The 144,179-nt window shown below is 43.1% G+C and overlaps 1 protein-coding gene and 1 long non-coding RNA gene across 3 annotated transcripts; both read right to left on the minus strand.

Annotated features, from left to right (window-relative positions):
* Window positions 1-5,847: 5,847 nt before the first annotated feature.
* Window positions 5,848-92,487, minus strand: LOC126481547 (39S ribosomal protein L41, mitochondrial). Of its 2 annotated transcripts, none has more exons than XM_050105381.1 (3): window positions 92,262-92,487; window positions 25,115-25,247; window positions 5,848-6,230 (listed from the first exon to the last, which is right to left on the minus strand). In XM_050105381.1, the coding sequence occupies exons 1-3, from the start codon at window positions 92,422-92,424 to the stop codon at window positions 5,975-5,977; spliced, it is 552 nt and encodes a 183-aa protein (XP_049961338.1). In that variant the 5' UTR covers window positions 92,425-92,487; the 3' UTR covers window positions 5,848-5,974. The 2 variants fall into 2 exon arrangements, with proteins under 2 accessions (XP_049961338.1, XP_049961339.1); XM_050105382.1 differs by having other exon boundaries at window positions 5,848-6,220; window positions 25,147-25,247; window positions 92,262-92,474.
* Window positions 92,488-123,443: 30,956 nt separating this feature from the next.
* Window positions 123,444-124,071, minus strand: LOC126480985 (uncharacterized). The gene is made up of 3 exons (XR_007587494.1): window positions 123,965-124,071; window positions 123,700-123,806; window positions 123,444-123,523 (listed from the first exon to the last, which is right to left on the minus strand). It is a non-coding gene; the product is annotated as an uncharacterized LOC126480985 (long non-coding RNA).
* Window positions 124,072-144,179: the final 20,108 nt, after the last annotated feature.

A 144,179-nucleotide genomic window follows, 5' to 3' on the forward strand; every position in this document is an offset into this window, starting at 1 on the left:
AGCTAGAGCCACTTCCTCATCCCCTCAAACCCAGAACCTCCCACAGAAGAACCCCAAAAGTGCCCCACTTGTGACAGGATACTTTCCGGGACTGGATCAGACTCTGAATGTGGCTCTCCAGCAGGGATACGACTTCCTCAAATCCTGCTCTGAAATGAAATCCTCCCCACTCCACCAAGTGTGTCTGTCTGCCGTCCACCTAACCTTCGTAACCTCTTAGTTCATTCCTATGAAATCCCCAAACCACCTTCCCTACCCTCTGGCTCCTACCCTTGTAACTGCCCCCGTTGTAAGACCTGTCCCATGTACCCTCCCACCACCAACTACTCAAGTCCTGTAACCTGGAAGTTGTACACGATCAAAGGCAGAGCCACGTGTGAAAGCACCCACGTGATTTAGCAACTGACATGCCTACACTGTGAAGCCTTCTACATGGGAATGACCAGCAACCAACTGTCCATTCGCATGAACGGACGCAGGCTGGCAGTGTTTGTTGGTAATGAGGATCACCCTGTGGGTAAACATGCCTTGGTGCACGGCCAGCACATCTTGGCGCAGTGTTACACCGTTCGGGTTATCTGGATACTTCCCACTGCCACCAACCTATCCGAATTCCGGAGATGGGAACATACCAATGCTTTCGTTTGATAAGTTACAGCATCTTTGTTTTTAGATATATTTTTGGTTGGTTGGTTGTTTGGGGAAGGAGACCAGACAGCGTGGTGATCAGTCTCATCGGATTAGGGAAGGATGGGGAAGTCGGCTGTGCCCTTTCACAGGAACCATCGCGGCATTTGCCTGTAGTGATTTAGGGAAATCACGGAAAACCTAAATCAGGATGGCCGGACGCGGGATTGAACCATCGTCCTCCCGAATGCGAGTCCAGTGTCTAACCACTGCGCCACCTCGCTCGGTCCGAGATATATTTTTCCCACATGGAATGTTTCCATACATATATAAAATAGAGGGAAACATTCCACGTGGGAATATATATATGGTATGTTGATAGAGGCAATAAAAAATGTTTGGCCACAGGGTGATCCTCATTACCAACAAACACTGTCTGCCTGTATCCGTTCATGTGAATGGACAGTTTGTCGCTGGTCATTCCCACATAGAGGGCTTCACAGTGTAGGCATGTCAGTTGCTAAATCACGTGGGTGCTTTCACATGTGGCTCTGCCTTTGATCGTGTACACCTTCCGGGTTACAGGACTGGAGTAGGTAGTGGTGGGAGGGTACATGGGACAGGTCTTACAACGGGGGCGGTTACAAGGGTAGGAGCCAGAGGGTAGGGAAGGTGGTTTGGGGATTTCATTGGGATGAAACAAGAGGTTACAAAGGTTAGGTGGACGGCGGAAAGACACACTTGGTGGAGTGGGGAGGATTTCATGAAGGATGGATCTCATTTCAGGGCAGGATTTGAGGAAGTCGTATCCCTGCTGGAGAGCCACATTCAGAGTCTGATCCAGTCCCGGAAAGTATCCTGTCACAAGTGGGGCACTTTTGGGGTTCTTCTGTGGTAGGTTCTGGGTTTGAGGGGATGAGGAAGTGGCTCTAGCTATTTGCTTCTGTACCAGGTCGGGAGGATAGTTGCGGGATGCGAAAGCTGTTTTCAGGTTATTGGTGTAATGGTTCAGGGAGTGTGCAAGTGTATACCTGTCCTTTTTTCCCCCTAAGGTAAGTCTTTCCGCTCCCAGGACTGGAATGACTCCTTACCTTCTCCCTTAAAACCCACATCCTTTCGTCTTTCCCTCTTTCCTGATGAAGCAGCCTTGGGTTGCGAAAGCTTGTAATTTGTGTGTGTATATTTTATTTTTATTTCCTCTATTGACATACCAACGCATTTGTTTGGTACACAAGAAATAAAAGAAATTAAAAGACTGGGTGTGGCGGTGAAATGATGGCTGTGTAATGCTGGAATGGGAACAGGGTCACCCTTCCATCATGCACTGGTGCTGTTGTTGGCAGTGTGGTCCCAGCTCTTGTGTGAATCTTTTTATTGTGCCTATCGCGACTCAGCATCTCCGCTATATGGTGAGTAGCAACTTTCCTTCTCTGGTATCGTTACCTTCCATCCTGGATTTTCCACTGACTTGTCATTGACCCTCATTTCGAGATCCATGTTTTTCATTACAGGGGATATTTTTTTTATTTATAAATTTCATAAGTTTGTCATACACAACTTTTTCTAATACTTTTGACATGCAGGAGGAAATTGTGATGTGTCTATAGTTATTTACATTGTATTTCTCACCTTTTTTATACAAAATAAATACTTTAGATGTTTCAATACGGTAGAGAAAGTGTCTGCCTGATGTGAGCAGTCGCATATGTGTCTAAGTATTTCAGTTAGGTTCGATGCATTCTTCTTTAAGGTTGTTGCAGGGACACCATCAATGCCTTCTGAGTTGGAAATTTTTAGTTCTTTTATTGCATTAGTTACATCATGTTGTGAGACAGAACCGATGTACATTGACCCTCTACAAGCACTTATTTTATATTAATTGTCTTGGGTGCTCTTACGTAAGTTTGACTATCATATTATCAGAAACACCTTTGAAAAAATTGCTAAATGTGTTGGCAACTTTTAAGGGGTTGTTTCTTTTTGACAGTGTTATATTTTTTCAGGATGGTCTGTGTTCATCAGATTCTTTTTTTATAATGCTCCACATGAACTTCACTGTGTTAGATGAGTTACAAATGTATTCATCATTATGCAATATTTTTGCTGCTTTGATTACTTTTATTAGTATTTTGGAGTATTTTTTATAGTGTACATGTATTTCAAGTGAGGAATTTTTTGATTTATATATTTCATGAAGCAATCTTTTCTTCTGGGATGAAAACCTTACCCCTTTTGATCCAGCTATTTGTTCTAGAATTCCCCCTTATGGTTACAGTTTTCAGTGGGAATGCAGTTTGAAAGAAATAAGTTAATGTATCACTTATGGCGCTGAATTTGTCATTTATATTGTTAATTTTGTAAACCTGTGATCATTTTTCATTCAATGATAAGCTGTTTAAGTAGTTTACATTATCCTAATTATACTTTCTACATGAGGTTCTTAAGGACATGATGTTAATAATACCACCTTTCATTTTTACATTTAGTATTTCAGCAAGATGGTCATTAAAAGCTGCATTGAAAATTTTTAGTGAAGTGTTATCTACACTTTTCTCAACTAGAAAGTGATCTAAAGTTGTCTCACAAGTTTCTGTTACTCAGCTAGTAGCTTTTACTTCGGCCATTAAATTGTAGGATGTTGCAAGGTTCAGAAGGTCCTCTCTGTTTCTACTGTCCGTGAGGAAATCAATATTGAAGTCGCCACAGATTATCAACTCACAATCCATTTTATTTACGTTATTTAGCAATGACTCCATTTTGTTTAAAAAAAGTTCAAAATTTCCAAGTGGCGATCGGTAAGCAGTCTAACTACATACAACAGAATTATGCAACATGCTCAACAGTCGTGACATCCTTGTTTAAGTTCCACATGGCCACTACAATTATCAGGAGGTTCTGTGACTGTGTGTGTGTGTGTGTGTGTGTGTGTGTGTGTGTGAGAGAGAGAGAGAGAGAGAGAGAGAGAGAGAGAGAGAGAGAGAAAGGGGGGGGGCATTAGTTTTAGTTTTGAGACACATCAAAGTATCTCAAGACTATGCATCACAAAAGAAAAGGAATTTCTGTCATGTGCTACTGCAGTGACATAGTCGACAAGCCAAAATAAATGCTGAGAGGCTCATTTACTTCCCTCAGTGTCCCTTCCTACTTAAAACGTAATTGTTCTCAATCACTGAACCTCACAGTACAAATTACCTGAAATTACCAGCCAGTCACGCAAAATTTCATTACTACATATTTGCAATAATAGCAATAGCACCAATATTTACTTAAAATAACAGGAATAAGAGGATTTGGGTTAGGGATGGGTTATGTACCGATTCCACAATTCCAAGAATCGTGGGGTTCTCTAGGCATTCTTAGTATCAGAATAAAACTATTCCAATGTCTCAGGCATCAGTTCTTTGTGTGTGTGTTTTTACAGCAAGTTAGAATGTTAGTACAAGAGAAACAGGCTTCTCTCGTTTCCTATCATTCTTAGAAAAAGAGCAAGTGTAAAAATTTATGAACTTTTAATACCAGGAGTACATTCTAGAAGCAAAAACTTGAAAGAGTACTTTTTTATAAATGCCCAGATTTTGGGCATTTAAAACTACTTTGGGCAAATTCCCAACAATTGCCTATTTATAAATGTCATGCTTGACTCACATCGTTAGCGAAGACTGAGGCTAGGAGGATCACACCCTCCAATTGTGCTGCCTTTTTCTGTCCTCTTCCCCACACCCACCTCCACCCCAATCTACACTCATTCTGCATTCATTCTTTGTTGTGATGTAACAAGACTGTTATGCCACACTGAAGTAGCCGAAAGAAAGGCACGCGTACACACACGCCGACTGGCGTCAAGTCTGGAACAAGATACGTTATGACTGCTATCAAGAAAATATGTAGCTTTGGAATATACTTAACTTTATTTATTCCTGGTGATACATCTCTCTTGGCTATACAAATGAGACTCGTAAGATACATGCACTGTTACAATTGGCGCCTTGCTAGGTCGTAGCCATGGACTTAGCAGAAGGCTATTCTAACTGACTCTCGGCAAATGAGAGGAAGGCTTCGTCCATATTGTTGCTAGCAATGTCGTCCGTACAACTGGGGCGAGTGCTCTATCGTATCTCGAGACCTGCCTTGTGGTGGCGCTCGGTCTGCGATCACACAGTGGCGACACGCGGGTCCGACATGTACTAAATGGACCGCGGCCGATTTAAGCTACCACCTAGCAAGTGTGGTGTCTGGCGGTGACACCACATTCTTCCTTCTACTCAATCTCCCTCTCCCAATCCACTCTTCTATGCCACTGTGTACTGCACACATCTGACGCTGCCTTTGACCAGAACAAGCTCACTGCTTCTAGGCACTTACCCCATGTGCCTGCTAGTGCCCCCCCCCCCTCCCCCCAGCTGTTATCGATCTTTCCCTAACCCTCCCTTACTCTTACTCTCCTCACCACCTTTCCCCCTCACCTATTCCACCAGATACAATCCCACATCTTATCCAAGCTGCAGAGCTGTTACAATGTAATGAGTTGGGACAATGTATGCGAGTGTCATGTGTTCTATAGCTCTGAAGGATGATTCGTTGAAAAGCTAGCAACATTCTCAGTGTTGTTAATGTGGTTACCGGTGACTCTGCAGCTGAACTGTTCAGCGAGTTGTTACCTTTACTTCCTAAATTATGAAGTTAAGTACTGTCAGACAAACAGGTAAAAATCCAATCTGCAAGGGTAAACAGTCTCACCGACTTCATTTTCACAGTATGTTCAGTGTAACAAACAAGTTCTGTAAGATCAGAGATTAAGTGTTCTTTTGACATAAAAAGTAAGCCATATGACAATGTAATAAAAGTAAGAAATAAAAGAATAATAATTAATGTCATCTTCAACTTTTGTAGTCCTGTATTCCTCAGTTGCGTGTAATATCACGGTATATTGATAATTTTTACTTATGGACCATCTGACAGCACTAACATAGTGTTTTATTCAGTTGCTGTCAGACGGTCCATAAGTAAAAATTATCAATATACCGTGATAATTAATGCCTCTTAAGCTACTACAGAGCTGCAATCAGATGTGTCCGTCGACGACAAAAAGTTTAGTTTACTCTTCATGAAAAACTTAAGCAGCTAAAAAATACTGCCGCATTTTCAACAACTGTAAAACAAATCACAAATATTTCAACTGTGTGCAATCAATGAGGCTTGACAATGTATCATAAAATAAAATTTTCCTTTTTAGCAAATTATTAACTTTATTTTGGTGCCTGTGTACAATGTGTATTAACAGTGACATTCTTACTATACAAATACTGATTACCTAGTGTGTTACAAGTCACATAATGTAACAAGTCTCCTACTCTCGGGCACTTCTCGGTAGTTCACCACAAATATCATTTCCAACAGATCTTGCTTTATTCTTCGCTTCATCAGCAGTCAACGCCTCTTCAGGACTTGGCTCTAGAGGGTTTCCGGAGGAGTCCAATTTTCCATTTTTGAAGTCCTCTACTATTTTCCTGCGGTACACTGCATCAAACAGGTCACGTGCTGTGAACTCTGACTGTATGACATCCGGAGCCGCATAAGACACGTAAGGTTTTAACTGTAAAAAACTGAATCGAGTTATCTTTCAACTTTCTTTGTAATGTTTTTCAAATTATACTAGTTTTTGGAGTTTAGTAGCTACTGTAACATAGCTTTAAAAAGATGACTCATTGTTTTCACAAATCAATAAATCATCAGCTCTGACAGTTAATAATGTAAAACAGGTCTTACTTAGCTAAATGGTGAGAGTTGTAAAAAATTAAATAATGAATAAACAAAATTTATGCTAAAACTCCATCACTAACATTTAACATACTTTACGGACTATAAGATGCACTTTTTTCTTTGAAAAATTGCCTCCAAAATTGAGATGTGTGTTATGCTCTGAATGAATGTAAAAATTTCCAGTGTTTGGTTTAAAATTCCCACCAGTCTTAAAAATGGCCATATGTTTGATGTTGCGGAAAACTCATCTCTATCTGGCAACAGTGTATCCAACTGGCAGCAGCATTGCACTGATGTGATGAACACGAGTTTTGAGGATTCACAAGCTTGCTAACAGTGCCTCCCTCCCACCTCGCCATCACAAACCGTGAACACTGTCTAGCCGATGACGTGTCACTGCAGCAAATGGAGCTAGTGAACTTTAATTGAAAGTCAAGATTTTAAACATGGCTGCAACAGCAACTGTTGAAATTCTTCACGATAAAGGATGACAGCCAAATCAGTTGCAGGATAAAAATTTATTAAAATTCTTGACCAAGGTTTCGGTATATATAAATATACCTTCATCAGAAGTAAAAAATCCTGAACAGGAAGACACTTTCATTAGAAAAACCTTAGCATTGGAAGTGAGAAACACAAAATCTTAAGTAACAGTGAAATTACCAGAGTAATACAGGCACAAAATCTTTTAGTTACTTACTAAAATTACATCATGCAATGGAGATTAATAGAACACCTATGCTTAGAAGTCAGTTTAAGGTACACAAAAGTCAACACCCAATTCGTCCCATCGTTAACGGAATAAAGAGTCCACATCATAAATTAGCGAGATTCTTACACACTAAAATTAAGGAAGCCTTTGTTTTTGGAAACAATTATTCTGTTAAAAATAGTGTTGAGGTAATAAACAAGCTAAAATCGATAGAGATCACTTCTTCCTCTCGTTTGGTTTCTTTTGACGTCGTAAGTTTATACACTAATGTTCCAGTGGATATCACTCTTAAGATTATCGAAGATAACATTCGACAACATAGAACTTTAAGTGAGTTGCAATTGTCGGAACTTATGTCACTACTGCAGGTTGTACTAGATTACAATTACTTTCAGTTTAATGGCAAAATGTACGAGCAACCATTCGGCTTAGCCATGGGTTGCTCGTTAGCTGGTATCTTAGCTGACATCTTTGTGAATGCGTTAGAAGAAAATTTCTTCAAAAATAATCCTGCGTTGTGTAATACGATTCCTTTCTATGCTCGGTATGTTGATGATACACTCATAATATTTCAAGGGAGTGACCAAGATCTACAACAACTGTTTCATGTTTTTAACAGTTTTCACGAGAAAATGAAATTCACAAAAGAGATACAAAATAATGAGATGGTGGTGGTGGTGGTGGTGGTGGTGGTGGTGGTGGTGGTGGTTAGTGTTTAACGTCCCGTCGACAACGAGGTCATTAGAGACGGAGCGCAAGCTCGGGTTAGGGAAGGATTGGGAAGGAAATCGGCCGTGCCCTTTCAAAGGAACCATCCCGGCATTTGCCTGATACGATTTAGGGAAATCACGGAAAACCTAAATCAGGATGGCCGGAGACGGGATTGAACCGTCGTCCTCCCGAACGCGAGTCCAGTGCGCCACCTTGCTCAGTGGAAATAATGAGAGAGAACTCCATTTCCCTGACTTGAAAGTTAAGTTATCTGGTAACACTGTGAGCTTCGACATTATCCGTAAAGAAACTTTTTGTGATACTATTATCCCAGTAGATTCTTGTCATCCTCAAACTCACAAAATCGCCTTTTTTCATTCTGCAGTTCATCATGCTGTGAGCACACCTTTAGAACGGAATTCTTTAGAAAAAGAAATATCTTTATTAAAATTAATGGCTACTAACAATGGATACGATCCTAAATTAATTGACCAAATTGTTAAGAAAAAAACAGCTGTAAAATGTTCAACTTTAGGAGGTAACAGGGCGAAAAAGAATGAGTGTAGTAACTTTATTTCTATTCCATTTTTTGGGAACGTTTCATATAAGACAAGAAGACTTTTACAGAAACAATACGGTTACAGAGTTGCCTTTTCTGTAAATAATAGCCTGATACAAAGAGTAATTCATACTATTGGAGCACGGGAAGAACTTGGCACTAAATCCAGTGTATACAAAATTACTTGTAACGACTGCCCAAACTATTACATTGGACAGACAGACTCATTAAAGTAAGGTATAAAGAGCACATGCTAGGTAAAAATGGGGAAAACGTACATAATTCCACATTTGCCGAACATCTATGGCTCTTACAGCATACGCCACACCAACTGTTGCTTCATGAAGTGAATAAGGGTTGCAAACTGGACTTGCTCGAAGAATTAGAGATTTTCAAGCATCTGTCTCTAAAAGATGGTTTCGTTCTTAATGAACAGGTGCAGCTTAGAAACAATTTTTTTTTAGACAGTTCCAAACCACTCCTTGCCTTAATGTAATGTAGTCTGGCTGACTAGAAGTTAGTTTTATTGCTTGTTGATGCCGGTGAAATGCGCTTTTCCTGTCTTGTTGGGATTTTACGTATTTTTAATGTTTGCTGTTTGTGATTTTCGATGTGTATGTGTGGTTAATTGACTAGTATGTTTTTATTCACAACGACAGATTGTTTCGTTTTATTGTAACATTTTGGTTCTTTTCGCTAGTATGTATTTCATCACCTATGTTACGCGAGATTCTCGTGCATTACACTAGTGCCCTCTCTCATTAGATGTGCTCCATTGCGCAAGCTTCATCTGTTTGACACTAGGACACAGGTAAATTGGTTCCATATTTTCTATTTTACATAAATGTTTTTAAATGGTCTGATATTTTTTTTTTTTTTATTAAGACAGAAAGTTTGAATTAGCACAACTTTTAATAATTTTTGATGTGCTTATGTAGGTATGCATGGATTTTAATATGCGCGAGTGTCTGGCACATACCACAAGTGCCCTCTCTCGGCGAAACCATCTGCCCTAGTGCTTTCACACTCTTGCCTCAATAGTTCATAGGCTAAACTGTTCTCTCATTGACCCTGTGCACATAGTCATGTTGTACAATTGGAGAAGATATCTTAATTATTGACAACGCCTTTGGCACAATTGTTTTATTAATCTCCATTGCATGATGTAATTTTAGTAAGTAACTAAAAGATTTTGTGTCTGTATTACTCCGGTAATTTCACTGTTACTTAAGATTTTGTGTTTCTCACTTCCGATGCTAAGGTTTTTCTAATGAAAATGTCTTCCTGTTAAGGATTTTTTACTTCTGATGAAGGTATATTTATATATACTGAAACCTTGGTCAAGAATTTTAATAAATTTTTATCCTGCAACTGATTCAGCTGTCATCCTTTATCGTGATTAATTGAAAGTGATTTGTGTTATCAGTAACAATATCTTTGTTAGTAGCTAGTTTTTGTAATGGAAAAAAATAAAAGGTATTCATACCCTGTGGGCTATTAATTGAAAGTAAGAGCACATGCAGAAGAACAGGGAAACAGAGCATCTCAGTAGCATTTCAGGCCTCTACCAACAGGGGAGAAAAAAATTGTAATTGGTGAGTTGGTAAAGATTTGAGAAAAATGAGGAAGACTATACGTGCACATAGAGGAGTGAATGCAAAATGATCATAACAAGGAGATGACGTACTGAAATGGATTCAAGGATTCAAGGACACCGTCAAAACGGCACTGGAATTAATACAAAAATGATTCAAATGCATGCTTATAGGCCAGCGCTACAGTGGAACATCACAGATTTTATGGGTGGAGTTGGTTCATGCTACAGTTTTACAAAGCATCATGGACTTACCATGCGAACCAAAATATCTCACAAAATACCACAAGAGTATGAAGAGAAAATATTGTCTTCACATCGCCATATTATTCCACATTGGGGAGGGGTGGGGGTGAACAGTGTGGAACTAAGCCAAAGCGAAAATGGGTGAAACTCCTCTGACATCCAATGTGCCACGTAACACAACTATTGCTATGAAAGGTGCTAACTAGAACTACAAAAACAAGTGGTCATGAAAAAATGCACTACACCGTTGGCCTTTCATGTTGTGCCAATGGTACGAAACTTAATGCAATGATTTTTTCAAGTGCAAAACAATACTAAAACCATCTGAAATACTGCCAGATGGTGGTGTTCACAAACATAACAAGAGTTGGATGGACGAGGCTAGTATGAAATTACAGATTAACAGAGGATGGGAGAGAAGGAATGGCGCTTTACTAAAGAAGAGTTCTCTCCTTGTTCTAGATCACTTAAGTAGTCACTTGAAAAATTCTGTGAAAGAGAAACTGAGACAGGGAAATACAAAGATTGCTGTTATTCTGGGATAACTGACTTTACAACTGCACCTCTTGATGTCTTGATAAATAAACCACTTGAAGTGTATATGAGAGAGGAATGGAACAAATGGATGATAAATGAAAGCAAACATGAATTATTCCAAAAGGATCATTAAAAAGACCTACAATCAAGTTTTTAGTGGACAAAACAGTCATTGTTTAGAGTGAGAGAAGACATTACTGTTAAATCCTTCAAAAAGAGCAGCATGACGGCAGTGAAGGTGATCTTGCATGAAAAGGACAAGGATGGCAATGAAGAAGAAAGTCATATTATTTTCAGGGATTTTAAAAGTCAGTTCAGTTTTATGAACTGAGAATTTTTTTAGTCTGGCTTTTCAATCTAATAATAAAAATAGAAAAAAAAAAATGTTATTTTCTACGAAAGGAGTCCCTAATTTATAATAGTCTGTAAAATATGGAATTTCAGAAACTGTCTTTCACATTATGCACATTAACACAGTTCCAGGTCTCAGCGGGGGCAGGGGGGGGAATCAACCATGACAGCAAATGCAAAGCAAGGGGCTAAAAATATATATTAGTACATAATGATGGGCACCTACCCTACCTGAAGAATGTCTTGATATTTAATGTAACAGTGTAACAATATAGAACATGTAAAATGTGCACTTTCATGGCCGGAAATGTCACAATTAATAAAATGCTCCAGGCTAATATAGAACATGTAAAATGTGCACTTTCATGGCCGGAAATGTCACAATTAATAAAATGCTCCAGGCTAATATAGAACATGTAAAATGTGCACTTTCATGGCCGGAAATGTCACAATTAATAAAATGCTCCAGGCTATTATACTGTGGTCAAGTAGATTTCACCTTAAAATGCAATGTTTCGTCCTCACTTGAACATGACATTTTCAATGGGTATCGAAGGTCCAATTCACAGCATGGCCTCGCTACTGACTACAGCAAAATTCCATTTCCGCATGCTTCCGCGCAGTTGCGTAATGTAATGTTTAGAACATGCGAGTGCTCCTGGCCATTGTTCACAGCCATCATCATCCTCTGCAGCTATCACCCCATAGTGGAAGACGTACACATCTTCCTCAGCACAAGGATCCAGATGTCATTCAATTTCACGCCCTCTTTCCTATTGAAATTCCTGGGGGTCTGGAAACTGAACAGGAAACCAAATATTTAATTCCGGTATGCGGATGATTGTTTTGTGGTGGCATGGCAGGGAGGAACTGGAGCATTTTCACAAACATCTAACGGGGATCAATTCAAAGATCAAGTTTACCATGGAGGAGGAGGCAGGCAGAAAATTGAATTTTCCTGATGTGCTGACTTCAAAGAAAGAAGATGGTAGCTTGGGCCACACGGTTTGCCAAAAACCAACGCACACAGAACATTACCTACACCGGGATTTGAACCACCACTCACAATAAAATTGAGGCATCATAAAAACATTGGCGGATAGAGCAAGGAAAATCTGCGAACCAGAGTCACTTGATGCTGAATTAAAACATCTCACCAATGTATTGCTCAAGAACGGTTGTTCTTTCACTGAGGTGAAAAGAGCATTAAGACCAGCACATAGAAATCATAGCAATGCTAAAGTTCCAGTGAAGAAAGTTACTGACCACACAGGAAAAATCTTGAAAAAGCAGAACACCATAATCTACAAACCCACCAGGAAGATACAAGAACAACTAAAATCAGCCAAGGATGCTTGCCAACCACTGGGAAAAGCAGGAATTTACAGGATTCCATGAAGCTGTGAGGAGGCATACATGGGGATTACAAAAAGAACAGTCAAAAAACAACTAGAACAGCACATGGGCAATTGCAGAAGAGGGGAGACTGACAGATCAGCTGTTGTGGAACATGTTCTGCAGCCAGGAGACAACCACATTCAAAATGCGATGTCACGCCACTGTGCGGAAGTGGAATTTAGCTGTAATTAGTAGTGAACCAGGGTGTGAATCGGACATCCAAAGAAGCTACTATCTCCCTTAAAAATGCCCTCCGGGGACAAAATGGATTTTAAGGTGCAATCCATTCGAACGTGGAATAACAGCCTGGAACATATTAGTAACACAGAACATAAAATCAACAGAGACAGTACATATTGATACCCCTGTCTGAGTCTCGATCCAGCACACAGTTTTAATCTGCAAGAAAGTTTCATACCAGTGCACATGCTGCAGCTTAAAACAAGTTACACAGAATAAATTATCTTATTATCACACACAGCATTTAATTACTTAATGTTCAGAACTGATTTAAGCACATTCACAAATAACTGTCACCATAGGGCACGGAGAGAGAATAAGAAATGTGTTTTCTGTCTCTCATGTTTATCATTTGCAACAGATTTAAATTTTTTTTATTTTATCGATAATGTACATAAGTCATTGATACATTTATGAAACAGCTGACTCCCTACTGATAGTCTGTTTCTGATAGTACAGCAGAGGAAATAGGATCCCGACATTAAGGAGTTACTTGCCAAAGTTGCTCAAATAATTCCACTGCAAGATTTGTAAGAACCAGCCTATGAAGAAAATGAGACAAGAAGAGAAGAGATCTGCCACTGTATTTCAGCACTTTTACATTTACTATGAAACTGGACTGCATCATTTGATTTGTTCAAGCCCAGAAATCATATATTTTGTTTCCACATAGACGGGGGATCATAAACGATACATAGTAACTACAAATATTTTGATACATATAGGTAATTTAAACATACAACACAAACTTAGATAGTGCAACAATAATGGAAATTCCTTAATGGAATAATATGTAGAAAAGCAACCACTCAACAGAATACAGCACTACACTAGCTTTCAAGTTCTTTAGCATATGCACCCTCTATCTCTACCTCCACACCTCTACCCCCCCCCCCCCCCTCTCTCTCTCTCTCTCTCTCTCACACACACACACACACACACACACACACAAAAACTGCCACCACCACCAGCTGTTGAGTGTTTCCATGCACCACACATCACTCAACTGTAGATGAGTGGTTGCCTTTATTTTATGTATTAAACTTAGACAGCACATAATAAATAAAAAAATATGTAGCACTGTAACATATTTCCATGTATTCCCTCACAGAGTAAATACAACTATAGGGATTGTTCAAATGACTGTGTCCTGAATAGCTAAACCTATATGGAATAGACCATTCTGATTCACGCTGATATTTGAATGAAAGTCGAGTTTGGTTTTATAGTCATGGACCTCACTGATCGTCTTAAATGCTGTGAAGGCAAGTTTATGTGACTCCCTTATTTCACTTCCAATTATTATTCTAATTGTCTTCTATCGGATTTTGAACGTACTTAATGCTGCTGGAGTAACGACTTCACAGCTCTTACAACATAACAACCTTGACTTAACTTCTCGTTAACATAATCTGTGTATCTAACATGATTGACCCACAGACATGTCATGTCAAAATTATGTGCAATTTAAGAAGGAAGATGAAGGTTTAATGTCCCGGTGAAGCTGACTTCATAAGTGTCAGAACACATGCTCTGAGAAACAAAAACAGAACCACACCCAGCATTTGAATTAAGCCAATTAGGAAAATCACTGGAAACCCAAATCCGTATAGGTCAACAAATCTGAATGCTGCTTCTTTTGAAACAGGAATCCAGAAACCTAAAGATTCTGCCACAAGGGTAAGTCTAGCCTGTCAAAAAGAATTTACAAGTCATGGAGGATAATTGGACAGTATGAAGAATTGATAAGCTACGAACAAAAACTGCAGACAGAGAGGGACAGGACCCCGCAAACCGAAGGTGAAAAATTGGAATGTAAAGCTTGTACAGCAGAATACTTTATATCTGCAGAAGGACTGATAAACATGTCTGTTATAGAACCAGCGGGAGTCAATCTATTCATGTATCCAAGTGAAATCAGCAAAGCTATACAAAATAGGATGTAAAAACAAAATCAAAAGTAAGAACGACAAATGGAAGACTTAAAATCTGACAGGAAAGCTCTGGAAAAGTTGAGTTTCAGTGTAAAAGACACAATATGCAAAATGCTAGTGTGACTGAATCTAGAGTTTGGATTCCTTATCAAGTAGGATGGTCTGCACATATGTAACAAATTCAGAGGTACACAAGTGGAATCCTAGCATGTCAGTACAGCCCATACAAAGTAATACAGGTGCTCAAAGAACTTAAATGAAATCTTAGAAAAATTTTAGGGAACTCATGTTAGCTGAAGTGAGAGCAACAATTCCACTGCTTGCTTAGAGATAAGAAGAATAATTAATTAACTGATTGATTGATTGATTAACTGAGAGAGTATGGAACCAAATGGTAAGGTCATCAGTCCCGCAATTACAAAGTGGGTTACAGAAGAATGAGGGTCTGCTAAAAGTGGACGGATTCAGTCAGAGTAGTCAAACTATAAAAGAATGAACATTAAACACACACAGTAAAAGCATAAAAGGTGAGACCAAATCTAAAAACTGGAAAAAAGGATGGTAGTCATGGACTCACAGACCGTGAAGACTGCAAAAGGCACTAGAAACAGAAGGGAGTAAAACATGAAAGCAGATTACAGTGGCTGGCCACTCACGAGAATAAAAAGGGAAAGCCAGCCACTCTGCAACACATTAAAACCTCCACCCTAAAAGCACTACAGTGGAGGATACAGAGGGACAAAGAACATGCGCTAAAACGTACATAGAAATATAAAACCCACTTTCATGGACAAAACGTAAAACTAAAGCTGCTGTGGAGGCATTGTAGCCCAACACCGAAAGCAGGGTGCTGGGAATAGTTAAAAGTCTGCCGCAGAGCGGCTAAAAGTGGGCAGTCCAGCAAGAGGTGGACGACTGTCATTTGGGAGCCACAGCGACACTGAGGTGGGTCCTCGCGACAGTACAGGTAACCATGTGTTAGCCACGTATGGCCAATGCGGAGCCAGCAGAGGACAACTGAATCCCTGCAAGAGGCCTGCATGGAAGACTTCTACACATTCAAAGTCTCCTTAATGACACGCAGTTTGTTGTGTGTGCTGTTATGCCATTCCATCTCCCAAAACCAGAAAACCCTGCGGTGTAAGAAAGAATGCAGGTCAGCTTCAGAGATGCCTATCTCCAGAAGCAGTTTACGTGTCGCCTGTTTGGCCAGCCTGTCGGCAAGTTCGTTGCCGGGCATTCAGATATGGCCTGGGGTCCACACAAACACCACGGAATGGCTGGACTGTTCCAGGGCACAGATGGACTCCTGAATGGACGCTACCAGAGGGTGGCGAGGGTAGCACTGGTCGATAGCTTGTAGGCTGCTCAATGAGTCAGTACAGAGGAGAAATGACTTGCCAGGGCATGAGCAGACGTACTCAAGAGCACGAGATATAGCCGCCAGCTCTGCAGTGAAACCACTGTAGCCAACTAGCAAGGAGTGCTGCTCAACATGTCCTCCATGAACATATGTGAAGCCTACGTGACCATCAGCCATTGAGCCGTCGCTGTAAACCACTTCAGAGACCCAGAACACATCAAGAATTGAAAGGAAGTAACAGCGGAGAGTGGCGGGGTTAACGGAGTCCTTAGGGTCATGCAAAAGGTCCAGATGAAGCTGCAGCCGAGGCGTACACTATGGAGGTGCATGTAAACAGACCGCAAGTATAGGTGATAAAGGGAAGGACTCCAGATCGGAGAGAAGGGTCCACCCACGAACCGCAATCATTAGCCCTGATCTGGGCCGCAGATGGGGAAGATGTGTAGTCGGGAAAAGGAGATGGTAATTCGGATGCTCAGGGGAACTATGAATGTGTGCTGTGTAACTGGCGAGCAGTTGCGCACATCTGATCTGCAGTGGAGGGACACCAGCCTCCACCAGTATGCTAGTCACCGGACTCATCCTAAAAGCTCCTATCTCTAATCGAACCCCACAGTGGTGCACAGGGTCAAGTAAATGCAACGCTGAAGGCACTGCCGAACCATAAACCACACGCCCAGAGTCAACTTGGGATTGGACAAGCCCCTGGCAGAATCCACCCTGACATGGAGCCAGCAAGCAACGTGACTCCAGGATCCAACCCAACCGTCGACATACCATACATTCCAGCAGCTTACAAAGAGCGTTGGTGAGGCTGATTGACCAATAGCTATCCACATCAAGCGGGTTTTTTTACCAGGTTTGAGCACCGGAATGATGGTGCTCTCCTGCCATTGCAATGAAAAGACGCCATCGCACCAGATCCGGTTGAAGATGACGAGAAGATGTCGCCTGTAGTCAGATTAGAGATGTTTAAACACCTGGCTGTGGATGCGATAGGGCCCAGGAGCTGTGTCGGGGCAATGTGCAAGGGCACTGAGGAGCTCCCACTCGGTAAATGGGGCGTTATAGGATTCATGGCAGCATGTAGTGAATGAGAGGATATTCCCTTCCAGCCGCTGTTTGAGTGTGCAAAAGGCTGGGGGTAATTCTCTGACGCAGAGGCTCAAGCAAAGTGCTCGGGGCACAAAGTGCTCGGGGCACAAAGTGCTCGGGGCACAAAGTGCTCGGGGCACAAAGTGCTCGGGGCACAAAGTGCTCGGGGCACAAAGTGCTCGGGGCACAAAGTGCTCGGGGCACAAAGTGCTCGGGGCACAAAGTGCTCGGCAATCGCGTTTGCGTCGGTACATATCTCGCCATTTATGCTAACACCGGGGACAGCTGTTGGAACCTGGTACCCGAAAAGACATTTGATCTTTGTCCAGACTTGGGAAGGTGGTGTGAGGAACCCAATGGTGGAGACATATCTCTCCCAACACTCCTTCTTCCATTGGTTGATAAGGTAGCGAACAAGGACACGGAGCCATTTCAAGCTATGAGGTGTTCCAGGGAAGGGTGCCGCTTATGCCGTTGTAGAGCTCGCCGACGCTCCTCAATTGCTTCAACGACTCCCAGTGGCCACCAAGAATCTGCCTTACGCCTTGCGCACTCTACAGAGCGAGGGATCGTGTTTTCTGCCGCAGAAACAATTGTGCTAGTCACCTGCTCAATCACCACATCGATGTTATCGTGTGGGGACATTCGGCGGTGACAGCAGAGGTGAAAGTTCCTCAGTCCGCCTTGTTCAAAGCCCATCTAGGCAGGAGTCCGTGTGCCTGACGCTGGGGCAGTGACAGGAAGATGGGGCAGTGGTCACTAGCACACAGGTCGTCATGTGCTATCCAGTGGATAGATGGGAGAAGTCCTGGGCTGCAAATTGATAAATCAATGGCCGAGTAACTACCATGTGCCACACTGAAATGTCTGGTGGCCCCAATATTTAAGAGGCACAGGTCGAATTGCATCAGTAAAGTTTCGACATCTCTGCCTCGGCCAGTAAGCATGGTACCACCCCACAAGGGGTTATCGGCATTAAAATCTCCCAGAAGTAGGAAAGGTTTATGGAGTCGATCAATAATTGCAGCTAATACATTCAGGGGTACTGCACCATCTGGAGGAAGATATACATTGCAGACGATGTCATACGCATAGGATGCAGGCAATCAAATTCTCTCTTAGCCTGGGTGTAGGTCAGTCTGTCCAGGGTATTGTACCCCATGATTTTCCTTTCTTTCTGGAGAGTCCTGCAGTCAGGCGAGCAAGGCGAATGGTGCTGACACAGATGGGAGGTGGGGCACATGGAGTATTTGGATGTGATGGGCATCCGCAATCTCGGCATGTGACACTGGAAGTAAAGCGGGAAGATGTGGCCGGACTTCCAGCACTTAAGGCACTGCATCGGGGGAGGGATGTAGGGCTTTACATCACACTGGTAGACCATCACCTTGACCTTCTCGGGTCATGTATCACCCTCAAAGACCAAGATGAAGGCACCAGTGGCAACCTGACTATCCTTCGGACCCCGGTGGACACACCGGACGAAACGTACAACTCGCCATTCTAAATTGGTGCGCAGCTCATCGTCAGACTGCAAAAGAAGGTCTCTGTGAAATATGATACCCTGGACCATATTTAAGTGACGGTTACAGAAATATCCCCCAGTTTGAGCTGTCTTGATCAAGACTGACCCAGATCTCATTTTGTACAAGCCCTCCAACTCCCCGAACTTATCCTCTAAATGCTCAACAAAAAACTGAGGCTTCATCGTCATGAAACATTCCCCATCAGCTCTCAAACATACGAGGTACCGGGACGAATATGATCTGCTGCAATCCTTAGCCTGATGTTCCTCCTCCCATGGTGTGGGCAGGGAGGGGAATGATTTGGGGTTGTACTTCTGTGCGTTGAATTGATCTCGTTCTCGCTTAGAGTGTGCTGGTGTTTCACCACCAGCAAGAGATGATGGACTACACTTCATTGCGTGTCATCTGCCCTGATGCCACCCACTCTGACCAGGGGCCCTCCCCATGGGTGCCACCCAGCCGCAGCAAGGGCCACCTGGCAGGATGGCCATTGCTGGGAGTCCTGATGCCCCAGGGGGATGGGCATCTACCCCTTGGCAAACATGGGGAGTTAACAGCACAGGCATCAACAGAGCGATCCCTGTGTGGTCAGGGGGCTACAACCAACAGGGTACATGGCAGCCCCACCACAACAGACTGGCTACCATGCTGGATATCAGGTGCAAAGAAGTCCATGGTCATCGTCGACACAGAAATCAGCACTGCATAGTGCATGGTGGAAAAAGCACCCACGAAGGTGTCCTCACCCAAGAGATGGAGAATGGGCAGGACTGCAATGTGACGACGAGAAAGTGGGCTAAAGATCTCAATGCACGATGAACACAATGCACCTTGAAAGGCGCCCTTCCCCAATTGGCTTGCTGTTAGGTAAAATTTCGAAGAATGGAGGTCAGACCCTACAGGTGACCATCACATTCAGGCCGAAACGTGTGAAACTCCTTTTAGTCACCTCATACAACAGACAGGAATACATCAGGCCTATTCTAACCCCCGGACCCAAAGGGGGGGGGGGGGGGGGGAGGGGGGGGGGGCACTGGGCACAGCCCTGGGACTGCAGATGGAGATCCCAGCAGAGGGTAGTGAGATGCATGCCAACCGGCAATCCCACCCGTGGGCGGGTGTTAGGAGACAGACATCCCTCAATGGCAAAGAGCACAGGGTACAGTGGATGCTCAGGGAATTGGTGAATGGCGACTGCGTAAGTAACAAGGAGTTGGCTCTGTCGGATGTGCAGAGGGGTAATCCCTGCTTCTGTGAGGAGACTGTCAACAGGACTAGTGCAAAAGGCACCAATAGCCAGACACACCCGACAATGGTGAACAGGGTCAAACAGTTTCAAAGTGGAAGGAGCTGCTGAGCCATAAACCTGACTATCATAATCGAGTCTGGACAAGACCAGAGCACGGTAAAAATGGAGAAGAGTGGAACGGTCTGCACCCCAAGATGTGTGGGCCAGGAGGCGAGGGGCAATAAGCTTCTGCAAGCATGTGGTCTTTAGGTGGCGAATGTGGGGCAGCCATGTCAGTTGTTATCTAAAAATAAGGCCCAAGAAATGGGATCGTGCTACAACATCGAGCAGCTGGTTGCCTAAATAAAGTTCTGGATCAGGGTGTACTGTGGGTCAACAACAAAAATACATACCCCATATTTTGGAGGGGGAAAACTGGAAGCCATGGGCAGTGGCCCATGCAGAGGGCTGTCGGATGGTGCCTTGGAGCTGGCACTCGGCAGACGCCACAGAGTAGGAGCTGCATCAGACGCAAAAATCGAAAAATCGTCAACATACAATGCCGGGGTAACCAGAGGCCCAACAGAGGTCACAAGCCCATTTGTGGCAATGAGGAAGAGTGTGACACTTAGCAAAGAACCCTGTGGGATACCATTCTCCTGAATCTGAGGGGTGCTGAGTGAAGTGCCAACTCAAACCCGGAAGAGCTGGTTAGATAATAACTTGCGGATAAAAATCAGAAGGGGACCACAGAAGTCCCAGTCATGGTAGGTAACTAAAGTATGATGGTGCCAAGCCATGTCATACACCTTATGTAGGTCAAAGAAAACTGCAACAGGGTGCCGGAAGTAAGTAAAAGCCTTTCGGATGGCTGATTCCAATTGGAGTAAATGGTCAGTTGGAGATCGCCCTGCCTGGAAGCCACACTGATACGATGACAAAAGGCCCCGAGATTCGAGTACCCAAAATAATCTGAAATTGACCATCCATTTGAGCAGTTTACAAAGTACATTTGTCAGACTAATGGGGCGGTAACTGTCTAGAGACATTGGGTCTTCCCGGCCTTAAGGACGGGGATAACTATACTGTCTTGCCATTGTGACAGAAAAGCACCCGTGAGCCAGATGAAATTGAAGACTCTGAGGAGCTGCTGCCTCTGGGGAACATCGAAGTGTTGAATCATCTGATTGTTAAATGGAGTCTGGCCTTGTGGCTGTGTCTCGTGAAGAGCTAAGATCCTGCACCAATTCCCATTCAGTGAAAGGGCTTAACGTGGTGCGGGATGAAATGGAGGGGGGGGGGGGGGGGCTTGTTCAACTCTGTGTTTCTGCTGGAGAAAGGTAGGAGGGTAGGAAGCAGATAATGATGCCATCACAAAGAGTGTCGCAAGGTGTTCCACGAGGACCAATGGATCAGTACACAGAGGTCCTTGGAGGTTCAGACCCTGGACAGTTGTCTGTTACTGGCGGCCCAGAACGCTACAGAGCTTTGACCAAACCTGCAATAAAGAGGCATACGTCCCCAGGGAGGAAACATAGCGCTCCTAGCATTAGTTTTTACTCCGCTTAAAAAGGGAACGAGCCTTAGCACGAAGACGCTTAAAAGTGAGAAGGTTGATCTGGGAGGGGTGTCGCTTAAATCGTTCAAGCGCCCGTCGGCGGTCCTGGACAGTGACTGCGGGCCCTTGGTCCACCACGGCACTGGCCCATGATGAGGGGGCCTTGTGGATGGGGGACAGCAGAGCCAGCAGCATGAAGAAGAGCGGCAGTGATGCCTTGCATGACTATATCAATGGAATTCGAGAGGGATGTGTAAAAGCGGACTGCAGATATGTATAAAGGCCAATTTGCCCTGCAGAATGCCCAACATGGGGCTTGTCTGCCTGGCGGCAGCAGGGGAACTATACTGTCATTGGAACGTGGTCACTGTCACAAAGGTCATCATGGGATGCAATGTAGGGAAGCCACGAGGGCAGGGGATGAGATTGTGAGATCGATAGCAGAGAAGGTGCCACGAGCGGCACTGTAGTGGGTAGGGGAACCATCGTTGAGGAGACACAAATCGAAGTCCGTGATAAATTGGTCGGTTAGGATACCCCGACCTGTTGATGTGACACTCACCCACAGTGGATGGTGGGCATTGAAATCCCGAAGGAGGAGAAACGGCGGCAGGAGTTGCTGGATTAAGGGATATAGTGCAACATAAGCAAGTCGCCTACCTGGAAGGAGGTAGACATTGCAAATGGTGATTGCCTGAGTCATTTGCACTCTAACCGTTATCACTTCCAAGGTGGTATGTAGGGGGATCCAGTCACTAAGGACATCGGAGCAAACCAAAGTGCAGACCCCACCAGATGTTATCCCAGGGCCAGCAGAGTTCCGACAGAATGCCCAATAACCACATAAAGTTGGAGAGTGGTCATCACGGAAATGCATTTCTTGGAAAAAGAGACAGAATGCAGAATAAGAGGAGAGAAGATGTTGCATTTCAGGCAGGTGACGATAGTATCTGTTGCAGTTCCACTGGATGATAGTGAGGCATGAGTCCAAGGTAGGCATGAAGGAGCCGAGGAGGTCAGGTCACTTTGTCACTAGTTGTCACCGACAATGATGGGATGACATCCATACTTAAGATGTCAGACTCAGATTGTGAGGGGGAGAGTTGGATTTATGCTTCTTCTTCTTCTTCTTCTCTGTTTCTGATGTGGAGGACGGCAGGACACACGGAGTACAGGCACCCCCAAGATAAGGAACCGAAAGAGAGCGGGCGACCTTGGAGGCACACAGATGGTACACCTTGAGACCGAGTGGTGGCGAGAATCTTCTGGCCTGAGAAACACCGTGTAGAGGTTTCCTGGGAGGGAGCTCGATCACCGGCAGATGCCGAATAAGGGGGGCAGTTATTTGGCCAGGGAGAGGGAGCGAGGTCATGGGAACTGCAGGGGAGGTGGAGGGGGGAGAGGAGCGGGGCTGGGGTGAGGACGAGGGGGGAGGAGGAGGAGGAGGAGGAGGAAAGGAAGTAACAGAGGCAAAAGTTGAAGATGGAGTCTCTCATACTTTTGGCGAGCCTCAGCATAAGACAAGCTATCCAGGGACTTGCATTCTTGTATCTTCTTTTCTCTCTTGTAAGCCAGGCAATCGCAGCGATCAAGGGGAGAGGCGGTCAGCACAAGTGACACACACAGGCGGCGGAACACAAGGGCTTCCACCATGGACGGGATGGCCACAGTCAGCACACACAGAGTCTGCCATAGAGCAGGAAGACATGCCCAAAAAGCAAGCACTTCATAGGTGGAGGTTCAAAAGGTTCAAATGGCTCTGAGCACTATGGGACTTAACATCTGAGGTCATCAGTCCCCTAGAACTTAGAACTACTGAAACCTAACTAACCTAAGGACATCACACACATCCATACCCAAGGCAGGATTCGAACCTGTGACCGTGGCGGTTGCACAGTTCCAGACTGAAGCACCTAGAACCTCTCGGCCACACCGGCCGGCATACGTGGAGGGATGTACGGCTTTACATCACATCTGTAGCACATAACCTTGGCCTTCTCTGGGAGTATATCCTTCTCAAAAGCCAGAATGAAGGCACCAGTATTGGTGCGCTTGTCTCTGCGACCCTTCTGCACATGCTGAACAAAATGAACACCACGCCGCTCCAGATTAGCCAAGAGTTCCTCATCAGTTTGCAGGATGAGGTCCCTCTGAAAAATGACTGCCTGGACTACATTCAGAGATTGGTGAGGAGTGATACACTGGGGCATTTCCAAGACAATCACAGGCACGAAGAGCTGAGGATTGGGTGGCAGAAGAAGCTTTGATCAACAGGGAGCCCGACCGCATCTTACTAATAGACTCCATTCAGCAAACTTGTCCTCGATATTTTCCGCGAAAAACAGTGGCTTTGTGGTGGTGAATGCGTCCCCATCTGTCCTAGAACAGACGAGGTAACAGTGAAAGGGTTTCAGCCCAAGACAGCAAGCCTGACCGTCCTCCCATGGTGTAGCCAGGGAAGAGAAGCCTGCCAGGTCATACGAGGCAGCATTTAAGTATCCTTCACCATTTGACGAGACGTCTGTGTGAGAACGACCAGATTCTTGCAGCTTGATATTCTTCATGTGCCAAGCATCTGCCCTGATACCACCCACTCTGACCAGGGGCTCTCCCCATCGGCACCACCCAGTCACAGCATGGGCTGTCTGGCATAGCAGCCGTTGCCGGGAGTTCCAATGCTCCAAGAAGGCAAGCAACTACACACTAGCATACACGGGGAGAGAACAGCTGAGGTATCAGTAGTGTGATCCCTGTGTTGTCAGGTGGCTCAGCCATATGGGTACATAACAGCCCCACCACACGGACTGGCTACACATGCTGGTGACCTAGCAGGGTGGAAGGGGGCTACAGTGGGGAAGGGAGAGGGGAGAGGAACCCACACCGTAAATGCTAGGGAGGGAGTTCTTCACCATATGGCTCACACTATAAACAGGAAATTTTGAAGTGGAGATCAAACCTTAAGTGGGGACCAAAACGCCAAAAGGGTGAAAGAACAGAGAAAAGGAACAAAATTGCAACCAATACAGTAAACCAGGGGAATAGCCAGGTTGACATAAATCAGAAAAAGAGAGGGGAAGGAGCAGGGATAGGGAGGGAGGGAGGGAGGGAGGGAGGGAGGGAGGGGGGGAGCAGGGAGAAGGAAATGCAGCTAGGGAAAGAAGAATGAGCTGTAATAGCTCGGGGCCCCGTGTGCGCCACACACAAACTCACGAAAGAACCATTAGCCCCTGGGGGAATCTGAAGAATATACTACAATTAGGAAGATCATGACACAAGCCAAAGAACACAGTCATTATTCCTCATTCCAAATGCCTCCAACTCCATATCACAACATATGCACTAAACTTTTCATAAACTGCTTTCTTGGTTGTTTGAAAACTTATTCTTTTATTAATTTTTTAGATCACTCATCTAGCAACAGTCTTGTAGTATCATTTTAAAAATGTTAACTGGCCTGTTCTACAACCTGTACACAGTGCAGTTTTTTGTACCTACTTAAGCATTTCAATGTTTTACATGGGACTCTTTTAGAGACTGATTTTTAGCTGCACAGATTTATTTAACACAAAGAGAAAGACCGTGTGAGATCCAGGATTACAGTTTTCAGCAACTGACACAAACATTTTATGCGCATATAAAAAATGGATGATCATTGTAAAATTACGCTATAATTACTTTGTTGCTCCCCTCATTTTGAACAACGTTACCTTGAAGTTGGTTAAATCTGGTACTACAAGTTCTGGAATCATTTCGGGCACCATAATAAATCTGTTGTCTTTCTTATATCCAATGGGGCGTACACCATAATCTGGAGGGGACAAAAAGAAAGATGGAATCATCACTTCGTAACAGCAAGTGAAATTAAGTAAAAGGTACACAGGAAAACAGTTTTCCACTCTGTTGGACAATGAAAACTTTATGAGATATTGTCAGGATAACCCAGAAAATTCTGGGGATCATCTTTTATTTGTATTTTAAAAGAGGACACAAAACCACTAGACTAAAAAGGTATGAAAGTCTTCATTCATGATTATAAACAGCAACCAACAAAAATTTTACATTAATGCAGAAAATGTTTTGTTTACTATGAACTCTGTAAATCTCAACACACACACACACACACACACACACACACACACACACCTAAAAAAGTATGTTCTACAAAACAGTATTGTCCACTATCCCTAAATTAATAAAGATAAAGAAAAGATTTTACTTTCAATTTCTTTCAGTCTATTACAAGCAATATTTTGAAGAGATTTAGTTGTGAGGTCAGCAAGTTGTTCCCGAGTTTGAGAGTATTGTGTGCTGAACCATCTATAATTTAATTCATCCCAACCCTACCAATCAAACTCACTCAACCAAAGATCAATGTTGAACTCTGCCTAACTCAGTTCACTCCTCCATCCAACTGTGATACACCCCCACAGCCCCCAAATCACCCCGTTTCTGGACCTCGAATCTTGCCTCACCATCATTCCCAAAATCTGCCAACATGCAAATTAACTCTACATCAGCTGAAAGAACTGCATTCCACCACCTAAAAACTGATCCTAACCTTATAATCCTACCAGCTGACGAAGGTTCCACCTGTCGGATACATCCCCCAACAAACCCTGCCACTCCATTCCAGAAATCCAGCAGGATCTCCTGAAATGCTTAGGCACATAGCAGAACCTCTCCCTGGAGCCTCTCTCTCCAATCACCTCTACCCCCCCCCCCCCCCACACCCACACCCACACACACACACACACACACACACACTCCTACCTTCTACAGGCTTCCTGAAGTCCTTACCGTGCCTCCATAGACAAAATCTCTGCTCTCATAGGCCAACACCTTCAGTCTGTTACCCGCAACCTACTCTACTATATAAAAGATACCAACCATTTTCTCCACCCACACACTACAGTTCCTGTTCCTTTACCACATGATGCACTACTTGTCACTATTGATGCCACTTCCCTTTACACTAACATCCCAAATGCCCATTGCGTTACCACTATTGGACATTACATCTACATCTTCATGGGTACTCTGCAAATCACATTTAAGTGCCTGGCAGAGGGTTCATCGAACCACCTTCACAATTCTCTATTATTCCAATCTCGTGTAGCGCATGGGAAGAATGAACACCTATATCTTTCCGTATGAGCTCTGATTTCCCTTATTTTATCTTGGTGATCATTCCTTCCTATGTAAGTCGGTGTCAACAAAATATTTTCGCATTCAGAGGAGAAAGTTGGTGATTGAAATTTCGTGAGAATATTCCGTCGCAACAAAAAATGCCTTTCTTCTAATGACGTCCATCCCAAATGCTGTATCATTTCTGACACACTCTCTCCCATATTTCGCGATAATACAAAACGTGCTGCCTTTCTTTGAACATTTTCGATGTACTCAGTCAGTCCTATCTGGTAAGGATTCCACACCACACAACAGTATTCTAAAAGTGAATGGACAAGCGTACCGTAGGCAGTCTCCTTAGTAGGTCTGTTACATGTTCTAAGTGTCCTGCCAATAAAACGCAGTCTTTGGTTAGCCTTCCCCACAACATTTTCTGTATGTTCCTTCCAATTCAAATTGTTCGTAATTGTAATACCTAGGTATTTAGTTGAATTTACGGATATTAGATTAAACTGATTTATCGTGTAACCGAAGTTTAATGCGCTCCTTTTAGCACTCATGTGGATGACCTCACACTTTTCGTTATTTAAGGTCAACTGCCACTTTTCACATCATTCCGATATTTCTTCTAAATCATTTATACAGATAAGGAACAGCAAAGGGCCTATAACACTACCTTGGGGAACGCCAGAAATCATTTCTGTTTTACACGATGACTTTCTGTCAATTACAACGAACTGTGACCTCTCTGACAGGAAATCACCTTTCCCAACGCCTGATTGATTCCAGGCCTACAACCTCCTCCTTAGTCACCATGACCAATTATATCCTCACCCACAATTACTTCTTTTTAGAAGGCATTATCTACACAAAAATGCAGGATATGGCTATGGGCACCTGCATAGCACCATCCTATGCCAACTTATTCACGGGTCCTCTGCAGGATCCTTCCTAAACACCCAGAATCGTGCTTCAGGTTGATGATGTCTTCGTGATCTAGATCGAGGATGAGGACACCCTATCCACTCTCCTCCAGAACCTCAGCATCTTCCCATTAGTTTCACCTGGTCCTATTCAACTCAAGAAACCACCTTCCTTGTTGACCTCCACCTCAAAAATGGCTACATCAGTACCTCCATCCATATCGAAGCTACCAACCACCAGTTGCCACCCGCTGCCACCCATCCCAGACCATGAAGTCCCTTCCCATCCCAGACCATGAAGTCCCTTCCATACAGCCTCGCCACCTGAGGCCTTCGCATTTGTAGTGACGAGCAGTCCCTCTTGAAATATACCAAGGGTCTCACTGAGGCCTTCACAGACTATGATTACCGTCCTAATCTAGTACAAAAACAAATCTCATGTGCCTTATATATCCAATCACCCACCACCTCCTCCTCCTAAATGCCCACCATTTGGCCACAGAGGACCATTTCCCTCACGAATCAGTACCACCCAGGACTCAAGCAACTGAATCACATTCTCCATCAGGGTTTCAACTATCTCTCATCGTGCCCTCCCACAGTCCTATTCCACTGCCCAATATGCTTGTCCATCTGTACACCACCCCTTGCCTCATATCCCTGTAATAGACCTAGATGCAAGATCTATCCCACACAGCCTCCCACCACAATCTACTTAAATCCCGTCACAAGTGTCACCTATCCCATCAAAGCAGGGCTACCTGTGAAACCAGTCACATTATATTCGAGCTAAGCTGCAACCACTCTGGGGCACAACAACCGACAAGCTGACTGTCCACACAAATGGCCACTGACAAATTGTGAGCAAGGAACAGCTGGACCACCCAGCTGCTGAGCACACTGGCCAACACGATATTCTTCATTTAAATCACTTCTTCACCGCTTGTGCCATATGGATCCTTTCCACAAACACCAGCTTTTTTGAATTGCGTAGGCAGGAAATCTCCTTGCAATATCTACTACGTTCCCGTAACCCCTCTTCGTCAGTCGTTGTCCTTTTCCATCTAGCCCCTTCCCTCTTCCCATTCCAGCTCTACACAGCCCTCTATTCCATCAATGCACACACAGTCTTTTTACTTCTCTCCCTTTCCACTAACTCCCGCCCCCACCCCACCCTTGCCCTCCGCCTAACCTCCTGACAGCAACTAGCTGCGCTACCCTCCCTCAACCTCGTCCCTGTATGTGCCCACAAACAGACAATCTACTGCCCCTCACCCCTACCCTCCTATCCTTTCCCCTCCACACCACAGTCCCCTCCTTAACCTCACCACCCAGTGGTCCTTTTGATTTCAAGTTCAAGATACATTGTTGGTTCTTTGTCAACTGTAATATCAAACTTTTTCTTCAGTTTTTGCAGGAAATTTTTCATTTGATAGATGTCTTCTCCAAATAGAATCGCAGCCTCAATATGTACAATAAGATATATTTTCTTCTCAGTTTCGGATTTCAGTTGGCTGAATTGTTCATTCTTAAGAAACTCATTCAGTTTATTGTTCCATTGCAAAGTAGCTCATTTCACACCATACAGTGCTTTTTTGAGCATGCAAATTTTCCCATGTGCCTTATATTCCTATGCAACTTCCACAAAAGATTTTTTTCTTTTGGATCACCATTAAGATACGCTGTTTTGACATTAAATGTCATAATTATCAAATCATCTTGTGCAGGAAGTGCAAACAGGAATCTCCAGGAATTACTTTGTACAAAAGAACTACACATATCTTTAAAATACAGTTTTGATTTACTCTGTTGACATCCTCTTGCAATTAGCCTAGATTTGTAGTTCATTTTCCCGTAATTATTTATTTCCCATGAGCAATTTCTTTATCCTTCAGAGTCCATGTCTCATTTGTCTTTGATGAGTCTCTCTCTTCATTTACAATCTTTATCCAGTTTTCCTTGTCTTCAACTTCAATGCAGTTCTTGTAAGTGAGCATCATGATCATCACATCTCTTTGGCAAATGTATTTAACATTTTTTTCTTGATATATTTTTTATCTTCTTCTGGAGTTTCTCTGTTTCTTCTCCTGGACCTTCTTCTTTGACTTCCTCTTTTTTGGTTTTCATACCGATGAGTAAACTCAACATCTTTTATTTTAGAAAATTTCCCAGTCTTAGGATGCCATATGACATAACCAATGTCTGTATATCTTACAAGAACATCTCTTTCACCTCTTACACTCAAGGTGTTTTTTAACTCAAGTTCTTTGAGAACAGCACAGCTCCAAAAATACCCAATCTCGACAAATTTGGTCTTCTACTACAACACATTTACCCTGGAGTCACATCCTCTGCTGTAGTTTCCAATTTTTTAATCAAATAACATGGTTCTTACTTTGTTCATGGAAGTAAGATTTATTCTTTCTGTTTTACCATTAAGTTAAGGTAGCTCTTTAATACTGCAATCAATCACTACACCTTTCTTTTTTGGGCCATTCTTTGAAGTTAGTACTTCTGTACCCTTCTCCAGCATTTTTTTGTCTTAAGACAAATAAGCTTCACTTTCACTTACATATTCCTTGATATGGTCTTCTGTTTCTTCTTTTGTGTGCAGAAGATAACCTTGACGAAATGTGTATAATCATCAAGACACATTAAAGAAAGTGAAACACACAAAACAGGAGGAGGAAGCTAGAAAAACTTTAAATGTTGGATGCAAGCACTGGGAAGGGTGTCATAAAGCCTCTCTGGAGGTGAGCTGGCCAACAACTGGTGTAACTGGCACTGCATATTGGCACTAGCACAGAGTTGATGTCTGATCTGGCCCCACAAGTTATATGAGGGGCAGGTCGGGGGGATCTCGTTCGACACACATGTGCTGGGCGTGGATGAGCTCTACAATACTGGCGAATTAGAGGTAGCACATGAGGATGCCAAATATGCACGATTATCATTGTGCTATCAGACTTCACTTAATGATTACCAGCCATGACCTGAAGTTATAGCCAATGGCTCCCCACGCCTTGGCATTAAGAGTAACATTACTGTGCCTCCCCAGGTTGCCACCATATTCACCAATGGTCTTCTGAGGTAATGTAAAACTGCAATTCATCACTAACATAACACACTGTCATTCATCAGCGGTCAATGCTTCCCAGACATAGCACCACTCCAAACGCAGCTGTTTTTGTTGTAGTGGTAAAGAGTCCATAGAGTATAACATAAGCTACAACTTTTTTCCCTTTTTTCTTTTTTTGAAGCATCAATGAAGCAATCAATGTAAATTTTTTTGCACATCATTTATTGATTCTTGGACAACATTTTTCACTTTTTTAAAAAAGAAATTCAATCATTAAGCCCCACCATTTGAGAAGTTTGAAGTTGCTATGTCCAAAATGAGGTGTATCCATGACGGAAATCCAGCAGTCTGCAAATGTTATCTGAAATAAAAAAGCAATCCACTTTCTTAACCTATAGAATATGGCCCATGGAGCAAAAACACAGTTTTTTGAAATCTGAAAAAATAATGTAATGGCTGACATTTGAAACAAGGATTCTGTTCTGTCATGTCCTATGGTCACTTTTTTCCGTAATAAAAATTGCCCATTACTCCTTGTGGACATGCCCCATGAGTAATTCAGCCAAACTGAAGAAACATATCTTTATTAGTGTGCATGAAGTCCATAGCATAAGCTTGAAATATTCTGTATCTCAAGTGGACAGAATAAATTGTGGACACACTAATGCACACTTCTTTCTGAAATTCAGCTGCATTACTCCTCATGCAGGTCCACAAGAAGTAATGGGATAACTTTTCATTTTAATTTATTTATTAGTTAGTGTAAAAAGAGAGACCAAAAACACATGACAAAACTATATCTTTGTTTCAAAGTCAGCCACTGTATTATTTTTCAGAATTCAAAAAACTGTTTAATTATTCTGTGTGCAATACCCTATAGATTAAGAAAATAGTTTGTTTTTCGATTTCAGATAAGATTTGCAGACTGCAGGATTTCCATCATGGACACACCTCATTTTGGACAAAGAAATTTTAACTCATCAGACTGGTGGGAGGGGGGCTTAAAGTTGAAAGAGTGTCCACCTGCTTAGCTGGGTGGTAACGTGCTCGCCTCCCGTGCAAGTGGGCCAGGGTTCAATTCCAGGACGGGTTGGAGATTTTCTGCGCTCGGGTGGTAACGTGCTCGCCTCCTGTGCAAGTAGGCCAAGGTTCAATTCCAGGACGGGTTGGAGATTTTCTCCGCTTGTGGACTGGGTGTCATGTTGTCCTATCATCATTTCATCCTCGTCACCAGCGCGCAAGTTGCCCAATGTGGAGTTGACTGAAATAAGACTTGGACTCGGCGGCTGAACTTCTCCAGATGGGGCCTGACGGCCAATGATGCCATATGCTCATTTTCATTGTTTTTTTTTCTTAAAAACATTGACCAAGAACCTATAAATAATACATAGCAGGTGCAAGTGTGAAGGGGCTAAAATGTGCTTGATGCAATATAAGACAATCGTCCCTTGTGGTGGTCAGAACCTTGACAATGAGTATGCCTGCCACCGTGATCCCATCTTTGGATCACTATTACATCAGAATACCCTATACTCTGGATATTGCATAATTCTATCAACCAACCAAATAGAAAACAATGAGGTCCATTTTAGACTGTCAGATGCTAACAACACTGTCTTGTTTGAGTATGTGGCATTTCTATGACATTCACAGAGATACTCAATGTCTGATGCTGTCCACACCTCTTGAACACCCCACCAGATCTGGTAAAAACAAACATAACCAACATTAATGCACTCTTATTGCCACTCTACTTGTCACAGAGAATTGCAACTTTAAATCATTTATATGCCCGCTGATGGCGTGTATGTGTACAAAATTATACCAATATTGAAACGTGTCTTCTGGGTGTTTCAATATTTTGATCAGGCAGTGTATCATGCAAATGTGGATCACATCCTTACCAACATCAGTGAGTGTGACCAGTTTTGATTTCGCTGCTGTATAATTGCTTGTACTATTCAGTGATGAAACTAATTTCACAGCATCTGTAAGTCATATCATAAGTTCAACCAGGATCATGTACTGTTGAGGATACATACTGTCAACATCATACCTCTGTAAATATGTGGTATGATGTAATCAATACTTGATTCATCAAGCATGTTGTCTTACATAAGCAATGTGAGACTTCCTGCAAAATGAGAGTTGGGGTCTCCAAGTGCTGGGAGATGCCAGTGGCAGATCATATGAACCTTTGTGTGTGTGTGTGTGTGTGTGTGTGTGTGTGTGTAGAAGGACTTTGTCAGAGAGAGCTTAATCTACTTTTAAATGTGTGTGTGCCATTCAGCACACCCCGTCTGCGATGAATAACAATGTATCATAATTCATACTGTCATTATTCCTTCTTGGGTTAACAGACTTAACTAAGCACAAGATTTTAATGATCACTTCTGGCCTTTGCTTAGTTATATTAGTAGCCAGAGTCCATATAATTACATTTAAAAAAATCTAAATGTGATGTAACGCTGATGCAACGCTAAGATTGATGGGTTGGTTGGTTTGGGGTAGATAGGGACCAAACTACAGGGTCATCAGTCCCTTTCTCCTGATGCACGCAAGGCTCAAGGTAAAAACACCCAAAGCATATTTGAGAAAGTAAAATGGGGAAAAAGAAATGGAGAACCACACCTAAAAAGAAAACAAATAGATTGAACAAAAAACAGGGAAAACATACACCACAAGGAAAAGCACAGGAAGGTATTAAAATCATAGAGCAGATGGGTTGGGCTGGCTGATCATATGAATAAAAGAGGATGAGCCAGCCACTCTGCAATCCATTAAAATGTCTACCCCAAAAAGACAAGGCAAGATGAACACATGTAGGGAAGAGACTAACATCAAGACAAACAAATGCAAAGAAAGGGTGATGGAGAGTTAAAATGGGGGGGGGGGGGGGTGTAGGCCTTGGAGAGAAGGCCAAATGCCCACCCTTAGATTGTACGATAAAAAAAAAAACCTCACTAATTAAACGTTAAACTAGATCTGCTGTTGATGCACTGTCTCCCAACACTAAAGGTAGTGTGCTGGGAAGGTTAAAAGTTCACCACAGAGCGACTACAATTGGGCAGTCCAGCAATATGTGAACTATAGTCATATGGGAGCCACAGTGACAGAGGAGCTAACCATGTGTTAGTCGTTAGCCACATATGGACAATGCGGAGCCAGCAGAGAACCACAGAGTCCCTGTGCAAGGCCCGCATGGGTTCTTCCACACATTCATATTCTCCTTAATGACACGTAGTTTGTTGTGCGTACTATTATGCCATTCCTTCCCCCAAAGCTGAAAAACCCTTGCAGCGTAAATAATGAATGAAGGTCAGTTCAGGAATGCCGATCTCCGTAAGTGGTTTCTGTGAACCCTGTTTTGGCCAGCCTGTCAGCAAGGTCCACACATACACCACTGAATGACTGGACCGTACCAGGGCATAGATAGACTCCTGGATGGCCGCTACCAAAGAATGGTGAGGGTAGAATTGGACAATAGCGTGTAGGCTGCTCAAGGAGTCAGTACAGAAAAGACACAATGCGTGTAGGCTGCTCAAGGAGTCAGTACAGAAAAGACACAATAGCGTGTAGGCTGCTCAAGGAGTCAGTACAGAGAAGACACAACTTGCCAGGGCATGAGCGGATGTGCTCGAGAGCACGAGATATGGCCACCAGCTCTGCAGTGGAAACACTGCAGCCATCAGGCAAAGAGTGCTGTTCAATATGTCCTCCGTGAACAAATGCAAAGCCAACTACATGACCATCGGCCATCGAGCCGTTGGCGTAAACAATTTCAGAGCCCCGGAACATGGCAAGAATCGAGAGGAGGTGACAGCAGAGAGCCACAGGAGTGAATTCTTAGGACCATACGAAAGGTCAGGACAAAGCTGCAGCCTAGGTATACACCATGGAGGAATATGCAGATAAACACGGAGGGGAGGTGGTAAAGGAGAGGATTCCAGTTCAGACGGAAAGGACTGGACACGAACTGCAATTGTAAGCCCTAATGTGGGTCGCCGATGTGGGAGGTGAACTGCCATGGTTGGGAAAAGGAGACAATAATTCAGATGCTCAGGAGAACTATGAATGTGTGAAACGTAGCTGGCAAGCAGTCGTGCACATCTAACCTTCAATAGAGGGACTCCGGCCTCCACGAGGATGCTTGTCACCGGTCTCATCCTAAAATCTCCTGTCACTAGTCTAACACCACAGTGGTGTACCAGGTTGAGTAAATGCAATGCTGAGGGCACCACCGAACCATAAACCAGACTGCCATAGTCAAGACGGGATTGAGCAAGGGCTCTGTAGAGTTGCAGCAGCCTAGAGCGATCTGCACCCCACTGGTGTTGCTCAGGCAGCGGGGGGTATTGAGGTGCTGCCAGCACTTCTCCTTAAGCTGACAAAGGTGAGGAAGCCAAGTCAAACCAGTCAAAAACCAGTCCTAAGAATCAATATGTCTCCACTACAGTGAGTGGATCGCCATTAAGGTAAAGTTCTGGTTCCAGATGAATGATACAACACCGACAGAAGTGCAGGACTGAAAACTGGAAGCCGTGTCTACAGCCCATGACTGCGCCTTGTGGATGGCTCCCTGTAGGCGCAGCCCAGCAACATCAACACTGGAGGAGCAGTACGAAATGCAGAAGTCGTCTGCATACAGAGAAGGTGAGAGACAGTCCTACAGCTGCTGATAGACCGTTAATGCCACTAAAAATAGAGATACGCTCAATACAGAGCCCTGTAGGACCCCATTCTCTTGGATATTTGGATATGGGGGGGGGGGGGAGATTTTGGATATGGGGTGGAGGGGGGGGGGGACTATGGGAAGCACCAACTTCAACAGGGAAAGTGGGGAGCAACAGAAAATTTTGGATAACAATCTGGAGCAGGCCCCAGAGACCCCACTCATATAACGTGGCAAGGATACGATGTCACCAGGTCATGTCGCAAGTTTTCCGTAAATCAAAAAAGACAGCAACCAGGTGTTGGCCTCTGGAAAAGGCTGTTCAGATGGCATATTAGAGGAACACAAGATTTCAACATCTCTACCTAGGTTAGTAAGCATGGTGCCACCCCACAAAGGGTTATGGAGGTTAAACTCTCCCTAAAGTAGGAAAGGTTTAGGGAGTAGTTGAATCAGTTCAGCCAAACCATTCAAGGGTACTGCACTTTCTGGAGGAAGATATACGTTACAGTTGGTTATTTCCTGTGTCGTCCTTATCCTGACAGCTACGGCTTCAAGAACAGTTTGAAGGGGCACAGGTTCACTGCATACTGAGTTCACAACATAGAAGCAAATTCCACTTGACACTATTATATTCTCTATGGTTCTTGCAATATCCCTATAGCCACGGAGGGCAAAGGCCTGCATTTCTGGGAACCAGGTTTCCTGTAGGACAATGCAGAAAGCACGTGCAAAGCTTAACAGTTGTCACAGCTCATCCAAGTGGTGGAAAAAACCTCAGCAATTCCACTGAAGGATGTGACATTATCATGAGGCTGGGAGGGCATAAAGCACGCAAGGAGGCAGATTACGCTCAGGGTCACTTGCTGCCACAGATTGAGTATGTATATCCATTCCTATTGCGGATGAGGCACCAGTGAGTTCCAGGTTCTCAGGGGACACTAAGATCTTCACCTTATCCTCAGACGCAGCGCTGGTACGGAGTGGCGGTGCTGGGGCCGCTGGAGGGTCCTGTTTATGTTTAGCTGCTTTTTTGTTTTGGTTTTAGGGCGCAAAACTGCTATGGTCGTTAGCACCCGGTCCGTGACTTAGGAAACAGTAAAAAACCGAAAATGTAAAACAGCAGCAATGGGAACGAAACTCAAAAAATTGGAGAAACTAAAAGCAGAAGGAAGGCTTAAAAATCCACTACAGAAAGGGGTTGGTTGTCCCCAAAAAAAGCTTCAAATGACTGACGTCATTTCACTGGCACTAATAAACTCGAGAACACGATCGGCCGAGCGCGTGTCATCTGCTAAAATTGACGATATATCAGGCAACAGCTGTAGATGGGCACATAACGGAGTAAAATAGGGGCACTCAATTAAAAGGTGTCTTACCGTCCACAGCTGAGAGCAGTGGCGACAGAGTGGGGGAGGATCGCCGCTTAAAAGATGTCGATGGCTAAAAAGACAGTGCCCTATCCGGAGTCGAGTTAAAATTACCTCCTCCCGGCGACGCGTTCGGGAGGAAGAGGTCCAAGCACAAGGAAGAGCTTTCACGTCCCGCAATTTATTATGGGTAAGTGTCGACCAACGTGCGTGCCATAAAAGAACAACATGACGACATAAAACGCTCCGTAGATCGGCGAAGGGAATCGATTGAATAGCTGGCCGAAGAAGAGAGACTGCAGCCTTGGCCGCTATATCGGCCGCCTCATTTCCACAGATACCAACGTGTCCCGGGAGCCAGAGGAACGCCACAGAGACGGCCCCCAAATGGAGCAAGCGCAGACAGTCCCGAATCCGGTGGACCATAGGGTGGACAGGGTAGAGAGCTTGGAGACTGAGGAGAGAGCTGAGAGAATCTGAGCAGATAACGTACTGTATCGCTGATGGCGGCGGATGTAGTGGACAGCCTGGAGAACAGCATAAAGCTCCGCAGTATGAACCGAACACTGGTCGGGAAGCCGAAATTGATTTGGGGTGTCGCCAACAATATAGGCACTCCCTACACCAAACGATGTTTTTGAACCATCAGTGTAAATAAATGTGGCTTCCGTCATATGTGCACATAGAGCAGAAAATGCCCGACGATAAACAAGTGAAGGGGTACCATCCTTGGGAAACTGACAAAGGTCACGGAGCAGGCAGATCCGGGGACGGAGCCAAGGCGGTGCTGTACCCCAAGTTGTCAAGAAGGTTTTAGGAAAGCGGAAGGAAAGAGAATGGACCAGTTGACGGAAGCGGACTCCCGGTGGTAGTAGGGAGGAGGGGCGGCCTGCATACCCTACATCAAAGGAGGCGTCGAAAAAAATGTCATGGGCTGGATTAGCAGGCATGGAAGACAGATGGCTAGCATAACGACTCAGAAGGACTGCTTGCCGATTGGACAGCGGAGGTTCAGCAGTCTCAGCATAAAGGCTTTCCACAGGCTGGTGTAAAAAGCTCCAGACACTAAACGTAATCCACGATGGTGGATAGAGTCGAGACGACGAAGAATAGACGGCCGAGCAGAGGAGTAAACTATGCTTCCATAGTCCAATTTCGAGCGCACTAAGGCGCGATAGAGGCGGAGAAGGACCACTCGGTCCGCTCCCCAGGAGGTACCATTCAGGACACGGAGGGTGTTGACGGATCGCAGACAGCGAACCGAAAGATAGGAAATGTGGGAGGACCAGCACAGTTTTCTGTCAAACATAAGACCCAAGAATTTAGCGACGTCCGAAAACGGAAGGTTGACAGGTCCTAGATGTAAGGAGGGTGGAAGAAACTCCTTACGTTGCCAAAAATTAACACAAACGGTCTTACTGGAGAAAAACGGAAGCCGGTTTCGATGCTCCAAGAGTGGAGGCAATCGGGGAGACATCCTTGAAGACGTCGTTCAAGAAGGCTGGTCCGTTGAGAGCTGTAGTAGATCGCAAAATCGTCCACAAAGAGGGAGCCCGAGACATCAGGAAGGAGACAAACCATAATTGGATTTATGGCAATGGCAAACAGTACAACACTCAGCACGGAGCCCTGGGGTACCCCGTTTTCTTGGGAGAAAGTACGGGAGAGAGTAGTGTTCACCCCCACTCTAAATGTGCGCTCTGCCATAAATTCGCGAAGAAAAAGGGGCAGCCGACCTCGAAAGCCCCAAGAGAACAGTGTGCGGAGGATGCCTGTCCTCCAACAGGTATCGTATGCTCTCTCCAGATCAAAAAATATTGCTACTGTTTGGCGTTTCCAGAGAAAATTGTTCATGATATAAGTGGAGAGAGCAACAAGATGGTCAACTGCAGAACGATGCTTTCGGATTCCGCATTGGGCAGGTGTTAAAAGACTGCGAGATTCCAGCCACCACGCTAAACGGTAATTCACCATACGCTCCAAAACCTTACAGACACTACTCGTGAGAGAAATGGGGCGATAGCTAGAGGGGAGATGTTTGTCCTTTCCAGGTTTCGGAACAGGAACGACAATAGCTTCCCGCCATCGTCTGGGAAAAGTACTGTCGGTCCAAATTCGATTATAAAGGCGAAGGAGGTAACGCAGACTATGGGTTGGTAAATGCAGCAACATTTGGACGTGGATACCATCCGGTCCTGGGGCGGAGGAGCGAGAAGAAGAGAGTGCATGTTGGAGTTCCCGCAAGGAGAAAACAGTATTGTAGCTTTCGCGATTTTGAGAGGAGAAAGCAAGAGGTCACACTTCCGCTGCACGTTTCTTCGGGAGAAACGCTGGCGGGTAATTTGAAGAGCTCGAAATCTCAGCAAAGTGTTGACCCAATGAGTTAGAAATTGCGACGGGGTCCACTAATGTATCATGCGCGACAGTGAGCCCAGAGACCGTGGAGAAACTAGGAGCGCCTGATAACCGTTGAAGCCGACTCCAAACTTCCGAGGAGGGAGTGAAGGTGTTAAATGAGCTAATAAAGCATTTCCAGCTTGCCTTCTTGCTATCGCGGATGACGCGACGGCATCGCGCACGGAACTGCTTATAGCGGATACAGTTGGCCAAAGTAGGATGGTGGCGGAAAACGCGAAGAGCACGTCGTCGCTCACGTATTGCGTCACGGCACGCCTCGTTCCACCAAGGAACTGGGGGGCACCGGGGCAATTCGGAGGTGCGTGGTATTGAACGTTCCGCAGCTGTAAGAATAACGTCGGTAATATGTGTGACCTCATCGTTGACGCTGGGAAAGTGACGGTCATCAAATGTCGCTAGAGACGAAAAAAGTGTCCAATCAGCTTGGGCAAACTTCCAGTGTCGCGGGCGCAGATATGGCAGTTGAGGCCGCAGTCTAAGGACACTTGGAATGTGGTCACTCGAGTGTGTATCGTCAAGGGCAAACCATTCGAAGTGCCGAGCTAGCGAAACAGTACCGACCAAAAGGTCCAAGTGAGAGAAATTTGTCGTGGAGGCAGACAAAAATGTAGGGACCCCAGTGTTGAGGCAAACTAGATCCGCTTGGTGGAAGACGTCTAGCAATAGTGAGCCACGTGGACAAGGATGTGGAGATCCCCAAAGCGGGTGGTGGGCATTGAAGTCCCAAACCAGCAGATAGGGGGGTGGAAGCTGACCAAGAAGATGAAGGAGATCAGCTCGTGCCATTGGTGTGGACGATGGAATGTATACAGTACAAAGAGAAAAGGTATATCCAGAAAGGGAAAGACTGGCAGCGACAGCTTGGAAGGAAGTGTTTAAGTGGATTGGGTGATAATGGAGAGTATCATGGAGAAGAATCATGAGTCCTCCATGGGCTGGAGTGCCTTCAACAGAAGGGAGATCAAATCGGACGGACTGAAAATGGGGGAGAACAAAGCGGTCATGGGGACGCAGCTTTGTTTCCTGAAGACAGAAGATGACCGGCGAGTAGGATCGTAAGAGGATCGACAATTCATCCCGATTGGCTCGAATGCCGCAGATATTGCAGTGGATAATGGACGTAGGGTGAACAGAAAATGGAGGAATGTGACCAAGGTTGCTGTGAACTCATCGACTGCTCAGAGCTTGCGACCGACAGCATGGAATGGCATTCAGCCGAAGGCAGAAGATCCTGATCCATAGGTTGTTCAGGAGCAGCTCCTGCCACCAGCGATCGGCCGGTTGATCGGCCGCCAGCAGTGCGCCTCGGCGACACAGAAGACGGCCGAGGGCGATTTCCGCCAGGTGGTGCTGTAGAAGGGACACGCCTTGGTGGAGAAGGAGATGAACTGGGTTTCTTAGTAGCCTTCTTGGAAATATGATGTTTAGATGGAGGAGGAACCGATGGTTGCGAAGTTGGGGTACGTAAAAAATCTTCACGAGTGTGCTCTTTTTTGGAAGTCCGGGTGTCTGACTTTTGGGCTTGAGATTTAGCAGAACCCGATGAAGGGTGAGCCATAGAGTGGGCAGGCGAAAGTGGTGAGGTTGAACGGGCGATCTTTGCACTGGCCGATCTGATGACCGTGGCACTAAAGGTGAGGTCGCAAGTCTGCGTGGCCACCTCCTTTGTTGGCCGAGGAGAAGCAAGGACAGTGCTGTATTTTCCTGTCTGAGGCACGGTGGGCTGTCGACTGGCGAACAAAACATACTCCCAGAGGGGGAGAAAGGGAAGGAAAGAGCCAGTGGTGAGGGGAGGGGGGGACGAAGATGGGGGATAGGGAAGGATGCGGAAAAGTAAGGTATGCAGCCCGGAAAGGAAGGAGGGCCACATTAGCTCGAGGTCCCGTGCTCGCTACGCGCGTATCCACAAGAGTTGTGGATCCCATGGGGGAGTTTAGCTGCTTGGTAAGTCAACCGGTCCACCACAATTTTCTGCTCCTTTTGGAGTACTGTGCAGTCTGGTGAGCAGGGAGAATGGTACTCTCCACAGTTGACGCAAGTGGGAGGAGGCGCAAATGGAGTATCTGGATGCAGTGGACGTCCACAATCTCGACGTGTGGCACTGGAAGTGCAGCAGGAAGACATGTGCCCAAAGTTCCAGCACTTAAGCACTGCATAGAGGGAGTGATGTATAGTTTAATGTCACAGTGGTAAACCATCACCTTGGCCTAGTCAGGCAATGAATCATCCTAAAAGGCCAAGATGAAGGCACCAGTAGCAACCGTGTTGTCTTTGGGTCCCCTGTAAACGTTGTAAGATGTATGGGCTGCCAGTGATATGTAAGGTATAAGAGAATCTCAGACCAGAGAGCAGTGTTGTATGCAGTAGGAACTGTGTGGTTGTAGCAGTAATTTGTTGCTAGCGAGCAGTCTGGTGTATCGTGTTGGCTGGGCCGGTCGCGGTGCAGCGATGCCGGAGCCTGAGTATTATTATAAGGTAAAAGCAGCCTCGCGCATATCTAGTAATGTTATGTGAACTCCCATGTAAATCTTTTTAATAATCTTTGTCATATAAAGTAATTTCTAACAAGCATTCATTTCAATTTAAAGAATTTACTAATTTCTTCAATACATGATCATTCCTATTGTTGCAAAAGAAAAATCAGTTGCTTCCTTTCATAAATGACAAATCTATAGGCCAGCACTGCACTGAGCTGTGCCGGAAAAAGCTATTGTAAGAGCAGATAGTTGGCGACTTTATTGAGGTAAGAGTTTTTGCTTTTTATTCAGAATGATCTTACAGGGCCATGACACAGCACTGCTGTCGTCCAAAATTTACCAGGTTACTGAATTTTTTTTTTTTTTATTACGAGGTTTAGGAATTTTTCTGTTTCGAGCTTACATTAAATGAGAAAAGAATTTTGTGGGTACATTAAATGGGAAACAAATTTTGTGTGGAAGTTAAATGTGAATGAATTTCTGTAGGTAGGTTACACTAAATTAGAATCATCATATTCATAATATTTATTATTTTTATTTATTAATTTTTGTGGGGAGGTTTGACGAATGACGTTAATAATCCTTATTTGCAGCAATAAGTCAAAAGCAAATATTTTCATGCCCCAGCAATTAATTATCGATCCCAACACAATGCATCGCTAGCACAAAAAAAATGTATTACCAGTCCCAAAAAATGCTACCAGTTTAATAGAGTTCTGAGTAATACTGAATGATGTTTTCTAACCACAGACCTTGAGTAATAGTTACAGTGTGTTACATTTTAAATATGTCCTATGTCACTGGAATGATGAGTTCTGAGTAATACTGAATGATGTTTTGTAATAATGCATAAATACTATGCCAATAATTTCTGTAAATAATATTTTTGTTATACTCTATAAATGCTATGCCAATAATTAACTCTCATTTTGAATGATGACTTCTGAATAATACTGAATAATGTTTTATAAAAATATAAGAATACTTTGTAACTGGCCAATGAGTGCCAATAATTATTCTAAATATGTCGTTTGTCACTTGAATGATGAAAAATGTTTTGTAATATTCAATACTTGCTATATGTTTAGTAACTGGCCAATGAATGCCACTGTTTCTTATATTTTAAATTTGTATTATGTCACTTACATGCTATTATATATGAATACCAGTAGCTTGATGCTATACTCATTAGCTCCTGTTTTGAATGATGACTTCTGATCGTTATTAACTGGCCAATGAGTGCCAATGATTACTATAACTAGATGAATTATGTAAATGGTATGCCATTAACTCTTGTTTTGAATGATCACTTTTGAATAATGCATAAAAATTGTTTGTAACTGGCCAATGAGTGCCAACGTTCACTGTAATCAGATGACTTGTGAATATTATTCTGTAATACCAATATAATGGAAGGAAACATTCCACGTGGGAAAAATTATATATAAAAACAAAGATGAGGTGACTTACCGAACAAAAACGCTGGCAGGTCGATAGACACACAAACAAACACAAACATACACACAAAATTCAAGCTTTCGCAACAAATTGTTGCCTCATCAGGAAAGAGGGAAGGAGAGGGGAAGACGAAAGGAAGTGGGTTTTAAAGGAGAGGGTAAGGAGTCATTCCAATCCCGGGAGCGGAAAGACTTACCTTAGGGGGAAAAAAAGGACAGGTATACACACGCACATATCCATCCACACATACAGACACAAGCAGACATATTTTTTTATATATATATATATATATATATATATATATATATATATATATATATATATTATATATATATATATATATACACATATATATATATGTCTGCTTGTGTCTGTATGTGTGGATGGATATGTGCGTTTGTGCGAGTGTATACCTGTCCTTTTTTTCCCCCTAAGGTAAGTCTTTCCGCTCCCGGGATTGGAATGACTCCTTACCCTCTCCTTTAAAACCCACTTCCTTTCGTCATCCCTCTCCTTCCCTCTTTCCTGATGAGGCAACAATTTGTTGCGAAAGCTTGAATTTTGTGTGTATGTTTGTGTTTGTTTGTGTGTCTATCGACCTGCCAGCGTTTTTGTTCGGTAAGTCACCTCATCTTTGTTTTTATATATAATTATTCTGTAATACTTCATACATAGTACAGAAATGTTTAGTAACTAGGCGATGAGTGCCACCAATTACTCAAATCAGTTGACAGACTAGTGTAATTCTCAATGATGTCATGGAGCACCATATTTTACGGTGGTGAAAGAGTGTGGTGTTGACACGTCATGCTGTCCACCACCTAATTCTACGTTGGTGAAAGAGTGTGGTGTTGACACATCACGCTGTCTACCACCTTGAACAATGGAGATGTTATTATGGCTATACTATTTGGTGTACCTAATGTACTACCAAAATGATAACATTGAATATTAATACAACGTTTCAGTGTCTTGGCTACACTGATAAATACTTCAGGAAGAGAACTTCAGATTGTCTCACTTGGTGTTGCGCTTCTGTAGAAAGATATGGAATTTCAGTGCAGCTACGTGCAACCTACTGTGCTACAACCATGATGCAATCCTTCCCATTCCTTTCCTAGTTCTTGTAAAATGCTAAAGACTTATACAGTGCGTTTAAATTCTTGTAAAAATGCTAAAGACTTCTACAGTGCGTGTGCACTTTATTTCACTCCATGATATGTTATGTAAAAATGCTAAAGACTTCTACAGTGCGTGTGCGCTTTATTTCACTCCTTGATATATTTATTAGTTGTAAAAAAGGTAGAGATATATACAGTGTGTGTGCACTTTATGTCATTTGTTAATATGTTTTGTACTCATTGCGTATACATTTTGTCATTTCTTGATATGTTCTGTAATCAGTGCATGTGCACTCTTATTTCATTTCATGTTCTGCACTTATATAGACATACACACTCTGTGACTGTCAACTTAGTTAATTAAGTAGATTTTAGAAAAATTTGTTGCTCATGGCAAGTCCAATTGACTCACCATCGCTACAAAATTTTTGCCCCCACAGTGGAGGGTTATGTAAGAGGTATGCGCTGCCTGCGATATGTAAGGTATAAGAGAATATCAGACCAGAGAGCAGTGTTGTATGCAGTAGGAACTGTGTGGTTGTAGCAGTAAGTTGTTGCTAGCAAGCAGTCTGGTGTATCGTGTTGGCTGGGCCGGTCGCGGTGCAGCGACGCCGGAGCCTGAGTATTATTATAAGGTAAAAGCAGCCTCGCGCATATCTAGTAATGTTATGTGAACTCCCATGTAAATCTTTTTAATAATCTTTGTCATATAAAGTAATTTCTAACAAGCATTCATTTCAATTTAAAGAATTTACTAATTTCTTCAATACATGATCATTCCTATTGTTGCAAAAGAAAAATCAGTTGCTTCCTTTCATAAATGACAAATCTATAGGCCAGTACTGCACTGAGCTGTGCCGGAAAAAGCTATTGTAAGAGCAGATAGTTGGCGACTTTATTGAGGTAAGAGTTTTTGCTTTTTATTCAGAATGATCTTACAGGGCCATGACGCAGCACTGCTGTCGTCCAAAATTTACCAGGTTACTGAATTTTTTTTTTTTTTTATTACGAGGTTTAATAATTTTTCTGTTTCGAGCTTACATTAAATGAGAAAAGAATCTTGTGAGTACATTAAATGGGAAACAAATTTTGTGTGGAAGTTAAATGTGAATGAATTTCTGTAGGTAGGTTACACTAAATTAGAATCATCATATTCATAATATTTATTATTTTTATTATAAATTTTTTGTGGGGAGGTTACAACGTGCAGGATGAAATGAACACCCTGCCGTCCTAAATTAGTGCGGAGCTCGTCGTCAGACTGCAAGAGGAGTTCGCGATGGAAAATAAGCCCCTGGGACATGTGGAGGCTTTTATGGGGAGTGATAAAACAGGAATATCACCAAGCTGGACACAAGCGAGTAACACCCGGGATTGGGCTGGGGATGCTGTCTGAAGCAAGATGGATTGGTTGTATTAAAAGAGGTGGAAAGGGGCCAAACTATGAGGTTATCAGTCCCTTGTTCCGAATAAAACAATGCCGCAAGTGTGAGAATAAAACAAATGAGACTGACAACTCAAAACGGAATGAAAGAAAAATTAAGAATGATGAAGGGCAATAAACATATAAATGGACAAAAGCAGACAAGAAAACCACATAAATGCAAGAAACAGGATGAAGAGATTAAAACAACAAACAGATAACCATGGCTGGCTGAGCATGAGAATAAAAAAAAAAAAAAGAAGGAGAAGCCAGCCACTCTGCAACACATTAAAACCTCCACCCTAGAAGCGCTATGGTGGAGGCACAGAGGGACAAAGGACATGTGCTAAAACTTAGATCAAATGATAAAACCCACACTCACAAATAAAATTTAAAACTAAATCAGCCAATGAGGCATTGTCAGATAAAATTAGTGGCAATGAGTCTGGTAACCCAAGATTTCGTCGCTGGGCAGTCAAAGTGGGACAGTGCACCAGAATGTGGGCCACTGTCAACCGGGCACCTCACCGACACTCAGGCAGGTCTTCATTGCAGGAGGTAACCGTGGGTCACACAAGCATGGCCAATGTGGAGCCGGCAGAGGACAACTGATTCCCTGCAAGAGGCCCACACAGAACACTTCCACACATTCATAGTCTCCTTAATGACACGCAGTTTGTTGTGTGTACTGTTATGCCATTCCGTCTCCCAAAGCCGAAAAACCGTATGGCGTAAGTCAGAACGCAGATCAGGTTCAGAGATGCCCATCTCCAGAAGTGGTTTCCACGTAGCCTGTTTGGCCACCGTGTCGGAAAGTTCATTGCCTCGGATGCCGTCATGTCCTGGGGTCCACACAAACACCACTGAACGACGGGACTGGTCCAGGCCATAGATGGACTCCTGGATGGACACTACCAAAGGATGGAGAGGGTAGCACTGGTTGATAGCTTGTAGGCTGCTCAAGGAGTCAGTACACAGAAGAAACTATTCCCTGGGGCAGGAGTAACTGAGTCCTTAGGGTCATGCGAAAAGTCCAGACGAATCTGCAGCCTAGCTGTATACCGTGGAGGTGTATACGGATGGACCTGGATGGGAGGTGGTAAAGGGAAGGACTCCAGTTCAGACAGAAAGAATCGCACAGGAACCGCAATCGTTAGCCCTGATTTGGGCTGCCAATGCGGGAGATGAACTGCCGAAGGTGGAAAAAGGAGACTGTAATTTGGATGCTCAGGAGAACTACGTGTGTGTGCAACGTAACTGGCAAGCAGTTGCGCACGTCGGATCTGCAATGGAGGGACTCCAGCCTTCACAAGGACACTGGTCACTGCACTCATTCTAAAAGCACCCACTGCTAGGCGAACACCACAGTGGTGCACTGGGTCTACTACACACATTGCTGAGGGTGCCGCCAAAACATAAACCACACTCCCATAGTCAAGGCAGGATTCAGCAAGGGCTTTGTAGAGCTGCAGCAGAGTAGTGCAATCTGCACCCCAGTTGGTGTTGTTCAGGCAGTGGAGGGCATTGAGGTGCTGCCAGCACTTCCGCTTAAGCTAATGAAGGTGAGGTACCCAAGTCAATTGGACATCGAAAACCAGTCCTAAGAATCAATATGTCTCCACTACAGTGAGTGGATCATCATGAAGGTCAAGTTCTGGTTCCAGATGAACGGTCTGAATCAAGACTGCACCATTTCTCATCTTGGACAGCACTGTCACTTCCCCAAACTTACGCTCAAGATGGCCAACAAAAAACTGAGGCTTCGTAGATAGAAAGGAGCCTCCATCCATTCCGCTACAGACCTTCTGTAGCCCGACATTCCTCCCAAGGTGTAGCGAGGGAGGGAAACGATTTAGGGTCTACATGTCAGCACTGTATTCGATCTTGCCCTTCTTACAGACTGCTGCTGCCGGTCAGTCACCAACAAGAGATAACTTCGTCTGCTTCATTGTGGGTCATCCGCCCTGATGCCACACACTCCGATCAGGGGCTCTCCCCATGGCCACCACACAGCCACAGCAAAGGCCACCTGGCATGATGGCCGTTGCCGGGAGTCCAGATGCTCCATGAAGACTGGCATCTACTCCTTGGCATACGTGGGGAGTTAACAGCTCACACATCAGCAGTGCAACCCCTGTGTTATCGGGGGACTACCACCAAATGGGTACAAGATGGCCCCACCACAATGGACTGGCTACCATGCTGAATATTGGGTGCAGAGAAATCCAATATCTTCATGGGGGGGTGGGGGGGTGGGGGTGTCAAAAGAGAACAGGAGACAAAGGAAGACGACATTCCCTGGAAAGTGTCCTTGCCCGAATAGTTGAATTGCAGATGGAGATGCAAAGCCATGACAAGAAGAGGTTGAGGAGTTTGAATCTAAGGGCACTATGGATAACTCGTGCACCACGTAAGGTGTCCTTCCCCATATGGCTCGCACTTTTGTAGAATTTGGAAAGTGGCAGGTCAAACAATAAAACGGGACCTGAACTTATAGGGCCGAAAAGAGTGCGACTCCTTTTAGTCGCCTTTTACGACATTGCAGGAATACCTCGGGCCTATTCTAACCCCCTGGACCCACAGAGGGATGTTCATTAAGGATGGAAACTAATCTGACAAGTGGAAGAAATAAATGATGGTGGCTTATCAGCTATAGACACTGTTAGGTGTGTAGATTACACTTACATCCTCAGAAAGAATATACCTGCTGGAAAAGAAGTTACTTCTGGGAAAAAAAGGAGGTCTAAGGACAATATGTTGCAGCAGGGTGTACAGAACATCCAGAATGATTGGTGGATCACCATTGTATAACAATCTTAGTGAAAGGCTTCTGCAGACTGGGCATATTTCATTCTACTCTGTAGGCATATTACTGCACAACTGTACCCTTTGAAGACTGAAAGTGTAAATGACTGTAGAAAACTCAAAAGTAGTTATTTGTGGTATCACAAACCGAAATGAAAACTAAAATTTCCTTTTGATTTTTATTGTGAATAAAATACCAGGTTTCCTTATTAACCTATTTTCACAAAAAGTGAATGTAAAATACAAGATTTTTAGCAACAAAACATCATAATTTACAACATGGAATCTGCACCATAACGTTTTGAATGACCAAATAGAGTCAAGAAACCAAAAAGACTTACAAAATTACATCTAACTTCCAAAATGCTGTACAGATAGATGGAACATGTATACTGCCATTTTAGCCCAGATAACAAAAAGAATTACAAGAAAACGCTTCATCTAAAAACTTTCAGTTTGCATTGCCACTATTTCTAAAAATCAAATGTAAAGTTACCATCACGATCAGATACGGGCTTAAAAAAAAAAAAAAAAAAAAAAAAAAAAAAAAAAAAAAAAAAAAAAAAAAAATCTTTCCAACAATATACATCGTAGTTGTGTAAGTATGCCATTACTGCACCATCTTGCTCCAAGGTACAACCAATGCAATCACTAGCTGATGTGATATCGAATGTAAAACCCTGCCCCTTACCTTGTCTTCACTCAAGCTCATGATCATCATGCTCCTTAAAAGTGATGTGGACTCCTACACAGAAAAGCATAAAAAGAGAATCTTTCCTCAAGTAAGCAAAATGTAAAGACCTGGTATATAATGCAAAAACTTTGTAAACAACAAACTCATGAATATTCTGTTATATTATAGCACCAAAATATGTGAAATTTGTACAAGAAATGCTTGCCAATGATGGGCTGAGGCCAGAGCTAATTTTATAGCAAAATGAAGCATTCATCAAAAATTGTGACAGTGTAACACAGCAAGTTATTACAAGATGACATTCGTTGCAGTAAGGCAGGCAGCCGTCTAGTACGGTGGCTGCAGGATGGCTACTTTTTTTCACTTTGCTCACAGCACAGCTGCATCTGCCTGCCATGAGAACTGCATAGCATAACAATCAGTCAATACGAAGATTCATACCCTCTAAGAATCTAAATAATCCATATTAGTTATTATCCGATTTTGTTCAAATTTGGTACACAGCCTTTAGTTATTAGTGATGCTGTCAAAATTTCAGATTTTTATTTATTATAGTTTTGGAGATAAAGAGAATTACCTAAAACTCCTATAACCTACGCTTGTTTTTCAAACCAAGTTGGGAACAATAACAGATTGACTTTCATTATCACTTGAAGCCATTCCAAAGTTATCAATGCATAAAAATCAATTAATTAGAATTTTCTTTTTAAAACTTTAGTTACTGTGCTTTACGTAATACAGAAATTGGTCAAAATTATTATTTGATTGTATTTTGCCGTGTGAGTGCACAAGAATGATAGAGAGTGTATGTGGGACATACATTTCAATGTAATATTTCATTTTACATAAAACCTTGTACAAACAAATCACGAGAAAGTTATGTTGCAACTGTGATTCAGGTGACATGTTGGTGTGTGCTTGCTTTTGTGTAAAAGTAGCCAGAATGGCAGAGGCGGAATAAATTTATTTATCAATTTGAAGAATATTTCGCACTTCATTTATTTTGATTAAACAAAAGACAAGAATTTGAAGTTTTGCTGACATTAATTATTATCAAATTAGCAATTGGATAAGGTACGATTTGCCACAAGAAAGAGCTGGAAGGAACATTCTGATTGGTCATTTAGACCAACAGCCAATCAGAATTAAGCTGTTCCCATGTGAAAAGAGGAGTGGGAATATAGAAGAGTACCTCAATAAGAGTCGCTTGCCAGCTGGTTTATGGATAACACGATGTCAGATCACTCCTTAGAAATACTCTAAGATGAGGAAATAGTGAGCTAATTTCGGTCCTAACATATCGTGACTGAAGCGACTGGACTTACCAACATTTTAATGAAAGTATGGTGGTTCTAAATTAAATAGTTTGAGAGATATGAGCAGGTGAACTTTCTGGTCATAGTAACAACGCCATGTAGCGTGTTTCGTGCTCTGTTCGGAACACTTTGGTGAGCGTTTCTTACGAAGAAGACCACTGAAACGACCAAATGTTTAACTCATGAATAGTTATGGGTCTGTGACTGGTAGAACTTGAAAATTAGTCGGGTCGGACTTGCTAAAATTCTGGCTGCTTTTCGAGTGAAAATTTGTTGTGTAGACAGTGATCTTCCAAGGATAATGTTTCACCGTATTAAATACAGACTTGGTAGCCATTTCATGTGTTTCAATATGAATAAAAAGCAGGGTTAATCCAATGTTAAACATTTTTCTGCAAGTAGACCAGATACCCCTATCGCCAGATTTTTTTATCATTAACTTTCAGGAACTGACATTCAGCTACAGTTATGCGGCCGCTGTATGGTAGGTATTAGGTGGTGGTTTCATCAACGCTGCTTTACACTGCCTAGCACATAATTATCTGCTACCAAAGAGTGAAGGGACATCGACAAGAATCCTATCGAGGTAGGTGAACTGAACGATAGCGTTAACAAAAACGCTTCAAAAATTTCCCCAATCATTTGATAGATGCTCACTTCTTGTTCCTCACTAATACTTGATTTGGTCCGCATGCGGCCTCCGGGCTGTTGATTAAACACACTGATGTTTGTGATCACATACCACTTACCGAGCTACGAACTGTGAAAGAGATTGCAGGGTAGTTTTAGTTCTTTAGTGCAAGCACAACAGAACTGCCACAATATTTCTGGTATGAAGTCCTTCAGATAAGTGCAAAAACTATTTATATTCCAACATACCACAGGAAGGACTAAGCACATAATTAACCTTTTTTTACCTTTTTCAATGAAGCACGGAAGCTACAATGCAGAATGGAGCAAATGATGAATTCAGTTGAATTCAACTTGCATAAGAGAGTCATCACCTGGAGAAGTCACACACCATTTTACCCAAAGGTCTGGCACTTTATTTTCTCTTGTGCTTTCCCTGCAGGCATAACTGGTCGATGCCATGATAAAACAGTGGGCATACACTGCTTTCATCTACCTGATGAGGATCTGGTTCATTCCCAACTACGTACAAATGACACCAGGATGTTAGGATTTTTTAAAAATATACAACCATCAAACGTCAGAAGATACTTTGGACTAAGCTTGACAGTCAGTCAATTGACAACAAATTAAAGCTAATGGAGCACAGTAAGATTGTGAAATGTGTTATCCTTTATTGAACAAAATGACCTTCAGTAGAGAATTGCTTTTCTTTACATTAAAATGATGATGAGGTGTGGTGAGGAAATTGAGAAGACTCTATTGTGGCATTATCCATCTTTGTAACACTCACTGTGCGTTGATATAAGAACTCTGGGAGTGAAGATGGTAGGGGACTACTCCATGTTACAGTTGCACAACATATTATTACATGTCGTGGTTTGACAGAAGAGAAAGAAAAGTGTGACTGGAATGAGAAACTTGACACAGCAGTCTTTATTCACAAATATGATTCAACCATACTGCCACAGAATGTCTACATTTACATACAATTCATTCTTGAAAATCACTATGTCGTGTGTTCCTGATGCTATCCTAGTAATATTTGCCTTTTCCCCACTCATTTTTCTGTTCTAAGTAGGGAGGATGTACTTTTTTGTACGAGTGGTAAAATAATTACGACTTATTAGGTTTTTTACCCCAGTCACATATGTTGCTGTGGAAAGACTTTAACAGTAGTGAATGAAACCTGTGACATTCAATTGCCAAAATGTATTACACAGAGTAGTGCAACAACCATCAGATACAAAATTACTGCGGTTTGATAGCCACCACAGCAAGAACAATTCAGTTTAGTGTTGTTGCACTGCTCTACTTTATTATTTACTGAACGCTAAGAGAGATGTGTATCAACCAGTCATCTGTCAGTAACCATATGATTACTGCTGTACAACACAACATACAACTAACGCAAACTCAGAACAGCAGTCCTGAATCCAAATTTCAAGATAACCTGTAAAGCAGGGTTTATCGTCATCAATGACACGTACCACGAGTCAGTGGAATGAACTTGTTTCCAAATAACACTCACAGCATCTTCTGTCAACATTGGCACTGTTGCGCAGATATTTTCAAGGTAATAAGAGATACAAAGATAATGAGGGTAAGAAATGAAATGAAATGCAATTACTCTGTGATGAGCTGTCAGACACCACAAATTCTCAATTAGCTTTAGATCCAGGAAGTGTGGTAGCCAGGGGAGAATGGTAAACTCATTTTGGTGCTCTCCGAACCACACCTGTACACTGCGACTTGTGTGACACATTGAACTATCCTGCTGGTAGATGGCATCATGCCAAGGAAAACAAAGTGCATATAGTTATATATAAAAACAAAGATGAGGTGACTTACCGAACAAAAGCGCTGGCAGGTCGATAGACACACAAACAAACACAAACACACACACAAAATTCAAGCTTTCGCAACAAACTGTTGCCTCATCAGGAAAGAGGGAAGGAGAGGGGAAGACGAAAGGAAGTGGGTTTTAAAGGAGAGGGTAAGGAGTCATTCCAATCCCGGGAGCGGAAAGACTTACCTTAGGGTGAAAAAAGGACAGGTATACACTCGCACACACGCACATATCCATCCACACATGTGTGGATGGATATGTGCGTGTGTGCGAGTGTATACCTGTCCTTTTTTCACCCTAAGGTAAGTCTTTCCGCTCCCGGGATTGGAATGACTCCTTACCCTCTCCTTTAAAACCCACTTCCTTTCGTCTTCCCCTCTCCTTCCCTCTTTCCTGATGAGGCAACAGTTTGTTGCGAAAGCTTGAATTTTGTGTGTGTGTTTGTGTTTGTTTGTGTGTCTATCGACCTGCCAGCGCTTTTGTTCGGTAAGTCACCTCATCTTTGTTTTTATATATAATTTTTCCCACGTGGAATGTTTCCTTCCATTATATTGATATCATTAAAGTGCATATAGTGGTGGACACGGTCCCAAGGATAGATGCATACTTGTGTTGATCCATTGTGCCTTCCAGAATGATATCACCCAGGGAATGCCGTGAAAACATACCACAGACCATAATGCTTCCTTCATCGGTCTGGACCCTTCTGATGATTGTTGCAGCTTTCAGACGTTCCACCCTGAGAAGGCATAAAATGTGAATTATCTGAAAAAGCCAACTGTTGCCGCTCAGTGGCGGTCCACTAGCAGTGTTGGCATGCAAATCCCAGCCTTCATCAATGATAAACAGCAGTCAGCGTAGGTGCCTGAACCAGGCACCTGCTGGCCCATGGTGCACCACAGTTACCTTGGCACTGGTTTTGGACAGTGCCATTTTGACATACACAGCAGTACGTGAACAGTTTACAGAATTAGCTGCTTTGGAAATGCTTCTAACCTTGTCCTGGAAACCAGTGATTATGTGCTTTTGGATGTCACGTAAATCGCTCCATTTCCCCATTATGGAAAGGATTGCATTGCTTTCCACATCCCCCAGACACACTTTACATACCCTTGAATGCTAGTGCTGCTGTATGTGGATGGTTATCACACGTTGATGCCGCATTAATGTAACTGGACTGTGTTGAAAATATCCCTGAACATACGAAATTTTGTTGTTCAGGTTTTCCATATACATATCATAGTCTGAATCTTGTTTTTGTTTTGTAGCATTAGTTCGATTGTCTCATTCTGTACTGCTTTGAGAATGGTGAAGATCGATATTGAACAACATTATTGACTACCGTCATCTATTGCCGCTGAACTTAAGTGAAACAGGTGACTTATGTTCGTGTTTACACTGCTTTGCATTTGTTATGTTCAGGCATAGCTGCCTGTCCCTTTTCTTCAAAACATTCACCTTTGTCACTTTAATTTCCAAGAGGCTCCCTGTAAATGACTACATCATGAGAGAGCAATTTAGAGAACCACAGATATTATCAAGTTTATTATTTTTATGGTGTACTGTGTTCAGTGAAGAAATTTTGTAGTTTAAAGTCACATAAAAAAACATTAAAAGACGTTAGTACTATACATTTTTCTATGTTTTTAGAAAGATCAGTTAATGAAATTTTAATATGTATTAATAAATGGTTCCTAGCCAATTCCTTGTCACTTACTCTAGAAAAGACACTCTGTAAGCAGTTCAGAATTTCAAAGGTTGTCCCCCAGTATATGTCCAAACTATGACAAATAGATGGAAGAAATGGACAATGTTAAATTCTTGGGGTTATGGATTGATGATAAATTCATCTGGAGGAACATATCACAGAACTGCTGAAGCACCTGAACAAATCTTTATTTGGAATACAGATGATGTCACGTATAGGTGATATAAAAAGAAAAATGCTAACATACTTCACTCTGAGTCCAAAAGTATGTAATATAAATAATTTGTGGTGTCTCTGTTCACAGAACTGGGAATACTGAATATTGTTTCCAGCTGTCTGTATTCTTTAATGGAATTTTTCGTGAATAATGTATCTTGCCTTTCAAATCAAATACTCAATTCATGGTCTCAAAGTGAGAAATAAGAATACTCTTCAAATACATTTAAAAATATTTACTTTTTCTCAGAAAGGTGTCCATTATTCAGGAACACACATTTTCAATAACATGCTAACAACCATGAAAAGTTTAGTTGTTTAAGAGAAGCCAAAAGGTCCCTGCGCGCGCGCACACGCACGCACGCACGCAGTCAGACAGACAGACACACACACACACACACACACACACACGCACACACACACACACACACACACACACACACACACACACACACACACACACACGACTGCAATCTCTAGCAGCTGAAGCCACACTGCGAGGAGGAGCAGGAGCAGCAACAGCAGTGTGTGATGAGAGTGGCAACTGGGTGAGGGTAAGGAGGAGGCTGGGATAGGGAGGGGGAGGGATAGTAGGGTAGGGGTGGGGGACAGTGAAGTGCTGCTGGGGAATGCGCAGGGATGAGGTGGAGAGGGAGTAGGGCAGATACATGTAGCTGGGAGGTCAGACTGAGGGCTGGGAAGAGATGGGTGGTGCGGTGTGGGGGGAAGGGGGGGGGGGGGTAGTGGAAAAGGAGAGAAGTAAAAAAGACTGTGTGCACCCGTGGAATGAGGACTGTGTAGTGCTGGAATGGGAACAGGGAAGGGAGGACAATGACTAACGAAGGCTTAGGCCAGGAGGATTACAGGAATGTAGAATATATTGCAGAGAAAATTCCCACCTGCACGCTCGTGTGTGCGTGTGTTTTATTTTTTCATGACATGTTCTACACACTGCATTGTTAGGTGATCCCAGGAGGAATGAATGAATGGATAAATAAATACATAAACAAATCCTTTAGGATTCAAATAACTTCCGGGAATTCAGCCAGGTAACACTTTCAGCGACCGCCGATATTTCGGCGGGAGAACACCCCGCCATTTTCAAGGCAAACTGCAACGGACAGGCGGTGTACATGCAAATTTAATACCTCGGTTCTCGGACCCAAGCAGGAAAGATAACACACACACACTGAACACTAGTGCCACCAAAGATGGCCAAAGTCAGAGCTATCGATAGTGAGACTATGAATTCGCAGGTGAGGTAGCATTGAGTCTGTCCCTCTGTTTCTTGACAAGGGAGAGAGCCGGATTCCAAACAGAGTTTAAACAGAAACCTCCATCCCTGATAACAAGGTTGCTCGCTAATTTAATCTCAACTGCCTCCCGAATCACAAGATGCTCTGTTGAGTCCACAAGTAGGACGGTGTGAACATCATATCAGGAACTCAGCTGATTTTTTACGTCGTTTGGAGGGACTGAGGCTGAATGACTCTGATATTTTAGTGAGTTTCGATGTGGTCTCTCTCTTCACTCGTGTTCCTCTGTCTGATTCGTTGCGGTTAATTGAAGCCAGGTTTGGTGCTGATTTAACTAATCTCTTTAGGCATGTGTTGACATCCACTTACTTTTTATTTAATGACCAGTATTACGAGCAGACAGATGGAGTTGCGATGGGTAGTCCGTTGTCTCCTGTGATCGCAAATTTGTTTACGGAAGACTTCGAGGAACGTGCATTGGAGTCGGCGCCTATAAAACCCGCCTGTTTCTATGGATACGTTGACGATACCTTCGTTGTTTGGCCTCACGGTAGGGAGAATTTGAATGTCTTTCTAGAACATCTGAACTCGATCCACCCGAACATTCGTTTTACGATGGAGGTGGAAAAGGATGGTTGCCTTCCCTTTCTCGACGTGTTGGTTAGGAGGAAGGATGATGGATCATTGGGACATGCAGTCTACAGGAAACGTACTCACACCGACTTGTACTTACAAGCTAATAGTTGTCACCATTCGGCTCAGCGTGAAGGGGTACTTCGTACCTTGGTACACAGGGCACATATCGTTTCTGACGCTGAGACTTTGCCAGCTGAGCTGTCCCATCTTGAAGTTACATTTAGTCAAAATGGTTACAGTGATAGACAGATTGAACGTGCGTTGCGCTATCGACCAACTGTACATCAGGTGATTGATGATAATTCTGAGTCAACACCTAAGTCTACTGCCTTCTTGCCTTACGTAGGAAACACGTACAATAAGATCGGTCGTATTTTACGGAAATACGATGTGAAATGTGTTTTCCGACCTCCATCTAAAATTAGAGCACTTTTGAGTGCCGTTAAGGATGATCTTGGACTGCGTAAGGCGGGTATATATCGTGTCCCTTGTAGCTGCGGCATGGCATATATTGGTCAAACTATCAGGACCGTGGAGGACAGATGTACTGAGCATAAACGGCACACACGATTACAGCAGCCAAATAGATCTGCTATTGCCGAACATTGCTTGGATACTGGTCACCCCATGTTATATAATAACACCGAGATATTGGCATGCACGTCCAGCTATTGGGACAGTGTGATTCGGGAGGCAGTTGAGATTAAATTAGCGAGCAACCTTGTTATCAGGGATGGAGGTTTCTGTTTAAACTCTGTTTGGAATCCGGCTCTCTCCCTTGTCAAGAAACAGAGGGACAGACTCAATGCTACCTCACCTGCGAATTCATAGTCTCACTATCGATAGCTCTGACTTTGGCCATCTTTGGTGGCACTAGTGTTCAGTGTGTGTGTGTTATCTTTCCTGCTTGGGTCCGAGAACCGAGGTATTAAATTTGCATGTACGCCGCCTGTCCGTTGCAGTTTGCCTTGAAAATGGCGGGGTGTTCTCCCGCCGAAATATCGGCGGACGCTGAAAGTGTTACCTGGCTGAATTCCCGGAAGTTATTTGAAAGTTGTATACGCCAGGAGAAACTCAGGTCTCACAAATCCTTTAGGATTTCTTCAGTATGTGAAGAAATAAATAAATTCTGTAGTATTTCCTCACTGTGGACCTACAGAAAAAATGTACATCATCTCTTACCTCCGTACATCTGGAAAAAAGGTCAGTAGCTCTTTGATGTATACTGTTATAAAGATGTGTAAAAATGCACTAGAACTAAAAATTAAATGGTCTCTGCCACATTGCTACGACGGATAAAAAGTCAAGCATGGTTGACAGCCCACGCATTGTTTGCTAAAACGGCCGATAACTCACGACAGTAAATCCAAGCGGTAAAGTAAACGGTTAAAAAAATGTCCATTCCATAAGGAAATGGTGGATATGAACAAATTGGTGGGGGAGCACCACTTAACAAATGGTGATGGCTAAAAAGGCAACGCCCCATACACAACCTAGTTAAAATGACCACCTCGTGGTGGAAGGGCCGAGAGGTGGTTGTCCAAGCCACTGGGAGAGGCTTAATAACCTCGAGCTTGTTCCCATGATGGAAGGACCAGTGGCAGCAACACAGAGATAATTGGAGAGAGTATAAGAACTAGTGGACTGAGGTACAAAGATGGCTGAGGTACAAAGATGGCAGCCTCAGCAGGAGCATCGGCAGCCTCGTTTCCTGTCAGACCAACATGACCAGCAACCCACGTAAACATAACAGTGGCTCCATTAAGAGTGAGCAAGTGACAGCTTGCCTGGACCCATTGTACTAAGGGATGGGCGGTGTAAAGCACACAGAAGCTTTGAAGGGTGCTGATAGCGTCTGAGCAGATGACAGAAATGAAAAGCCTGTGTTGCCGGATGTACTCCATGGCCAGATACAGGGCAAGGAGCTCTACTGTAAATACTGAGCAGTGTGCTGGAAGCCAATACCGAAAAAAGTCAACGCCAATGACGAAGGCACACCCTACACCACAGTCAGTCTGAGAGCCATTAGTGTATACAAAAGTACTATTGCGAAGCTCCATGTGAAGGTCGTGAAACTGAAGGGCAAGGGGAACACGGGCCACCGCACAAAGTCAAGGTAGTGAAGGGTTCACACCCACCAGAAAAGTTGAAGGCTGCAAGAAGTTAAGCCGTCTGAGCAAGAGCTAAAAGTGAACTGCAGGAGGTAACAGAAGAGGGACGTGCCCTATACTGGTGATCAAAGGATTCATCGAAGGAGGCGGCATAGTATGGGTGGCCACACATGGCGGACAAACGGCATGCATACCTGCTGAGGAGAATATCACATCAGTAGGACAGTGGTAGTTCGGCAGCTTACAGACTCTCAAGGGAGCTAGTGTAAAAGGTGCCAGTTGCTGCATGGATGCCTCGAAGGTGAATAGTATTGAGACGGTGTAAGAGGGGTGGACATGTAGATATATATACAAAACACCTTTAGTCTAGTTTCGAATGGACAAGGGACTGGTAAAAATGGAGGGGGGGCGATTTGATCTTTTACCCAGGAAATGCCATTGAGGACACGTAGGATATTGAGGGACTGCGTACAACGGGCTACCAGGTAAAACAAGTGGAAGGACCAAGAAAGTTTCCCATCGAGCACGAGCCCCACGAGTTTCGTAGTTTCAATGAATGGAAGAGCAACAGGCCCAAGATGTAAAGATGGTGGGAGAAACCTATTGCGCTGTCAGAAATTCATACAAACAGTTTTACCAGTGGGAAAACAAAAGCCATTGTCAATGCTCAATGAGTGAAGATGATTGAGACATTGCTTCAGGTGATCGCTCAATGATACAGGTCCATGGGCAACTGCAATAGACGCCAAAATCGTCATCAAAAAGGGAGCCGGAGATGCCTGGGAGACAGGTCATTATAGGGTTAATGGTGATAGTAAATAGGATGATGCTCTCAGGATGGAACCCTAAGGCATATTGTTTTCCTGGATAATGGTGTCTGACAAGGCAGAACCCACATGTACAATAAAAACTCAGTCTTTCAAAAATTCCTCAAGGAAACAGGGCAGGCGACCACAGAAGGCTCACGTGTAGAGAATACGGAGGATACCAGTCCTCCAGCAGGTGTCACAGGGTTTCTCCAAATCGAAAACTGTGGCCACAGTCTGGGATTTCCGCAGAAAGCCATTCATGACATGGATGAACAAAGTGGTCAACTGCAGAATGCCACGCTCTAAATGCACACTGTGCAGTGGTTAGTAAATTGCGAGAGTTGAGCCACCATACCAGCCAGGCATGAATCATAGGTTCCATCACCTTGCAAACACAGCTGGTGAGAGGGACGGAGCAGTAGCTACAAGGAATGTGTTTGTCCTTACTGGGCTTAGGTATGGGTATGACAGTGGCTTCACACCAGCATACGGAAAGGTGCCTCAGCCCAGATGTGGTTGTACGTATTACGCAGAAAGTGCTTGCCTGCAAGAGAATGGTGTTGCAACATCTTAATGTGAACAGCATCTGGCCCTGGGACGGAGAATTGGGATGAAGTGAGAGCGTGATCTAGCTCCCTAATACTAAAGGTGGAATTGTGACACTCACTATCCTGAGAAGAGGGATACCGCCTGAGCTGCCTCTGCTCGTTTCAGATGGAGGAAGGCAGGGTGATAGTCAAAGGAACTCGAAACTTCCGCACAATGGCGGCCCAAGATGGTGGAGATAGCAATAGGGTCCACGATGACATCGACTGCTACTGTCACGCTGGAAATTGGTGAATGGAGCTTGGTCCCAGAGAGCCGTCGGAGGTTGGCCCACATGACAGAGGAGGGAGTTGAACTGTTAAAAGAACTAGTAAATGAAATCCAGCTACCATTTTTGGTATGCTGAAGGATGCAATGACACTGTGCATGGACTGTTTATAAAGAATGCAGTTTGTCATCATAGGACAACGGTTGAAAACATGGAGAGCACGTCTCCGCATGTGAATCGTATCGTGGCACACCTCAAGTCCACCAAGGGACAGATACACGGAGTGGTAAAGAGGAAGTGTGACGAATGAAATGTTCTGCAGCAGTAAGGATAATGTTTATAAGATATTCTACCTTGCCATCACAACTGGGGAAACATTGTTCGTCAAAGGTCACTAGTCGGCCTTAGTAAGCTGCCATTTGGGTGTGCAAGAGGTGGGGTAGGAATCAGCAAACAAATAGCACACGGGAAACAGTTGCTCGAGCAGGTGTCACAAAGAACGGAGCACTGGAGAGGATGGACAAGCTGGGCAGTGCAGAAGGATAGGTCCAAATTGGAATAGGTGTGTGAGGAGTCAGAAAGGAGTGTGGGTGCTCCTGTGTTAAGGCAGAAAAGGTTAAGTCGATTAACAAGGTCAGCGAAGAGGGCACCTTTCTGACAGGTTTTGGCAGAACCCCAAAGGGGATGGTGCACATTAAACTCACCGAGCAGTGGGGATGGGTGAAGTAGCAGCCCAGTAAGCTGGAGGAAGTCTGCCCTGTTGATATCGAATGACAGAGGGATATAAATGGTACAAAGGGAAAAGGTAAGGTGAGGAAGGAAAAGGTGAACTGCAACAGCTTGAAGATGGGGGTAGTCAGGGAGATGGGTTGACTATGAACGTCATCCCATATGAGCAGCATGACTCCCCCACGAGATGGAATGCCTACCTCGGGAGGAAGGTCAAAACGGAACGGGAAGAAACATGAAAGCTCAAAGCAGTCATCAGGATGCAATTTTGTTTCCTGAAGGCAAAGTACAAGTGGATGCTGTGAGTCTAAAAGCAGGCCTAAGTCCTCTTTGTCGGATCGAAGGGCCACGAACATTCCATTAGAGAAGAATCACAATGAGGAAAAAATGAATGCTCCACGAGGTCCACAGTAGGGTTGGCTTTCTTGTGCTTTCCGCCTGTGGACTCCAATGCAGAAAAACAGTCAGTTTGCACCAGCGACACGGAGGCCAGATGGGCGAGGGTATCACGTGGCAACACCATCAAAGAGGATCTTCAAGTCAGCAAAGGAGAAGACCGTTTTCCATTGTTGGGCTTCTTTGAGCCTTTCTTGCTTGTAGAAGAAGATTCAGGTGTCGGTTGGCTGGAGGGACGTAGGAAGTCTTCACGGGAGTATTCCTTCTGTCCTTTATGGCCTGCTGGTTGTGTAGCTGTGGCACAGCTGGATGAGGGGCTGGTGACACTACCTTGACACTGGGTGATTTCATAACCTCAGAGCTGAATTTGAGGTTGCATGTCTGTGTGGCCGCGTCCTCCATGGAGCGAGATGTAGCAAGAACAGTACTATAAGTGCCAGACAGTAGAACACAGGGTTTGAGACTAGCCAATAACTTGCGAGCGACCGGGTAACGTAGTTTTTCCTTTACCCAGATTTCCTGGGCAGCCCACTCATCGAGATACACGGGACAATCTCAAGAGATGGCGGCACTGTCGCCATTGCGGTCGATTCAGCACAGGTGGACAATCGCCCTAGTACGTATTGACCACGTGTCAACAAGACATTTGAGTGTTGTTGAAACGACGACACTGGTAGCAGCACAGAATGTACAGTTGGACTCTGATAACTTCATAGCTTGCTTGATCTTGGATGGAAACACCACACTGTCAAAGGTGAGAAAAAATGTGTGTGGGCACTAAGGAGGCATCTACGTTTTTCATCACTCGATGGACAGCAATGACACCTTGATCAGAGAGGTACGTTTGGATTTCAACCTCGGTCAGACCATCGAGCAGCCTAGTGTAAATAACACCACAGGAAGAATTACGAGTTCTATAGGCCTCGACATGAACCAGATTATCCGTGGAGAAGCAAAGCAGCAAGCAGTTGTTGTGCTTGAGAATCAGAAATAGTCTCCAAAAGCAAAGTGCCATTCCATAAATGAGAGCAGGATTTCACTGGGCCAGCAACTGCATCAACGCTTTTCTGAATAATGAACGGATTTACTGTTGAGAAGGACTGACAGTCTTCAGTATGTGACACCGTGAGGAACCACGGTGCAGTTGGAAGGATTTTTGAATTTATAGCTCATTCCTTTTATGTTTTGTAGACGCCGATTGTGAAGATAATTGGCTCATTGCGAGAAAATCCCCCACGATTGCCTGCGTTTCCAATGGCGTGCTCCTTCCAACTGGGGCCCCTTTCACAAGTGGGCAGACCAGCCTTACTTGATTGTTCACACCTCAGGTCCCACCAACTGAGCACCTTACAGAGGGACCAATCGTCAATTTGCGAAGGTAAGCAGCTCGGGCAGTCACCTCTCCCTGGTCCTTGCCTGTATCAGTGGGTATATATGAACTGTACCTGTTGACCCAGGGCTGGGAATTACGTGTTACCCAGTTACCTGTTACACGTCTGACACACGGGCCGGCCTTCAGGAGCGCACAGGAAGGAAGAACAAAAACGGGAGGGAGGATAGGAGAAGGTGGACAAAGAAAGGAAAAGGGAACGAAAAACACCGGTAATACTGTTCTTTTATCAGCTATGGACAGTGAGGAACATTCCCGTAAATATCCCAGACACACTTCCCCAAGGGAGGGGAAAAGGAATACCAAGAGGATAGACACGCAGCACGGAAGGGAAAAGATGCTGCAAAAGCTGGCACCTCATGTCAGCCAAGCACGAGCCCACCAAAGAGTGGAGAGCACCCTGGGGGCACTTCGTGTCACGGTAAGCCTATCCTAACTGGATTTCATAAGCAAGCCCAAGACAATTCGATAGTTGTTTCACCTCAATGTCTGAGCAACAATTAAAGTCAAGAATGAAGTTGTTCTCTCATTAATAAATACATTTTGCACTGCCCTGATAACTTGCTTTATTTTTATTATTATTTTTTTTTAAATCAGAAACACCTTTCTCAATATTACTTCGAATACAGGAAATCGCTAGGTATGGCCACCTGAATAACAGAGGTAAAAGTGAACCTGTATTCTCCGAGCAGCTCAGCTGAGAGCACTGTCTCTCCAATCATGAACAAAAGAGGGATGTCACAGTCTATGTACACTAATCAGTCTGTTAACATTTTTACATGAGTTACTTCAAACTTCCATTGCCCAAACATTTTCACTTTATGGGAAAAACAGTTGTCAGCATGAAGACTTGTCCACTGAATCAGTACATAACAAAATGATGCCATCTGAATCTTCAGCTACTATTGTGTGACAGAAAAAAATTCAAGATCTGCAATGTAATGGTCACCTGCACTCAACAAAATCAACTAATGACCACTCCTAAAACTACAACTCGCAGGTAACCCAAAGAGACTGCAACAGAAACTACGCACTGTTTCTTTGGAGGCAACTGGGAGGGCTGTGTCAACCAACACAGTATATAGCCCCCCCCCCCCCCCCCCCCACAAAAAAAAGAAAAAAAAAAATTATCAATTTGCCACTAAGAACAACACAACAAACCATCCCAACACCGTGGTGCATGTAGGTGGGCAAGGGAACACACAATGGAACACAAATGGCATTAAGTTCTCTTCATCGACAAGTGCAGGATTTGTCTGATGTCTTGAGCTCGGTCCGACAGGTTCAGCAGGGAGATAGGTCAGCCACATTTATGGCTGGGATCTCATACAGATGCCTCTCACCACTACTGAGGGTACCTCAATGACTGTAGTATCGAGGAAAGGATTGCCAAATGACCATTTGGTCCTTCCGGCAACATTTGGGTGATGGGTTCATCTTGTACGGCAACAGCACATGTGCACAGGGTGCACGCCTCAAACTTGTTCCTCCACAAGGCAACAGGAATTGAACTGCAGTGTCTGCTGACACAAACCTAAGTGTGCTCGGGGCCCGGTGAAATGGGCAGTGTGTCATCATGGGAACCCTCTTCAAAACGTGGATGGCCCTGGGAGGACTGTCATTCATTTAAGTGTGGGCAGGGATGTTCAGATGCACAGGATGCAGCTACATGACAGTGAATTTTATTCAGCACTAGTTCGGTTTTCATAAATGTGCAAATTATGCGCCGTTCCAAATCAATTGTTTTCTTTTAGATTATTGTTTAGTTTTACTGACAACTGCTTCTTTTTTAGTTTTGCAGAATCAATTATTTCATTCCCTGGTAGTCCAAATATACAGGGTGTATCAAAAAGAATCGTGATTTTAAAAAACCTTAACAATTATGTTATTTGATTTTACGAACAATGTACTCTAGTTTTACACAGTTCCCGCTAGGCAGCAGCAGCAGTGTGCACCCACTTCAGTTCTAGTAAAAATGGTGTCAGGGCAACAGAAAGCATTTTGTGTTCTACGTTTTGCGCAGTGCATGTCAGTAATAAATGTTCAGCACGACTTTCGTACTAGGTACGATACGGATCCTCTTACAGCACAGAGCGTTAGACGATGGCACGAACAACTCTGAGAAACAGTTTGATTGTGTAAAGACAAATCGCTGGACTGTCCCCGAGTATCTGGCACAGACATCAAATGCATCCGCCATAGTTTCACAATCCATTCTGCCATGCAGCCCCATCATGTCACCGATGCCCGTTTGGCATGTTTTCATTGACATTTACACATGAAACCACACAAAATTCAGATACTGCAAGTTCTTCGTGAAGGTGACAAACAGCAACGTGTGGAGTTCTGTAATTTCATTCTTTGCAAAATGGAGGATGACAGTTTTCCTCTACGCTTAGTGTTTAATGACGAAGCAACATTCCATTTAAATGGAAAGGTGAACCGTCATAATGTGAGAATATGGGGTATGGAACAAGCACATGAAGTCATACTCTCCAAAATTTAATGTGTCTTGTGCAGTTTCACAGTAAAAGATGCACGGTCCATTTTCCTCTGCCGAGAACACTGTTGCAGGAAGCACGTATCTCGATATGCTTGAGAATTTTCTTTTCCCACCATTGGAGACTGATTCTAATGACTTCATTTACCAACAGGATGGGGCACTGCCACACTGGAACCTGGAAGTGAGGGAATTTTTAAATCAAAGGATTACTGAACGATAGATCGGTCGCACTTGACCAAATGATTCAGCCTCACATTACTGGCCTCCAAGGTCATTGGACCTGACTGCATGTGATTATTTCTTGTGGAAGCTGTTTATGTGGCTCCATTACCAACAACAACGAATGAGAGACATCGCATAACAGTAGCTATGGAAGCTGTAACTCGAGATATGCTTGTTGCAGCATGGGAACAATTTGAATACCCCATTGACATATGCTGTGCATCTCAAGGGTGGCATATTGAGTTTCCCGTTCATCAAAAAACAAAATTCAATGTATATGTTTATTAGTTTCAGAAATATAGACATGACAAATTGAATGATCCTTTTTGATACATTCTGTATTACCAAATATTAATGTGGTGTGAACCTTCTTTTAGAGTGGTTTACAAACAAATTTCTCTGATTGGCAGCAAAACTGAGATGGAAGATAAGTAAAAAGATTGGGCTCTAATATGGTGATGTTAATAAAGCTAGTAAACACACAGCAAAAATTGGTTTCAGTACCACATGCATAGTGAATGAAATTGGCCACGTCAAACAAATTTTAGAAGCCTTGTCATACAAACATGGAAGATACATCACTGATCCGCGTAACTACTGTAACATCTGGTGGGGAAGCTGTGTGCCACAAGGCATATTCGTGAAAGGAGCCTTCAGAGATGTGGAACGTGTCAAGTTATACAGGGTGTTTATAAATTACCTTTACAACTTTAGACTTCAACAACTTTAAAACTATACTAGGCAGTAACAACTGGATCTTCCTGGCAGATTAAAACTGTGTGCCGGACCGAGACTCGAACTCGGGACCTTGCCTTGCGCGGGCAAGTGTTCTACCAACTGAGCTAACCAAGCACGACTCACGCCCCGTCCACACAGCTTTTACTTCTGCCAGTACCTCGTCTCCTACCTTCCAAACTTTACAGAGGCTCTCCTGCGAACCTTCGAGTCTCAGTCCGGCACACAGTTTTAATCTGCCAGGAAGTTTCACATCGGCGCACATTCCGCTGCAGAGTGAAATCTCATTCTGAATAACAACTGGATTTCAACATGTGACAAGATAACTCTCAGCTTTTATTCCCCCTCATCACCATCCTCCCAGATGCCACAGATTTGATGAAATATGTTGCTGCTGCCTCAGGAGAACATTCAATGTTTAAGTCTGGATCATAGAGACTACATCTGATTCCCAAGTGCAATGAAACTTTCCGACACAATATGGAAGGCAAGTCCGTGGAGAACTGCAATAGATGGCAAAATAATCAATAAAAAGGGAGCCGTAGATGCCCAGCGGGAGACAGGCCATTATAGGGTTAACGGCGATAGCAAAGACGACGACACACAGAACAGAACCCTGAGGCACATCGTTTTCCCAGATAAAGGTGGCTCACACGACAGAACCCACATGTACTTGGAAGACCCAGTCTTTTAAAAATTCCTCAAGGAAATGGGGCATGTGGCCACGGAAGCCCCACATGTAGAGAGTACAGAGGCCACTAGTCCTCCAGCAGGTGTCGCAGGCTTTCTCCAAATTGAAAAACACAGCTACAAAGTACCGCAGAAAACCATTTATGACATGGGTGGACAAAGTGATGAGATGGTCAATTGCAGAATGCCGCACTCTAAATCCACACTGTGCAGTGGGTAGTAAATTGCGAGACTCAAGCCACCTTACTAGCCGGGCATGAATCATACATTCCACCACCTTGCAAGCACAGCTGGTGAGAGAAATGGGGCGATAACTAGAAGGAAGGAGTTTGTCCTTACCGTGCTTAGGTATGGCTATGACAGTGGCTTCATCTGGGAAACGTGCCCTCCGCCCAGGTGCAGTTGTACGTATGAAGGAGGACGTGCTCGCCCGCAGGAGAAAGGCGCTGCAACATCTGAATGTAGACACCGCCTGGCTCTGGGGCGGAGGATAGGAATGAAGTGAGAGCATGATCTAGCTTCCTCACAATAAAGGCGGCATTGTAGCACTCACTATTCTGAGAAGTTAAGGGTATCGCCCATGCTTCCTCTGCTCGTCTCCGATGGAGGAAGGCATGGTAATAGTGGGAGGAGCTCTCGAAATCTCCACAAAATTGTGGCCCTAGGGGCTGGAGATAGCAACAGACCAGGGAGGAGTAAAGCCTCCAGTTGGCCTTAGAAAGCTGCCGTTTCAGTGCGCAGGAAGGTGGGGTAGGAGTTAGCAAACAGATACCACACCAGTAATGGTCACTTGAGTATGTCAGAGACAATGGACCACTCGAGATGATGGGCAAGCTAGGTAGTGCAGGAGGAGAGGTCCATATGGAAACAGGTGTGAGTGGAGTCTGAAACGAACATGAGTGTTCCCATGTTAAGGCAGATGCGGTGATTGAGAAGGTCAGTCAAGACGGTACCTTTCTGACAGGTTCTGGATAAGCCCCAAAGGGGACGGTGCACATTGAAGTCACTGAGCAGCAGAAAGGGGTGAGGGAGTTGCCCAATAAGCTGGAAGAAGTCTGCCTTAGTGACACCGAATGATAGAAGGATGTAAACGGTACAAAGGGAAAAGTCAAGTGAGGAAGGAAAATGTGGACTACAACACCTTGAAGCCGGGTAGTCGGGGAGATATGTCGATTATGAACATCTTCCTGGATGAGCAACATGACTCCCCCATGATGGGATGCCATCCTCAGGAGAGGGAGAGGTCAAAGGGGACAGTGAAGAAATGCGAGAGCTCAAAGTGGTTGCGAGTACGCAATTTTATTCCCTGGAGGCAGAGTACAAGAGGACACTGTAATCCTAAGCACAGCTGTAAGTCCTCTTTGTTGGATTGAAGACCACAAACGTTCCATTGGAGGAGAGCCACGATGAGGAAAAAGGGGTGTATAACCTCGGCGGCTGCCGAGTGCTAGCCTTCGAAGACTCACTGCTACAGGACGCAGAGGCTGGAGGATCCTGCTCAATGAAATCTACAGAGGCGTCAGCATTCTCCCTCCGTCAACCTGCGGAGTCTAGCACAGAAACACGGCCGATTGTGTGCACCGGCGACATGGAGGTTGGCCGAGTGAGGGTACCACATGGCAACACCACGTTCCAAGTCAGCAAAGGAGAAGACTGTTTGCCTTTGACTTCTTGGAGCCTTTACAGTTTGCAGGGGAAGACTCAGACGTTTGTTGGCTGGAGGGACATAACAAGTCTTCGGTGGAGTGTTCCTTCCGTCCTTTCCGGTCCACCGGTTGTTTAACAGGTGATTTCGCCTCATGAAGTGAAAGTTTGGTCACTTGTGGTACTGCTGCAGGAGGGGATGGGGATGCTACCATCACTAGACAATTTCAAAACTGCTGAAATTGAGGATGCATGTCTGCGCAGCCACGTTCTTCATGGAGAGAGACGTAGCAAGAACAATACTGTAGGTGCCAGATGGTACAAAGCAGGGTTTCCAAGCAGCCAACAACTTGCGAGTGACCGGGTAAGGTACTTTTTCCTTCACCTGGATCTCCTGGACAGTCCACTCATCAAGACACACAGGACAATTTCAGGAGGAGAAGGAGGAGGAGGCAGCGGCGGCAACGTCACCTTTGCAATTGATACAGTGGGGAGAAGGAGGCAGGCAATTGCTCTCATGAGCCCTAGGTTACACGTTTGGCCAGGCGTTGACAGGACAGTCGAGTGTGGTCGTAATGGTTAAGGTGGTAGCAGCGCATCAGTTGTGGAATGTACAGTCGGGCTGTGGCAACTTCCTAGTTTGCTTCAGCCTCCGACGGAAGCACCAATCTATCAAAAGTGAGACAATAGGAGTGTATGGGCACTATGCATCTACCTTTTTTTTTCACCCGATGGATTGCAATGACACATTGATGAGAGAGGTACATCTGGATTTCTGCCTCGGTCAGACCGTCAAGCAGCCTAGTGTAAATAACACCACACGATGAATTCAACTTTTGATGAGCCTCAACACAAACAGGATAGCTGTGGAGGAAGGAAGCTGTAAGCAGTTGATGTTCTTGAGTATCAGAAGTAGACTCCATAACCAAAGTGCCATTACTTAAACGACAAAGGTTTCACAGGGCCAGCAATTGCATCAACAGCTTTCTGAATAATAAAAAGATTTACTGTATCAGAGGACTGATCATCTTCAATTCGGAACACCATAAGGAACCGTGGTGCAGCTTTGAATTGTTAGCCTCATTCCCTTTACGTTTGGTAGACACTGACTGGGAAGATGATGACTGGCTCATTGCGAGAAAAAACAAGAACCTCAAACATAGAAGTGGAAGTAGTATAGGAGGGGGGCAATGAACACAGAAAATACAGTGGAGAGACTGTTCTGATGGTGGCCACTGAATACGCAGAACATATTTCCGAAACATCTCAGACATGTTCCCCAAGGGAGGGGAGAATTGCACGAGGATATACAAGTAGCACAGAGGGGACATGATGCTGCAAAGGCTTGGGCCCTGCTGCAGCCAAGCATGAACCTGCAAAGAGCACCAAGCCCCGTGGGGGTAGATAAGGTTCGATGTCGGCAAACCCAAAGTATTAGAGTAATCAGGCTTGAGCTCTTCTGAGACAAGACAGATTCTCTTGGAAGATGTTTTTGATGACAATGGTTCCAATTCTGGGATTCATATGCAAAGGATGTTCTAATATGAGCTTCCAGACACACAACTGAATTTTGATGAAGTTCAGTAAAACAGTGAAGAAATATTAGAATATATTTCTAGTTCACAATCAGATTCAGAATTTCTAATATGCCTGTAATTACTGCATATCAGATGAAGTCTCTAAACAGTGTCAATATAATACTCAAACATTTTTTCTACCATTTGGTCCTAGAGTTCCTGGAAATTTGCGTTTCCTCTACAATTTTTTTTAGTTTTTCTCTGAGGAATTTCTTGATAGCTTTTAGAACCAAGTAAATATACATCACAGAGTGGAACATCTCTAAACATCACATCAGTTGAGCTGCAAGCTTTGTTACTGCTAATGAGTTTTCACAGCCTTCCTAGTGTTCATCGTTACTGGTCGCCAGATCGCAATCTTCACACTTCTAGAACTGCTGATGTGATGACTCTGGAAAGGTTTATGAAAATTCTAAAACACATCCATACAAATGACAACATTAACACGGAAAAAGAAATTAAACAAATGACAAATTATATAAAGTCAGATCTCTGCCAGTGCATTTTAACAGAGTTTTCACAGAATCCTCAAACCCAGTAAATACTTATTAACTGACGAAAGTATTGTGGCTTTCAAGGGAAGAAGTTCTTTGAAGCAATACATAACCTACAAAGTGTGGTTCCAAGTATTTGTAATATGGTGTGTAGCTACAGGTTATATGTTGCACTTTCAAATTTATGAAGGAAAAACTAGGGATTATAGTGTTCCAATAGGAGAAACTTTTTCTTTGGCTTTCTATGCCTTTTCACAATGGAGGATACTATTTTTTTTAATCATTTTTCTATCTAGTTTACCACTTGTCTAAACTACTAGAGAAAGGGCTTTACAGATGTGACACCATTTTAAGGCAAAGAACTCAACGTAAATGGCTTGCCTAGAGGTAAATAAAAGTTGCAAATGACGATCGCTGATGTCGTTGGCACCTGAACTGCTACTGCTTCCAATGATTTGTGTAGGGGAATATCCACTCACTGACAATGTCTGCATGAACCAAGTACAGATCCTTGCTAATGCCCCCTCAGGACCAGCATGGTTCTGCAGAATGCACAATAACCACAGTGTGTTGGGGAATGGTCATCAACAAAGTTCATTTATTGTAGAGCAACACAAACCGCAGAAGAGTAGCAAATAAGCTGGTGTAGTTCTGGAAGATCACTGTAAATGTTACTGGATACTGATAAGGTTAGGGCCTATATCAATTACAGTCCCACTGACTGATCACATTATGGCTCTCCAGGTTAGATTTCGGGCCCAGGAGAACCAATCACACCCCAGGATCACTTCCTGCCAGCAATGGGGATAGAGTGACAGCCATGAACATTGATTCAGATTCCAACTGTGTGGGAGGATTTGGCAAAACTGGGTCCAACACAGTAGCCTTGTCTCAGTTGTTCTCCTCCTCTGCAGCCTTTGGTAGCCAAGATTGTTGCGAGGGCCTATCTGTGATGCACATGGGGATGGGTGAAGCACGGACAGCCCTCAGATCCAAAGGACACTGTTCCATCAATGAGTGGCGTCCCCAGAGGGAGGCCTGTCACTGGTAGATGCTGGGGGAGGAAGCTGCTTCTCCGAGTGGATGTGTGAAGTGTTTCCCAAAGACGGTGTTGCAGGAACCACAAGATAGAAGGGTGGTGCGAGGATTGTTTTGGGAAAAGTTTAGATAGTGGGGATGATGGCTGTGCCTTTTGCATAATTGATTATATCAACAGGATGTAGGTGTCCACATTTTTTTTCATACCTCAGTATACAGCTGGCAGTCAATAAATTTATAGTCTTATATTTACTCTTCTTTCTCGAAGACTTGGCAAGCCAGTTAACGTGGAAGATGGTATTCTGTGCAACTGACATACAAAGGTGGTTGTTTACAGGGGCTACCTCCGTGGAGTGGCCCTTCAGTTGTCACAGTTTAGATCCAATATGCACTGGGGTGAAATACGACCAAAGCGTAAGCATCGGAAGCACCATATGGGTGGTGGGATGTATGATTTCATGTCACACCTGTAAACCGTGACTAAAGTTTTCTGTTGAGGTCATTCCCTTCAAAGGCTAAAATACAGGTATCTGCATCTGTTTGATTATCCTTGGAACCTTGCTGGATATGTCGGACAAAATGTATGCTTCAGATTACATCATAGCTACTAGTCTGTTTCAAGCATCAGATCTCTGTGGAAGATGATTCTTTGGACCATATTTAAAGTTTTGTATGGAGGCAATGATCACTGATATGCCACCTACAGGATCACATGCCTACTGAGCTGCAGGGGTGGGTTTAATGAATAGTCATCCATTGGGTACCTTTCCCAAAGACTCAGCTTCTCCAAATTTATCTTTAGTATGTTCAGTAAAAATTATGACTTTGTTGCAGTAAAATTATACCCGTCAGTTTGAGTACATACTAAGTATTGGATGAAATCTCGTTTCCAGACATCTGGCTTGTCCCTCTCTCCATGGGTTAGCCAGGTTACAGAAGGCAGTACGATTATAAGTATCTGTACAATCAAAAATATTTTTGGCAAAAACCATCCTATTATGAAACCACCTATTCCTTGCACTGAAAAAGACATCCTTTGCCCATAGTTCATTTTGTCTCTCTGTTGAAACTTGACTCAAGGTAAGCAACAGACAGCCTCAAATTAAATTTAATGTTGCCTCATTTAGTTCGAACTTGCCCAATAAATCTGACCCTTCATGCTGATCTCAAAGAAGAACTAGATGCCTAGAGCAGAAAAATGTTTTAACATCTTAAACAACAGCTGGGGGGGGGGGGGGGGGACACACTGCTGGTTTTAATCAGCAAACCACGAAACAGGATGTGTCGTGGTTATTTTACAGCAACACGGAACACACAAATTAAAGTAGAGTCATATCCCACACATAGATTCAATGAACTGTTCACACAGCTTTAATCTGTATCTACATGCATTTTCCATAAGCATAGCATAGGAGCTCCACATGGAGCATAGCAAAGGATACCGTGTACCACTTGTGAGGTCACAATTCCATTTGTTCTCTTATTGATCGAGATGCAGTAAGAATAACCTCACACTGACAGTCATTCCCTTTCCTGTTCCACTCATGAAAAGAACGAAGGAAAAACGACTGCTGACACGATTTCTCTTATCTTGTCTTCATAGTCCCTATGCAAGGTTTATATAGGTGGCAGCAAGATAGTTCAGCAGTTTGTCATAAATGCCAATTCTCTAAACTTTCTCAATTGTTTTTCTCGAAAAGATCATCAACTTGTCTCCAGCGATTCCCATTTGTGTTCACAGAAGATTTCCATATTACTTGTGTGTTCATCAAACCTGCCAGTAACACATCCAGCAGCAAGCCTATGAACTGTTTTGACGTCTCACATTAATTTGACGTGGTCGAGATCCGAAACAATCGAGCACTGCTTAAGGATAGGTCGCACAAGCACTCTTGTACGTGGTCTCCTCTATACATAAGCTACATTTTTCTAGAATTTTCCCAGTAAACCAAAATCGACCATTCATCTCACCTACAATTGATCTTACATGCTCATTCCTTTTTGTATAACTTTGCAATGTTATGTCAGGATATTTAATCGGCATGACTGTGTCAAGCAGTGCACCACAAACACTGTATTCAAATATAGGAATGTTTTTCCCACTCATTCACATTAATCTGCATTTGGAGCAAGTTGCCAGTTGTGACGCAAAACATAACTTCTGTCCAAGTCATCCTGTATCTTCCTATAGTCAGTAAATGACAACACCTTCTATTATATTACAGCCTCATCAGCAAACAGTCATAAATGGTTGCTAAGATCATTTATGTATATGGCTGTTCCATGAGAACATGAACATAAAAAGTTCTCATTTCAATTCTAGTTACCAGTTTTATGGGCTGAAACATTAAATTTTTTAATTTAAAGCTCCACTTTTATGTTAAGAAGTGGTGGAACTGAACAAATGGTTTTATAACTTGGCTAAAATTTTAGCTTCTTGTTACCATTGAAAATTAATTTCTGGAAGTAGTGTAACAATGCATCATAAATGCATATATTAATAACTATATAAATATTTTAAGCCAGTTCACTTCAATAGCTTTTATTGCATTTATTTAATTACTGAGGTACCAAGGCTGATTAGTTTTATTGCTATCTGTTGCCACTCAATTACTGAAATAAGCCTAAAAGTTGTTCTTCGGTACCAATGCAGTTTTGTGAAAGGTTGAAAGCAGACAAAGAAATATAGATTTTCAGGTAAATAGAAGTCTCACAGCAGGCAAAAAAGTATTCATTTTAACAATATTTTGCACTGGTAATGAAATTACAATTTTGTAATGGAGTGACTGACATTTCTTGACATGTTGCACATCAAATACAATTTTAGTCAGTTGTATGTTGGCTATGCTGTTAGTAAAAAATTGGAGCGAATGTGTCAGAAAAAAGAAAGGAAGTGCCATAAACCAAGAAGCGATATATATAATAGAGGGAAACATTCCACATGGGAAAAATACATCTAAAAACAAAGACGATTTAACTTACCAAACGAAAGCGTTGGTATGTTGATAGAGACACTGACAAACACACACACACACACACACACACACACACACACACACACACACACACACACATATACAGACATATGTCTGCTTGTCTCTGTATATGTGTGTGTGTGTGTGTGTGTGTGTGTGTGTGTGTGTGTGTGTGTGTGTAGGGGGGGGGGGGGGGCGGCACGCGAGCGCGAGTGTATACCTGTCCCTTTTTCCCCCTAAGGTAAGTCTTTCTGCTCCCGGGATTGGAATGACTCCTTAAAACCCGCATCCTTTCGTCTTTCCCTCTTCTTCCCTCTTTCCTGATGAAGCAACTGTGGGTTGCGAAAGCTTGAATGTTGTGTGTGTGTTTGTGTTTATTTATGTGTGTATCAACATACCAACACTTTCGTTTGGTAAGTTACATCATCTCTGAAGAGCAGCATGGTCAGTGAGCTAATAATCCGCTTTACTAAAAACGAATAGTGAAATGAGTAAATGGATGCATACTACATGAGGTGCATCATTTCAAATCTTTTTATGTCAAAAAAACCAAATTTTACAGGAGAAGCAAAAAACTGATTACACCTAACCTGACACTCTTTTCACAAATTTTAAAATGTCAAGTTGTTATGTGAGTTATACTTCTAGAAACATGAAAAAGTGAAATCCATTTGCATGTGTCTTCTTCAAATTTAAGGAAAATGTGTTGGACTTAATATGCTTTGATCCAGTTTTGTGATTAAGGAGGAAGAAATAGCTGTTGGTGATAACGCAAGAGAAAGCTGAAAGAGGGAAAAGAAAACCAATTGTGTCCATCAATGTAAATCTGAGACAAGGTATGTAAAAATAGTTTCGAAATAAATACTGGGACTGTAAATCTCGCAACAAACATTAATCCCACCCTGACAAAATTTTAATGAACTCTGAAATTCTGTGATTTAATACAGTACTAAGTTAACATTCTAGTATATGATATTCTTCCCCCGCCCCCCCCCCCTTTTTTTACTGTGATAAAGATCCTGGCATGTCCATGTTCACACCACCATGACAACACATTCCCTACTAAATGCCAAAAATAAAGTGAAAAGTGTGTCAGGTTAGGTGTAATCAGTTTTTCGCTTCTCCTGTAAAATTTGGTTTTCAGACGTAAAAAGATTTGAAATGATGCACCTCATGTAGTATGTATCCTCATGTAGTATGCATCCACTAAAGAGAACAGGATCAAAGTGTTTCATTGCTGATTCACGTTTCTTCACCAATGAGACACCACCTAAGAGCTAATACCAGGAAACCGACAGCAATGATCGTTAGTATCTCATTTCAGTAAATAAAGATTTGGAATCAGTACGTGAAATTTATTTATTTATTTATTTTTTTGCAAAGCTGTTTGGGTTTGGACAGAGTCGTGTAAATACTATTGGTAAATCAGTTATGGGCGATGAAGGATGTAAAGAACACTGAGGGGATGATCACAAGAAAGAGAAGTTTGCAGCAAAGAGAGAGAAGGTTATTAGTTTCACCTCAAGCCTAAAGGGTAGGGAGAACCATTATTCTAGGAAAAAGAGCCAATGAGTGTATCTTTCTTCAGAAGTGAGCATCAGTAGGTTGCTCAAAATGTATAATGCAAGAGTATCAAAGGAATTAAAAGTACAAAGATAGTTCTTTCAGAAAATATTCAACTCAAAATTTAACTTAGGTTTTGGAACACCTGTCTCAGATACTTGTAGCTACTGGCTTAAAATGTCTCATAGACTGGCTACAGCACCCCAGAATGAAACATCACAAAATCTCACAGATTAAAGGGAAAAACTTATCAGTGTCTTGTGATGGAGAAACCCCCTTAATTCAACCCTATGCTTTGCTATGTAACAGACAGAGCTGCTTCCATGGCAAATACAGGTCCTTCCAAAACTATCAATCAATGAGGCATATTACTCTCATGTCAAACTACTACACTCTCTGTGTATCATATAAGGATAACAAAAATCCACACTTCTATTTCAGAGGTTCTGTTGAGGTTGCTTCAGATCTCTGTGACTATCTTAAAAAGTGAGTTCCCTATTGAGAATGATAACTGGAGACTTTCTGCAGATGACAGTGAAGGTCAAAATAAGAATTCCAATGTGGTAAATGCTTTGACTTTCTTTCTACTTAAAAAGATCCTCAGCAGCTCAAGAACATAACACTGTTTTTTCCAGTAATAGGTCACTCATTTCTTCCTGCTGACTTTTGAAAAAAATCTGAGATACTGACACCCAAAGATTACCATGATCTTTACAAAACTGTAGATTCAGTTCATGATTTAGGATGGTGGTTGCAGTATGAAGGACTACAAAGCATTCAGTGAACATTTTAAAAAGATGTTCGGTATCAATGACGTGAAACTAATTGTATTACAGAAGTCAATCAAAGACGAAAATGTCACGGTCAAAATAAAAATGAAGCCAACTTCGCTGTAACTACCCCTCCAACATGTTCAGCCCCATTGTATAAACCTCGAAAACAATGTGCTTTGTTGCTGAATCACCAGCAATTTCACCATACGACTGATGTCAATAATATGCTTTGCAAATGTTTTGGGGATGTTTGGAAGAGCATAGGAGATTTAGATTTCTATGCTGACATCATCGATGCAGTTCCTACTGCAATTGGCAGTGAGGTAGAAGGTTGTATGTCACTTTATGGTTGCTTGGAAGGAGGAGGACAGTACCAAAGTTGAAGAGACACCAACAGGATGGTCCTTCTGAATACTCTACAAATCAACATTTTTATCAGAAAGACATTGTGAACTGTAAAATGGGTTTCAGCATCAGTTGGCAGCAAAAAGGATGCTGTGAGCATGCTATACATCTGAATTTTTTGTGAAAACCTTAATTTTGTATTAACAGGTAATGTTCTTCTATAATAATTTTGGAGTAATTATTTTCGTGATTAACCATTTTTTATTTGCAAATGAAAATGTATCAAACTGAATTTTGTCCACAGGTGTACACAATACAATCTGAAATGATGCTCCTCACAGGTAGAATGTGGTTATTTTGGTAAACGATCTTTCCTCTTCCATATCCTACGCTAATTAAATATTTTCGGTGGGCTATCATTCTCAACAGAGTACTCAAACTTTTCCAGATAATCATGGAAACCTGAAACAATATCACCTGAACTGCTGCCAACTTGATTTTTCTGTCCAGACACAGTTTTATTATCCATGTCTGTCACACAGAGAGAGTGATAGTTTATTTGACATGAATAATATGCCTCAATGATTGACAGTTTTGGTAGGACCAGTACCTGCTACATATCAAGGCATAGGGTTGTTGAATTCCTGCATAAGTTGATGAAAAGTTCTTGCCCTTAATCTGTTAGTCAGAATTTGTGATTTTCCATTCTGGCTGCTGTAGCCACTGATGAGACATTTTAAGGCAGAAGCTACAAGTTATCTGAGGAAGGTGTTTTAAAACTTGAAGTTAAACTTCGAGATGAATATTTTCTAAAAGAACCACTTTTTTTTAGTTTTAATTCAGTCGTTATACTTCCATTATACCCTTTGAACAACCTGCTGAAGGAAGGTACAATTATTGGCTAATGTATGATGGTGGAAGATTGTGTGTGCTTTGTACATCATTCTTTTTATAAATGCATGAGTGTTTACCCACTTTTACCTGTCTACACTGTTTTTTCTACCAAGAGTGCAATAATCTGTTTTCTCAGTGCTTTTCAAATGTTATTATGAAACAACAGTGGGTCTTTTCCATCAGCTTACTCAGTACACACTTCTCCAGAGTGCAACTTACTATCAGTTTAAATTTTGCCCATTTCCTCCACTTCTGACATATTGGAACTAAATGACATCCATTCATTGTCTAAGTCAAATAGTAACAACTGCTTAAGTGCTCTTTCCAGCACAGTAACTCTGCTAGCCTTCCTAGGAATCATCATGACCATGATAACTTTGTGAATGCTAATTCCCATCTCTATAATGAAACTGTCAATAAGGTCAGGTCCATTAGTAGTGCACAGTTTAAAATATTTCCATTTTATCACATTGTCACACCCATCTAATGATGGCAGATGTAAGTACATCAGTACTCTGCAATTAGCATACACCATTTGCGGTGAATGTTCTCCCCATTCAACTTGTGTGTGTGTGTGTGTGTGTGTGTGTGTGTGTGTGTGTGTGTCTGCACACGCGCAAGGAAGTACCATGCCATTAAACTTCCTTTGCAACAAACACTAACTCATAGCCTTAAGAGTATGGCTTCCAAGCCACACAACATATTTCTGTAGTGTCTCTCACTTGACATTATTGATGATTTTTGTATGGACAAAATTGCAAGCCATACACTTAGAAGTCTATGAGTGTATGTTACACAGGAAGTTTAACGGCATGGTACTTATTTGCACACACTCTTGTGTAATGACTGTGACAGAAAACCTGGATAAATTTGGGCTTATATGGAGGTCTACTGACAATCACTATTCACGTTTGCCATCTGCCAAGTTGAATAGGGAGATGTGCAGATGAAACAAATGCATGGCATTCTTTACAATTATTATCTCTCTCTTCTGTTAATGCAGCTTAGTATAAGTCTCACTGTGAGAAATAATTCCCTGAATTAAGTCAAATGGCACACAGTCTATACAATGTTCTAGAACATCCAGTGCCTGAGGTGCCTTTGCGAGGTATATAAGAAAGAATGAACAGCAAATACCACTGAACGAGTGAAATGAATACAAGGCAATGCGTGTTTACTATCCCGTACATATTATGAATGTGAAAGTTTGTGTGCAAGTGTTTGTTACTCCTTTACGCCAAAACGGCTAGGCAGATAAGGAAGAAATTTGGAATGGAAATAACTTACAACCTCAATGAAAACACAGGTTACTTTTAAAAGTGTGTAGTGCAAGATATTTATTGATTTGAAGAATATAGTGCAAAATGTGGAACGATAATTACATGTAGAAAAAGTTATTTTCTCTTTGACTTTTGAACTGTAAGGTACTTGTTAAAGTGTTTTTACCATTTAGTATGTTTTATATAACACGATTCATCGTAATGAATACATGTTTATACAATCCTCAGAATGTTTAACCCATACTTTCATAGAAGCCCATTGTATTTTAACCACTGAGTGTCAGGCATATCTTATAGCTTCTGAGGCAGTTTTAGATCATGAAGATGCTTTCATTTAAAAGTTGTACAACAAGGAGATATTATGGCTTTACACTTCTTTATATTTAGAATGTGGTTGGCTTCTAGTAATGTCAGATTTGATTATGATATGTGAGCATATCCGCTGGTAACAGGCATGCACGTGAGAGCAGATGACGACACAGCCCGTACAAATATAAAATTTGCATTGCACAAAACTAGAAACTGCTTATTTCCTTTCTTCAGTGAATTAGCAGCTGGATGGATTTGGATAACCATGGAATGGAAATAGCCTACATCCTGAATTAACACATAGGCTACCGCTACCATGGGATGAGAAATGTGACTAAAAGACATTCGTGAAAGATAACTATTAAACGAAAGCATTAAGTTTAGTGTAGAGATTAGTTTTTAACTGTTTTGACAAATGAAATACATACATATATATGTCTACGGTTGCAGAAATATTCCTGTAGGATAAACTCATCACTAAATTCCATACCAATGTAATGTATGTACATTTGGCATTAACAGTTATTTACATAGAACTGTTTAACAGCATGGGGCACAGCTAGTACTTTATATCAACAGGAATTGGGATGCTTAATAAATCACACTGATAGGGCTACATTTTAAATATATTATGCTTATTAAGTTCTTTGTGTTTAGCAAAATTCCTGGTATGCAACGTAAGACATAGCAATGCCTTTTAAAAATTGTCACTTTTGTATATATATATATATATATATATATATATATATATATATATATATATATATATATATATATATATAACAAAAAAAGAAAAAAATATTGGAATCTACATATGAACTTCATAGAAAATATTTCATAAATATGCACAACTACTGTGTCCTCTCGATTTTTCCCCCCTTAGTATTGATCTGTAAGAATTCTTATGTAATCTATGTAAATGGAAGTGTCTCATTACACCAGTAAATCGTATCTGTGCAGCATGTACTACATGTCAGTTAATGATTACTGCAGCCTACTCATTGAAAATCGTTTCAATAAAGACATGTTACTGTTCAATAGTAAATCGTCTCATGTGACAGTCTTTGCCATTCCACTTTTGCAACAACTTCGTTAGAAAGAAGCCTGCTGCCACATCTTTGGACTGGCGTTTATCCTCACCATGGCAACCACTAGTTTGCCTATCGACTGTACAACAACTTCAGTGGAAAGAAGCCTGCTGCCACAACTTTGGAACGGCGTCCAACTTCATCATGGCAACCAGTGGTTCCACATGGTTCACTAACAGGCCTTGGGAGGGAAACCCATGTACTGCCAAAACGAAGTTCATTATCCTACATGTTTAAATATTTTTAACGCTTCTTAATTGACAATAGCTGTTGAACAAGCTAAGTTTAGTGTGTGTTCATTTTCCTTTCTTGACAATGTTATTTTAACTAAGACATTTTATATTATTATTTGACCTATAACTCATTGGTTAGTAATGACACCATTCCATCAGAAGTAGGCAGAGCCTCTATTATATATAGTAAGATGTGAACTGGTTTCACCAGTAGTGATTTTACCACCAGAAGGAAGTTCTTACTCATTGGTAATTCATCGTTTTATAGCTTTATAACTTTATGTATTTTCTTCAATGTATGTAGCCCTCTAATTAAAGCTTTGTATACGACTTGAAGATGGAAGATGGCCACAGTAGTGGTCGAAACTGGTCACCGTAATAAATAAATTGCGATCAAGACTGTTTTTGATAGTCACACATTGATCACTGTTCACTCCCAAAATGTACAGTTAAGAAATTAACTAACTACTTTTAAAGTTAGTTAATTTCTTAACCGTGCTGTGCAAGTTGACTGAATATTAGTCAAACTGTTTCGAAGCTTTTGCGTGCTTCAGAGTACAGTGCTCTCTGATGGCATCTTCCATTAAAAGAAAACAGGTTGACTTGTCCATAGAGCAAAAGTTTGGCCTTAAAGAGACTGGATAAGTGAGAAAATTATGGTGTAGTGACTAAGGACTTAGGAGTCAGTAAAAGTATGACTGGAGACTGGAAGAAGATGACAAAAATCGAGTATTGGTGTGTTAAGCAAATTTGCACAGAAACACTGAAAGAAGGAAAAGTAAGAAGAAAATTGAGTTTAATGAGGTAAATGAAGCCCACTAAATTTGGTTTTGTCAGACAAGAGAGAAGGGCATGCCATTTAGTGGACCAATCTTGAAAGACAAGGCCTGAAAATTTTATGAAGAATTAAAACAGACTACTATCCAAAATTAGTCACATGGACTGGCCAACTTGATCACTGGAAAAAATACAATGAAGCCCAACAGCTTAGTATTTGTGGGGAAAAAAAGTAACTGGTGACACAGAGTGTGACTCAGTTTAAGGAAAATTTCAGAAATTCATCAAGGTTTAAGGTTTGACTGGAGAGGAACTGTACAACTTTTATAACACAGGGTTAAATTATAAACTGTTACAAACTACAAATCTTGCTTACAGGGAACAGTCAACCCTTAATTTTAAAAGGAGCAAGGAGAGGGTCTCAATTCTAGCATGCAGTAATGCAAGAGGAGACCAACTCAAAACATGACCTCATTGGAAAATAAAAACATCCACATGCATTTAAAGTACACTGAAATGGATAAACTTTCAGTGTGGTACTGAAACCAGTTGGATCAGTTAAGAGAGCTGTAGAGTTGGATTGGGTTGCTTTTGGGGAAGAAAGTCAGCTGTGACCTTTCAAATGAACCATCTCGGCATTTGCCTGGAGCGAATTAGGGAAATCACGGAAAACCTAAACCAGGATGGGAGGATCCGGGATTGAACCATCGTCCTCCCGAATGTGAGTCCAGTGTTCTAGCCACTGCGCCACCTTGCTCAGTGAAACCAGTCAAATGTCTGGATGAGCAATGCAATTTTCAAAGAATGGTTTCATGCAGTATTTGCCTCATGGGCATCAGCTGAGCAGGTTTTAAGATCTAAAAACTGCCGAGGAATTCTACTCTGATTTTAGACAACGCATCTTTTTATGGCAGCCCAAAGGCCAAGTTTTGGTTAGTCTCAACAGAAGATGTAAGCACAAGCTGTTGTCCTCCTTTCTTTCTGCAAATGAGAATGGTCAAGGTATTATCCAGGCATTAAGGAAAATAGAACTACTGAATATGACACGCTCCAGGAATAAGTCACAGTCACTATTGCTTGTTCATTCCTGGAGAAAATTCCTTGATCACAAGGGAATGAGTTTATTGAGCATCATGATGAAGCTGATGAAAGAAGATGAAGAGTGGTTCCAGAATGGTACTGAGCAAGACATTATGTCTGATGCAGAAATTACTGCTGCTGTCACCAATAATTAAGAAATTCATGAAAATGATGTTGAGGACTCCACCACACAAGACCTTAAATATCTCACAGCGAAAGACTAAAGGCTGTCAAAACTGTCCTTCAGTATTATGAACAACAAGGTGTGTCAGTAAGACTTTCTGTTCCTTCATCAGCTTTGTGATGAAGTATCAAAAAGCACATTGTGGTGTGGAAAACACCAGGACATTATGCATTTTTTTAAAAAAGTTACTTTTTTAAAAGTAGGCTAGTTAATTTTTATTAGAAAAAGGTTTACGCCTTCATAAGGTAATTTTCTGAAGTCTATCTTATCACGTAAAAAATTACTGTATTCATTAATTTTCATTAGTAAAGGCTATATATGCCTTTGCAAAGTAATTTTCCTCGATTTAAGGGTAAACTGAAATACTCTTAAGTTACATTTATACACAGTTCATATATTAGGTATTTTCTTATGTTTTATTCAGCCAGTTTGAGTATAGCACTCTTTGTAACTGTTTCATCTTCCAGCACAAATCAAAGTATTTTATGACGAAAAAATCATGTATTTGTTCTTTTTTTAACACCTTTCTCATTAACTTGGCATTTTCACATACTCTGCCACCCTTTGGTCTACAACAGACTGAATTTTCAGGACTCTACTACAGGGCATTTAAGTGGAACAGAATTACCTACCTTCATTTCAGCATAATTTAGGTTCAGGAGGCAAAAACTTAGTTTTTGATTGTAAAAAGAAGAATAACATTAAGTCTCATGATATTAATCTTTGTAAAATAAAGAAAAGACAAGCACTCACCAATAGCTTCCTGATGTGCAGTACATAGAAACATGCAAAAGAACAGTATTTACGCTAGCTATCGAGCTCTTGCTCTTTCTCTACTAGAAGTAAACACATTCACGCACACAGACAAACACACATGCACATGGACATGGCAAGACTGACTTTACCACTTATACTTGTTCTTTCTTTCATAACCTCAATACCTACTCCAAATCTGCTTCATCTGGTCCTTCTACATTCAACAAGCCACCTTCCTAGATGTCTATCGCCACCACTCAGATGGCTCCATAAATATGTCCTTTCATGTCCAGTGCACCAACCACCAACAGTATCTCCACTTTAGCAGTTCCGTGTCGAAAAGTCCTACTTACAGTCTCGCCACTTGTGGACACTACACTGACAGTCGAAAGCAGGAGTTGCTAAAATATACTGACAACCCTACTACAGTCTTTATTCTCAGACAGTATTCTACACAGCCTATCTGTAAAGATATCTCCAGTGCCATCTACGCCTCAGACATCATTAAACCTGTTAACCAGCCGCAGCACTCCACTGATCATGGATTATCACCCTTATTAGAAATCCAACCACATCCTTCACCAGGGGTTTTGATTACCTCTTGTTGTGCCCCGAAATCAGGCAAATTCAATACAAAATCCTACACACATCACAAAGTTCTGTTCTGTCACCCACTCAACCTACAAATATTCTATTCTAATCCTGCTGCCAACGGTTCATTCCCTTGTGGTCGAACGAGGTGCAAGATCTGTCATACACACCCATCCACAACATCTTACCGCAGCACAGTCAAAAGAGGTTTCCCACCCAATAAACGGCAGTGCCATGTGTAAAAGCAGCATCATATCAGATATGCTGCAACAACTGTTCAGTATTCTATGACAAGTAACCAACTGTCTATCCGTATGAATGGCCACCACCAAACTACAGCCATCCAGTTCCAAACACACTGCACAACACAACACAACCTTGACAATCCATCTGCCAAGCATACTGCACACAAGAACATAATGACTTCAACAGCTGCTTCACTAAATGAGCCATTTGGATACTACTTTCATGCACAAATTTCTTTGAACAATGTAGGTGGTAATTGTCCCTACAGCATATCCTGCAGGCTCTTAAGCTCCCTGGCATAAACTTCCAGTAACTTGCTTCCCACTCCCTCACCTTGCCTCTTCCCCCCCCCCCTCTCTCTCTCCCTCCCCCCCCTTCCCTGTCTCCCTATTCATCTCCACCTTCCTCTCCTTACCTCTCTCCACTCCCTCGATCTCTTATATAATCTACCCTTTGAATTCCTTTCGTCTTTTTGTGCACCAGCCGAGTCATCTACTGAAAGACCTGCGTCACACTATCTCACTAACTTCTCCTCACTTTGTGCATCCTTCACAATCACCTCCCCACCTCCATCTTTCCAGGCAACTGCTAATGATAATCAACAGTTAATCTTATAGTGACAACAGCTGTGTGCATTTGGGTGTCTGCTTGTGTGCGTGAATGTGTTTACTTCTACTAGGGAAGTAACAAGAGCTTGAAAGCTAGTATAAATACAGTTTCCTGTTGCACATTTCCATGCACCAGACGTGTTAGCTATAGGTGAGTGGTTGCTTTTCATTTATTAGGGACTAGGCCCCGTCTCCCTCACCCAATACTGCTTGATGCTGCTACCCCCACTGTAGGAGCATATCAAGCTCCATTTTCTGAAGAGGTTGCATAAGTAACTTCTGATGGGCTAGGATCTGTTTCATCGTGCTTCCTACGATAAACAGTTTGAACACAGCACTGCAACAAAAAGCACCATATTGTGTACATTTGACTACATACTTCACAAGTCACTGTACAGTGACATCCCTAGTATTACTCACAAATACAGAGGGGGAAAAATAAATGACTTCAAGCCCCTGTATGAGCCCTAATCTCTCATAATTTCTCTTTATTGTCCATGCGCAAGATGAACACTGGAGGCTGTCAAATTGTTCTGCTGCCAGTCTCGAACGCAGCTTCTCCAAACATCTTGACATAGCTGTCCGCAAAATAAAAAAATTAGTTTTCCCCCAAGGATTCCTATCAAAACTCATGGATCATTTCCGTAAACTGGTACTGACTGACCCATCTGGTAACACAGCCCTGAATTACTCTGACATCTTCCTTTAGCCTAACCTAATTGGTGTACCAGATACTAGTGTAGTATTCCTTTATCCATGTGGTACACATTATCAGAATTCTTCCAACACATCATAACTAGCTGTTCTCCATAATGTTCCATTCCACATTATTTCACAATGTTATGCTTAGATATTTACTCAATGTGACTGAAATTGCACACCGTTAGTACTGTATTTCAGTACACATGACTTTTCCTTCTGCCCATCTGCATTAACTTAAACTGATCCACATTTGAAGCAAGCTACCATTTGTTGTACTACATAGATATTTTTTTCCAAGTTATTCTGAACCCCCCCTACAGTCATTCAGTGGCAATACAACAGTGTCAGCAGTCAAGTCTCTGACTGCTGCCCACATGGTCATACATGGAGGAAAGGGCAGCTCCGTCAAATTTCTTGGGACAGAACTCCTGAAGTGGTGAACACTTGTTATTTTACAATGTACTTAAGCTGTATCACTCAAAATGTCTTTAAACCATTCAAATATTGAAGAACCTATTCCACATGCCCAGGTCTTTTTTTAACTGTCTAAGATACAGTATCAAACACATTCATGATATCTAACAATATAGCCTCTACCTGTTGGCCCACTTCCATGGTTTGCACGATATATGTGAAAAGTTAAAGGTGCATTTATTAAGTGTGATGCTCTCTAAAGCTATGCTAATTTATGTACATAAGCTTTTATTTCTCCAAGAAACTCATCCTATTTGAATTGAAAAAATGCAAAAGGATCCTGCAGCAGACCAATGTTACAGTGGGTTATAATTTTCTCCCTTGTATGCAGCGATCTGACGCCCACGACTCTATGGAAGAATCTTCGTAGCTTGGGGGTCGGAAAGGCAAAATCGGAAACTACTTTTCATGTGTCAGCTAACGAATTAAATGAATTCTTCTCTGCACCTTTGAATACCAGCACAGCTGATAATTACCGTCCACAATAATCCCCAAACAGGATAACTAACAACGATACCTTCCATCTAAAACATGTAACAACAAATACGGCAAGAAAAGCAATAATGAGAATCTCTTCTGATGCAATAGGCAGCGACAGTATCGGTATAACCATGATTAAGAATGTTGCCGATATCTTAGTACCTGTCTTAACTGACATATTTAATTTTTCCCTCGTGAACGGAATATATCCCACTGCATGGAAAAGATGCCTAATTCGACCCATCCCTAAGATCGAAAACCCGCAACTGCCTAGTGATTACCGACCAATTAGCATACTGCCTGCTGTTTCTAAAGCACTTGAATATATTGTTCATGACCAAATCACTAAACACTTGCACGAATTCAGCCTATATGACAAATTTCAATCCGGTTTCCGTAAACATCACAGCACAAACACTGCTCTAATTAAAGTAACTGATGACCTGAAATATGCCATCGACAATTGAAAGGCAACAATATTGACGCTACTGGACTTCAGCAAAGCTTTTGACACTGTTAACTTTGACATATTGCTCAGAAAAATGCAACAGCTTAACTTCTCTGATAGTGCAATGAGATGGTTTGAAAGCTACTTAAAAGACAGACAGCAATGTGTTGTCTGCGTAAATGAAAAATCTTCCTGGAAACATGTTTCCTCGGGAGTGCCACAAGGATCAGTCTTAGGACCACTTTTGTTTTCTTTATATGTCAACGATATTTCGTCGGTTCTGTCCTCCTGTAAATATCATTTCTATGCCGACGACCTCCAGCTCTACTTTAGCGTCAGACCTGAAGATGTAAACACTGCAATCGCTCAGATGAATGATGATCTGTCTTCAGTAGTGAGATGGGCAAAAAACCTGGGGCTTAAACTAAATGCAAAAAAGACGCAAGTAATCTTAATAGCCCATCAGAAATTAATAAGTTCAGATTTCCGCGAACGGCTACCTCCTATTCTGCTCGACGGTACTCCAATACCATACCAGAAAACAGTGAAGAACTTGGGTGTAACTTTGGATGAGCATCTCAACTGGGCGGAGAATACAGTCGCAGTGTGCCGAAAGAAGTCTGCTTGTCTCTATGCTCTCAAAAAGTTTCGGAACATATTTCCACAGGACTTGAAACGCCAGCTCGTGCAAGCACTCGTTCTACCGAACCTCCACTATTGTGATGTGATTCAACAAGGCATGAGTAGTGAAAACAAAAGACGGCTAGAGCTAACCATGAATGCCTGTGTGCGTTACACCTGCAACATTCGCCGATATGATCATGTTAGTGCTTCATACTCCGAGCTAGGGTGGCTGCGGCCGGACAAATTGCGTGACTACCACACTCTATGTCTACTCCACCGACTCCTCATCGCGCAAGCACCCCAGTACCTTGCTTCAGAGATTAAAAACCTGTCGTATCATCATAATCGAAACACGAGGTCACTCTTATTTGGTATCCTAACTGTGCCCACTCACAAAACAAAAACTTTTGCAAACTCCTTCTCAGTTGCCGCTGTCCGCCTCTGGAACAAACTGCCCCTTACCTTGCGCAAAATTCGATCTCCTGCTGCTTTTAAGAAGAAGTTGAAGCATTTCCTACTATCATCCTCACAAAGTTCTCCACAAAATTAATGTACAAGGACAATCCCCTCATCTGTCAAATAGCAAAGCTAGCGTCTCCTATCTTGCTCCTGAGATGCCTTCCTCTTCATCTTTCTCTATTAGCCACGCAATCTTCTTTTCCTTTATATTTCCTTAATTATGTTTCATCATGTGTCTATTCTTCTCCTCCCTTCACCATGAATCTCCCTCATACTCCCTGCTGCCGGCACTCCTATCTAAAATCGGTCTCTTCAATAATGTCTAATTATAACAGTACTTGTGACCTAAGAATATAAACTCTATATGTATGTATTTTTCCAGGTGTACCTTTCAAATTGTTTATTTCACTTTTTGTACTAGATTTAGTTTAACATGCCTACTAAAACATATGAATGTAAAATAAGTAGAATGCCTGGTTAGATGTAAGAGGGCCTGATGGCCCTAATCTTGCCAGGTTAAATAAATAAATAAATAAAAAATAAATTCTTTTTCCCTGCTTATACACCAGGAGTAATGCATACTTTTTCCCAAGCATGAGGAAGAGGTCGCTGGGTGCTCTCTCTCTAGTATCAAACTGGAATTCTTCCAGGGTATGTGTTTTATTGATATTCCAACTGGTTTGGATGCTTCCCAAGATCTGGAAAGTGTATTTCTGTTATGTTTGTCAGAGAGTTTGTGTGGTGGTTGAACAATGTACAGCTTCAAATTTTTTAAATGCAAGACTTTAAAACTTGGCATTCCTTTGGCTGTTTTTCTTTCCACACTACAGTGTTGACATGTGGCTGAACAGTAGCTTTCAATCTACTCAGTAATTTTACATGGGTCCAAAATAGTCTACGACTTGGCAAAACCTTTCACTAACATAGCACAGTGGAAAATGTCGTCAAAGTTGAGAACCTAGGGGTCACAGCATAACTCTCTTCGATTTTAACGAAATTTTTACAGAACACCCTTAAGGGACCTGCATGAACTACTTCCAAGTTTCAGCTACACCAGTAACCTGATGTGCATTGTAGAGCTGGTTCCAGTGAGCTATTTTCTTCGGAAGTCAAAACCTGCAACAAATCCTCAAGTTATGATGCAAGTTGTTTCTGACCCAGCTGATCAAGGGTGCTCCAACTTGCCACTCTCACAACTTTGTTCCTTGTAATACGCCTACAGAAATAACACAACAAAAGGTCATTTTTCTACAAAATATGCTTGAAGCTTTATAGATTAATTGCTGTACAGAACAGTACTAAACTGTGAGTTCAGTACCATGTTCCAAAACATGTTACTGCCCTGCACGGGTTTGAAACTTCTCGCACTCCTATCGGCAGTGAATTTGTGGTACAGAGCAGCAAGATAATCAATTAAATCCACATAACTTTGAAAATGTTACCTAATCCGTATGCTGTTTAACTGTGCACACACTATGAAGGCCTAGAAAACAGTAATTAATTTTCTCTACAATTAAAACACATATTTAATTGATGAAGCGATTTATGCCTAGATGAAGACGCCTGGATATTCTTAAACTCTGAAGTACCGTTCTCTCACATTTATGAGTAAATCATGTAGCAAAAAAATCTACAAAAACTTGTAAAAAAAATCTTGCAGGCTTAGCTATACATGATACTAACATATAATTTAATATGTTTCAAAGGAATGTGCCTTCATAGTCAGCAATATCTACAAACAACAATCAATACATGGAATACATTCAGAGAAAAAAAACAAGCAACAGAATTATGACAGTGTATAAAAGGGTAAAAAGACAAAAACACACTTGCACCAATAAAAATTTTGTGATCACTTGCCTGGTAGTAAGACCACCTTAACATGTGGCCAATCAACATTTATACATCACCAAAGGTAAATCATTCCAGACAATAACAACACATGCTGTGTTGACATCTGCACATTTTTCCTAGCAAAAGAGTAGCTGTACAGACAAATTTATGACCAGAATAACACCATATATTCTCTCTTTCTCTCTGCATGCACTGCACTGATTTTCCTTTGCTGAAGTACACATTTGACAGGCCACATTTCAGGAGGACGACTTTGTTACCAAGTAAGCAAGCATGACATTTTTACTAACTTTCATGTGTTTTATCTTTTTTACTTTTTATACACTAACATAACTGCAATGACTATGCTGGTGAATGTTAATAATGAACTCCATCCAATGAAGGCACTTGTAAGTTGATATTTATAATGATGAAGGCATGTTCCTTTGAAATGTATTAAATTTGGCCTAGTGTTTTAGCATCATGTGGCTGAGCCTATATCTTGAGCAAAGCTACAATGAGGCATCAAATTGTGGATAAATACAAAAATCTGTGAAAAAGACTGCTTTGAAACCAGACCTATAAATGTGCATCCTGCAGAAAATATCTTTCCACAACAGAACATTCCACAGGTGTTAATATGATCTCAATCAGATGAAGTTTAGAGCCCAGTATTCCTGACTAAATACAACTTCTGAGCTGTTGGAAAATAACCACTGAAATTTCAGAGAGCTAGTTCAAAAGAGAGAAAAGTTATACAAAGCAAATGGTGATCAGGTTAAAGATGCAATTAAGAAAATTACAATAGTTTGGCCAGGAGAGCACAAGTAAACCATATCTTGGTTGCTCAGATGACAACCAATTGATAAAAAACGCAAGATTTACAGTAATAAATAATAAAAAATATTCGCATTCTGACCTTTAATCCTCAGAGATGGGTTCATAAAAAAAAGGCTGGAAGGGAGTTGATTGGTAAGAAGGTATATTGGCACTTTCAAAACGCGGACAGGAAAGATATTTGTAGAAAACACACCGCAAAAGATAATGTAATGTGTTGAAGATGAAGAATTGTAGCACATTTTAACACACACACACACACACACACACACACACACATTTCCATTTACAATACAATATTTAGTAAAAGTTACGTTGTGGACCCTCCTCCCTGTCCCTTTGCACTTTTCATTTATGTCACAACAGTCAAGATTTAAAGAGACGAGTCCAATACGACACACTAGCCAACTCTAGCCTGGTCCTTCCAGAACACGTGCATCTACGTGAAACAATAATGCCCACATACCTTCATTTCACAGAGGAGACATCAATCAGTGATTTGAATAACAAAATTAGGGTACGATTTCACTCTTTCAAGCTACAGTAGTTTCCGAATTAAATAATCCTAAAGAACGCACAGAAACAACCATCTTCACAACACCATTCCACACCGACTTCTCGGAAAGCGCGAAGACTGACAGTGTCTATTTTATTGAGTATGATGCTTTCCGCTTTAACAGAACGTAAAAATCGGTATGACAAAATTGTATAGCCACGTCTATATTTTAACGAAAATGTGTTTTTTGTAACTGCCTACGACAACACCCTACTTGCTACTCACCAAGCTTCTCCAAAATTTAAAAAATTAACAAAAACTATCGTTCACGAGCCATTTTAATATTGTCACATTTCATCGAAGAAACTTGCCGTAACAGAGTGGCAAACAAATTATGGCAGCAGCTGACTATATTTAAAATTCGTCGATAAACTTACGGTAAATGGGAATGTCAGGATCTGGTTTTTCTGTTTGCGCTTTCTTGAATAATCTTGTGCCTCTTTTATTGTGCAACAAAAACTTTCTGAAGTTTCTTTTACCATAACTAGTAGAAGACAAACTCAAAAACCTACATTGCATGGCAACACAATTCGACGCCATTTTCAAATTGACATAGCCAAACAGTAAACACCACCGAGTGAAATGGTTTGCATCCGTTACACCACTGCCAACCTAACCCGAGCTGGTGTCCTAACAAATGGCAACACCAACGAGTTAAAATTTTAACTCGTTGGGCTACACAGTGAATATCAATACTGTAAATCTACTCAGGAAAATACGAACTGTGTTCATTTTGACTTCAAAAGTTTTAAAATGTACACATCTGGGTAAAATGTTTTGCCCAGAGTTCAAAGATCTTTGATCCGTTTTCTGAGGGGAGTTTTCCAAGATAAATATTGGAAGATGGCCTGAGAATGTGAAGACACATAATAAATAGTATAGCTGAACTTGTTAGTAAAAAGTTGTGTGTTACTTATTAGTTGTTGTTGTGGTCTTCAGTCCAGAGACTGGTTTGATACAACTCCCCACGCTACTCTATGCTGTGCAAGTTTCATCACCCAGTACGTACCACTACCTACATCCTTTTGAATCTGCTTAGCGTATGTATCGCTTGATCTCCTCCTACAATTTTTAACCTCCACACTGCCCTCCAATAATAAACTGAATATCACTTGATGCCTCAGAATGTGTCCTACCAACCGCTACCATCTTCTAGTCAAGTTATGCCACAAATTTCTCATCTTCCCAATTGTATTTAGCACCTCCTCATTAGTTATATGGTCTACCCATCTAATCTTCAGCATTCTTCTGTTGCACCACATTTCGAAAGTTCCTGTTCTCTTCTTGTCTAAACTATTTATCGTCCATGTTTCACTTCCATACATGGCTACACTCCATACAAATACTTTCAGAAGGGTATTAATGACACTTAAATCTCTACTCGATGTTAACAAATTTCTCTTCTTCAGAATCGCTTTCCTTGCCATTGCCAGTCTACATTTTATATCCTCTCTACTTCGACCATCATCAGTTATTTTGCTCCCGAAATAGCAAAACTCATCGACTACTCTAAGTGTCACATTTCCTAATCTAATTCTCTCAGCATCACCCGACTTAATTCGACTATATTCCATTATCCTCGTTTTGTTTTTGTTGATGTTCATCTTATATCCTCCTTCCAAGACACTGTCCATTCCGTTCAACTGCTCTTCCAGGTCCATTTAATGTCTGTGACTGAATTACAATATCATCGGCAAACCTCAAAGTTTGTATTTCTTCTCCACGGATTTTAATTCCTACTACGAATTTTTCTTTTGTTTCCTTTACTGCTTGCTCAATATACAGATTGAATAACATCGGAGATCGGCTACAACCCCGTCTCACTCCCTTCCCAACCACTGCTTCCCTTTCGTCTCCCTGGACTCTTATAACTGCCATCTGGTTTCTGTACAAATTGTAAATAGCCTTTCGCTCCCTGTATTTTACCCCTGCCACCTTCAGAATTTGAAGGAGAGTATTCCAGTCAACATTGTCAAAAGCTTTCTCTAAGTCTACAAATGCTAGAAACGTAGGTTTGCCTTTCCTTAATATAGCTTCTAAGATAACTTGTAAGGTCAGTATTGCCTCACGTCTTCCAGTATTTCTATGGAATCCAAACTGATCTTCCCCAAGGTCGGCTTCTACTAGGTTTTCCATTCGTCTGTAAAGAATTCACGTTAGTATTTTGCAGCCGTGACTTATTAAACTGATACTTCGGTAATTTTCACATCTGTCAACACCTGCTTTCTTTGGGATCGGAATTGTATATTTTTCTTGAAGTCTGAGGGTATTTCGCCTATCTCAAACATCTTGCTCACGAGATGGTAGAGTTTTGTGAGGGCTGGCTCTCCCAAGGCTATCAGTAGTTCCAATGGAATGTTGTCTATTCCCAGGGCCTTGTTTCGGCTTAGGTCTTTCAATGCTCTCTGAAACTCATCACACAGTATCATATCTCCCATTTCGTCTTCATCTACGTCCTCTTCCACCTCCATAATATTGTCCTCAAGTACAGGGTGTTTCAAAAATGACTGGTATATTTGAAACGGCAATAAAAACTAAACGAGCAGCGATAGAAATACACCGTTTGTTGCAATATGCTAGGGACAACAGTACATTTTCAGGCGGACAAACTTTCTAAATTACAGTAGTTACAATTTTCAACAACAGATGGCGCTGCAAGTGATGTGAAAGATATAGAAGACAACGCAGTCTGTGGGTGCGCCATTCTGTACGTCGTCTTTCTGCTGTAAGCGTGTGCTGTTCACAACGTGTAAGTGTGCTGTAGACAACATGGTTTATTCCTTAGAACAGAGGATTTTTCTGGTGTTGGAATTCCACCGCCTAGAACACAGTGTTGTTGCAACAAGACAAAGTTTTCAATGGAGGTTTAATGTAACCAAAGGACCGAAAAGCGATACAATAAAGGATCTGTTTGAAAAATTTCAACGGACTGGGAACGTGACGGATAAACGTGCTGGAAAGGCAGGGCGACCGCGTACGGCAACCACAGAGGGCAACGCGCAACTAGTGCAGCAGGTGATCCAACAGCGGCCTCGGGTTTCCGTTCGCCGTGTTGCAGCTGCGGTCCAAATGACGCCAACGTCCACGTATCGTCTCATGCGCCAGAGTTTACACCTCTATCCATACAAAATTCAAACGCGGCAACCCCTCAGCGCCGCTACCATTGCTGCACGAGAGACATTCGCTAATGATGTAGTGCACAGGATTGATGACGGCGATATGCATGTGGGCAGCATTTGGTTTACTGACGAAGCTTATTTTTACCTCGATGGCTTCGTCAATAAACGGAACTGGCGCATATGGGGAACCGAAAAGCCCCATGTTGCAGTCCCATCGTCCCTGCATCCTCAAAAAGTACTGGTCTGGGCCGCCATTTCTTCCAAAGGAATCATTGGCCCATTTTTCAGATCCGAAACGATTACTGCATCACGCTATCTGGACATTCTTCGTGAAGTTGTGGCGGTACAAACTGCCTTAAACGACACTGCGAACACCTCGTGGTTTATGCAAGGTGGTGCCCGGCCACATCGCACGGCCGACGTCTTTAATTTCCTGAATGAATATTTCGATGACCGTGTGATTGCTTTGGGCTATCCTAAACATACAGGAGGCGGCGTGGATTGGCCTCCCTATTCGCCAGACATGAACCCCTGTGACTTCTTTCTGTGGGGACACTAGAAAGACCAGGTGTACCGCCAGAATCCAGAACCAATTGAACAGCTGAAGCAGTACATCTCATCTGCATGTGAAGCCATTCCGCCAGACACGTTGTCAAAGGTTTCGGGTAATTTCATTCAGAGACTACGCCATATTATTGCTACGCATGGTGGATATGTGGAAAATATCGTACTATAGTTTCCCAGACTGCAGCGCCATCTGTTGTTGAAAATTGTAACTACTGTAATTTCGAAAGTTTGTCTGCCTGAGAATGTACTGTTGTCCCAAGCATATTGCAACAAACGGTGTATTTCTATCGCTGCTCGTTTAGTTTTTATTGCCGTTTCAAATATACCGGTAATTTTTGAAACACCCTGTACATCGCCCTTGTTTAAACCCTCTATATACTCCTTCCACCGTTCCCTTCTTTGCTTAGAACTGGATTTCCATCTGAGCTCTTGATATTCATACAAGTGGTTCTCTCTTCTCCAAAGGTCTCTCTAACTTTCTTGTAGGCAATGTATATCTTACCCCTAGTGATATATGCCTCTACATCCTTACATGTGACCTCTGGCCATCCCTGCTTATCCGTTTTGCACTTCCTGTTGATCTAATTTTTGGAAACATTTGTATTCCTTTTCGCCTGCTTCAGTTACTGCATTTTTATATTTTCGTCTTTCACCAATTAAATTCAATATTTCTTCTGTTACCCAAGGATTTCTACTAGCCCTCGTCTTTTTACCTAAATGATCCTCTGCTGCCCTCACTATTTCATCTCTAAAAGCTACCCATTCTTCTTCTACTGTATTTCTTTTCCCCATCTTGTCAATTGTTCCCTAATGCCCTCCCTGAAACTCTCTACAACCTCTGGTTTAGTCAGTTTATCCTCCCACCTTTTTGCAGTTTCTGCAGCGTTAATCTATAGTTCATAACCGATAGATTGTTGTCAGGGCCCACATCTGCTCCTGGAAATATCTTACAATTTAAAACCTGGTTCCTAAATCTCTCTCTGTCTGAAACCTTCCAGTGTCTCTAGGCCTCTTCCATGTATACAATCTTCTTTCATGATTCTTGAACCCAGTGTTAGATATGATAAGTTATGCTCTGTGCTAAATTGTACCAGGTGGCTTCCTCTTTCATTCCTTACCCCCATTCGATATTTACCTACTAGTTTTCCTTCTCCTCCTTTTCGTACTATCGATTTCCAGTCACCCATGACTACTAAATTTTCGTCTCCCGTCACTGTCTGAATAATTTCTTTTATATCATCATACATTTCATCGATCTCTTCATCGTCTGCGGCGCTAGCTGACATATAAACTTGTACTACTATGGTGGGCGTGGGCTTTGTGTCTATCTTTGCTGCAATAATGCGTTCACTACAGTGGTGCCGACTTAGGGGGGTACTTTGTGCCCCCTCCCCCAATAGTTAAAAATAGGCGCCTCGTCCCCGCCCCCCCCCCCCCCCCCAAATATTCAAACATGCATTTCTCACCACTCTCTCCTCCTTCCTTATTCGTTACTGGGAAATTTGTTAAAACTTGCACATACATTTTTGCATAATAACCTGTAATGATTACGTAGGAAAAAATACCGATTTTACGAGCTAATGCGTATTCCTTTCTGCTACTCCTCCAACCTCTGCATATGACGAACTGTCATGCATGACAGGGTTTGTCCCCTGCATCTGTACCATTCGCACACTTTTACTGTACAGAGGTATGTGGGGAACGAAAGCTCACCATGAGCTCGCAGCCCTTTGGCTGCTAGGACGAGCTCCACTTCCTCCCACAGCAGCCTGCTGGCAGTTTGAAAAAGAAACTAATGAGGAATAGTGACACCAAATTTAATGGCGATCGCAAGAAGGACTAGGTAACGTCAAAGGCTCTTCATTCATTTTTGTAAATTCTATTGACAATCAATAGGTGCAACACCACACAAATCAGCACCGGCTCCAGGGATTTTGCCGCCCCGCGCGAACTTGCCTATCGCCCCCCCCCCCCCCCCCACTTTTTCGACATAGTCAACTTTTCACACAGCATATTTCATACATGATGTCTACTTTTCACATGTCACACTCATTCGTCTCTTTGTTGCGAATATGTCTTTAAAATCAAACCAGCAGTCAGTGATACGTTTACAGTGCAATACATTTTAAGCCATTTTTGTTGGAGGAAACGTTTCTTTCGTAAATCGGAGCACACTGTATCTGTACCATAGATAATTTTCAGTAAGACGATTTTATGAATAATTGTGTTTCCCAATTTATTCTCACATTCCTTCGCTTACGGAAGATGGATTTGCCGCCCCCAAAAATCTGCCGCCCTGGGCGATGGCACGGTTCGCCCCTCCCCCTCCATAGAGCCGGCCCTGACAATAATCAACACAATTGTTACATGGCTACTTCTTGTTAGGCGCACAGTACTGTTATGCAGCCCACAGCTAATGTTGTCAGCGAACATAAATATTCCAGAGCTGGGCATCATCAGAGTCGTGTGAAGTTAGCACCCCTTTTTCGAGAAATATACATTTTTTTCACAGTTCTTGTTAGATGTGTCATAGTTCTAGAGTTCTTTGCACAAAATTTCAATAGTTCTGCAGAATTTAGCGACAAAAACAACAATACTCGAAAAAATTTTCGTATCGAAAACATTCTCTGACAATTTCCGCAAAATGTAAATAAGTACAAGAGTTCTGAGCACAGTTCTGAACAGAGCTCCAAGAGTTCTTTCGAAAATCCAAGTAACATTTTTTTGTGCAGCTAATAGTTTACGAGATAATTGCAATTTAAGGAGACAATCTTTTCACTTACTGTGAAGTTGGCACCCTTTTTTTCAGAAATGTATATTATTTACAGAGTTCTTGATAGATATGCCATAGTTCTAGAGTTCTTTGTACAAAATTTCAATAGTTCTGCAGAATTTAGCGACGAAAACAATATTCGAAAAAATTTTCGTATCGAAAACATTCTTCGTCAATTTTCGCAAATTGTAAATAAGTACAACAGTTCTGAACACAGTTCTGAACAGAACTCCAAGAGTTCTATCGAAAAACCAAGTAACATTTTTGTGTGCAGTTAATAGCTTACGAGATAATTGCAATTTAAGGAGACAATCTTTTCACTTACTGTGAAGTTGACACCCTTTTTTTCAGAAATGTATACTTTTTTCAGATTTCTTGATAGATATGCCATAATTCTAGAGTTCTTTGTACAAAATTTCAATAGTTCTGCAGAATTTAGCGACGAAAACGATATTCGAAAAAATTTTCGTATCGAAAACATTCTTCGTCAATTTTCGCAAATTGTAAATAAGTACAACAGTTCTGAGCACAGTTCTGAACAGAACTCCAAGAGTTCTATCGAAAAACCAAGTAACATTTTTTTGTGCAGCTAATAGTTTACGACATAATTGCAATTTAAGGAGAAAATCTTTTCACTTACTGTGAAGTTGGCACCCATTTTTTCAGAAATGTATACTTCTTTCAGATTTCTTGGTAGATATGCCATAGTTCTAGAGTTCTTTGTACAAAATTTCAATAGTTCTGTAGAATTTAGCGACGAAAACAACAATACTCGAAAAAATTTTCGTATCGAAAACGTTCTTTGGCAATTGCCGCAAAATGTAAATAAGTACAACAGTTCTGAGCACAGTTCAGAACAGAACTACAAGAGTTCTATCGAAAATCCAAGTAACATTTTTTTTTGTGTAGCTAACAGCTTACGAGATAATTGCAATTTAAGGAGAAAATCTTTTCACTTACTGGGAAGTTGGCACCCTTTTTTTCAGAAATGTATATTTCTTTCACAGTTCTTGACAGGTATGCCATAGTTCTAGAGTTCTTTGTACAAAATTTCAATAGTTCTGCAGAATTTAGCGAAGAAAACAATACTCGAAAAACTTTTTCTGTCGAAAACATTTTTTGTCAATTTTCGCAAAAATTAAACTTGTACAACAGTTCTGAGGACAGTTCTGAACAGAACCCCAAGAGCTCTATCGAAAATCCCAACAACATTTTTCTATGGCGATAATGGTTTGAGATAAATTGATTTAATATGGGACACACTTTCTTTACGGAAAATATAAATATATTCGTACAACAGTTCTGATGACAGTTCTGGACACCACGTGAAGAGTTCTATCGAAATTCCTAGTAGAATTTTTTAGTGCAGGTAATAGTTTAAGAGGTAATTGCAACTTAATTAAGAACCCCATAAGTGCTCCTACTGTGAAGCTGGCACCCTTTTTTTCAGAAATATATATTCTTTTCAGAGTTCTTGATAGATAAGTCATAGTTATAGAGTTCTCTGTACAAAATTTCAATAGTTATGCAGAATTTAGCGAAGAAAACAACATTGTATAACATAGCTGATTCAGGAACCCTTTCCCTCTGATACAATTCTTACTGTTGCCACAACAAATCACTTGTGCATGGATCCCAACTGTACTGATCATTACAAAAATACAACCATTGACCAGTGGCGCACATTTCTTGCAGCGTTGTACAAAGCATTCGGCTTATCCGCTGTGAAAATACCACACTTAACGCTATTTTCAAATTTACGGAGGATGGCTTCCGTTTATCTACAATGTCAGCATCTATCGAATTATCTTCATGCAAACGTGATGCCTGGATCACTCACTTCCCCTTTTTAGGTACGGAGGAAACTAGAGTTCAGTGTTGTGGATGCCAAAAAAGGAAATGTGGGCAGCCCTTCTTTTACTGATAGCAAACTCTAGAGAAATCTCCACGCTTGTTTTCCTTCATCATGCCAACAAAAGAAAAATTCTCCCTTCATAGCTCTATTATCATTCCAGTACTAGTAAACCAGTTTGTCCGCTTCCACATTTCGACCTGACTGATATATAGGTTTACACAGTCACAGAACAACATCAAAATGTTTATTGCTCAGTTGGTAAATCCTTCTGGTTGCAACACAGCGTATATTTCCAAATTGTACAGGTAAAATACTTAAGAATCCACACTCGTTTGTTTTGATTGATACATATTGGCGAAAACTGTACCTTCCACAGAATCCTTCCAGCTTCTTGTCTACTGTAACATTTTCTCCAAGGGTGTAAGATTTGTGGTAGTTGCGTACAAACACAGTAAATATTTCCCGAATAGCTGTTAGCTTGTCTAATTGTCTCCTTTCATCACGAATAGCGCGACTGTAAAATCTAAGGCTCTCCAGAATAAATTTGAAACGTTGTATGTTCATTTGCGAGGTGAAATTTTTCAATGCCATCACCATCAGTTCCACACAGATCTTCCAGGCTTTATCTGTTACTTTTGTTAACAACAATTAAAAACAAGAGACTGATGAAGGCTTTCAATTCAATATCATCTATTGATTTTACCCCTCTCTCACGCTGAAATGAGGCTCTGATGCTCTCAAAATTCTGATTGGAATACAAAACTACAATAGACAACTATCGTTATCTAATAGGTAATTACAGCATCACAAATGCTGCTTTGGCTGCACCTATTGGTACAGGTAAATTTCGAATAATATTATGCTCTTCGAACAATATGCTTTGGATTTCTTCAACATTATCCAGTACTTCCCACTTACAATAATAAAATTCCTATAAAATAACGCAACCAGGCGCAGTGTATTAATCTGAAATTTGACGTTCAGACAGCGGACACTGATTATTAAACAGTTCAAACAGAATTTAAGTGCAGTTTACATTCTGGATTAGCTTTGTACTACTTACTACGTTGATAAACAAATAAATTAATCGCTGAAATGAAATACGAAAGGGCACAGTGGATAAAAACGAGCAATCGGCTCATATCTCATCAAGAGAGCATTGGCGTCGATACTGAATCGTACAACAATGAAAGGCACACATGAAGTGTATATTTTTAGAATCAGGAATTACCAGATGAATTTTATTACGTAAAACAGTAATTGTTTTGAGCTCTCATGACATCCAGGACCCACTAACAGCTAAAAATATGCCCAGGACCCTCATGGATGAAAGGTATGTGGCAACATCACCAGCCGCTAGGATACATAAAAACATGTGCTGTGTGTAACGAATAAATTTGAAATTGCTGTCGTTAATATTGTTGCAAACATTTGTTCTAGTTAGAAAGAAAGTGTGGAAGTTTGATGAGTTACACTACAGCGAGAGTTAAAAGTCTTTACAATGTATAGAAATGTAAGTATATTTACTGAATATATCGTACAAACGAACTAAGTAGTATGTTTAAATCCTAATTCAACACATGACTGATAGAGGTGTTATAATGTTTAGGGGATACAGTATTAAAGTTAATAAGAAGTTCGAAATTTGTAAATAAGAACCTCGTTTACTTGGTCCTCATTAATCCGGATTTCCGGTTTATCCGGATTCATATTTTGTGTCCCTTGGTATTTTCCTCTTTTTTTCTTATAACACGAAGATGTGTAGTCGGTGAGGTACATAGGCTGCTTATCACTAGGCCGGTAATTTAGTCTAATACTGAGTGATAAGGAACTCGGAGTGTGTGAATGACATTGTTTCTCAAGTATTGTACATTAATATAACGGTGTATTGATGCCCATCAAGTAAGTTGCATAGTAACCACGCCAACAGCACTCCACCACAGCTCATTGTACCTCTGGAGCGATTCTCGACAGGTGTGACACCATCTGGTTAGTGGCGCGTGTGAATGTATCTGCTCTCTCAGCCATCTATTTGTTTTGCACTGACGAGCCTTCTCTCTTTGAATCATCTAAGCGTGCACATCCCACGCTTCCACCTACAGTTACTACAGTCAGTCTTAAGAAGGTGTACTGGCATTTGTATAGTGCTGAACATTTAGACTTTTTGTATTTAGTAGAATATACATCCGGGTTTTCGATTTTCGGTTTTCCAAAATAAAAGTGAGAATTTACGATCGTACTCATAGCTGTACTCCCAGCAGTACTTCATCTCCTGCGTTCCCAATTTCGTAGAAGTTGTCCTACGAAAATTGCAGAAGAAGCACTCCTGGACGAAAGGATATTGTGACGATATTCTTTCGTCACAGCCTGGGGTTAGAGACCCGATCCAGCACACAGTTTTTATCTGCCAGTAAGTTTCACATCGGCGCACACCCACTGCAGAGTGAACACACAATCTATTTCATAATCTACTGGCACCATAAAAATGTTATGAGGGTTTTTAAAAGAACTCTTTCGGTGCTATCCAGAACTGTCAGCAAAAGGGTTGTGCCAATTTATTGTAATGTAGACCCATTGGGTCTCTCGAAAATGCTATTATCTCATTAACTGTTATCCCCACAAAAAATGTTATTACAGTTGTCGGTAGAACTCTTAGGGTCGTATTAAGAAATGCCATCAGATCTTTTGTACGAATTTATTACTTTTATATGACAAAAGTGAGTCCCACATTAATTATCTCATATAATGTCATCGTCACAAATAATGTTATTATAGTTTTTGGTAGAACTCTGTGGGTGATATTCAGAACTGTCATCAGAACTATTCTACGAATTTTGCTATATTAGATAAAGTGAGTATCAGATTAAAACAATTATTGTATAAACTATTATCGCCACAAAAATGTTCTTATCATTTTCAATGCAACTCTTCCGGTGCTATCCAGAACTGCCAACAGAACTGTTATACAAATTTATTTTTTCCAAACTGACAAATAATTTTTTACCATACCAAAATTTTGCCTAGTTATTGTTTTCTTCCCGAAATTCTGTAGAACTATTCGTGTTTTGAGCAGGGAAATCTAGAACTATTGCATATATATCAAGAACTGTGAAAAAAATTTATATTTATAGTAAAAGGGGTTCAAACTTCACGGGAAATGCTCATAAGCATTCCTTAATAAAGGCAGTCACTACGTAAACAATTACCTGCACAGAATATGTTACTAGTATTTTCGATAGAACTCTTACAATGCTATCCAGGCTGGCATCAGGGCATACGAACAGACATAATTTTTTTTTTGAGTAAGTGTGCCCCACAATTAATCAATTACCATACAAACTATTATAACCACAAAAAATGTTATTATGATTATCGATAGAAGTCTTGAGGTGTTAACCGGAACTGTTCATCAAAACTGTTGAACGAATTTACTTTTTCTGTGGAGAAAGTGGGTCTAACATCAAAGCAGTTACCGTATAAACTATCATCGCCACAAAAAGATATTATTAGGATTTTCGATAGAGCTCTTGGTGTTCTGGTCAGAATTGTTGTGCGAATTTACTTTTTGCGAGAATTAATAACGAATGTTTGAAATACGAAATTTTTTTCGAGTATTGTTGTTTTCTTCGTTAAATTCTGCAGAACTATCCAAATTTTGTACAAAGAACTCTAGAACTATGCCATATCTATCAAGAACTCTGAAAAAAATATATTTCTGAAAAAAATGGTGCCAACTTCACAGTAAGTGAAAAGATTTTCTCATTAAAATGCAATTATCTCGTAAAATATTAGCTGCAGTAAAAAATGTTACTTGGATTTTCGAAAGAACTCTTGAAGCTCTGTTCAGAACTGTGCTCAGAACTCTTGTACTTATTTACATTTTGCGGAAATTGCCAAAGAATGTTTTCGATACGAAAATTTTCGAGTATTGTTGTTTTCTTCGCTAAATTCTGCAGAACTATTGAAATTTTGTACAGAGAACTCTATGACTATGACTTATCTATCAAGAGCTCTGAAAAAAATATATATTTCTGAAAAAAAGGGTGCCAGCTTCACAGTAGGAGCTCTTATGGAATTCTTAATTAAGTTGCAATTACCTCTTAAACTATTACCGGCACAAAAAAATTTCACTTGGATTTTCGATAGAACTCTTCACGTGGTGTCCAGAACTGTCATCAGAACTGTTGTACGAATATATTTATATTTTCCGTAAATAAAGTGTGTGCCATATTAAATCAATTTATCTCAAACCATTATCGCCATAGAAAAATGTTGTTGGGATTTTCGATAGAGCTCTTGGGGTTCTGTTCAGAACTGTCCTCAGAACTGTTGTACAAGTTTAATTTTTGCGAAAATTGACAAAAAATGTTTTCGATACGAAAATTTTTTCGAATATTGTTGTTTTCTTCGCTAAATTCTGCAGAACTATTGAAATTTTGTACAAAGAACTCTAGAACTATGCCATATCTATCAAGAACTCTGAAAAAAATATAAAGGGTACCAACTTCCCAGTAAGTGAAAAGATTTTCTCATTAAAATGCAATTATCTCGTAAACTATTAGCTGCACAAAAAAATGTTACTGGGATTTTCGAAAGAACTCTTGGAGCTCTGTTCAGAACTGTGCTCAGAACTTTTGTACTTATTTACATTTTGCGGAAATTGCCAAAGAACGTTTTCACTACGAAAATTTTTTCGAGTATTGTTGTTTTTGTCGCTAAATTCTGCAGAACTATTGACATTTTGTACAAAGAACTCTAGAACTATGCTACATCTATCAAGAACTGTGAAAAAAATGTATATTTCTCGAAAAAGGGGTGCTAACTTCACACGGCTCGGACAACCACTCTGTAGATACTTCGACGCAGCCGGAACGTCCAGGTGCCACGTCTTGGCTACGCCGGCCATCGACCCTGGACTCTGCGCCTGTCTACTTCCTCGGCATCCGCCGGAAAGCGTCGAGAGAAAACCCGACAAAGGAACGTAAATTCAGTTCAGTTGCTAATATTCCAGTTCAATAAGGTGGCACATTCTATGGCTTGTTATAAAATTTTGGTAGGAGAAGCAGCCTATTGTTTTCGAAGAAAGTTCATCTTTTTGTAAAACTAAGTGGTGGCCTTGCTCCACCTAATAAAAATTTTGTTTGCACGTGGGTGGTAATCTGTGGATATAACACCACCCACTATGAAAAGCTCTTAAATTACGGATCTTATAGCTGGACTGGCAAACAACCTTGGTGATTGAAACACACAGATCACAGAGCCACAACTGACAGAAAATGCATCTGGAAGATCTTCTAAGACAACCACCACTCTAAATCGTCGTGAGAAACCATCACTCACCCTCCAAATTATCATGAAACACAACCCCTCCCCCTTACCTGCAAGTGTTCAACTAGGTAACTAGGTCTCAGATGACCAACTCGTTAAGTGTACAGCTTGACCTGGAGAGGCAACTGGGAGAAGCAACTACCAATCTTCCTCCTTCCTCCCCCCCCCCCGCCCCTCTCCAGCCCTTGCACTGGTTTCTGCAGTCTGCTTGCCTGCTGTAACTCGTTGCTGGTGGCAACAAGGAAGTGTAGATTTTGCTCTGCTGTGGAGGATGGTTTGACAGTGATACAGCATTTCCCGTCCACATAAAACGCTCAGAGATGGAACAGGAGAACTCAGCGCATGTAGACCCTTCAGAACAAGATTTTCTTGGAGCGGGTCACAACAGCTTTGTTGCAGTTCATCTGGTTTGTGGAACTCAAGTACGTCCGTGGAAGGTCGGACACCTACTGCATAATTCCTCTGATGTAACACACTGTCATTTCGCGAAGCTACAACACATTGAACCTTCCATACTGACTCGAAATATTCCCCTCTCCTCATATTTAATTAATAGGTATTGCATAGAAAGATGAGGAGACGCAGCTGCTCTGCTTGGGTGCGTGGTGCCTCTCTGGCGTTGTCCGGCTTGGCCCTCCCGCACGGACATCGGTGAGTGGTAACCCCTGCGCTTGGGGGGACATCGAGCATTCAGCGAACGCCAGGCTGCTGTGATCAGCACCCGTGTCACGTGAGGAGCATGCAGAGAGATCACAACCACGTGTACATGGCATCAAGCTTTCAGCAACAAAGTGTCATGGAACACCCCTCCTAAATAATTACATTTTCCAAGTGCTCTGAAATATTCATTGGTATTCAGTGCAAATTTCAATACATGGGGAAAATACGGCCTTTCTGAAGGCTAAGACACGTCCCTCGATCGCTTATAGCAGTACACTATGAAGTAAATGAAAATGTGATTGGAATACGTGTGTTATACCGTAACATCTAGTGGGGTAAAAGGTTGGGAATGCTGCCAACACTTTAACATTCTCCAAGGAAAGTTGGAACTAGTTGCTAAATCTCGTCAAATAACATAGTACTCATGCACACGAAATTTCTTGGCATTTAATGTAAATACACACACACACACACACACACACACACACACACACACAAACGCCCGCCCGCGCGCGGAGCGGGCGTTCTCGTGTAGTCTGTGTAGGGAATCGATACAGCTACTTTTATCTAGGAGAAAGAGTAATCGTGTCAATTTAACTATCCGAGCATATACAGGGTGTCCCAGCTATCTTGTCCACCCAAAATATCTCTGGAACAATAACAGCTATTTGAAAACGACTTTCACCGGTATCAATGTAGGGCTGGGGCCTATGAATGTACATATTTGGAAACATTCTAAAACGAAAGCATATGTGTTTTTTAACACAAACTTATGTTTTTTAAAATGGACCTCCTATATTTTTTCTTCAGCAATCCATAGCATGACAAAGCACATACACAATGGCGTTGATTGCATCGCAATATTCCCAATTCATCCCGAGATATTGAGACGCGAAGTTGACGCTTGAAACACCCGACATGCGCTGCTAGCGTACGTCCTGAGACTCAGGCGTGAACTCCATGCTGCCCGTAATCGCGCAGCAGACCGTATTATTCGTTTCGGACCTCTTGATAAGTATGGAAGTGTGATTACGCATGTCAATCACATCGCGATTACGGGCAGCATGGGGTTCACGCCTGAGCCTCAGGACGTGAGCTAGCAGCGCATGTCGGGTGTTTCAAGCGTCAACTTCGCGTCTTAATATCTCGGGATGTAATGGGAATATTGCGATGCAATCAACGCCATTGTGTATGTGCTTTGTCATGCTATGGATTGCTGAAGAAAAAATATAGGAGGTCCATTTTAAAAAACATAAGTTTGTGTTAAAAAACACATATGCTTTCGTTTTAGAATGTTTCCAAATATGTACATTCATGGGCCCCAGCCCTACATTGATACCGGTGAAAGTCGTTTTCCAATAGCTGTTATTGTTCCAGAGATATTTTGGGTGGACAAGGTAGCTGGGACACCCTGTATAATATGTAGAGTCTTGTACCTCAAGGAAGCAAGGGAGAGGATGTTATGGGTGACCAGTATCCTCTTTCTACAACGCAAATGAACATGTGGATTAATATGGTTCTTTATTCACATGAACTGGGAACTTTACTTAGTTCTTCCGGGTTATATGGCCGTGGTCCATGGAATACTTCTATTCCTAACGTTTCGTCGAATACTACGTTGGACATCCTCAGAGGTATGGCTGGTTCTGTTGAGTCCTGCCGACAGTCGGCAGGACCAGCCATACCTCTGAGGATGTCCAACGTAGTATTGGACGAAACGTTAGGAATAGAAGTATTCCATGGGCCACAGCCATATAACCCGGAAGAATGATCAACAACAGTACCATCCGGTCGTGAAAGCCTTCGTTGTATAACTTTACTTAGCTTAAGTAGAGTCTATGTGTTGTGGTTCAAGTTCAACAGTAATAGTCCTCTTGCAGACTGATGAAACGTGCAATTCTGGTTGAGTTAAACTAGTCCCACTGTAGTCACTAATCTGGTCGCTATGTTACTGTGACGAACTAAATCCGCTCTGCGAGTACACTGACAGACGCCAAACCAGATGATTAAGTGAGTGAGACCCACCGGTCAGCGGCGGTGGCCTAAATACATGCTGCCGAGGGTGCGCAGAGGACGTTGGTGGCGTGTTGTTTGTGGATGTGTCTCTGGCTTCCCTCACGATAATCAATCTCCACACTTCATCTTTGCTGACTGGTGTGCTGGCGACAAATTACGCCAGAACATTCCTTCCCCCCAAAATGCTGCACCATTGCCATATATGGAGAATGTGAACGACAGTGAGGGGAGGGGCGCAGGACACTGGACATACAGATGAGCTGGGAGCCATGACTGTGGAGGCCTGCATACTCTGGACTGCACTTTGCCATCTGGCTTGTAAGGCAAAAGGAACATCCTCAAGAAAACTGCTGCTGGGGCACACATTCAGGCCAGAGGGCGTGTCCTAGACTGATGACGGCGATGGAGACAACAGGTCCAGGTCCACCGTGTCGGCGAGCGGGGACAGTGGGGGCGAGGGCACGTCTGTCGTCATCCAATCGTCTTTGGGGTGTCCTGGTGGCACCCGTGGGTGGCTGCGAAGTCCTAGCGGTAGTGGTAGGGCAAAGTATGTACAGCTGCACACTCTGTTGTTGCCAAATTTATTTAAGGTCGCAGACACAAGATGGTGGCGATAGATATGGCATGATGGCAGGATGTTCAAATTTTCGGGGGAAGGCAGGTCAACTGGGCCACCTCCACTAACCTAACCCCAGCCCTCCTCTCCTCCATTCCCCAGAAAATCGCTGGTGCTGCAGTGCAGTGCAACACATCATCGCTATCTCAACTAACCTAAGAAAATGGCTGGAAAATAGGGCACTTTGGCTACCTTCACTAACCTAAGTAATCTGACCAGCACCTCTACCTAGGAAGGGCGGTAAAAGGACTCAGCCTGTGTTGGATAGGATGGGCATAATTCTTTATTTTGCCTGCAGTCTTTATTCAAACAATTAGAGTTAGTACCTCCATTCAGTGTGGACACCATGAGGTCTTGAGCCCAACTGACCTAGTACACAGTACTACAACCAGAGGATGCTGTCGTCCCTCCTGTGACATAATCCAAGATGGTAGTCTGGAGGGGGAAAATGGCGGGAAAAGGACTCAGCCTGTTGTGGGCTGCTAGAGGGTGGAAGGAGTGTACTTTATTTATTTTGGACATAATTTATTTAGGGATGGATTTGACTTCATATATTTATTACACTGATACAAAACACTTGCTCTTATGTGCTTGGGGGTCACAATACACAGTAATTAATGCAGTACACTGATGTGCAGACACGAAAACAGCTCGTAAATTTCGGAAATAATGCAGTACACAGTGTACAGACACGTAAGCGCCTCATAAATTGTCAAAATAATGCATGTATAATGCTCTGCAAACACGCTTGCTAATTGCAAAATGTCGAAATAATGCGTTGCTCGTAAACTACTCATGAATCACCGACATAATGCAGTACACTGATGTACAGACACGAAAACAACTCTAAAACTATCGGAATAATGCATACAATTTATTTACAGATGTGTTTCAAGTAGTGTATTTATTACACTGATACCCTAGCGTGCTTGGGGTCTCAGTAAATAGTCCATAGACATGCAAACTTCTCGTAAATCACCGAAATAACGCAGTACACTGATGAACAGACATGCAAACAACTCATAAACTGTCAAAAAAATTCGTCGCACAGCATACAGACCTCCAAACCATTCGTAAACTGTCGAAATAACGCATTGCCCAGCTGGAAATAATGTAGTGCACAAACACTCAGTGCACGTAAAAAACACAATCAGGGAACTGTTCCAACAGGCGTACTCGCCAACACCACTGACTCCGCGCACGTCCCCCAGGAGTCGGGGTGCATCGGCAGCCCCCGCAAAGTGACGTTGCAGCCGTCAGCTGCTGAACCGTGCACAGATGTCCGTTAGTGTCCCACAAGCATGAGGTGGCGGCATCCCTTTCATACTTGACACCTGAGGCATTTCTGTCGAAATACGTGTTCACCTAGGCACCATTGCTAATGCGATGATGCATAGCTGTGATCCAGGTGAGGCACCGAGAGAGATGTTTGCATAGCAGCTAAAAGGTTTGCAATGTTATACTGATGTCATATGTCTATTTAAATAAACGACAACTCTCCCTCTAGGCAGCTGGCGCAAAGCCTCTCCACCCTCTCCACTGACATCACTAGTCGCGCTATAGAAATCTGTTCCAATGCTTCCCAGAATAGCACAGGGTACATTGTTCCTAGCGATCTTAATGGGACATGCGAGCTGCGCCTAGCCATGCATGATAGCTTACCTCCCCAGTATGGCTCACACATCGCCACAAAATTTTTGTCCTGCTGTCTACATACATCCCGGAAATGTTAAGCATCCTCACAACTAAAAGCCTTCATCATGTCTGTGCACGCTCGTGAAAACATCGTTAATCATAAAAGCATTCTTGTTGTTTGGAAAGAGAGCACTACCTTAGCACAGGCGAGAGTGAAATCTGAACAATTACGCAAACAGAATTCGAAGCACTGTCCTACAGAAGAGGAAAATGGCTACTAGTCTGGAGATGTACTAATAGTGGTGGATGAGTGAAGGCATCCCTGCCAGAGATGAATGGTCTGCTTCAGCTTGTCCTCGAACACTTGCCTTCTCAGAGCTTTCTGTGGATACCTTGTCGCCATCTTGTTTGAATCAGTTTGTAGATGCTCCTATGTCCCGGCTCAAAGGATGTCTTGTAAATGAATTACGATTGACTCTTAGTGAATTTGCCCGCCGAATTACTGATGCTGCTGGTGTGGAAGCACCGTCCATCTTTTTTTTCTGCAAACTAAACTTTCAGTGGAAAAAGACTATTTTGCACGAATCACCATACTGAAAATTGAACCCTGCAAAGTTGCCTACAGATCGTCAAATACAGACAGACTCTTACTGAATTACACTATTCTGCCACTGAGGACAGGAGCTCGAATATTAGTCGTGAAACTGATCTCCAACCCAGCAATATATCACCGCACACCGTGTCGATGTAGTAAACATACAATTCGTATCCTGTGCAATACAAAATCGCCCCTGTTACATCATTCGTATAACTATCGGCCGCCAACACTCGCACATATACCACAAAGACAGACAGCATAAGCACATGTACCGTACATATATTCCTCACTGCACTAAATATTTCCCGCAAGGTTGGGCAGTCATCCACTCCTGACGGGTGACCAGAGCGCCCTCAGCAAGCTGAAGTCACTCTCAGAACTGTTGTATTAAGGCTGGGTCGATTCCCCTCAGCACAAAACAATTACTGCTTACAGTCCCGACCTGCTTGCTTGCTCGATATTCTACACCCATCTCCAGACTCTAAATTTACAAGAACGTATGTAATTTCGCACGGTTTGTCAGAATGTCATACGATTTTCACGACACTTCTCGATATCGAGCACGTAGCGAAATCGCTTGCATAGCAGTATCACTCACGCAACATAATTCTGAAGATATAGACTGGAAATTATTTCTCTACAAACCCGAAACTGTAGCGAGTTGGTGCGTGCTGTATACCATTGAGTAACTAGAAACTTATACCGTCTGCGAAGATCTTTACGTGAAAACTCGAAAAAAATAGAGGAAATTCGTATTTACACTCACGAGTACTGATGTCGGTGATGTAACAGATTCGAAATTATCCCTATTATTTACAAAGTCAACTAAGGTGTTTCTCATGTGTAAATAACCAGCAAACATATCCTCCACCCATCTTTCTTCTGCTAGATGTGCACACCACAATTGATGTTCTCTCAACCAAATGAAGACGGGAAATGTGAAGAAACACTCAACTGGACAATTTACATTGGAGGGAATAATGATCATGGGTAAACACATGTCCATATTGAATCTTCTTTAATTTCCATGCGATCACGAAAGTCGTCCAACACATACTACGTATTAGTTCGTTATTCGGCCGTCTAGAGGACGACACGGTTAAGTCAGCTTCATTCCTACACTCCAACAGGCGTTTCCGTTTGGACGGCTCCTGCTGTTAACGGGAAACGTAAATCATTCCCGCCACACGCCACCGGCACTGCACGCCACGCACTCCTAGACAGAGTCGTCATCCTAGGTAATCGGTCACATAAATATTTGATCGCCATACTTACAGCTAAATGTTATCTTTGCGGTCTCAGCTGAACGACATTCGGCAATGAGCGAAGTATCAGAAATACACTCTAGTGATGGCAGTGGCTCTGGAAATAGAAATATCTGTATCATTCTTATGACTTGACATATTCTTCCCTTTGCTATCACAGTATTCTACATCTAATCCATACCTTCCTTACGACTGGACATAGTCATTTCCTTCGCACATGTCGGAACATAAACACATACTTCATAAGCCTGATGCTCATGGCGAACCTATCACACATCCCCTACTACTAAGTTTAATGCTTCGTCAATAACTGATTGCTCATGATACGAAATAATACTGACCGAAAATGAATGATGGGTAGACATGTCTTATAAGTGGTACCACTGTGTATTAAAAAGAGAGGTGTTATCGTCTTACAAACCGCCAGATGTTAAAAAACACAACCATATTCCCATTTCAAGCGGTCTTGGTTTTACAGGTGTATACAAGTATCCATGTTACAAGCTATACTGGCTTTATAAATCGAGGCATGGCATTACCTCTGAATGAACAGATTTTTTACGTAACACATAACGTGACACTGAATATAGACGATGATCGCCGGAGTGTATGGTCACAGACTAACAGTGCGGCTACACTTTGCCAATGGTGCAACCACGTAATAAAATTACTGAATATAGAAAGTGATTCAGCTAAGGAACGTGGAATGAAACCGGTATTTGCAACTCCCTGACGCCGCCGCCGCTAGATATTTCTCCAGTACTTGTAACGCATTGTGTCTTGATGCCATGTCAGAGGTTTGGTGATATATCGACTGGGTTATAGGCGATGGTTGATCGAGAAGGGTCAAAAACAGTAGATGATGTTCTGATTGAGGTGATAAGAAATGTACACTAGCTTTTCAGGTCTCTAGTGCTATGCTGTACGCTGGAAATGCTGTCTGCGCTTTGGAATCAAATCTCCCCATTCGAGCACATACTTGTGTTGGATCCTATGGAGAAGTCCTTTAATCATTACAGCCACTAGTGAATCATGTTTCTGGCACAATCATATCTCGACACGAGTCAATTTTCTCGACCCTATCTGCTACAGTAAAATTCCAACGTCATTTTAGGTAGTCCCTATGCATCTTTCAACTGCTGCCATTTCTGCAGCTTTAGGCATGTGATCATTCCAATTTAAGACGTAACTGAGTAGAAGTCGGAGAAAGCTTCTGCAACCCATGTAGAAACAGGCTAAGCTGAGGTACTGGGACGGGACAGTGTTTTGACCATTCTACGGACACGGGAACTGGGACAAGGACGAGAACGAGGATTTTACTAGTGCAGTGTGCTGTGTCCCCAAACTACATACAAGTACTACAGTTCCGCGTCCCTCAGGGCCCATTCACGTCTATCACCCCAACATTCTATCTTCGTTAATCTGTACCATCCACTAGAGAAAAATTACAAACTATAAAACCTCCACTAACTTCAAACGATAGAGAACTCGATAAGATTTTTACCGCATCTCCCACCTCCCATATATTGAAAACAAATACCGCATGCGTGCTGGCATCGAGTACATGTGATGATCGTATTAAATATACAAGTATTGATCGACTGCACAGACCAGTTTAAAGTTTCATCACCCGTACTGTAGGAGGATGACTGTATCCCACAGACTATACTGTAAGTCACAAGAAACGCTCCCTGTGACCCTGTGCCATTGTTTGAAATATTTTTTTTCTGTTACAACATTCTTCGTACACTGCCATACATTTTGTTTCTCCGCCACTACTTCGAGGTCCGTGTCAGGTTCTAAACTAACATTAACATGTTCTGATGCATCGCCTCTCGCAGGAAACTAGACGTCGCGCAGTGTAAATCATGTTGTTACTGCAGCTACCATAGCACATCACGCACACTGGGTGATTTTAAATAAAAGACACCGTAAGAGTTTGGCGGCGTTGTGGAGAGTTTCCAAACTGCTGTCTGAAAGTGATTGACGACCTCTACATTTAAACTCATCCGTCACAGTGATGGAATAGCTGATCGCTCTGCATTGTATTTCGACTGATTCCTCACATTGCAATCATTTACACTATCGCTGTTACGGTGCTATCCATCCCCAGAAGGTGTTGCCCCTCCACCAAAACTCTTTCTCCAACTCAAACAAGCGATGTCAGTCAATCATTATGTGGTAACCAACAGTGTAAGAGTGGATGGAAGGGGTGGAAAATATACCATCAACGTACTCTAATAACAAGGATCACAGTTGATAGTTTGAACAATTTTAGAAATTTTATAGTAATTTCAACACTGAGCTATGCTGCGGCACCATGTTTCCCAATTTCAGTATCATAGCTAAACTGCCTCCCTCTCTACTCTGCGAGTATATTGCTGACAGATGACTGTGCAGTACGTCCATTCATTGTTAATTGTTGAACACGTCAAAGTATACAGGACAGAGCTCTACATATTTCTAACATCTCGAGCATAGTGCTTAATTTACGAACTGTCTCCATGCAGATGGGAGTCACAGAGCATTCTCGCAGTTTTAGGATGAAATAAAAGACTGAAAGATCCCCTCGCACTGTCTTTGACCAGCCCGCCCTGCAGCATCATTACCGATTTAATCTACAGCTGACCAGAAGTAGACAGCTACATTCCACGTCTTGTGAATGAATGGACTTTGCCGAGTGCTCGCCCGTCCGAGTGCACAAAATATCTCCCGACCTCGCGGGAAATATCTAGTGCAGTGAGGAGTATACGTACGGTACATGTGCTTATGCTGCCTGTCCTCGTGGTACATGTGCGAGTGTCTGGATGACTGAGTGAGTGAGACCCTCCGCTCAGCGGCGGCGGCCCAAATACGTGCTGCAGGGGGGGTTTTGGCGGTCTGTTGCTTTCGGGAGAGTCTCTGGCCTCTCTCGTGATGGGAGCGCTCGATCTAGCGCCTACTAACCGATCTTCGCGTTTCATCTTTGCCGACCGGTGTGCTAGCGACAGCTTACGCCAGCACGTGACAGATCGATTCAAAGCTTTGTAAACCATTAGATGGCGCTCGCTATTACTCGTAATATGTGAAACTCGGTGTTCCATCTTCGAAAATTCTTTGAAACTTGATAATGCCATTGGACAGAGCACAGTAAGAAAATGATTTTCTCATTTTGACGTTACTGTGTCGTCTGATTTTGAAGACGACGTTTGATGTGTTAACCTACTTTCATCCACATTAGGGTACTCGAGAACTAAAACATTTAATGAACTGTGGTCATTCCACGATTGTGCAATATTTTAACGCAACGGGCGATTCGGATGTTTAGTTAGCATATGTTCTAAGTAAAAATCGCAGAGTGAACTGGTAGTTATATGTATGTGCATTACTGCCTGCTCGCCAACAGTAGGCTTTCAGAAGAGCCGAGAAGTCTGCTGAGGAGACTGCCAGCACTACGGTTGCTCGACCTCTTCTCGAATATTGCCGAGCACTGTGCGACGATGGACATCGAAAACACTGAAAGAAGGCAGCCGATTTCGTAGTATAGAGAATTAGGGGAGGGGGTCTCGCAGATGTTTTCTTTCCTCGGGGCTGGAAGGGGAAGTGGCAAGGGGACTAGTTGGGGACGCAGTATTAAAACAAACGGTTTTTGACTGCGATATGTTATTTCCACGACATTTCAATCGCCACGTCTCTCCTCCGAGTGCAAACAGTTGTCGGCACCGCCGTCCAAAGGATGGCGGTGGCAACAATTGGTGGTGGTCGAGAAATTGAAGTAATTCTGTGAACCCTTTACGAAACAGTTAACCGTCAATTACTGACTAATTGGGTGTCATTGCGCTGTAAATGAAGTGCCTCAGCAAAATGTAATTTCCGTTGTGGAGCAATTATTGTTTCAGATACGTCGACTTCTCTTTATAAATACTCAAAATGTGAATGGCGTACTATGTTTACACAATTATTTTGCGAAGTTGCCACGAAAACTGTTTACTTTCGTAATCCGCTTAGTTGCCTCGGTAGAATACGTATTTTCTTAAGGGAAGATGTAACGCAGAGCACTTTCCTGCATTGTGCTATTGCTAGTTAGTTGAAATATTTTGTGGTATCTATGTTTATCATTAGTGTATGTTTCAACTTATTTTTCGTTAAATATTTGAATGAAACGTCAAAAGTAGATGGGCCTCCTCATATTATAGCAGAAAAGTGCTTTGGTTTGTACTGCAGACTTGGGTGGGGCAGATGAAACGTTTGACCCCTCGTGGGGTGAGCGTGGCTTAGCGGGCTGGGCCTGTGCTGACTGCAGCTGGGCTGGGCTGCCTGGCTGGCTGGCGACACTGACGAGAAAGTGTTCTCCACCAGTAACGACGGACCGAGAGTCGCTTACAGGCCGCAAGGGACTCGCCGTCGACGATTAGAAGTGGGCTGCTTGGGGTCGATTCTTCTAGGGGAATAGGAATTCTTCGCAAGATGGAAGGAACTCTCGACAGCGAACAGTTTGTACCTCATATTGGCAAATGTCTTGCTTCTGTCAGTGCGAACGCTGTATGGAGAAGGGGACTTCACATTACAACAGGACTATTCTCCCGCTCCCAAGTATGTATTCGTTCAGGATGACACGCGGTCTCGGGTCGCCAGAACATTATTAGAGAATTGGCCACGAAAGCGACCAACTACAGCTGGCGCTCTTCGGCATAGCGTTCTTGAAGCCTGGGAGGAAGTCGCTTCGTCAGGCGGATACGTCCGACGGCTTATATAGATTCTATGCCAAGATGCGAGATACACGTATGAAATAATGTGGGATTCTGGATAAAATATTAGAGTCCTTAAAACTTTTAGTTATGTCGTCTTTTTCCTCGTTGAGAGCCAGTGGAAGATCACTTGGCGACAGATAAGATAAAATTTGATTTAGATTTCCTTTGAGCGGCCTTTTTAACTGAAGTGAGTTTCTTTTGAATATACAGCTTGTTAAATATTTTTTTCATTTATATATTCTCTAGAGATTTACAAAGTAATCAGTTTACATGGACGCTTTTAAAGTATTTTGTGTTATTTCAGGTACATCTCTCTCTTACCGTCCATCCATTAATACACCCTTCGTCCTCCAAAAGTTATGCAAACGATTTCGTTTTACATGTATTCATTCTTGATTTCTCCTACATTCTCTCTCTCACTCTCTCTCGCATCTTTTGCGTTATCACCGAAATTGCACTACTACTCCATTCCCTCAGAATTTTTTTGAAAAATCTAGCGGTTTCTATTGAAACTGAAGCGGGAACGTGTTGTATCTCCGCTTACAGTCGATCATGTGCAGTGAACCGGCATTTATCGCCGCGCCCACGCACTATGCTCATGGGAGAGGCTCTGTGGCAATAAATGACTAAAGCGGTTCTGGACAGGACACATTTATTTTTCCTGCCGTTACAATAAATGACAAATAATATACTTCGCTAATGTCTGCCTATATAGGCGCGTTGCACTGGCGGCACGGCTCGGTCACCGATCCCGGAGGGTGCACACTCCAGTGACGAGCCGTGGCGCGACCGCGCGAGACAAAAGGCCGCGTCACAGAATGTTCTGCTCTTGGCGCGACCGGAGGCGCCGTAACGTCCGCGAAGAAACGAAAGACAATTTAACGGCGACTGCGTTTACGACCGCGCGTACGCATTTACGGCGGAGTCACGTTGACTCGACGCACGTGGTCCGCGACGGAAGAACTGGGGAGACGTGTGTCGCGTCGCGTCGACTAGCTCGCACTGGTGGCAGCTTTGTTCCCGTGCGGTCCGGTGTGCGACGCACCGTTGCCGAAATTCCGCATAACGGTACAGCTGCCCCTACTTGTGTCGGCAGTGCCGTAGTTCAGCCCTTCGTGCGTTGGACGGTGCTGCCGCCACACAGATCCCCCCTTGGAGAGCGGAGCTCCGTAGCTGCGAAAACGCGGCGATCGTTCGCGTGTGTTTAAAGTTCGTGCACTGCGTGATGGCAGTGCGGCAGCTTTGGCGGGGGTCGGTCGGCGTCGGAAGGGCGGCGGCCCGTGACGTCAGCGCGCCGGACCGGCGAGCGTGCGGTGGGCGTGTCCTCGCGCTGGCGGCTAGTGACAGCGGCAGCAGGCACTGGCTGCGACTGTCCGTAGCGATGCGCGTGAAGGCGCGCGTTGCAGGTCATTGGTGGCGACGTCCCGAAGGCACTTGCAGCTGGAGGTCGGGTCTCTACAGCGGACGGCTGCTCGTGGGCGCCGAATTCTGACGGCGTTCGGCGGCTCGGGCGCGTGACTGCCGGTTTCGGTGTCGTGGCGCGCTGGCGACGCAGCACGGCCGTTTGAATCGGACGCGGCGGCCGGCGCGCGTGACGTAGTCCGCTGGCGGCTGTGGTGGGGGCGACCGGTGCGCCTGTGGTGGGCGCGGTCCGGGCGGCCGTACCAGCTGCCTGGGCGTGGTGGTGGGAGGCGCACGTGGCGGCGCGATGACAGCGGGCCGCAGCTGTGTGTCACCGGCGGCTCCGGGTGCGGGTTCCGTCTGACCGCTGGCAGAGGGCGTGTCGTCCGTGAACAGATCTTCTGCTGGGTCGAAGAAATGCGTGGCTGATGGAGCGGGCAAGACGTAGGCTGGTTTGACGCGGTCGACTGACACTGTCGACGGCTTTCCGTTGCACTCGAGGACCAGCGTTTTATCTCCTCGGGCGATCACGCGGTGCGGTCCACTGTAGGGCGGTCGGAGAGGTGGCCGTACTGCATCGGCACGCAACATGACGTGCGTGCACCGCTGCAGGTCGGCGTGGACGAATATCTTCCCGGTGCCGTGCCGCGTCGGTGCGTGCGCTCGGAGGCCGGCCATGTGACTGCGCAGACGTTCCGCCAGAGTGGGTGCCACGGCGTCGCGTGGGAGTCTTGCATCTTCGACAAAATCGCCCGGGATTGTCAGAGATTGCCCGTAAACGAGGTCGGCAGGTGACGCGCCGATCTCCTCCTTCGGCGTGACTCGCAGGCCGAGCAGCACCAGTGGAAGCGCCTCTGGCCATGAGGTGTCGTGGCAGGTTAGAGCGGCTTTGAGAGTCCTGTGGAACCGTTCGACCATGCCATTCGACGCCGGATGGTAGCTGGTTGTCCTGTGTAACTGGGTGCCACACAGTCTGGCGACGTGCGTGAACAACGCGCAGTCAAACTGGCGGCCGCGATCAGTTGTCACGTGACTGGGACATCCGAAGCGTGCCACCCAGGTGTCGACGAATGCGGTGGCGACGGTCTCGGCTGTGACGTCCGCGACGGGCGTTGCTTCTGGCCAGCGAGTGAAGCGGTCCACCATAGTGAGGAGGTACCGCTTGCCTTGTGAGAGAGGAAGCGGGCCGACGAGGTCCACGTGAACGTGCGCAAATCGGCGTGTCGCGTCCGGGAAGGTGCCCACGGGTGCGTGGGTGTGCCTCCCGACTTTGGCGCGCTGACATGCGGTGCAAGTGCGCGCCCATTCGCGACAGTCCTTCTGAAGCTCGGGCCAGACGAAACGTGCAGCCACGAGCGTCGCAGTGGTGTTGATGCCGGGGTGTGACAGTCCGTGGACACGGTCGAAGGCACTGCGCCGGAATTTCCCCGGGAGGAACGGTCGGTGCGTGCCGGTTGAGGTGTCACACCAAATCTTCCGTGCGGAGCCGGGGACAGGCACCAGCTCCAGTTGCAGGCCGCTGGAAGTGTCGTGACGGAAGCGGTGCAGTTCTTCGTCACTCTCCTGTACTTGGGCCACGTCCTCAAAGTTCACAGGGGGTGAAATAACGGCACACGCTCGGGACAAACAATCGGCGACGATATTGTCTATCCCCGAAATGTGTCGAATGTCAGTCGTGAATTGCGACACGTACTCTAACTGCTGGAGTTGGCGCGGTGAACACTTAGTGTGGTTGTTCTCGAACGCGTGGGTAATGGGTTTGTGATCGGTGAAAATGATGAACTGTCGGGCTTCTATGGACGGTCGGAAGTATTTCACCGCCGCGTACACCGCAAGCAACTCTCGGTCATAAGCGCTCCAAGCACGTTGCGAATCGGAAAGCTTTTTAGAGAAAAAACCGAGAGGCTGCCAACTCCCGCCGACGCGCTGTTGTAACGCCGCGCCGATGGCGGCCTGGCTGGCGTCCACGACTACAGCTAAGTCCGCGTCATGTACCGGGTGCGCGAGCAGCGTCGCTTCCACGAAATTCCTTTTTGAGTCCGTGAAGCTCTGCTCCATTGCGTCTGTCCAATTCACGAGGGTCTTTCCTTTTGAGATAGGACCTTGTAACGCCTTAGTCAGCGGCTCTTGCACTGCTGCGGCGTTGGGCAGGTGTCGACGATAAAAGTTCAACATGCCGAGGTAGCGTCGTAATTCTTTGTGCGTCTGCGGACGCGGCATGTTCTGTATTGCCTTAACTTTCTCCGGTAGCGGTGTCGATCCGGTGGGCGTAATTAAATGGCCGAGGAACTCAATTTCCGTCACGCCGAACTCGCATTTAGCGGGGTTAATGACGATGTCGGCTTCACTCAGGCGCTGAAAGATGGTCGTTAAGTGGCGGCGGTGGAGTTCGGGCGACTTGGAATACACCAAGATGTCGTCGAGGTACGCGAAGCAAAATGGCAAGCCTCGCAAGACGCCGTCCAGGAACCGCTGCCAAGTCTGGGCAGCATTCCGAAGACCGAAAGTCATAAACAGGCTTTCGAAAAGCCCAAAGGGCGTTACGATGGCTGTTTTTTCGATGTCTTCGGGCGCCACCGGAATTTGGGTGTACGCCTTTGCGCAGTCAATCTTGCTGAACACCGCGCAGCCCGCCAAGGCGTAGCTGAAGTCTTGAAGGTGTGGGACTGGGTATCGGTCCGGCACCATTCGCGAATTAAGGGCGCGATAGTCCCCACACGGGCGCCACGAATTGTCTTTCTTGGGCACTAAATGCAACGCCGATGACCATGGGCTGCTAGATGGTCGCACGATGCCTTGCCGCAGCATGGCCTCGAACTCTGCCTTTGCTGCTGTGAGTCTGTCCGGCGCGAGTCGACGTGGGCGACACGATGTGGGGGGTCCGGGTGTGGTTATTATGTGGTGCACCGTCGAATGTTTGATGTCTTTCGGTGCACCGGCTGGGCGGGTGAGGTCGGGGAATTGTTCCAGAATGTCAGCGTACGGTCCGGGGCACTTCACGGGTTTAACGCTGTAGTATGCAGCCTGCCGGCGCTGTCCCGCTATCTTTAACTTAGTCGTGGCGTCGATAAGCTGGCCGTTTGCGATGTCGGCTAGTAGCCCGTAGTGGCCGAGAAAGTCTGCGCCCAGGATCGGCTCATTGACGTCGGCCACGGTAAAAGTCCACGAGAACGTGCGCCGTAGGCCCAGATCTATATTGCGGCTGTGTGTGCCGTAAGTTTTAATCGTGGAGTTGTTCGCCGCTGTAAGGCAGAGTGCCTCGGCCCGCCTGCGGTCTCGTAACATAGAACGGGGGAAGATCGAGAGGTCCGAACCCGTGTCGACGAGGTACCTCACGCCTGCCCCCCGTTCCGCAACAAACAGACGCTTCGATATCATATTGCAGCCGGGTGCGCCTAGGTCCGGTCGCAGCTGGCGTTTGGGTGCGAGCAAGGAGCGCGGCACCTGGTTGTAGTGGTGGGCAGGAAATCGCGTATCTGTTAGAAATCACAGTGACTGAGAAGTCACAGATATCACAGTAGCAACTTTACAGAATCTAACTGCGATTTCAGTCACAGTTAGCAGTCGCAAGTAGTATTTCACATTCAAAGACGTGAGCCATCTATTGGTCGAATTTAGCACTGCTTTCTGCGATTTCAGTGACAAGTCGCAACTAAGAGTCGCAAGTAGCAACTAAAAAGCGCGGTTAACAGTGCCATCTGTGGGTCAAAGTTCGTACTACGTCCATCTCTGCGATACGCTATGGAGTCTAACTGCGATTTCCGTGACAAGTCGCAACTAAGAGTCACAAGTAGCAACTAAAAAGCGCAGTTAGCACTGCCATCTGTTGAGCAAAGTTCATACTACGCTATTCGCTACCGAGTCAAACTGCGATTTCTGTGACAAATCGCAACTAAGAGTCGCAAGTAGCAACTAAAAAGCGCAGTTAACATACTTCTCCTAGTGTCATCTGTTGACCGACGTATGTACGTTATGAGAGCCTTGTGCCTCACGAGATCGATGTGCTGTGCATGTGAAGGGCTTATTTCAATAGTGGTACAAGTCCATTTTTGTTAATTTTGAGTCGTAAAGTTAAATGAGTGCTGAAAAATCTGCAGTTGAGATACCAGAAATATTCACCATATGGCTTCTTGCTAGAGATGAGCCTTTATTTATGTTTGTTTGGATCACTAATTTCAGAAGCATTATAGACAGAAAAGTGTAGGTAATGGACTTGTACCACTATTGAAATAAGCCCTTCATATTATATGACGACATGCACATTCAGCATCAGTTATGGTTGGTCAAATACTGCTGTGACTCTGAATGTATTATATTAATAAGAAGCGACATTGCCTTTTTCTCCTAAAAATATCGAGTAACGTAACAAATGTGTTTGATTCTGCTTCCAATATGACAGTTTTGGTTAATACTCCACATGCCTACAGGACTTTGCAATGTTAACACAGCAGAACTCAGACATCTGTATAAGTGTAGAGAAATGAAAACAGTCATATGAATGCCTCACAGTTCAAGACTCGGGAGAAAAGTTTTACACCTGGTGTTCTACATTGCAACTTCACACACAAGAACTTTTTGCCGACACTACTACCACCTACATAAGTAAGCTTTTCCTGTGTCACTTTCAAGTAATGCACGTAAGCTATTCCTGATTTAACTGGAAGATCTGTACTTCCCACTTTCATATCAACAGCCTCAAAATGCATATTGTAGACTTCGGGATATGTTACAGGTCAGTGTCACACCAAGATTGTGGAGAAAGGGGGGGGGGGGGATGTCACTCTCCAACAAGTGTTTACCAATAAATAAGTGGCGGAAAATTACGGGTATAGGACGGCTTAACATGTGGAAAATGAGATTTTTATTATTCACTCAATGTATTTAACATTTATTATTCCTTTAAAATCGCACAACAACTTCAATAAAACACTTTAATCAGTCATACACTTATTTCATAATTATTTCACTTTTAAACTGCAAATCCTCTAAGAGCTGTCTTGAATCTTCACGAGTCTCTCTCAACAGCCTTGATGTGGATAGATATGTACAGCAACCAGTAATCAGTCAGAACTGCGTCTGCAAAAACACAAGGATTATTAAACAATTTTTGCTGTCACTAATTACTAGCAATATAATTGACAGAGTAGATTGCTAATATTTGCTATATCACATTTGCTAATATTTGCTATATCACATTCGCAAGAACGATCTCACTGAAGTAATTAAGTCCATCAAAACGCTTAGAAACTAACCTGTCGTCTGACGAAAACGGTCTAAAGACTGGCAATTTCTTCAGATCTGTTGACAATGATATTTTGAATTATCACTTTACTGAGTGACTGAAATGTAGTTCAGGTACCTATGAACATAACAATATGTTAGAATTCATTTTCTAAACACGAACTATTACGGTACTGTGCGGCTACTTACATATTAATTACACTATTAATATTTTCACAGTTGTTTCTTTAATACAAAATTAAAGCCAACGGAAGAATAAACGTAAAACATACTTACCAATGACAGGTTTGTTGAGATGCAATTTTCTGTGTGGACAGATGTAACTTTTTCATACGGTGGTACGTCGCAGCAATCGCAGGAGTCACAGAAATCGCAGAAGTAGCAGAAGTCACAGAAATCGCAGAAGTAGCAGAAGTCGCAGAAGTAGCAGAAGTCGCAGAAATCACGGAAGTAGCAGAAGTAGCAGTGGCGGAGGGATACGCGACTTAGGTTCCTTAACTGCGACTCTTAACTGCGACAAATCACAGTTAAGAATAACAGATACTGAAAAGTAGCATTCACAGAAATCACTGATATCGGAAAATCGCAGTTTAGCCCATCACTACCTGGTTGCTTCGTTGCCGAAGCGGGCGTGGTACCAGCAGTAGCCGCTTTGTGCGTGCTGTGACGTCGGCGGGGTACCGTTGGAGCGGCTGTTGCTGCGTTGCCGGCTGCGCGAGCCACGCCGCCTGTCGCCCGGTCTGCTGCTGCTGCGGCGCGTGCTGCCCTCTTGCTGCGAGCGCGCCAACCGGTCGACTTGCGTCGAGAGAGCTGCCACCTGTGCCGTCAAGTTTCGCACTAGCTGGTGCAGGTCGGCATCCGATGCGGGTGCGGGAGGCGCTGGCCGCCACGGAGGTGGGGGGACGGAGTCGTAAGCTGCCGCAGCCGCGGTGCTAGGCGCCGTTGTCAGCGCATCGTGCACCCTGTCGGCCAAGTTAGCGACGGCGTCCAGCTGCATCTCTGTCTGTGCGGCTATCACTGCCTGCACCTGAGCTGGGAGGCTGCGCACCCAGATAGTGCGCAACAGCGAATCTGGCACCATATCGGACTGCGCGAGGCTCCGCAAGTGACGCAGGAATTGCGAGGGCCTCCGATCGCCGCATTCCTCTTGCCGCAGCAGTTGGTGCACACGCTGTTCCTCTGACGACGAAATCCGCCGGATCAGCTCCTCCTTGAGCCGTTTGTAGCCCGACTGCGTCGGTGGGGCGGTGATTATATCCCGCACTTCGGCCGCATAGTTCTGGTCCAGCTGGCTCACCACGTGCCCAAATTTCGCCAGGTCGCAGGTCACGTGGTTGCTCATAAATACCGCCTCAACCTGGCTGAACCACATCACGGGGTCGCGCGGCCAAAAGGGAGGCAGCCTGATCAATGCCCGTCCAGCGCTTGTCGGCGTTCCGGCGGTCGTAGGAGGCGTCGGCGTGGCGGGGATTTGCGCGCCAACATTGTCCTGAGCTGTCTGCGGCTGCGCGGCGTCCGCGCGTGTAGTCCGTGCCTGTAGCTCATTCTCTAGCCTCGTGTTGCGTGCGAGCAGTTCTTCGACGGTCTTTCGCAACTCCTCTAGTGTCGCCATCTTAGTTCAGAGTCGAATCCTCGTACAAGAGGAAAGCACACAGTGAAAATAACACAAGGGAAACACACGAAAAGAAAAAAATAACACTAAGCAGTCCGCGATCAAAATATACGCACACAAAAACAATACAAAAAAGTTAGTTAAAAAAAAAAAAATACTACGGAGCACTGTTCGGCGCGGGCGTATGCGCGCAAGCCTACTCGCGGTTCCACGTCTCTCGTACCGACGAACGTTTGTCACCACGTGTTTTTTTAGCCTCAGATCACGTCGGGGTCACCAGTGAAGCGGGAACGTGTTGTATCTCCGCTTACAGTCGATCATGTGCAGTGAACCGCCATTTATCGCCGCGCCCACGCACTATGCTCATGGGAGAGGCTCTGTGGCAATAAATGACTAAAGCGGTTCTGGACAGGACACATTTATTTTTCCTGCCGTTACAATAAATGACAAATAATATACTTCGCTAATGTCTGCCTATATAGGCGCGTTGCACTGGCGGCACGGCTCGGTCACCGATCCCGGAGGGTGTACACTCCAGTGACGAGCCGTGGCGCGACCGCGCGAGACAAAAGGCCGCGTCACAGAATGTTCTGCTCTTGGCGCGACCGGAGGCGCCGTAACGTCCGCGAAGAAACGAAAGACAATTTAACGGCGACTGCGTTTACGACCGCGCGTACGCATTTACGGCGGAGTCACGTTGACTCGACGCACGTGGTCCGCGACGGAAGAACTGGGGAGACGTGTGTCGCGTCGCGTCGACTAGCTCGCACTGGTGGCAGCTTTGTTCCCGTGCGGTCCGGTGTGCGACGCACCGTTGCCGAAATTCCGCATAACGGTACAGCTGCCCCTACTTGTGTCGGCAGTGCCGTAGTTCAGCCCTTCGTGCGTTGGACGGTGCTGCCGCCACAAAACTATTCGTTCTCGTTTAATTTCTGATTTCTTCACTGACTTCTGTCATTCCTCTAAAAACCTATAAAACCATATTCTTTTATACTGCCTTATACTTACTTACTCTTCGTTCTGAAAACATTCCTTCCATTTCTCTCTGTCCTAAGATAAAACGAACTGTGGCATACGTCTAAGTAAGGAATACTTTGAAAGATTTTCACTCTTTTATTTCGCACTTCAACACTCCTATCCATTCCTAGGTCTCTCTCTCCCCTTCCTTCCCCTATCTTGACATCTGCATCCACATCTACATGAATACTCTGCAATCTGCAATCTGCAATTAAGTGCTTGGCAAGGGGTCCTTTGGACCACTGTCTCATTATTTCTTTACCGTTCCACTCTCAAGAAGTGAGTGGAAATAATGACAACTAAACCTTACCGTGCAAGCACTGGTGTCTCTTATCATAATAATAATGTCTCCTATGTATGTAGGGGGAAAGAAAATATCGTCGCATTCAGCGGAGGAGGTTGCCAATTGGAATTTAGCGAAAACACCTCGCCGCAATGTAAAACGCTTCTTTTTAATGATTTCGATTCTAACTCGTTTACCGTATCTGTGACACAATCTCCCCTGTTTCATGATAATACAAAGCGAGCTTTTTCGATGTCTTCCGTCAGTCCTCCCTTGAAGGGATTCCATCCACACAGGAATACTCATGAAGAATATGTACGAGTGTGTCGTAGGCGATCACTTTAATTGATTTGTTGCATCTTCTACGTACTCTACCAATAAAACGTGTGGCTTTCCATCCACACAATATTTTCCATATAACGGTTCCGGTTTAAGTTGTTCGTAGTCGTAGCTCCCAGATATTTAGTTGATTCGACAACCTTTAAATGTGAATGACTTACCGTGTAAGCGAACTTTAATGAAACTTTTCCTGATGCAATAATTTACCAACAGCCGTATGTATAGTAGAAATTTATTTTATGAGCGTCTAATGTGCTACCAGTTTCGGCATTACATTTATGCCATCTTCAGGCCCCTGTACAATGAGTTGAACAAATGTACTGTTATAAAAAATATAGAACATACGTTAACAACTGACAGGTATCATCTTAACTATGTAAGTGCTTCAAAAAGACATTGTATATCATTAAAACTATATGTAACATTAGGGCAAATATACTTCTGCCTATGTCATGCTGTTGTTAATACTTTTCACTGTTTTACTCGAATATAGCATGATAGATGAACATATGTATACGCTATTATTCATAAATCCGTACCACACAGCTGTAATAGGCCATGCAACACAACCATCAAATGGACTGCTTACAATCATATGTCCAGTGGAATATTTTTTTAAATAATTAACTAATATAAATAAATAATAAACCAAATTAGATTACAAGAAAATGTGACATAACCATGTCAGAATGCATAAGTTACATATGTGTAGCCTAGGTCGTGTTATGTGCAGCGATATTAACGATATAAAGCATACAAGAGTTTGTCTTACGATTGCATTTGTTTAATTCGTGAATGCAATTGGATTTTAAGACAAACTCTTTTATGCTGTATATCGTTAATATTGCTGCAGCTATTTGTCGTACCACACATAATACGACCTAGGCTACACATATGTAACATGTTTTCTGACATGGTTTTGTCACATATTCTTATATTTTAATTTATTTTATGTTCCGCTCATGGGTGATTTTAATCCCGGGATTGGAAATCGAACAGAAGGGTATGAAAAGCTTTTGGGTAAATTTGGAGAGGATATGGAGGCCAACAGGAACGGAAAATAACTCTTGGATTGCCAGTATGGGCTTAGTGATCAAAAACTCCTTTTTTTAAACATAAGAACATTCACCGGTATACTTGGGAAGGCAGGGGAACCAGATCTGTCATTGACTATATAATAACAGATAAGGAATTCAGGAAGGCTGTGAAGGACACACGTGTGTTCAGGGGATTCTTTGATGACACTGATCATTATTTAATCTGCAGTGAAATTGGGATTGTGAGGCCGAAAGTGCAGGAGGTCAGGTCCATATGTAGGAGGATAAGAGTAGAGAAACTTCAGGATAAGGAAATCAGGCACAAGTACATAACAGTGATCTCAGAAAGGTACCAGTTAGTTGAATGTAGTCAATTAAAGTAATTGGAAAAGGAATGGACAAGGTACAGGGACACAGTACTAGAAGTGGCTAAAGAATGACTTGGAACAGTAGTGTGTAAAGGTAGGATGAAGCAAACAGCTTGGTGGAATGACACAGTCAAAGCAGCCTGTAAAAGGAAAAAGAAGGCGTATCAAAAATGGCTTCATACTAGAACTCAGGTAGACAGAGAAAGTTATGTTGAAGAAAGAAACAAAGCCAAACAGATAATTTCAGCATCCAAGAAGAAATCTTGGGAAGATTTTGGAAACTGGTTGGAGACTTTTGGTTAAGCTGCTGGAAAACCATTCTGTAGTGTAATTAGCAGTCTTCGAAAGGGAGGTAAGAAGGAAATGACAAGTATTTTGGACAGGCCAGGAAAACTGCTGGTGAATCCTGTTAATGCCTTGGGCAGGTGTAGGGAATATTTTGAATAGTTGCTCAATGTAGGTGAAAATACGATCAGTAATGTTTCAGATTTCGATGTACAATGGGATAGGAATGATGATGGAAATAGGATCACATTTGAGGAAGTGGAGAAAATGGTCAATAGATTGCAGTGCAATAAAGCGGCTGGGGTGGATGAAATTAAGTCGGAACTCATCAAATACAGTGGAATGTCAGATCTTAAATGGCTGCACAGGATAACTGAAATGGCGTGGGAGTCGGGACAGGTTTCATCAGACTGGACGAAAGCAGTAATCACACCAATCTTTAAACATGGAAACAACTACAGACGTATCTCTTTAATCAGCGTTGTTGGTAAAATCTTCTCAGGTATTGTTGAAAGGAAAGTGCGAATATTAGTTGAGGACAAATTGGATGAAAATCAGTGTGGGTTTAGGCCTCTTAGAGGTTGTCGGGACCAGATCTTTAGCTTACGGCAAATAATGGAGAAGTGTTACGAGTGGAACAAGGAATTGTATCTATGCTTTATAGATCTAGATAAGGCATATGACCGGGTTCCTAGGAGGAAGTTATTGTCTGTTCTACGAGATTATGGAATAGGAGGCAAACTTTTGCAAGCAATTAAAGGTCTTTACATAGATAGTCAGGCAGCAGTTAGAGTTGACGGTAAATTGAGTTCATGGTTCAGAATAGTTTCAGGGGTAAGACAAGGCTGCAACCTGTCTCCACTGTTGTTCATATTATTTATGGATCATATGTTGAAAACAATAGACTGGATGGCTGAGATTAAGATATGGGAACACAAAATATGCAGTCTCGCATATGCGGATGACTTAGTTGTGATGGCAGATTCGATTGAAAGTTTGCAAAGTAATATTTCAGAGCTAGATCAGAAATTTAAGGACTATGGTATGAAGATTATCATCTCCAAAACGAAAGTAATGTCAGTGGGAAAGAGAAATAAACGGATTGAGTGCCAAATAGGAGGAACAAAGTTAAAACAGGTGGACGGTTTCAAGTACTTAGGATGCATATTCTCACAGGATGGCAACATAGTGAAAGAACTGGAAGTGAGGTGTAGCAAAGCTAATGTAGTGAGCGCTCAGCTACGATCTACTGTCTTCTGCAAGAAGGAAGTCAGTAGCAAGACTAAGTTATCTGTGCACTGTTCAACCTTTCGACCAACTTTGTTGTATGGGAGCGAAAGCTGGGTGGATTCAGGTTACCTTATCAATAAGGTTGAGGTTACGGATATGAAAGTAGCTAGGATGATTGCAGGTACTAGTAGATGGGAACAATGGCAGGAGGGTGTCCACAATGAGGAAATGAAAGAAAAACTGGGAATGAACTCTATAGATGTAGCAGTCAGGGCGAACAGGCTTAGATGGTGGGGTCATGTTATACGCATGGGAGAAGCAAGGTTGCCCAGGAGACTCGCGGGTTCAGCATTAGAGGGTAGGAGGAGTCGGGGAAGGCCAAGGAGAAGGTACCTGGATTTGGTTAAGAATGATTTTGAAGTAATAGGTTTAACATCAGAAGAGACACCAATGTTAGAACTGAATAGGGGATCATGGAGGAATTTTATAAGGGGGACTACGCTCCAGACTGAACGCTGAAAGGCATAATCAGTCTTAGATGATGATGACGATTATTATTATTATTATTTATATTAGTTAATTATTTTAAAAAAAATTATTCCACTGGACATATGATTGTATGCAGTACATTTGATGGTTGTGTTGCATGGCCTATTACACCTGTGTGGTACGGATTTATGAATAATAGCGTATACATACGTTCATATATCATGCTATATTCAAGTAAAACAGTGAAAAGTATTAACAACAGAATGACATAGGCAGTAGCATATTTGCCCTAATGTTACATATAGTTTTAATGATATACAATATGTCTTTTTGAGCCACTTACATAGTTAACATGATACCTGTCAATTGTTAACGTATGTTTTATATTTTTTATAATAGTACATTTGTTCTACTCATTGTACAGGGGCCTGAAGATGGCATAAATGTAATGCCGAAACTGGTAGCACATAAGAAGTTCATAAAATAAATTTCTACAATACATACGGCTGTTGGTAAATCATTGCACCAAGAAATACATGCCAGCCGTTGTCCCACGGTCCATAATGGATCAATGAAGATTTAATGGAACTGTGCAGCTACCCATGTAGAGAATCTAGCACATTTTATAGTATAGGGACAATTGTTACGTTTTGCGTTTGGACGTTCAAACTGCACTGTTGGCCGCGTGGCATGATGGGAATTTTGATGTGACTATGGTTTGGTTTAGTGACGAACCCCACTTTCATTTGGATGGGCTCGCCAATAAGCAAAATTGGCGCATTTTGGGGACTGAGAATCCGCATTTCGCGATCGAGAAGTGTCCACCCTCGACAGGTGACTGTGTGGTGTGCAGTGTCCAGTCATGGAATAATCTGTGTGATATTCCTTTATGGCACAGTGACTACCTAACGGTACGTGAAGGTTCTGGAAGAATATTTCATCCCCCTTACCCAAAATACCCTGATTTCGACAAGATGTGATTTATGCAAGATGGCGCTCGACCCCATCGAAGCAGGAGGGTGTTTTAAGTCCTGGACGAGCACTTTGGGGACCACTTTCTGGCCCTCTGGTAGCCAGAGGCCACTGACATGGGCTTCGATTCACCCCCATACTCTCCGAATCTGAACACATGCGACTCCTTTCTATATGGCTGTTAAAGACAAACAGTACAGCTACAACCCCGAAATCATTGTTGAACTGAAAATAGCCATTCAGGAAGTCACCGACAGTATTGATGTTCCGCCACCTCGGTGGGTCATGCAGAATTTCACTATTCCTCTGTGCCATACCATCGCCAATGATGGCACGCGTATCGAACCTGTCATGGCCTAATCCCCAATATATGTAGTGACGTTTACATGTTGAAAAAATTGCATGCCGTAGTTTGTAACTAATTGAAGCTTTTTTTCATTTAGTTCAATAATTGTCACCCTGTATATTTTCAACATCGTTTTGCAATTCGGTTTGATCTTCTCAGGAGCTTAATATATGGCAGCATTACCTGCCAGAAATCTAAGAGAAATATTCTGATTGTATCCTAATTAGTTTATATATATTATAAACAGCAGAATGTCTACATGACTGTGCTTGTGGAATCATAGTCAACATTTCCGTTTCACTAGGTGACATCCTGTCAGTTACTGTGAACTGTGACCTTTCAGACATGAAATCACGATTACAGCCATACAACTGAGACAATAGTCCATAGGACAGCAAAGTGGTTGAAAGCTGTTTGTGAGGAATGATATCAAAAGCCTTTTTGGAACTCTATAAATAGGGAATCGATTTGGGAGCCCCTGTATGCAGTACGTGGTGTGAGTAAGGTGCCATCTGTGTCTCATAACAGTGATACTTACGAAATTCGTGCTGGTTTGATGTCAAGAGATAATATTTTTCGGGGTACTTCATAACAGTGGATCAAAGTACTGTATTTGTTCACACGGCCTGCTACATGTCAGTGTTAATGGAAGGGGTCTGTAACTCAGCGGATTACGTTAATAGTGGAACAAAGTGGGCATCAGGACAATTTGATAGTGTGGGTTGCCTACATTATGGGCAGGTATGCCCTCAGTCAAAATCTGTTGTTCTCCTTTGATTATCCTATTGTTCTGCTAAGAGGATTAAGAGCCCTTGGGGATGAGCCTTCCTTTTGATTGACAGGTCCTTAACCTACTGTCCTTCCACCCCTCCCCCTATGCCTCGTCCTCCCAACCCCTCGGTAAATCTCCAGTCCTCCCCCACCTCTCGCTGATACAGGTACACTTTCAGGCCTGAGCTCCCTCTCACTCTTATCAATTTGACGGAGTACTTAATTAAATTAATTAATTAATTAATTAACCCCTCCCTCACTGGTAAAGCCCCCAATCCTCTCCCTACCCTTCCCCTCCCCTACCCTACCTGGAAATTGGCGGCTCTGTGCTGGAAAAGAAGGATCTCATGACGGGAAGTGTAAGGATCTATTGTTTATTTATAAAAAAATCAGTTTGCAGGGATTGGATTTCTTTTGCTCATCATTCTCTGCTGTTTGGGAAGATGCAGGTCTTGTAATAAATAATTACATTGATCGCTTTTTAAATCCCGATCGTGCAAGGAATATCGTCATGAAACACCCTAACACGTCATAATGCTGTTAAAAATCGTTCGATCACGACGCATGCCCCGCCCCGTCCATTGGACGCCACCCTGAGAGTGCCGGCATCCCACGCGCCACGTGTCCGCGCTGGCTCACGCCACGGCCAGGGCAGGCACCAGCCACCAGCCACTAGGCACTTCTTGTCGCATCGGAGATACCTGCTGTCTCACTCCCTTCCCATCCCAGGCGAACGGATAGTCGCTGTCATTGGACACGAAATGCTTCGGGAGTTATAACATCTGATATTGTGGAATATTGTTACATGCATAACTGGAAGATATCACATGAACTATATGTACCACTGCACAAAGAGAGAGAGAGAGAGCTTTGCAGATGATGCGAGAGTATTCAAACAATTACACTTTTTACTCCGAGGAATACCGCCACCGTCACACATCTGAACATGGTCTCTAAAGGAAAAAGATCGCGACACAGTTTTGAAACCGTCCCAGAGATGCTTCGCGCGCTTATGTGGGAAATACCCTTGTCTTTGAGCACGAGCTGCTTCAGGAGTTACTAAATCCAACTGAATACGTCTCTAAAAGCGCTTTCAAAAAGATCGCTGCACAGTAGATTACCTCATCTTTGCGATGCATATCGCAACACTCAAATCTGGATTCTACAAACAGATCGCTGTACACTTATGAAACCACCCTGAGACACTTCACACGCTTTTGTGGGAAACAGAACCCGAAACCGATATCAGCTGCTATTTCTGATTTTACGCACCAAAACTGTGAAATCTGGAAGTCGAAATAAATATCTCTGTAATTCTAAACAGGTTGCTCACCATTTTTCGAGTTATAGCTGCTTGTCTGAAGGCGCTGCCAAAGAGAGAGAAAACTTTCAAGTCCTGCAGCTGCTGTGATGTTCATCACTTCTCTGAAATGGTGAGTAGGCTTAGTTTATATTTGCTGCTGTTGGAGTCAGGGACGTTATTTTTCCCTCACTTCTCGAAGCACACACTGGTGTCCAAGCACAAAGGAGAAAATCAGAACACTTACAGAAACATAATTCGAAGCACTGTCCTACAGTTGAGAAAAATGGCTGGAATTTTCAGTGTCCTAAGCTGCTGGTATGGAGATGCTCTGAAACCACAATGGTGGATCAGGAACAGCATCCTGCCGGAGATGGATGGTCTGCTTGAACTTGTCTATGAACACTCAAACAAAGAAGACATCACGCTGCTCTCAGAGGTCACGGAACTTTCAGTAGATTCCTTACCACCGTCTTGTTCGAACAAGTCTGTAAAGGCTCCTATGCTCCGCACAAAGAATGTCTTGTGAATGAAGGATCATTCTGATTGGCTCTTACAGAATCTACTCGCCAAACTTCTGCTGCTACCGGTACAAGAGCACTGTCCGCCATATTTTTCTGCAGACAACACTTTCAGTGCCAAAACTATTTTGTACAGATCGAAGAAAACATATAGCGACCATATTGCACTGACAGTTAAACCCCGCAAAAGTGATCGACAGATCATCAGAAACGGAAAGATACTTCCTCAAATACTCTGTCACTGTCCAGAAAAGCGTGAATATTTCAGCGTGAAACTGATCTCCAACACGGCTATATCATCACATACCGTACCTATGTAGTAGTAAACACAATCCGTATACTGCACCATACAAAATCATAACTCGCGCATCCTGTGCACAGCTATCGACCACCAGACACTCGTACATACACCACGAAAACAGACAGCATGACACGTGCATTGTATATAGATATTTCCCCACAGGGTAGCTCGGTCATCCACTGCAGTGGCCACAACTCATCTGCCCCTGCACTCACGCTGGCCCGATGCGCCACCAGAACGCAGTCACTCTCCCAACTGCTACTGTACAAAGGCTGGGCTGGTTCGCCCCGACCTGCTTGCTTACTTGCTTTCTACAACCATCTCCACACTCTGGGATTAAAAGAACACATGTATTTTCACATGGTCTGCCAGAACTTCATACCATTTACCCGATACTTCTCGATATCGAGGTCATAGCAATATCGCTTGCATAGCAGTATCGCTTGCACAGTATAATTCTGAAGAGAAGGACTGGAAGTTATTTCTATGGAAACCCGACACTTCAGCGAGTCGCAGCGAGGTGGAATGAGCTGCACACGACTCAGTAACTGGAAACTTATCTCGTCTGCGAAGATCTTTACATGAAAACTCGAAAAAATAGAGGAAACTGGTAGTTCTACTGTCAAATACCGATGTCCTTGATATAACTTCTACTTTACAAAGTCAGTTGACTTGTTTCTCATGTCTAGAGAACCAGCAAACGTGCCTTCCACCCGTCTTTCACCTGCTAGTGCACACAACACACACCACAATCGATGTTCTCTCAACCAAATTTTTATGTCTGCCTGGAGTGGCAAATATAAGTTGAATTTGGTAGCAGGACGTGACCAGGGTGATACGCAAGATCTAATGGCTGAGAAAAGATTAGTCTCAAAGTGAGGCTCCAGCGTTCAGGAAGATTACTTATCTTTATTCTCCACATTGAAGCACCCACCGTCTACTGCTCTCATAGCAAGTAGCTACGTAATTAAGTTCACAATACAATTCACAATTCCACAATCCAATCCAAATCCTAACTAAGTTCTAAGCCCAAGGTCGTAATATAAGATCTATACAATAAAACTTCAATATTAACACAGCTAGCGAGCAAGAGCGAGTGGTCATGGCGGCAGGTCTGTGCTCCCGTTACATCTTGTGGCCACAGAGGGAGCTGCAGGCAAGAGCTGCTGAATGGCGCGACGTCTTCAGCCGGAGACAGCGCCACGAACCTCCGGCGGCCACGACGTGAAGCTGAGGCCGACCACCGCGCACGTGCGGCCGTGCTGAGCGACGGAAGGGCGCCATTGATTGGGTTAACTCCCCGGACATAGCACAAATAAAGACGGAATATATGTAGGAGCAGTCAACCAGACAATTTACGTGGGAGGGAATAACAGCTCCATACTCAATCTTCTCAAATTTCCACGGGGAACACATGTGATAGCAAAGGTTGCCCAACACGTACCGAGATCGCTGTTCAGCCATCCAGAGGCGACACAGTTAGGTCAGCTACATTCTTGTACCCCAGCCGGCCTCTCCATTCGCACGGCTTCCATCGCAAGCTGGAAACGTCAGTCGTTCCCATCACAGGCCACAGCCGCCATGTACTGCCCGCACGCCAGGCTGAACCGTCCTAGAAAACCAGCCACATCACTGTACTTCCAGTTAAATAGTACGATTACAGTCTCAATCGAATGACATTCTCCAATGAGCCAAGTCTCGCAAGTACCCACTCCTGGCGACTGTGGCTCTGGAAACAGAAATATCTGTACTATTCTTATGACTGGACATAATTTTCCAAGTAAAAAAAGTCTTTTATCCCCTTGCGGCTATCGCAGTTTTTCCACGCCAAATCCTTACAGCAGGACATAGTAATTTTCTTTGCACTTGTCACAACACACACATACTTTATAGGCCCAAATGGCTCTGAGCACTATGGGACTTCACATCTGAGGTTATCAGTCCCCTAGAACTTAGAACTACTTAAACCTAACTAACCTAAGGACATCACACACATCCACGCCCCAGGCAGGATTCGAACCTGCGACCGTAGCGGTCACGCGGTTCCAGACTGAAGCGCCTAGAACCGCACGGCCACACCGGCCAGCTTTATAGGCCCATTGACCACAGCGAACCTATCATGCGCCCCCTCCGACTAAGTATAATACTTCGCCAATAACTGAATACTGGCGATACCAAACAATACTGAGCTAAAATCCGCGATGGATGGACATGTCTCACAAGTTTTCCTTGCGAGTGGTACCAGTGCGTCTCACAAAGAGAGACGTAAATCGTCTCACGAGCCACCAGATGATAACAACACGATAGCAACGACTTTGTTATTATCACAGTCGGTCTTGTTTCTACCGGAGCACACAAGTATCCATGTTAAAAACTATACTTGCTTTATAAATCGAGGTATCGTATTGCTTTTAAACGAAGTGGTTTTCTGCACAAATACCATGACGCTGAATGTCGATGGTGATCGCTGTGGTGTGATTAGGGCGCAAGTCGCCTAGTAATAGAATCTCCGAATTTAGAAAGTGGTTAGGCTGAAGAACGTGGTATGAAGTATTTGCAACTCCCGCACGCCACCGGTAGATATTTCTCCAGCATTTTGTAACACATTCTGTCTCGATGCCAGGCCAGAGGTTCTGTGGTATATCCACTGGATTATAGGAGAAGGTTGATTGAGAATAATCGCATACACATACACATGAAGTGCTATGCGACGAATCACTTAAAAAAATTACAACGCTAAATTGAGGTCGTAAGAAATGTACCCAAGCTTTTCAGGTCTATACTGTTACACTTTATGGTAGAAATTCTGTTTGTGATTTGCAATAAAGACTTCCCATTCAACAACATACCTACATTGGATCCTATGGAAAGTCTTTTAATGATTACAGCCACTAGTGAATCGCATTTTTCAAACCTATGTGCTATAGCAAAACTGTTGTATCCGCGGACCCAACCGAATAGCGCGCGCGCCCTGCCGTCGCATCGCCTGCCACAGTTTCCCGTCGCGACCGCCGGCGGCGCATGGCTGGGCTGGGGCCTACAGCGCCCTCTGGCTACACCACATAACAGGAGCGCTGGCCCCGAGTCAGAGAGTCTTGCAGACAGCTCGTTGCAGTCGTTCGCTGTGTGGTTAGCTAGCTCGCTGTGTGATTCAGTATTGTATAACGACTTAGGCCACGAATCAGGAATATTCTTTGGACACTAATTGGAACTGTATCTACGGTACACTCTTCGCTGTCAATAAAGCTAAGTCACTGTTTTATACTAGCTGGCGCTTATTCGTCACTAATCGTTTTCCTGCCACCAGATTTTAGTCACAACTGGTCACGTCCTACTACATATCCAGATTACGGTTGTCACGCCCGGGCAGCCATAAAAAGAACTCCAACGTGTTTTTTAGGCAGTCCCTTTGCATCTTGCAACTGTTCCTCAGATTCTGCCACGCCATCTCTGCAGCTTTGTGCGTGTGATCACTCTGATTTAAGTTGGAACTGAGCAGATGTCAGAGAGCTATGTGTACCACCTTCAGCAACCTGTGCTGAAACAGGGTAAGCTGTGTTAGTGCGACAGGACCACGTTTAGACCACTTGTTAGAAATGGGAACATGTTGTCGTAGCTCCACCAATCGTGTACGACATGTAAGGCCATCGTCAAATGTAGCTTCCTCCTGCAACATGAGGTCACACTATAAAAAGACAGTATGGGAACTGGAAGAAGGGCGAGGATTTTGCTACTGCATTCCAGTGTGTCTCCAAACTACATACAGGTACTGCAGTCTGAAGGACATCGGCGTCCCTCAGGATGGATCCAGGTCTGTCCCCCAAACATTCTTTCTGCCATTTACCACCAAACAGAGAATAAAAAACTACAAACTATGAAAAAATTTGCTAAGTTCATCCAACACAGATACCCGAGATACATTGAAAACAAATACCGCCTGTGTGCTGGCATCGAGAATATGCGCCAACCCCATTAAATACACACCTATTGCTCAACTCAGTCGCCTGCACAGACATCGCCTGTACTGTAGGAGTAGGTCCACATCCCACAGACTATCAGTCGCAAGAGAGGCTCCCCGTGTCGCAAGTCTCATTGTCTGAAACATTGTTTTATTCTGCTGTTAACACCTCCAAGCATCGTATGACACAGCTTTGTACACTGCCATATATTTTGTTTTAACCAGCATGACTTCGAGGTCTGTTTCAGGTTCTAAACTGACATTAACACATTTCGATCCATTTGCTCTCGCAGAAAACAAGACATCGCATAGTGTAAATCGTGTTGTTGTTGCTGCTTCCAGAACACACACACTGGGTGGTTCAAAGAAAAGACAGTCACAACATAAGGAAACTGGAAGAGTTTTTCGGAATTGTGGAGCATTTCCAAACTGCTGTCCGAAGGTGATTGATGACCTCTACATTTAAATTCATCATTCACAGTCCAAGAATAGCTGATGGCTCTGTGTTCCGTTTCGGCTGATTCCTGATATTGTAGTCATGTATGCGATCACTATTTTGGTGCTGGCCGTCCCCGGAGGGTGATGTCCCTCTGCCGAGACTCTTTCTTGATATCAAGCTACCGATGTCAGACAGTCATTATGTGGTATCAGCTACGTACCAGTGGACAGATGGGATGAAAAGACACCGTTGATGTACTGTAATTATAAGCATCAAAGTCGATATTGAGATTTTAGCAATTTCACCGTAATTTCAAACACCGACCTATGATGCGGCAGCGTGGTTCCCAATTTCTGTTCGTCGCTAAACCGCCTTTCACCACTTTGTGAGTACCATTGCGAATGTAGATAGATGACCGTGCAGTACATCCATTCATTGTTAAGGTTTGAACATATACACCAAAGTACACCTAACAACGATCTACATATTTCTAGAACTCCGATCATAGTGCGTAATTTACGATCTTTCTCTACGTGGGTGGCAGTCACACGGCATTCTCGCATTTTTAGTGTAAAGTCAGAGACCGAAAGATATCCTCACATTGTCTATTGACCAACGCTCCCTGCAGCACTGGGACCGATTTAATCCGCAGCTGACCAGAAGGAGACCACCACGTTCCACATTTCGTGAAGGTACAGTGCGAACTAAGTTCGCAACTACTGTCCCACACCCATCCAAGAGTTCACGATTTCTACAGATGCGCGAATGTCCAAGAGGTGTACAGTAGATATGAAACTGTTGTCATAATATAAACGTATGATTAAGAACGAGAAACAGTTGGTTTTTATGCGTTGTGGAGCTCCAGATGGACGGAGTTTGAAGCATTCTATGTAAATCAACTGCGCTAGGCTGCACGGTTCTGCACTTAAAACACCTGTTATGTTAGATCATTGTGGTTTCCGACCTATTAGTCGTGGGGAATGCAACGCTGTCACTATCCAACTGTAAGAAATATATTTCCAGCGCATGACATGCATTCTCCTTGCACGTTTCTCTACGATAAACTATGGCAACAAACTGTAAAATGAAGAAACTACTTACTTAAAACATCGATTCTTTATGATACATGCGCAATATAGCTTTTCAGAGCTATGTAGCGCCCACTGTTTACATCCGATCACGTTTCAGAAATTATACTATGCTCGCATCAGCCCTATATAAAATGGTCGTTAGTAACGGGGAATACCTCTTACAAGGAAAGAGAGAAACGCATAGCGGCGGTGTTTGACAAGTGAAAATACGCGTCACGCCACCACTAACTTCGTAAAGCAGATGTACGAGGGTGGTTTGAAAAGTTCTCGGAACGGAATGGAAAAAAAAAAAAATACTTACATCACTGAAACTTTTTTTCTTTTTCTTTGTAGTCTCCTTGTAGATTAACACACTTGGCCCAACGCTGTTCCAATGCCTTGATCACATCTCGAAAATCAGTTTCCTCCAGGCCTGTAAAATAGTTGTCAACTCTGGCTATCAATTCTTCGTTTGAAGTAAATCTTAGTCCATCAAGAAAAATTTTCGGTTTTGGGAACAGATGGAAGTCTGATGGAGCCATATAAGGTGAATAAGGCGGGTGTGGCAACAATTCATACCTCAGCTCGTGTAATTTTGCCATGGCGATAGCACATATGTGCGGGCGCGCATTGTCTTGATGGAAGATGACTTTCTTCCTTGCTGAAACTGGCCTTTTTTCATGTATCTTTTGTTTCAGTTTGTCCAGGAGGTTAGCATAGTATTCTCCAGTAATTGTTTGCCCAACGAGGAGATAATCTACGAACGGAATCCCCTTCGCATCCTAGAACACTGATGGCATGACCTTTCCCTGTGGCGGAGAATCAGCATGCTTCCACTTCTTTAACTGTTGTTTTGTCTCTGGGGTATAGTAGTGCACCCAAGTTTCATCTGTGGTCACAAACCGGCCCAAGAACTCTTGTTCATTTGTCCTAAAACGGGCCAAACATTTTTCCGATATGTGCATTCTCATTGCGTTTTTGATCCAGCGTCAAGAATCGCGGCGCCCATCTTGCAGATAATTTTTTCATTTCTAATTCTTCAGTTAAACTGTGATATACCCTTTCACATGACATCTGGCAACCATGAACAATTTCACGCATTTTCAATTGGCGATCCTCCATGACAATTTTGTGCACTTTTGCAGTGATTTCTGGATTAGTGACACAACTTGGCCGACCACTGCGCGGATCATCGTCTAAGCTCTCCCGACCAAATTTAAGTTCATTTGTCCACTTGGCAACAGTGGAATATGGAGGAGCAGAGTCCCCCAGTGTATTCTGGAAATAGGCATGAACGTCCTTTGCTTTCATACCTTTCTTTACGAAGTACTTAATCACTGCTAGAATCTCGATTTTTTTCTATTTTCGCAAATCACTACGGGGGAACAACAACGGAGCCACGTCACCGCCACAGCGGTTTTCCAAGAGCACTGAAGTGGCACGTTTTTACAGGTAACAGTCCAATGAATATCACGTGAAAAACTCGTTGAACTAGCGCTGACCTCTCGTGGTGATTCCGAGAACTTTTCAAACCACCCTCTCATACATGGAAATTGCAGTTACCTCACGAACACCTGCCGTTGTTATGAAACTGAAGGCTGGATTTTATGCCCAAGATGCAGCAGGGGAATGGAGTGCGTCGCATAAATCTTCGTTCGTTTAGAGAAAAGCGCCGAAATAGGATGGACGAGTTTCATCATTATCACACATGAGATCGAAATACTCTGATGATTGAGAGGTTTGCTGTTAACGATCGCAAGTCTAAGTCACACACAGAACAGGCAATTGTATACGAGTCGAACGCAATTTATGACACACAATAATTTTGATTCTTTTATCTTCCTTTTTAGAACACAATTAGATGACGAGATGAACCTGACCACATTTTTATGTAGATAAACGTAGCTGATGGATACACAATCTCCACAGAACAACGGGAAAAAATGGTTAAATGACCTACATTAAACATCTCCCTCTCTCTCTAGAATGCATTATCAGTCTATCCTTTAAGGCAGATGGAAGTAACTTTAAAGGCAGATGGGTCTCTTTCTCCAGGAAAGTATCCAGGATACAGTAAAATGTTGCCATACAGCAGATGTTTGTTAGCTGACATCGCAAGGCTGAGATTAGCGGAAAGTACAGAAAGGCACATTGTGTGTTGGTGTTTGAAATACGTAATCAGTCCTGCAGAATGTCAAACACGCGATCCATTCTGTAGTTGTATATTGCAGTCCCACAACCTACGTCGAAACAAGGCCCCGGGAGTAGACAACATTCCACTAGAAATACTGATAGCCTTGGGAGAGCCAGCCCTGACAAAACTCTACCATCTGGTGAGCAAGATGTATGAGACAGGAGAAATACCTCAGACTTGAAGAAGAATATAATAATTACAACCCCAAAGAAAGCAGGTGTTGACAGATGTGAAAATAACCGAACTAACAGTTTAATAAGTCACGGCTGCAAAATATTAACACGAATTCTTTACAAACGAATGGAAAAACTGGTAGAAGCCGACCTCAGGGAAGATCAGTTTGGATTCCGTAGAAATGTTGGAACACGTGAGGCAATACTGACCCTACTACTTATCTTAGAAAGCAGATTAAGGAAAGTCAAACCTACGTTTCTAGCATTTGTAGACTTAGAGAAAGCTTTGGACAACGTTGACTGGAATACTCTCTTTCAAATTCTGAAGGTGGCAGGGGTAAAATACAGGGAGCGAAAGGTTATTTACAATTTGTACAGAAACCAGATGGTAGTTATAAGAGTCGAGGGGCACGAAAGGGAAGCAGTGCTTGGGAAGGGAGTGAGACAGGGTTGTAGCTTATCCCCGATGTTATTCAATCTGTATATTGAGCAAGCAGTAAAGAAAACAAAAGAAAAATTTGGAGGAGGAAATAAAATCCATGGTGAAGAAATAAAACTTTGAGGTTCGCCAATGACATTGTAATTCTGTCAGAGACAGCAAAGGATCTGGAAGAGCAGTTGAACGTAATGGACAGTGTCTTGAAAGGAGGATATAAGATGAACATCAACAAAAGCAAATCGAGGACAATGGAATGTAGTGGAATTAAATCGTGTGATGTTGAGGGAATTATATTAGGAAATGAGACGCTTAAAGTAGTAAATGAGTTTTGCTATTTGGGGAGCAAAATAACTGATGATGGTCGAAGTCGAGAGGATATAACATGTAGACTGGCAATGACAAGGAAAACGTTTCTGAAGAAGAGAAATTTGTTAACATCGAGTATAGATTTAAGTGTCAGGAAGTAGTTTCTGAAAGTATTTGTATGGGGTGTAGCCACGTATGGAAGTGAAACGTGGACGATAAATAGTGTGGACGAGAAGGGAATAGAAGCTTTCGAAATGTGGTGCTACAGAAGAATGCTGAAGATTAGATGGGTAGATCACTTAACTAATGAGGAGGTATCGAATAGAATTGGGGAGAAGAGAAGCTTGTGGCACAACTTGACTAGAAGTAGGGATCGGTTGGTAGGACATATTGTGAGGTATCAAGGGATCACCAATTTAGTACTGGAGGGCAGCGTGGAAAGTAAAAATCGTAGAGGGAGACCAAGAGATGAATACACTAAGCAGATTCAGAAGGATGTAGGTTGCGGTAGGCACTGGGAGATGAAGAAGCTAGAGTAGCATGGAGAGCTGCATCAAACCAGTCTCTGGACTGAAGACGTCAACAAAAACAACAACAACAACTCTCTTTAGCTAAGGACACATACATGTTAATCATCCTGTCCACGAAAAAAAGACTGCTTCCGTAGTTCCCGGTGCTACCATATCAACTGTTTCTCGTATTCCTCTGGCCGGCACATATAAGAATTTTCCTGCAGCAAGCAGAAGACAAGCAAGTACTGCCGCATTTCAGCGTATTTTTTCCCTCAGTTTATACGTAATTTTATGTCACCTCTGCCCACGCTGTCATGGCATCACTTCTCGCCACGTATTCGAAACTTGCCTGTAAATGTAGTACTACAGTTGTCAACACCTAGCGCAAATGCACTATTCTTTTCTGGTCACACTATGGTCGCAGGTTCGATCCTGCCTCGGGCATGGTTGTGTGTGATGTCCTTAGGTTAGTTAGGTTTAAGTAATTCTAAGATCTAGGGGACTGATGACTACAGATGTTAAGTCCCAT

The sequence above is a fragment of the Schistocerca serialis genome, chromosome 5, assembly GCF_023864345.2.
Source record: "Schistocerca serialis cubense isolate TAMUIC-IGC-003099 chromosome 5, iqSchSeri2.2, whole genome shotgun sequence".
In the NCBI taxonomy this organism is placed as follows: domain Eukaryota; kingdom Metazoa; phylum Arthropoda; class Insecta; order Orthoptera; family Acrididae; genus Schistocerca; species Schistocerca serialis.

Coding starts and splice junctions, on each gene's coding strand:
- LOC126481547 (XM_050105381.1), bottom strand. CDS start 92,424: ATGGCGTCGAATTGTGTTGCCATGCAATGTAGGTTTTTGAGTTTGTCT. Junction 25,248..92,261: donor TCCTGACATTCCCATTTACC/GTAAGTTTATCG, acceptor TGTCCCCTCCAG/ATTATGGTGTACGCCCCATT. Junction 6,231..25,114: donor AAAATGAGGGGAGCAACAAA/GTAATTATAGCG, acceptor AACTCGATTCAG/TTTTTTACAGTTAAAACCTT.